This window comes from Bubalus kerabau, chromosome 2 (assembly GCF_029407905.1).
Source record: "Bubalus kerabau isolate K-KA32 ecotype Philippines breed swamp buffalo chromosome 2, PCC_UOA_SB_1v2, whole genome shotgun sequence".
In the NCBI taxonomy this organism is placed as follows: Eukaryota; Metazoa; Chordata; class Mammalia; order Artiodactyla; family Bovidae; genus Bubalus; species Bubalus kerabau.
This window is the reverse complement of record NC_073625.1, coordinates 88,844,523-88,988,701: the sequence shown is the minus strand read 5'-3', so window position 1 is coordinate 88,988,701 and position 144,179 is coordinate 88,844,523. Positions and strand designations below refer to the sequence as shown.

Below are 144,179 nucleotides of genomic sequence, written 5' to 3'. Positions count from 1 at the left end.
ATTGTATTAGTTTTGCCATACATCAACATGCCTCCAACCACGGGTGTACACGTGTTCCCAATCCTGAATCCCCCTCCCATCTCCCTCCCCATACCATCCCTCTGGGTCATCCCAGTGCACCAGCCCCAAGCTTCCTGTATCCTGCATCGAACCTGGACTGGTGATTAGTTTCTTATATGATATTATACATGTTTTAATGCCATTCTCCCAAATCATAACCCCCCACACACACAGAGTCCAAAAGACTGTTCTATACATGTGTCTCTTTTGCTGTCTCGCATATAGGGTTGTCGTTACCATCTTTCAAATTCCATATATATGCATTAGTATACTGTATTGGTGTTTTTATTTCTGGCTTACTTCACTCTGTATAATCTGCTTCAGTTTCATCCACCTCATTAGAACTGATTCAAATGTATTCTTTTTAATGGCTGAGTAATACTCCATTGTGTATATGTACCACAGCTTTCTTATCCATTCATCTGCTGATGGACATCTAGGTTGCTTCCATGTGCTGGCTATTATAAACAGTGCTGCGATGAACATTGGGGTACACGCATCTCTTTCAATTCTGGCTTCCTCGGTGTGTATGCCCGGCAGTGAGATTGCTGGGTCATATGGCAGTTCTCTTTCCAGTTTTTAAAGAAATCTCCACACTGTTCTCCATAGTGGCTGTACTAGTTTGCATTCCCACCAAGAGTGTAAGAGGGTTCCCTTTTATCCACAACCTCTCCAGCATTTATTGCTTGTAGACTTTTGGATCGCAGCCATTCTGACTGGCGTGAAATGGTACCTCATTGTGGTTTTGACTTGCATTTCTCTGATAATGAGTGATGTTGAGCATCTTCTCATGTGTTTGTTAGCCATATGTATGTCTTCTTTGGAGAAATATCTATTTAGTTCTTTGGCCCATTTTTTGATTGGGTCGTTTATTTTTCTGGAATTGAGCTACAGGAGTTGCTTGTGTATTTTTGAGATTAGTTGTTTGTCAGTTGCTTCATTTGCTATTGTTTTATCCCATTCTGAAGGCTGTCTTTTCACCTTGCTTATAGTTTTTTTTGTTGTGCAGAAGCTTTTAATTTTAATTAGATCCCATTTGTTTATTTTTGCTTTTATTTCCAATATTCTGGGAGGTGAGTCATAGAGGATCCTGCTGTGATGTATGTTGGAGAGTGTTTTGCCTATGTTCTCCTCTAGGAGTTTTATAGTTTCTGGTCTTATGTCTAGATCTTTAATCCATCTTGAGTTTATTTTTGTGTATGGTGTTAGAAACTGGTCTAGTTTCATTCTTTTACAAGTGGTTGACCAGTTTTCCCAGCACCATTTGTTAAAGAGATTGTCTTTTCTCCATTGTATATTCTTGCCTCCTTTGTCAAAGATAAGGTGTCCATAGGTGCGTGGGCTTATCTCTGGGCTTTCTATTTTGTTCCATTGATCTATATTTCTGTCTTTGTGCCAGTACCATACTGTCTTGATGACTGTGGCTTTTTAGTAGAGCTTGAAGTCAGGCAGGTTGATTCCTCTAGTTCCATTCTTCTTTCTCAATATTGCTTTGGCTATTCGAGGTTTTTTGTATTTCCATACAAATTGTGAAATTATTTGTTCTAGCTCTGTGAAAAATACCATTGGTAGCTTGATTGGATTGCATTGAATCTATAGATTGCTTTGGGTAGTATACTCATTTTCACTATATTGATTCTTCCAATCCATGAACATGGTATATTTCTTCATCTATTAGTGTCCTCTTTGATTTCTTTCACCAGTGTTTTATAGTTTTCTATATATAGGTCTTTAGTGTCTTTAGGTAGATATATTCCTAAGTATTTTATTCTTTTCGTTGCAATGGTGAATGGAATTGTTTCTTTAATTTCTCTTTATATTTTCTCATTATTAGTGTATAGGAATGCAAGGGATTTCTGTGTGTTGATTTTATATCATGCAACTTTACTGTATTCATTGATTAGCTCTAGTTATTTTCTGGTGGAGTCTTTAGGGTTTTCTATGTAGAGGATCATGTCATCTGCAAACAGTGAGAGCTTTACTTCTTCTTTTCCAATTTGGATTCCTTTTATTTCTTTTTCTGCCCTGATTTCTGTGGCCAAAACTTCCAAAACTATGTTGAATAGTAATGGTGAAAGTGGGCACCCTTGTCTTGTTCCTGACTTTAGGGGAAATTCTTTCAATTTTTCACCATTGAGGATAATGTTTGCGGTGGGTTTGTCATATATAGCTTTTATTATGTTGAGGTATGTTCCTTCTATTCCTGCTCTCTGGAGGGTTTTTATCATAAATGGATGTTGAATTTTGTCAAAGGCTTTCTCTGCATCTTTTGAGATAATCATATGGCTTTTATTTTTCAATTTGTTAATGTGGTGTATTACATCGATTGATTTGTGGATATTGAAGAACCCTTGCATCCCTGGGATAAAGCCCACTTGGTCATGGTGTAGGATCTTTTTAATGTGTTGTTGGATTCTGATTGCTAGAATTTTGTTAAGAATTTTTGCATCTATGTTCATCAGTGATATTGGCCTGTAGTTTTCTTTTTTTGTGGGATCTTTGTCAGGTTTTGGTATTAGGGTGATGGTGGCCTCATAGAATGAGTTTGGAAGTTTACCTTCCTCTGCAATGTTCTGGAAGAGTTTGAGTAGGATAGGTATCAGCTCTTCTCTAAATTTTTGGTAGAATTCAGCTGTGAAGTCGTCTGGACCTGGGTTTTTGTTTGCTGGAAGATTTCTGATTACAGTTTCAATTTCCGTGCTTGTGATGGGTCTGTTAAGATTTTCTATTTCTTCCTGGTTCAGTTTTGGAAAGTTGTACTTTTCTAAGAATTTATCCATTTCTTCCGCGTTGTCCATTTTATTGGCATATAATTGCTGATAGTAGTCTCTTATGATCCTCTGTATTTGTGTGTTGTCTGTTGTGATCTCTCCATTTTCATTTCTAATTTTATTGATTTGATTTTTCTCCCTTTGTTTCTTGATCAGTCTGGCTAATGGTTTGTCAATTTTATTTATCCTTTCAAAGAACCAGCTTTTGGCTTTGTTGATTTTTGCTATGGTCCCCTTTGTTTCTTTTGCATCTATTTCTGCCCTCATTTTTAAGATTTCTTTCCTTCTACTAACCCTGGGGTTCTTCATTTCTTCCTTTTCTAGTTGCTTTAGGTGTAGAGTTAGGTTATTTATTTGACTTTTTTCTTGTTTCTTGAGATATGCCTGTATTGCTATGAACTTTCCCCTTAGCACTGCTTCTACAGTGTCCCATAGGTTATGGGTTGTTGTGTTTTCATTTTCATTCGTTTCTATGCACATTTTGACTTCTTTTTTGATTTCTTCTGTGATTTGTTGGTTATTCAGCAGCGTGTTGTTCAGCGTCCATATGTTGCAATTTTTAATAGTTTTTCTCCTGTAATTGAGATCTAATCTTACTGCATTGTGGTCAGAAAAGATGCTTGGAATTATTTCAATTTTTTTGAATTTACCAAGGCTAGGTTTATGGCCCAGGATGTGACCTACCCTGGAGAAGGTTCCCTGTGCACTTGAGAAAAAGGTGAAATTCATTGTTTTGGGGTGAAATGTCTATAGATATCAGTTAGGTCTAACTGGTCTATTGTATCATTTGAAGTTTGTGTTTCTTTATCTATCCATAGGTGTGAGTGGGGTATTAAAGTCTCCCACTATGACTGTGTTATTGTTAATTTCCCCTTTCATACTTGTTAGCATTTGTCTTACATATTGTAGTGCTCCTATGTTGGGTGCATATGTATTTATAATTGTTATATCTTCTTCTTTGAATGATCTTTTGATCATTATGTAGTGTCCTTATTTGTCTCTTTTCACAGCCTTTGTTTTAAAGTGTATTTTGTATGATATGAGTATTGCTACTCCTGCTTTCTTTTGATCTCTATTTGCTTGGAATATCTTTTTCCAGCCTTTCACTTTCAGTCTGTATGTGTCCCCTGTTTTGAGGTGGGTCTCTTGTAGACAACATATATAGGGGTCTTGTTTTTGTATCCATTCAGGCAGTCTGTCTTTTGGTTGGGGCATTCAACCCATTAATGTTTAAGGTAATTATTTATAAGTATTATCCCATAGCCATTTACTTTATTGTTTTGGGTTCGAGTTTATACACTGTTTTTGTGTCTCCTGTCTAGAGACTATCCTTTAGCATTTGTTGGAGAGCTTTGGTGGTGCTGAATTCTCTCAGCTTTTGCTTGTCTGTAAAGCTTTTGATTTCTCCTTCATATTTGAATGAGATCCTTGCTGGGTACAGTAATGTGGGCTGTAGGTTATTTTCTTTCATCACTCTAAGTATGTCTTGCCATTCCCTCCTGGACTGAAGAGTTGCTATTGAAAGATCAGCTGTTATCCTTATGGGAATCCCCTTGTGGGTTATTTGTTGCTTTTCCCTTGCTGCTTTTAATATTTGTTCTTTGTGTTTGATCTTTGTTAATTTGATTAATATGTGTCTTGGGGTGTTTCGCCTTGGGTTTATCCTGTTTGTGACTCTCTGGGTTTCTTGGACTTGGGTGATTGTTTCCTTCCCCATTTTAGGAGTCTTCAACTATTATCTCCTCAAGTATTTTCTCAAGGTCTTTCCTTTTGTCTTCTTCTTCTGGGACTCCTATGATTCGAATGTTGTGGTGTTTAATATTTTCCTGGAGGTCTCTGAGATTGTCCTCATTTCTTTTAATTCCTTTTTCTTTTTTCTCTCTGATTCATTTATTTGTACCATTCTATCTTCTAGTTCACTAATCCTATCTTCTGCCTCTGTTATTCTACTATTTGTTGCCTCCAAAGTGTTTTTGATCTCATTTATTGCATTATTCATTATATACTGACTCTTTTTTATTTCTTCTAAGTCCTTGTTAAACCTTTCTTGCATTTTCTCTATCCTTGCCTCCAGGCTATTTATCTGTGATTCCATTTTTATTTCAAGATTTTGGATCATTTTCACTATCATTATTTGGAATTCTTAATCAGGTAGATTCCCTATCTCTTCCTCTTTTGTTTGGTTTGGTGGACATTTATACTGTTCCTTTACCTGCTGGGTATTTCTCTGTCTCTTCATCTTGTTTATATTGCTGAGTTTGGGTCGGCCTTTCTGTATTCTGGTAGTTTGTGGAGTTCTCTTTGTTATGGAGTTTCCTCGCTGTGGGTGGGGTTGTATCAGTGGCTTGTCAAGGTTTCTTGGTTAGGGAAGCTTCTGTCTGAGTTCTGGTGGGTGGAGCTGGATTTCTTCTCTCTGGAGTGCAATGAAGTGTCTACTAACGAGTTATGAGATGTCAATGGTTTTGGAGTAACTTTGGGCAGCCTGTATTTTGAAGCTCAGGGCTGTGTTCTTGTGTTGCTGGAGAATTTGCGTGGTATGTTTTGCTCTGGAACTTGTTGGCGCTTGGGTGGTGCTTGGTTTCAGTGTAGGTATGGAGGCGTTTGATGAGCTCCTATCACTTAATGTTCCCTGAACATAGTCAGGTGTTCTATGATGTTCTCAGGATTTGGACTTAAGCCTCCTGCTTCTGGTTTTCAGTCTTATTTTTACAGTAGTCTCAATACTTCTCCTTCTATACAGCACTGTTGATAAAACATCTAGGTTAAAGATGAAAAGTTTCTCCACAGTGAGGGACACAGAGAGGTTCACAGAGTTACATGGAGAAGAGAAGAGGGAGGAGGGAGTTAGAGGTGACCCGAATGAGATGAGGTGGAATCCAAAGAGGAGAGAGCAAGCTAGCCAATAATCACTTCCTCATGTGCGCTCCACAGTCTGGACCGCTCAGAGATGTTCATGGAGTTATACAGAGAAGAGAAGAGGGAGGAAGGAGACAGAGGTGCCAGGAGGATAAAAGAGGGGAATGAAAAGGAGAGAGACAGATCCAGCCAGTAATCAGTTCCCTAAGTGTGCTCCACCGTCTGGAATACACAGAGATTCAGAGATTTGGTTAGAGAAGAGAAGGGGGAGGGAGGAGACAGGCGACCTAGTGGAGAGAAAGGAGAGTCCAAAGAGGGAAAGAGCAGTCAAACCAGTAATCTTGCTCCCAAGTAAAAATGGGTAATGAAGATTGGGTTCTTAAAGGTACAAAATTGATAACAAATACCAAAAAGCAAAGATTAAAATTCTAGAGTAGAGGTTGGATTTTCAAAAATACAATATTAAAGGAAAGAAGAAGAAGAAGAAAAAAACAAAGTCACAAAAGTTATTAAAATATATATATATATACATGAAGTTTGCTTTAAAATTTTTTTTGAAAAGTAATAGTAGGTTATGAAAATGAAAATTAAAGAAGTAATAGAGGACTTAAATTTTTTTTAAAAAGTTAGAAAAAAGAAAAGAAAAAAAAGAAAAAAGAAAGAATGATCATAAAAATAGTAAAAATATATCTAGGACTTTCTCTGGTGTTGTTGTGGGCAGTGTTGTGGGGTCAGTTCATTTTTGGATAGTTCCTTGGTCCAGCTTATATTTCTCAAGATCTATAGGCCCCTTCCTATGTAGTCGGTACTACCTACAGGGTTTTAATCTATTGCACCTGTCACTTCCAAGGCGGTTCCCTCGGTTGTAGCTTCTGTTTGCTGGTCTCTTCAGTGTCTGATTTCCGCCCTGACACAAGGGGGCGGTGGTGGACACTTTTTTAGGCTCACTTGTTCAATCGTGCTGTGGGGAGGGAGGGACGCTGCAGACAAATAACACTGGCGTGTGCTTGTAGTGTCTCAGCTACACTGGGCCTGCCCCCGCTCACGGCACGTGCACCTTCCCTGCCCACACAGCTCAGGCTCTAGGTTGCTCCACAGGGAACCCTCCGAGGCTGGCCCTGGGCTGCATGCACCTCCCAGGTCTAAGACGCTCAGGTTCGGGCACTCGGGTTGTCCTCAGAGGTGCAGACTCCGTTGGGCCTGCATTTTGTGCCCTTCCCAGCTCCGAGCAGCTCGGGTGATGAGGTGTTTGGCGAGCACGGTCACTGCAACTTATCGCCTCTCCCATCCCTGCTGCTCGGTTTTCTGGGTGTACAACTGGCGCACCTTGTCAGGCAGATGACTGTCCAGAACCCCAAGAAGTCTTAGTTAGCAAAGAAGCCTGCTTGCAGTTTGGTAGATAATGTCTCTCTTGGGCTGCAATTGCCCCCTTCTGGCTCTGGCTGTCTGTCACCAGCAGGGGATTGTCTGCAGCGGGCTAGTTCTGTTCAGCCCTTTGTTCTGTGCGCGGGCCTGGCAGTGTCTTAGGGCTTTTCGCATGGTAGCTATCCCACAGTCTGGTTTGCTAGCCCAAAGTACTTCGCTCTGATTACCCTTGGGGGCATTAAGGCCCTATGCTTACTCTAAGCAATGCAGCCCGCGCCTCCCTGCCCAGAGCCCCACCCCCTGCCCCCCCCAACCCCCACCCGCTTGGTAGTGGCAGGCGCAGGTGTCTGCGCTGCTTGTCCACTGGGGGAGTTACCGTTGGGCTCCTAATCTGTGGGTTTTATTTACTTATTTTTCCTCCCTATTATGTTGCCCTCTGTGCTTCCACGGCTAGGCACAGACTCAGCAGTGAAAGTGTTTCCTGGTGTTTGGAAACTTCTCTCTTTTTAAGACTCCCTTCCCAGGACGGAGCTCTGTCCCTACCTCTTTTGTTTATTTTTTTTGTCCTTTATATTTTTCCTACCTCCTTTTGAAGACAATGGGCTGCTTTTCTGGGTGCCTGATGTCCTCTGCCGGCATTCAGAAGTTGTTTTGTGGATTTTACTCAGCGTTTAAATATTCTTTTGATGAATTTGTGGGGGAGAAAGTGGTCTCCCCATCCTATTCCTCCGCCATCTTAGGACCGCCTCCCCACTTCAGTTTTAAATGAAGATGAAACATTTGAGTGGGGAAGGCATTCTATGGAGAGACCTGTGTGAACAAAAGCATGAACCTGAGAGAGAGGTTTGTCCAGAAGGCTTTCAGAAACTCAGTTTGGATATAACATAGGAGAATCATGGAGGAAGAACCTTCCAATTTGAACTAAGTTAAACTAAGGTTTTATTTGAAAGGACCTCAGATAATGTCAGAGTGAACAAATGCTGGATAGAGAATAGAAAGATGGTTAGATAGTGTATTTATATATAATTAATCTGTATATATAGATACATTTCAATATATATAAGTATTTGTACTTTTATTTATATATCATATAATCTGCATACACATGAAAAAATAATTATAGTGCATCTGTATATCTACAGCTCTAGATACATTTATCATGTATGCTTACAATCTGATGGCAATGACAATCCTTTAAAAATTATTGAAGAATGATATGGTCTAATTACAGTCCTGTTTCTGAAGGTTAATCTGACAGTTGTGTTTGGAAAGGAAGGAAATATTAGCAACGTTGAGGAATCAACAACTAGAGTTTTACAGATCACAGATGCTGATAATTTTGAAGGTGTGGGCCTGAGTGGAATCAATAGGAGTGTGTGTGGAATTTCACTGTTGAGAAAAGGGTGGACATGGGTCTGGAAATGTATCACTTAGCATACTTAAATAATATGCAGTGTGAGAAAAGCCAACTTTCAAGGACTTTTAAGACAGAAAATATTCAGATTTTTGCTCATTTTCATGTCTGTTCCACCAACACATTGGGAACTATGATATCATGCTATTGACATTATTTGAACTTTGATAATATACATTTAAAACCGTTTCAGGTTAACAACACATTTAAGTAAATGTTATATACTACTGACTTCTTTACCTTACAAACTTCTTTTTTTTTTTTTTTTTTAATTTTAGGAAGATTGAGACCATTTCCTTCCTATTCTGCAACTTCTCTTCTTCCCATACCCATCCCAACTTAGTCATTCAGTCTGAACTCTTAGCTTCCTGAATTAGTGAAGCTTTTCAGTTACCCAGCAACAAACAGACACAGCTAAAAAGGGCCTTAGAAGGCATTATAGACAGTAGAAATAACTTACTTTTATCTCCTTATAGAAGCACACTGAGTTAAGAGCATCTCATATGGTTTGGCTGGCCCTTCAATGTTTTAACTCCCTTCACATGCTTCTTCATTTCTTTCCTCTTCAGTTTATTTCTCTGTGTCACATGAGAATTGAATCCATATGAAGCAGGATCACCAGGGACCAAATAAAGTAGAATAAAACCTTGAATGATGTCTGGCAATATTCCTGGGGTTTATTTCTTTTCACTCAAACATAAAAATGCCCACTATGTGAAGTTAAATGTGATATGAGTCTCCAGGCTATAAGAATGTATTACTATCAAAGACCCCATCTCAAGTGTTTTTCAGAGGTTCTGCACTATTTTAGTACTTGTGTGCTCTTTCGCTCAGTAATATCCAACTCTTTGTGACCCCATGGAGTCGCCTGACTCCTCTGTCCATGGAATTTTCCAGGCAAAAATACCGGAGCAGGTTGCCATTTCCTCCTCCAAGGGATCTTCCTGACCCAGAGATCCACACCACATCTGCTGTGTCTCCTGCATTGGCAGGCATATTCTTTTACCACTGTGTCGCCTGGGAAACCCATATTTTAGTGCTTAATACATGTTTAATAAATCTACTTTAAAAACCACAATGAGGAATATAGAAGCTTGTAAAGTTTTTTTTTCATTTTAATTTATTTGGCTGTGCCATGCAGCTTGTAGTATCTTAGTTTCCAGACCAGAGATCAAACCCAGGCCATCAGCAGTGATGGTGTGTAGTCCTAAGCACTGGATAGCCAGGGACTTTCCCATTTTAAATTCTTCTTTATTTATTTTAACATGATATGAACATTTGATTAAAATTCCCTGTCTCTTTTAATAGGATATATAAATATCTTAAAGAATTTATTGAGTACTGAAATCTTGTCATTAAAATAATAGGGTAGTTATGAATGCAAACAAAATTGAGCTCTAATCTACATAGTTTTGTGTTGTTTTCAAGTAAGAAAGCACATATTAGTATTAGATCTAAATATTTCTCTTTAACATTATTGTCAGTGAATTTATGACTTTCTTATTTCTCAGGCTGTAGATAATTGGATTTAAGAAAGGAATTATGACAGTGTAAAATACAGAGTCCATCATATCTTGATCATCTGCTTGTGTGGATCCAGGGCGCACATACATGAAAAGAAGAGTCCCATAGTATAAGGAGACAGATAGGAGGTGGGCACCACAGGTGGAGAATGCTTTCCTTATGCCTTGTGCAGACTTCTTCCTTAAAATTGTAAAGAGAACTAGTGTATAAGAGACCAGAATAATAAGGATGGTGAACACTTGAATTGAACCAGAGAAAATAAATATCACCAGAACATTAATAGAAGGATCAGTACAAGAAATTTTAAACAACGGCATGATGTCACAATAAAATTGATGTATTATGTTAGAATTACAAAAGGTTAATCTGAATAAAAAACAGGTGTGAAGTAAGGCGTGAAGAAGGCCACCTGTAAGTGATGAAATTAACATTCGCATGCATAGTCTGTTAGTCATAATCGCTGGATAAAGTAATGGATTGCATATGGCTACATAACGATCATATGACATTGTTGCCAGCAGAAAACATTCTGTGGTTGCACTGACTCCAAAGGAAAAGAATTGCACTATGCATTCAGAGAGAGATATCCTCTTATTCTTGGTAAAGATGTTGACCAGCATCTTGGGGACCACTGTGGAGGATAACCAAGTATCCACACAGGCTAAACTCCCAAGGAATAAGTACATGGGGGTGTGAAGGTGAGGGTCATTCCAGATGACAGCAATCAAACCCAGGTTCCCCATGATAGTGAAGATATATATAAACAAGAAGAGCACGAACAGAGGGATTTGCCATTCTGGTTGATATGTAAGTCCTGTGAGAACAAACTCTGTCAGCTCTGTTGCATTTTTTCTTTCCATATCCTTAATAGAAGGCCTCTGAAATCAAATATAGTGAATGTAAAAAGGACAGTCATCAATCATTTAAGAAAGAAAATTTGGTGAAAATAATTGAAATAAAACCATACACTAGCCTGAATGCCCTTTATTTTATTTACTCTTCTAAAATACATAAAAAGTATTTAGAAAATTATTAGATTAGAAAAATGCAACTATTTTATTTCAAAGTATGTACAATAATTAACAGGTATAGAAGAGAAGACATTAAGACATTATGCATCAAAAGTAAAGATGTGGGGCTTCCCTTGTGATCCAGGTGTTAAGAATGTGCCTTGCAATGCAGGGGACATGGGTTTGATCCTTGGTCCAGGAAGATCCCACATGCCATGGGGCAACTCAGCCCATTCGTCACAACTACTGAGCCCTTGTGCCACAGCTACTGAAGTCCATGGGCCCTAGAGCCTGTGCTCTGGAACAAGAAAAGCCAGCGCCATGAGAAGCCTGCTCACCACAGTGAAAAGTAGCCCCCGTTCACCACAACTAGATAAAACCTGCATATAGCAATGAAGACCCAGTGCAGCCAAAAAAAAAAAAAAAAGTAAAGATGTTAGAAGGCCCTGGATTATAAAATGAATTGAATGCCATGTGAAAGATCTTAAATTTTATTCTTCAAGGAATAGACAGACATTGAAAATTTTTGAGACATGGAGTGTCTTCACCGTTTTTTGTTTTTTTGTTTTTTTTTTTTTTTAATAAGTACTTGACTGCAGAAAATAGGCTGCAGGCTGAAGACCCTGGTGTCATAAATATTGATCAGTAAACTGGAACTTTTATGAAGGGATTTCCATACCATATTATGTAACAGAATTCTCTGGGGGAGTTTTGGTACAGAATACAGATTCTGAGGTATTACTGTAGAAATTGATTCAGTAGGTCATAGATTACGCCTAGTAATATGTATTTTATAAATGTTCCCCAAGTGATTAAAACGTTTGTGAAGTTTTTATTCCATGTGTGATATGACATTGAAAATTTTGAAGAAGGCAGACAAATCAAAATAAATCAGAAGGTAAAGTCACCATTAGATGTGAAGAGTTATAAATAAAGGTAAAACAGTCAGTTGGTGTCTGGTTAGATGATCATCAAAAATTAAGATTGAAAACTCAGATACAGTGGCCAATTTTTGCTAAGAACATCCTCTGAACATTGAAATGACATAAACCTAGCAGTATGATTCTCCAAGAGCTTAATAGAAATAATGACTTGGGAATCATTGAGGTGGCAGAAAACATACTTTGTATGACTTATCTAGTGGACAGCATTCATAAGGTAAAAATAATTAAATGTGAGGCAGTTAAATTAAAATGGATTTTGCTACGTCATCTGATCCTCTTTTCTGCCACATGATTCTTGATGGTAGACAAAAACTGTCATTCACTTTAGAAGCCAAAATTCTGAAAACTGACTTTCTCTGTGAATTTAGAGTGAGGGAACTAGATATAGGGTTAGCCGTTCAAACTTACCACACAACTGCACTCATTTCATATGCTAGCAAAGTAATGGTCAAAATTCTCCAAACTAGGCTTCAACAATACCTGAACCGAGAACTTCCAGATATTCAAGCTTGAAAAAGGCAGAGATCAAATTGCCAACATCCATTGGGTCATAAAAAGGAAGAGACTTCCAGAAAAACATCTACTTCTGCTTCATTGACTACACTAAAGCCTTTGACTGTGTAGATCACAATAAACTGTGGAATATTCAAAAAAGATGGAAATACCAGACCACCTTACCTGCCTCCTAGGAAACCTGTATGCAGGTCAAGAAGCAACAGTTAGAACCGGTCATGGAACAACAGACTGGTTCCAAATTGGGAAAGGAGTATGTCAAGGCTCTGTCAAGTATGTACTCTGTCAGGTATGTACTCTGTCAAGAGTATGTCAATTATGTCTCCCTATAATGTGAAATGCCGGGCTGGATGAAACACAAGCTGGAATTAAGATTGCTGGGAGAAATATCAGTAACCTCAGATAGCATCACCCTTATGGCAGAAAGTGAAGAGGAACTAAGGAGCCTCTTGATGAGGTTGAAAGAGGAGAAAGGAAAAAGCTGTTTTAAAACTTGATATTCAAAAAACGAAGATCATGGCATCTGGTCCATCACTTCATGGCAAATAGGAAAACAGTGGAAACAGTGGCTGACTTTATTTTCTTGGGCTCCAAAATCACTACAAATAGTGACTGCAGCCATGAAGTTGAAAGAAGCTTGCTCCTTGGAAGAAAAGCTAGGACAAACCTAGACAGCATATTAAAAAGCAGAGACATTACTTTGCCAACAAAGGTCGGTCTAGTCAAAGCTATGGTTTTTTTTTTTTTTTTTTTTTTTTTTTTTTTTTTTTATTTTTATTTTTTTTTTTTTTTTAATTTTATTTTATTTTTAAACTTTACATAACTGTATTAGATTTGCCAAATATCAAAATGAATCCGTTTTTCCTGTAGTCATGTATGGATGTGAGAGCTGGACTATAAAGAAAGCTGAGCGCTGAAGAATTGATGCTTTTGAACTGTGGTGTTGGGGAAGACTCTTGAGAGTCCCTTGGACTGCAAGGAGATCCAACCTGTCAATCCTAAAGGAAATCAGTTCTGACTATTCATTGGAAGAACTGATGCTGGAGCTGAAGCTCCAATATTTTGGCCACCTGATGTAAAGGGCTGACTCATTAGAAAAGACCCTGATGCTGGGAACTACTGAAGGAAGGAGGAGAAGGGGATGACAGAGGATGAAATGGTTGGATGGCATCACTGACACAATGTACATGTGTTTGAGCAAGCTCTGGGAGTTGGTGATGGACAGGGAAGCCTGGCGTGCTGCAATTCATGGGGTTGCAAAGAGTCAGTCGGACATGACTGAGTGAACTGAACTGACTGAACTCAAACCTACCTACACTAAATTTGTGATATGAAAAGGTGAGAAAGAGGTCAAATGCGAACAAGAGATTTTTGGTTGCAAATCAGCCAAGTACACAGTATCACAACAAAATTCATCCTGTTTCCACAACTGTGGCATTGTCACTGTGAGATATCTTGCAACCAGGAATACCGGCTCATACAAAAAGGAAAGACCAGAAAAGGCTACTGAGCAGAATGATCAGAGAAGCAGGAGAGAACGGAAAGCTAAGTGTTGGGAACTTGAAGAGAGGAAAATACTCAAGAAGAACAAAGAACAGTGCCTAAGTCAGATAAATTATCTGGCTGGATAAGGAGTGAACAGAGATCACTGAATGTCAGGATTAAGAGACTTTTGGTGGCTTTAGTAGTCCCCTGATGGCTCAGTGGCTTTAGTGAGAGCAGTTTCCATTTGTGAGAGAGTCGAGGCCAGAAATGGAAGGAAAGCAAGTGGCACAGTAGTGAGGAAAATGAAAGAGAGGATCTGAGATGTGGGCAACAGATGTGTATTTCTTGTCTCGTGGAACAACATCATGAAAGTTTTCAAAAGAGAGAGAGGAAGCAGTGAAAGGAGTAAGGATAAAGCAGTAGAATGGGAAATTTGGACGGGGAAGGGACAGTGGAAAGGAAACAGGAAGCAGAAAGAGAAGAAGGGAAGGAACATCAATGTTAAGTGTAGGAAAGACAAGGCAATGAAGAGGGAGAGAGGAAGTATCAGAGGAAGGCTCAGATGAAATAAAGGGAAAAGCTAGAAGTAGGACTTAAATATTGTCCTAAGTCTGATTTTTATTAGAAGTTGTCAGCACTGAGAATCTTTTCTTTTTCTTTTATTCAAAATTCCAAGTTTATTTTTCTATGGAATTTGTGTATGGAATAGGAAATTTCATTTTAATTTTACCTTATAAATTTGTATTGTTAGTAAATATACCATCACTGCCTAGTATCATTGCTATTACTGTGCTTAGAGCTGACTTTCCCTAGAATTTCTGATGGATTTACTTATCAGTTTTTGCTTTTCTACCAGTTTGATAGCAAAAATAGAGTCAAAGACTGGAATTTCATACAGGCAATATAAATAACCAGTCCCGATAATTGCAGTTATTAAATGTACTCTTATTTGGACTGGTCTTTCTTCTATGCAGGACTTCTCTGGTGGCTCAGACGGTAAAGTGTCTGCCTACAATGCGGGAGACCTGGGTTTGATTGCTGAGTCGGGAAGATCTCCTGTAGTAGGAAATGGCAACCCATGCCAGTATTCTTGCCTGGAGAATCCCATGGACAGAGGAACCTGGTAGGCTACATACAGTCCAAGGGGTCTCAAAGGGTCGGACACGACTGAACGACCTTGCTTCACTTTTCTTCTATGCAGTCCTAAAACTAAATAATCAAAATGTTCAGCTCAATGTGTAGGTAATTATTAAGTCATAAAGCTGAAAAGAGCACTAGAGGAACATTTTTTGCATTTTTCTATATACATGCTTTTTTCAGCAAAACTATTGTCAGAAGTAGGTTACAAAATAGAGGTTACTATTTAAGTGACTTAAATGCAGAGAGTCTGCTTAATTAAATGAAATAAGTGTTTTGAATACAATTATCAAAAAAGTTTCTTTTACAAGAAACATTCTGACTTAAATTCCTAAACTGCCTTTTATTGTTTAACAGTCTTGTAACCAAAACTTAAGCTATGGAATCATTCCAATTATTTTAACCAGATAATTTTATATTATTAAAGAATACAGTGTTGTCTTAGAGCTATTTTGCTTATCCAGATTTTACTCACAATAATAAAATATGCAGATTATTCACTGTTATCTATTTTCAACTGGATATTTTGATATCTTATAAACCAAATCAAAATTATTACAAATTTAATAATATTTCAACCTTCTATAAAAAATAATGAATATTATAGAAATCATTCTCTCTCACCAATATCTGTTAAGCAATTGTGGAAATCCCTTTAGCATTCAGCTTTCTGAAGTATTAATAGAAAATAGAACTCAGGCACTGCGATTGCAATAACACGGGCAGCATCATTTTGCACACTGATTCATTTTGAGAGCTTCATTTTCCAGGCCCAGGAAAATGTTGTTTATATGAACTTGTTTTGAACAGAATTGTCAACCATTGCGTAACTGTATGCTTTTGCCAAAAGAGGAAGGAATGATGAACTAAAATTCCCCTGATAGTGCCCAAGTATTCCCTTTAGGACAAACTTAAGCTTTTCCACTGGGCATTATGTACTTGGACATTTATGAGGAATCCAGGCTGTTCCACAGGGCATTGCAGTCTCTGAAATCATAAACATTAAGTTATGTTTACATAACACAGAACACATTTCTGACATGTTTATGCAAACTCCAGTTTATCTGTGAATTTTGATATTCTTTCAGTATGGTCTTAATTAACTACACATGATTTTAATGACGTCAAAGTTCTAGAATCTCTTCAGAAGCCAACTACAAGAAAATTCTCCTCATGGAAATTGTAACTCACATCCAGACCCACACCTAACCCCCCCCCCCACTTTACAGTGAAAACTGATGAGAAATCTTCCTAGGAAGAGCAAAGGAAAAGCAAAAGCAAAGACCACAGTGGTAGGTAGCCAAGATCAGTGCTCCTCAAACTTCAATTCCTATGAATCTCCTGGTGATCTTCTTAGAATGCAGATTCTGTTTTGGTAGGTCAGAGGTGGTTCCTGAGGGGCACCATTTCTCGCAGGGTGCTGTATCTGGATATTTGCGATCCTCAGAGACTTCCTTCATTTGCACGCCTAGCTTCTCAGAGAGTTGGATCATTACAGAAACAATACAGAAACAAAGAAAAATGGCAAATGGAGCGTGTGTGCAAAGAGAGAGGCAAAGTGGAGACAAAGTAGACAAAAGAGGCCAGTGTGAGTGATCACAGAGTATCTAGAGGCTGGTTGGGTAACTTTGTTCTTTACCCAACTTAAAGGATAACTACTAAGGGATTTTGACTATTACGGTCATATGTTCAGATTTGCCTTTAAATATTTACAGAGAAGTTGCCATTAAACATTTATTGAGAAAAATAATGACATTATTTATATCAAAATGGGAGAGAGAAAAAGCTGGCTTAAAACTCAACATTCATAAAACAAAGATCATGAAATCTGGTCCCATCTTTTCATGGCAAATAGAAGGGGGAAAAGTGGAAACAGTTGCAGATTTTATTTTCTTGGGCTCCAAAATCACTGTTGATGGTGACTGCAGCCATGAAATTAAAAGACATTTGCTCCTTGAAAGGAAAGCTATGACAGACCTGCTAAGTCACTTCAGTCATGTCCGACTCTGTGTGACCCCAAAGATGGCAGCCCACCAGGCTACGCTATCCCTGGGATTCTCCAGGCAAGAACACTGGAGTGGGTTGCCATTTCCTTCTCTAATGCGTGAAAGTGAAAAGTGAAAGTGAAGTCACTGAGTCGTGTCCAACTCTTAGCGACCCCATGGACTACAGCCTACTAGGCTCCTCCGTCCATGGGATTTTCCAGGCAAGAGTACTGGAGTGGGTTGCCATTGCCTTCTCCAATGACAAACCTAGACAGCGTATTAAAAAGCAGAGACATTGCTTTGCCGACAAAGGTCCATATAGTCAAGCTATGGTTTTTCCAGTAGTCATGTACAGATGTGAGAGCCAAGCCATAGAGAAGACTGAGTGCCCCAAAACTGATGCTTTTGAACTGTGGTGTTGGAGAAGACTCTTGAGAGTCCCTTGGGCAGCAAGTAGATCAAACCAGTCAATCCTAAAGGAAATCAACCCTGAATATTCATTGGAAGGACTGATGCTGAAGCTGAAGCTCCAATACTTTGGCTACCTGAAAAGCCTTGGATGTTGGAAAGACTGAAGACAAAAGGAGAAGAGAATTAGAGGATGAAATGGTTGGATGGCATCATCAACTTGATAGACATGAGTTTGAGCAAATTCTGGGAGATAGTGAAGGACAGGGAAACTTGATGTGCTACAGTCCATGGGATTGCAAATAGTTGGACACTACTAACCTACTGAACAACAACAAAGAAGTGTCTTGGCATTGGTGCATGATGAGTAAAAGATTTTAAGGGTCCAGACTCCTTGACGGGGGAATGTTACAGCATACAGGTAGCTAGGGAAGAGCAGCAAAATGGGGGCAGGAACCAGGAAATCACGCATCTTGTAAGCAGCAGGAGTCCATTGGCAAAGAAAAGCAGAAACCTCCAAACTGACAGAAAATTGGGTGATAAGGGTCTGAGTAGCAGATGAAGAAAGGTGAGGAAAGGTGAGAATCTCTTGTAACCAAATGTAACCTTTTGTTCACTGTGCTCTCATAAACACAAAAAGATTAGCCTTACAATAAGAAGCCTCTATGGATTTCTTGAGAGTCCCTTGGACTGCAAGGAGATCCAACCAGTCCATTCTAAAGGAGATCAGCCCTGGGTGTTCTTTGGAAGGAATGATGCTAAAGCTGAAACTCTAGTACTTTGGCCACCTCATATGAAGAGTTGACACACTGGAAAAGACTCTGATGATGGGAGGGATTGGGGGCAGGAGGAAAAGGGGACAACAGAGGATGAGATGGCTGGATGGCATCACCCACTTGATGGACGTGAGTTTGAGTGAACTCTGGGAGATGGTGATGGACAGGGAGGCCTGGCATGCTGCGATTCATGGGGTTGCAAAGAGTCGGACACGACTGAGCGACTAAACTGAACTGAACTGATGGATTTCAGAGGCAATATTATCCTTATCTGGGTGTATTCCTCCAGCCCATTTACCAAGTGACAGGAAGGGCTACTAGTTTTTAGTGAAGCCCAGGAGAGAAGGGACTTCCCTGGTGGCTCAGACAGTAAAGCATTCACTTACAGTGTGAAAGACCCGGGTCAGGAAGATCTCCTGGAGAAGGAAATGGTGACCCACTCCAGTATTCTTGCCTGGAAAATCCCATGGATGGAGGAGCCTGGTAGGCTAAAGTCCATGGGGTCACAGAGTCTGACATGACTGAACGACTTCACTTCTCTTCAGGAGAGGAGGCTTTCCAACATATCAAGGCTAACATAAAAGCTGCTGTGCTCATGGGCCATATCCAGCACAAGCACTGGTGTTGGAAGTGGCAGTGGAAGAGCTCAGCACCTTTAACAGACTTCTAGAAGTGGATCGTAGTGCATGCCCTTAGAATTCTGAGCAAAGCACTGCCATCCTCTACATAACTACTCTAATTTAGAGAAACAACCATTGGCCTGCTAGTGAGCCTTCGTAGAAAAAGAATGTTTAACCATGGCCACCAATTTTCCATGATACCAGAGCTGCCCTTGCTAAGCTGAATAGTATCCCTGTCACTCTCCATGCAGTTAGGTATGCACAGAAGCATTTCTTCATATAATGAAATTAGTGTATATAAACTTGATCAAGCAGAAACAAGCCCTAAGAGCACAAGTAAGTTACTAAAGCAGTGGTCCAAACTCTATTTGCCTTCACTCCTGCTGCAGTGGCTTCTGTCTCCCAGCCTGGGCCTGTGTCCTTATGATTAGCTGACTGAGAAGACTGAGGGCTGATTTACAGATGGTTCTGAATGGTATGCAGGCACAGTCATAAAGTGGACAGCTGCTGCACTACAGCTCCTCTCTGTGACATTACAGTGGACAGTGGTGAAGGAAGAACTACCAGTGAGCAGGTCTTTGACCATTGCACCTAATTGTACACTTTCTTTGGGAGGAGAAATGGACAGTTGTGTGATTATGTGTGATTCATTTATTGTGGCCAGTGATTTGGTGGAATATTCATAGACTTTGAAGGAATATGATGAAATCAATGACAAAGAGATCTGTAGAAGAGTTATGTTAATAGATCTCTCTGAATGGGCAAAAAACATGAAGGTATTTGTGTCCCATGCAAATGTTCACCAAGAAAAGTGATCTCAGCAGAATAGGATATTATCATTAAGGGATTAAGATGATGATGGTAAAGAATCCACCTGCAGTGCAGGAGACCCAGGTTCTGTCTCTGTGTCAGGAAGCTCCCATGGATAAGGCAACGGAGACCCACTCCAATTTTCTTGCCTGGAGAATCCCATGGAGAGAGGAACCTGGTGGGCTATAGTCCATGAGGTTGCAAAGAGTCGGACACGACTGAGCAATTAAACACACAATGTATAGACACTAGTCAGTCTTTCTCAAGCACCTCTGTCACCACTCAGTGGGCTCCCAAATTAAGTGGCCAAGGTGGTAGGGATAGAGGTTATTGATAGGCTCAACAACATTTACTTCCCCTTCCTAAGTCCGGCTTGATTTTACCACTGCTGGGTACCCAGTCAGTCAGCAGTCAAGCCCAACATTAAGCCCTTGATGTGGCACCACCATTTATTAGCATGATCAGCTGTGTATCTGGTGGCAGCCTGGTTACATCTGAAGTGGGAGTCCTTTGTTCTTATTGGAATATATACTTACTCTAGATATGTCTAGATTTATTGACTTCCCTGCAGTCAATGCTTCTGCCAATGTTATCATCCTTGGTCTTATAGAATTCCTTATCCTCTGTCGTTGTTGTTCAGTCACTCAATCATGTCCAACTCTTTGCAACCCCATGGAATGCAGCACGCCAGGCTCCCCTGTTTCTCACTGTCTCCCAGAGTTTTCTCAAACTCATGTCCATTGAGTCAGTGATGCTATCCAACCATCTCATGCTCTGTCACCCCTTCTTCTCCTGCCTTCATCTTTCCCAGCATCAGAGCCCAATGAGGGGGCTCTTCATATCAGGTGGCCAAAATATTGGAGCTTCAGCTTCAGCATCAGTTCCTCCAATGCATATTCAGGATTTATTTCCTTTAGAATTGACTGGTTTGATCTCCTTGCTGTCCAAGGGGCTCTCAAGAGTCTTTGCCAACACCACAGTTCAAAAGTAGCAATTCTTTGGCACTTAGCCTTCTTTATGGTCCAGATTTCTCATCCATATGTGACTGCTGGGAAAACCATACCTTTGACTATATGGACCTTTGTTGGCCAAGTGATATCTTTGCTTTTTAATATGCTATCTAGGTTTGTCATAGCTTTTCTTCCAAGGAGTAGTATCTTTTAAATTCATGGCTGTAGTGACCATCCTCAATGATTTTGGAGCCCAGGAAAATACAGTCTGTCACTGTTTCCACTTTTACCCCATCTATTTGCCTGAAGTGTTGAGCCTGAATGCCATGATCTTAGTTTCTTGAATGTTGAGTTTTAGGCCAGCTTTTACACAGTCCTCTTTCACCCTCATTATGAGGCTCTTTAGTTCCTTTCTGATTTCTGCCATTAGAGTGCCATTAGATATCTTCAGCATATCTGAAGTGGTTAATATTTCACCTGGCAGTCTTGATTCCAGCTTGTGAGTCATCCAGCTCATGAATAGTGTAATCATGATATACTGTGCATATAAGTTAAATAAGCAGGGTGACAATATACAGCTTTCATGTACTCCTTCCCCAATTTTGAACCTGTTTGTTGTTCCATGACTGGTTCTAACTGTTGCTTCTTGACATGCATACAGGTTTCTCAGAAGGAAGGTAAAGTAGTCAGGTATTCCCATCTCTTTAAGAAGTTTCCACAGTTTGTTGTGATCCACACAATCAAAGACTTTAGTGTAGTCAATGAAGCAGAAGTAGATATTTTTGGAATTCCCTTGCTTTTTCTATGATTCAGTGGATGTTGGCAATTTGAGCTCTGGTTCCTCTGCCTTTCCTAAATCCAGCTTGTACATAGGGAATTTCTTGGTTCACATACTGTTGAAGACTAGCTTGAAGGATTTTGAGCATTAGCTTGCTAGCATGTGAAACGAGGGCAGTTGTATGGTAGTTGAACATTCTTTGACATTGGCTTTCTTTGAAATTAGAATGAAAGCTGACCTTTTCCAATCCTGTGGCCACTGCTGAGTTTTCCAAATTTGCTGACATATTGAGTGCAACTCTTTAACAGCATCATCTTTTAGAATTTGAAATAGCTCAGCTAGAGTTCCATCACCTCCACTAGCTTTGTTCATAGTAATGCTTTCTAAGGCCCACCTGACTTCACGCTCCAGGATGTCTGGCTCTAGGTGAATAACCACATCATTGTGTTTATCAGGGCCATTGACACCTTTTTTGTATATTTCTTGTGTGTATTCTTGCTCAGACGGTGAAGAATCTGCCTGCAGTGTTGGAACATGTATTTGATCCCTGGGTCAGGAAGATCCCCTGGAGAAAGGAATAGGTACCTACTCCGGTATTCTTTCCTGGAGAATTCCATGGACAGAGGAACCTGCCATGCTACTGTCCATGGGGTTGCAAAGAATCAGACATGACTGGGAAACTAACAATTTCACTTATCCACTGTCATGGTAGTCTTTTCTTATAATTTTATTTATTTATTCATTTATTTTATTTTAGGCTGTACTGGGTCTTCGTTGCTGTGCAGGCTTTTCTCTAGTTGTGGACAGCAGGGTCTACTCTCGTGTTGTGGTGTGCGGACTTCTCATTGTGGTGGTTTCTCTTGTTCCAGAGCATGGGTTCTTGGGTGTGTAGGCTTCAGTTGTGGTACATGGGCTTAGTTGCTTCAAAGCACATGAGATCTTCCTAGACCAGGGATCAAACCCATGTCTCCTGCATTGGCAGATGGATTCTTCACCACTGAGCCACCAGGGAAGCTCTGTCACAGTATTCTTAACAGCACTGATTCTGGTCAAGGAATTCACTTCAGAGCAAAAATAAGTGTGGCAGTGTGCCCATGCTTGTGGAAATCACTGGTCTTACCCTACTCCCCATCATTCTGAAACATATAGTTTGATAGAATGGCGAATCTCTGAACCAACCACCAGTATATGATACTGTTTCACCCATAGCAGATTAATGGGTCTAGGAATCAAGGAGCCAAAATGGGAGTGGCACCAGTCACTATTAACTCTAAGAACCCCTACAGAATATTCATTTCTTGTTTCTGTGTTTTTCTGTCCTTCTGGCCTTAGACTCTGTCTTACACAGGGAGGAATGTTTCTACCGGGACACAAAACTGTGATTCCACTGAGCTGAAAGTAGATTGGCACTCAGTACCTTTGGGTCTGCATTCCTCTGAATCAGCAGACAAAAAAGAAATTCTGTGGTGGCCGAGGTGATTGGTGGCAACTACCAGGATGCAGTTAGATTATTCTACAAAGGGAGTAAGGAAGAGTGTCTGGAGTAGTGAAGATTCTCTAGTCTCTTAGTGTTTTCATTCCCATAATTAAGGTCATTGAAAAACTTCAACAAACAAGTCAGACAGTAGTTCTAATGGCTCAGACTCTTCAGGAATGAAAGCTTGGTTTACCTTACCAGGTGAAGAACAGTGTTCACCTGAGAGCCTTCCTGAAGCCAATAGGAATATAGAATATGTAGAGAAATAATTCAGTTAAAATATCAGCTACAAAATAAATATCAGTTACAATCATGTGAGCTGTTACAGATATGAGAACTGTAATTGCCAAGAGATTTCCTTCTTAGTGTGATGTGGATACATTTGTGTATGTGTAGAGCAAATGTCTTAGTTTTCTTTCCAGTCTTCTTTCCTTGGCATGTGCATAGGATATCCTGACTGTATAATATAGAGGTTGAGGGTTGTTCATTTGCCATTATAGTATTTAAGTTACCATATATCATGGAGAGAAATAAATCTCAAAGAATTTACCTACTTTTCTGGGGAATGAGATAGTACCTTTTCCATTATCCACAAACGGGTGTGTTCTGTTAGGTGTAATATAACTTTATTCTTTTTATATGTGGAGATAACATATGTCTTTAGGATATATGTATGGGTGCCATGGTGATTATGGATAGATTTTAAGGTTAGTTTTATCTGCCAACTTGGCTGGGATGTGGGCTGTCCATTTATCTGATTAAACATTATTTTGGAGTGAGTCTGTGAGACTGTTTCCAGAAGTGATTAGTATGGAAGTGGTAGCCTGAGTGAAGCACATGATCCTCCCAATGTACCTGGCATCATCCAGTCTGCTGGGGGTCTGAAGGTAACAGCAAGGCAGAGGAAGGTTGAATTCAGTTTCTACTTGCCTGGTTGAGGCTGATCTTTAGGTGCTCTAGGTGATCCTGATTCTCAAGACTTTGTACTCAGACAGGAATCTATAGCAGTGGCCCTCCTGTCTCAGGCCTTCTTTCGAATTACAACACTTGCTGTCCTCAGTCTCCAGCAGTGTTCCAGGCAACTTGCTGAATTTAGTAAAATGGTATCATGCTAAACACCTAAATAACTGTTAAACAATACAGATTGATTTTCAAAGCATCTTTTTAAAGGAATCATATTCTCTAAATATAGAATATATATTCTTTATATGTGAAATGTTTTCTGAAATCTGGATTTTTCAAAAGTGTATATTTTACCTCTTTCCTAATGTGTCACTCTGATGAAAAATAATGTACTAAATTAATAAATCTGTAACAGAAGGTGAGTGGAATCACATCATTTGACTAGATATTTTGATAATTTCTGGAAGGCATAAAGTAGTTTGAATTGTACTGAAGGTCAGAACAGAGCAGAGGAGTCTGTAGACCAAACATTTGTAGGAGAAGGCTACAAGGAGGTCTGAGTTTCTTGGAAGCCTGCAACTGTCTGTTCTGTACTCACCAAGCTAAATTAAGACTTGATAGGTTAAACAGCCCACTCATATACTGATAACTTGACATCAGACTTCTCATTCAAAGAAAAATCCATTAGGAAATGTCCTTAATGGCAGTAGAAGAAAATGCATACATGTAGCCTGCACTTTCAGTTAGTCTTTGGGTCACTGCAGTGTATGAAAAAGCAAAAATCCACATAATTGACGGGAAACCATCTGAACAATGGAAACATTGTATACCAATAATAATCAACAAACTACAGACATATACACTTAAAATGAATCTTTAGGGAGAAGATTAAAAGCAACTTGAAAGTGATCAATCCACTCCATTTTCCTAGAACAGAGAATGCTTCAGAGAAATTAAAATAAGACTAATGAACTGGTCTAATCTTGTGACCTGCACAAGACTCCAGGAATATAGAGTAATGTATTTTTAAAAAATACTTGTAGCTGGAAACCATTCTATGGTCACCAGTAAAACTCTTTCTCCAGCCACACTTGTCATCACCAGATAGGCTCATGAAAAAGGCAAAATGATGACAAGAACAAAGGTTACACGTGAGCCCTACATCATTAACTTCCACTTAACATGGACAGCTTGCCTAAGGTCATGTCAGAGTGCTCCATTTGCCAGTACAGAGTCCAGCATTGAGTCCCCAATATTTCACCATTAACGGGGATGGTTAGCCAGCTACATGGTGATAGGTTGATTACTTTGATGGTTTTCCATCAAGAAAGAAAGGGTTGATGTTTTGTTCTTACTAGAATAGATACTTACTCTAGATACAGATTTGCCTCCCCTACAGGCAGTGCTTCTGCTGAAACAACCATCTGTGGACTTACAGGATTCCTTATCCACTGTCATTGTACATTTCATTCCACAATGTCATTCCACATTTCATTGCCTCTGATCAAGGAATTTACCTCATAGCAAATGAAATGTCATAATGGCCCCATTATTATTAAATTCACTTGTCTTATCCTGTTCCCTAAAATTCTGAAGCAGCTAATTTGAGTGAAAGATACAATGGACTTTTAGAACTAAGTTACAAAATTTCCTGTATGATAATACCAGAAAGTTCAAAGCTCAGAAGGATGTATATTTTTTGAATCTACATCCAATACATAGTACTGTTTCTCAGATAGGATTTGCTCTGCTTCATGGATCACAGCCTTGCCGTGGCAAAGAGACTATGGAAACTCAATGAAGCTATGAGCCATGCCTTGCAGGGCTACCCAGGATGGACGGATTATAGCAGAGAGTTCTCACAAAACATTGTTCACTGGAGGAGAGACTGGCAAACCACTCCAGATTTCTTGCTACAAGAACCCCATGAACAGTATGAAAAGGAAAAATGATATGATATTTTTGGGGGTGACAAAGATGACACTCTCCCCAAGCTCAGAAGGTGTTCAATATGCTACTGGGGAAGAGTGGAGGGCAATTACCAATAGCTCCAGAAAGAATGAAGAGGCTGGATCAAAGCAGAAATGACACTCAGTTGTGTCCAGTGTCTGGTGGTGAAAGTAAAGTCCGATGCTATAAAGAACAGTATTGCATAGGAACCTGGAATATTAGGTCCATGAATCCAAGTAAATTGGATGTGGTCAAATAGGAGATGGCAAGAGTTAACATCAACATCTTAGGAATCAGTGAACTAAAATGGAAGAGACTGGGCAAATTTAATTAAGCTTATATCTACTACTGTGGGCAAAAAACCCTTAGAAGAAAGGGAGGAGCCCTCATAGTCAACAAAAGAGTCTAAAATGCAGTACTTGGCAATCAATCCCAAAGAAGGAATGTCAAAGAATGTTAAAATTATCATACAATTGCATTCATTTCACATGTTAGCAAGGTTATGCTCAATATCCTTCAAGCTATGTGTGAATCCATCAGCAGTATGTGAAGTGAGAACTTCCAGATATACTAGCTGGGTTTAGAAAAGCAGAGGAACCAGAGGTCAAATTGCCAACATTTGTTGGATCATAGAGAAAGCAAGGGAATTCCAGAAAAACTTCTGTTTCATTGAATAAAGCCTTTGACTGTGTGGGTCACAACAAACTGTGGAAAATTCTGAAAGAGATGGGAAACATCAGACCATCTTACATGTCTCCTGAGAAACCTGTATGCATATCAAGAAGTGGCAGTTAGGACTGGACATGAAACAATGGACTGGTTCCTAATGGAAAAGGAGTATGTCAAAGCTGTATACTGTCACCCTGCTTATTTAATTTATATGCGAAGTACATCATGCAACATGCTGGGCTGGATGACTCACAAGCTGGAATCAAGACTGCCAGGAGAAATATCAGCAACCTCAGATATGCAGATGATACCACTCTAATGGCAGAAAGAGCAAAGAGGAACTGAAGAGCCTCCTGATGAGGGTGAAAGAGGTGATAGAGGAGGCTTGAAACTCAAGATTAGTAAAACTGAGATCATGGCATCCCATCCCATCCTATCATGGACAATAGAAGGGAAAAAAGTGGAAGCAGTGACAAATTTTATTTTCTTGGGCTCCAGAATCACTGAGAATGTTTACTGCAGCCATGAAATTAAAAGATGCTTACTCTTTGGAAGAAAGCCATGACAAACCTAGGCAACTTATTAAAAAACAAAGATATCCGTTTGCCAACAAGAGTCCATATAGTCAAAACTATGGCTTTTCCAGTAGTTATGTACAGATGTGAGAGTTGACCATAAGGAAGGCTGAGTGCTGAAGAACTGATGCTTTCATATTGTGGTGCCGGAGAAGATTTGAGAGTCCCTGGTACAGCAAGGAAATCAAACCAGTTAATCCTAAAGAAGATCAATTCTGAATATTCATTGGAAGGACTGATGCTGAAACTGAAGCTCCAGTATTTTGTCCACCTGATACAAAGAGCTGACTCATTGAAATAAACCCTGATGGTGGGAAAAATTTCCTTTCCTGCTGGAGAAGGGGGTGGCAGAAGATGAGGTGGTTGGTTGGCATCACTGACTCAGCGGACATGAATTTGAGCAAACTCCAGGAAATAGAGGACAGAGCTGATGTGCTGAATTCCATGGAGTTGTAAAGAATTGAATATGATGTCACAATCGAACAACAACACAACAGCAGTTCACAACTCAGACTGAGAAATATGGTTCTAGATTTAGTAGAGTTTGTTTTTACTTGTGATTGTGTTGATTTTTTGACCACTGTAAAGGATAATGTTGTCAGCAACTTCTCAATATCACAAGGTGTTGTAAAATTAGGAGAAAAAAAAATGTATCCATGTACATAAGGGAGAGGAGCTGTAAATTCTCTTAAATCTCAAGATTAAATAATTGATATATCTTCATAATAAAGAGTATTTCTGTTGTATTATTAGTGTTTCCAAGTAGCATTTTCATCTGATATCATCAGTGTTTCAGATAACCAGATGAATGTAGCCTGACAGCTTTTACATCTCACTAACATTAAGTAAAACATATGTCATTTCATAGTTTCTTTTTTTAAAGATATCTGGACAATACTTCTAAAATGTAAGCTTTGTAAGGGTTTATATTTTACATCTTTTCCAACATTCCACTGCAATGATATGGAAATCATATGGAAATTTATGGAATCCATATTATATGGAAATAATACATATTATTGTGGATTATTATATAATCCATATTATATAAATGGTATAGATAAATCCATATCATATAAATCCATATAAATCCAATCATATGGAAATGATATGGAAATTTATATGATATACAAAATGGAAAAAAAAATACTTTAACAGAAATAAAAATAGGAACACATCAGTGAAGAGATTTTAATGAATTTTGGAAGGCATAAATTAGTATGGGTTTTTCTGAAACATACATCAGAGCACTAGAATCTATAGATTAGACATATTCAAGAGAAGGCTCCATAGGAAGTCTGACATCTTACAGGCCTCCAGTGCCTATTTCATACCTACTCAACCTAAAGAAGAACTTGGCAGGTGATACATTGTGCTCAACCTTTTCATTCAAACAAAAGGCCAGTTATAGAATCAAACTTTTGTGATCATCAAAGAAATATACACCAGTTGCCTATATTAGAAATATAGGCTTTGAGTCATAACAGTTTGTGAACAAACAGAAATTTAGATAACTTACAGAAAAAAAATAATCAGAGCAATGGGAATATTATACAGCAACAAAAAAAAACAATCCAGGGCAATATGCAATAACATGGATCCTATAGTGAAAAATAATAAAAGTATCTGGACTGTGATTTATTAACTCCATTTCTGAGGCTTGGGGATGTCCCTTAGGGAACAAAAACAAGATAAATGACTTGATCTAATCTTGTGACCTTCACTTTTAGATATATATAATAATGATATTTTTACTTATACTGTTTAATTGTTAATACAAACATCTACCTAAAGAGTTTCTCCTATATATAACAGGAGATAATCCTCCTGCTAAGTAGAGCAAGATTAATCACTTTAGGTATATGATACTTGCAGTTGCCATGAAAAAACCTAAGCCTGGTGTGCTGCAGTCCATGGGGTCACAAAGAGTTGGATATGGCTGATCGACTGAACAACAACAGGAAGGTGATCTGACATTCAGTAGCCATTGTAGGCCTAGTAATCTCCATGGGCTCAACACAAGATTGATAATAAGCTTTGCAATTTTACTTCATTTAAAGCATTCATTTCAATTCTCTCTCAATTATTTATAGACACAAATTCCTGCAATTGTCCTCCATTCACTCAAAACAATCCTAACTTTACTATAGAATTAAATGTAATGTAAGTCTCTAGACTACACAGAGTTTTTGCTATCAAAGACATTATATTCCGTTTTCTTCAGTGATTATGCTATTGTGTTGCTTAATGCATTTATGAAGCCTCACTGAGAATATATGTGTGAAATATGATAATTTCTCTCCTCTCTAATTATTGTAATATTACATGAACACTTGATTAAAATTTGTCTTTATTCTTGGTTTTGAGTTACATATCCACATATTTTAAGATGTTTACTAGAAATCCCACCTTGCTGCTGCTGCTGCTGCTAAGTTGCTTCAGTCGTGTCCAACTCTGTGCGACCCCATAGACGGCAGCCCACCAGGCTACGCTATCCCTGGGATTCTCCAGGCAAGAACACTGGAGTGGGTTGCCATTTCCTTATCCAATGCATGAAAGTGAAAGGTGAAAGTGAAGTCACTCAGTCATATCTGACTCTTTGCGACCCCATGGACTGCAGCCTACCAGGCTTCTCCGTCCATGGGATTTTCCAGGCAAGAGTACTGGAGTGGGGTGCCATTGCCTTCTCCAGAAATCCCACCTTAGTAAGTCATTAAAATTCTAGGATAGTTATAAGAGGAACAAACTTATACACAAAACTACAAATAGCAACATCAGATCTCCACAATTATATGACTATTTTAACAAGAGGACAGATATTAATATAAGTTTTAAGCATTTCTGTTCAACATTTTTGCCAGTGAACTTATGACTTTCTTATTTCTGAGGCTGTAGATAATTGGATTTAAGAAAGGAATGATGACAGTGTAAAATAGGCAGTCCATCATATTCTGATCATTTTCTTGTGCAGATCCAGGGAGCACATACATGAAGAGAAGAGGCCCATAGTATAAAGAGACAGATAGGAGGTGGCTCCACAGGTGGAGAAGGCCTTCCTTATGCCTTGTAAAGACTTCTTTTTCAAAACTGTACAGAGAACTAGAGCATAAGAGATAAGAACAATGGAAATGGTGAATGGCTATATTGACCCAGCAAAAATGAATAATATCAGAATGTTAATGGAAGGGTCAGTACAAGAAATCTTAAACAGTGGTATAATGTCACAGTAAAAGTGATGCACTGTGTTGGAATTGCAGAAGGTTAATCTGAGTAAAAAAACATTATGAAGTGTGGCATGAAGGAGGCCACCAAAATATGACAAAACTAACAGCCAAATATATAGTCTGTTGGTCATGATTATTGGATTAATTAGTGGTTTGCATATGACCACATAACGATCATGTGCCATAGTTGCCAACAGAAAACATTCCATAGTTACACAGATAACAAAGTAAAAAAACCGCATCTTACATTCAGAAAGAGAGATCATTTTGCTCATGGCAAAGAAGTTGAGCAGCATCTTGGGGGTCACTGTGGAGGATAACCAAGTATCCACAAATGCCAGGTTCCCTAGGAATAAGTCCATGGGGATGTGAAGTTTAGGGTCATTGCAGATGAGCGTGATTAGACCAAGGTTTCCCACAATGGTGAAGAGGTATATTATCAACAACAGAAACAAGGGCACTTGCCACTCTGGTTGATGTGTAAGTCCTGTGACAATGAACTCTGTCAGCTCTGTTGCATTTTTTGTTTCCATATCATTAATAGATTGCATCTGAAATACAATGCAGTAAATGGAGAAAACATTTCTCAAGAATTTTAAAAAGGAAATTTGGTTCAGTTCAGTTCAGTTCAGTCATTCAGTCGTCTCCGACTCTTTGTGACCCCATGAATTGCAGCACACCAGGCCTCCCTGTCCATCACCAACTCCCGGAATTCACTCAAACCCACGTCCATCGAGTCGGTGATGCCATCCAGCCATCTCATCCTCTGTTGTCCCCTCCTCCTCCTGCCCCTAATCCCTCCCAGCATCAGAGTCTTTTCCAATAAGTCAACTCTTCGCATGAAATGGCCAAAGTACTGGAGTTTCAGCTTCTGCATCCTTCCTTCCAAAGAACACCCAGGGCTGATCTCCTTTAGTATGGACTGTTTGGATCTCCTTGCAGTCCAAGGGACTCTCAAGAGTCTTCTCCAACACCACAGTTCAAAAGCATCAATTCTTCGGTGCTCAGCTTTGTTCACAGTCCAACTCTCACATCTATACATGACCACTGTAAAAATCATAGCCTTGACTAGATGGACCTTTGTTGGCCGAGTAATGTCTCTGCTTTTCAATATGCTATCTAGGTTGGTCATAACTTTTCTTCCTAGGAGTAAGCGTCTTTTAATTTCATGGCTGCAGTCACCATAGGCAGTGATTTTGGAGCCCAAAAAAATAAAGTCTGACACTGTTTCCACTGTTTCCCCATCTATTTCCCATGAAGTGATGGGACCAGATGCCATGATCTTCATTTTCTGAATGTTGAGCTTTGAATAGAGCCATATACCAAGCCTGAATGCCCTTTATTTTATTTATTCTTACCAAATACTTGAAAAGTATTTGCAGAAATCATTTTATTGGAATAATGTAATTATTTCAGTTCAAAATATGTACAGGTATGATTGGACATAGAAGAAGAGAAAGACATTCTGAACATGATAAAATTTATGGGGGGTTATTAAACGAGATGGAAGAAACGTGTTTAGGGCATGGATATAGTGTCAAAATTAAGATGTTAAAAGGGCCTGATTATAAAATAAATTGAGTACTAATGAAACTTTATTGAATTTTAATCTTTAAAGAATAGACAAACTGAAAATTTTTAAAACATGGAGAAGCATCCTCAGTTATTTTTAAAGTTAAATAACTGGTTGAATAAAGTAGACTTCAGGGGATGTAGCCTGGTGCCAGAAGTACTAATCTGGAAGCTATGAATACTGACCAGTGATTCTTACAATAGATTACACATTAGAAGTGTCTGGGAGAGGGAGTGGTACAAAATAGATTCTGAGGTATTATTATCAACATTGATTCTCTAGGTCATGAATGTTATCTAGTCATTTTATTGTTTCCTAGGTGATGAAAATATATGCGGAAATCTTATTCCATGTGTGCTTTGACATTGGGGTGATGAGGAATTCAAACAGATGGTTTAAAGTAAATCAGAATGTAGAACCACTAGCACTTGCAGACATATTAGATGTAAAGGGGTGGTTAATAAAAGAGAGAAAATCATAAGAGTCACTTGATTACCAGGTAGAAAGTCATCAAATATTGAGATTGAAAACTCAGATGTGGTGGCAAGTATTTGCAAGGAGCATCCTCTGACCATGCAGGTGATATATACTAAGCATTATGATTCCACAGGAGCATAATAGAAATAATGATTTGGGAATCATTAAGGTAGCTAATAATAGAATGGGAAAGACTAGAGATCTCTTCAAGAAAATTAGAGATACCAAGGGAACATTTCATGCAAAGATGGGCTCAATAAAGGACAGAAATGGTATGGACCTAACAGAAGCAGAAGATATTAAGAAGAGGTGGTAAGAATACACAGAAGAACTGTACAAAAAAGATCTTCATGACCCAGATAATCACGATGGTGTGATCACTCACCTAGAGCCAGACATCCTGGATGAGATGGTTGGATGGTGTCACCGACACAATGGACATGGGTTTGGGTGGACTCCAGGAGTTGGTGATGGACAGGGAGGCCTGGCGTGCTGCAGTTCATGGGGTTGCAAAGAGTCGGACACAACTAAGCAACTGAACTGAACTGAATAGTAATTATAAGTATTCATATATTTCACAATCATTTGAACCAGATTATGTAGGTAGTTATGAACATGTCAAACCAGAAATATATTAATTCACTTATTTGACAAGAAAATTTACTTTATAAATTTCTTTTGTTAATAAATATGCTAACTCTACTTAGAGTCTCTGTTGTCACAGAGTTCTGACATTCTCTAGAAATCCTGATGAATTTAATTGAGAGCGTTTATTCCCCTACCAGTTTTACAGAAAAAAAAATTAACCCCCAGCCTGGAATATTAATACAGGCAATGTAAATAAACAATGGTAACAGCTCCAGTTGCTAAATGTATATTTGTTTGAATGTGCTTCCTTCTATAAAATTTTAAACAATTCAACAAACAAAAATTTCAATTTAATGTGTGGGTACTTAAGTCATAAATTTGAAAGAGCACTTAGGAAACACTTTCTGCATACAGTTTTATATACATATATATACGTATACATGCACACCTATATATATATATATATATATATATATATACACATACACACACATACATACACACACATACCTACAACCTTTGTGTGTATATATATGTATACAATCAATTTCATATATATGTGTGAAATTATATTTCAATGAAATTATTTTAATTTCCAAAGAAATTGCTGTCAGAATTGGGTTAAAGGAGAGAGAGTTTACAATTTCAGTGATTTAACTTAAAAATCAATCAGAGAATGTAGTTAAGTTAATGGAATATATATTTTGAGTAAAATTATCAGAAGGATTTCTTACAGAGGAAGCATTATGATGTAACTCTGTAAACTCACATTTATTTGTTTAATGTTCTAGTTCACCAAAACATATCCTATGGAATCATTATAATTACTCTCATCATATAATTATGTATCATTAAAGAGTACAATATAGTCATAGATATATTTTGCTCATCTAGATTTTACTTATAATAATAAAATAGATTATTCAGTATTTGTTTTCCATTTTCAACTGTCTATGTTGGCATTTTGTAAACCAAATCAAATTAGTATAAAATTTAACAGTATTTTAACATTAGTTTTAAAAACAGATGTTATAGAAATCATTCTGTCTATTTAGTTCTTTGGCCCATTTTTTGATTGGATCGTTTATTTTTCTGGAATTGAGCTGTAGGAGTTGCTTGTATATTTTTGAGATTAGTTGTTTGTCAGTTGCTTCATTTGCTATTATTTTCTCCCATTCTGAAGGCTGTCTTTTCCCCTTGCTTATAGTTTTCCTTTGTTGTGCAGAAGCTTTTAAGTTTAATTAGGTCCCATTTGTTTAGTTTTGCTTTTATTTCCAATATTCTGGGAGGTGGGTCATAGAGGATCCTGCTGTGATGTATGTCAGAGAATGTTTTGCCTATGTTCTCCTCTAGGAGTTTTACAGTTTCTGGTCTTATGTTTAGATCTTTAATCCATTTTGAGTTTATTTTTGTGTATGGTGTTAGAAAGTGCTCTAGTTTCATTCTTTTACAAGTGGTTGCCCAGTTTTCCCAGCACCACTTGTTAAAGAGATTATCTTTAATCCATTGTGTATTCTTGCCTCCTTTGTCAAAGATAAGGTGTCCATAGGTGCGTGGATTTATCTCTGGGCTTTCTATTTTGTTCAGTTGATCTATATTTCTGTCTTTGTGCCAGTGGAAGCAACTTAGATGTCCATTAGCAGATGAATGGATAAGAAAGCTGTGGTACATATACACAATGGAGTATTACTAAGCCATTAAGAAGAATACATTTGAATCAGTTCTAATGAGGTGGATGAAACTGGAGTTGATTATACAGAGTGAAGTAAGCCAGAAAGAAAAACACCAATACAGTATACTAACGCATATATATGAAATTCAGAAAGATGGTAACAATAACCCTGTATACGAGACAGCAAAAGAGACACTGATGTATAGAACAGTCTTTTGGACTTTGAGGGAGAGGGAGAGGGTGGGATGATTTGGGAGAATGGCACTGAAACATGTATAATATCATATATGAAACGAGTCACCAGTCCAGGTTCGATGCACGATACTGGATGCTTGGGGCTGGTGCACTGGGATGACCCAGAGGGATGGTATGGGGAGGGAGGAGGGAGGAGGGTTCAGGATGGGGAACACGTGTATACCTGTTATGGATTCATGTTGATATGTGGCAAAACCAATACAATATTGTAAAGTTAAAAAATAAAATAAAATTAAAAAAAAAAGAAATCATTCTGTCTTACCTGTAGCTACCAAAGTTGAGATCCTTTTAGTGTTTGACTTTTCAAAGTAGAAAATAATGCAAAAGTACTGCATTGACAAGAACACCAGCAGTAATATTTTGCACATTGATTTATTTTGGAGGTTTCATTATCCAAGCTCAGGAAAAATGCTTTTTATTTGAATTTGTTTTGAACACAATACTCAAACAGTTTTATGTGTGTGCTTTTGCCAGAAAGGGTGTGATTTAAGAACTGTTAATAAAATTCCCCTGATAGAGCCCATGGACTCCCATTAGGACAAACCTAAGATGTTCTCCTGGGCATTGTGAGCTTTGACATTTATGAAAAATTCAGGTTGTTCCACAGGGCATTATAGACTCTGAAATCATAAGAAGCAGTCATTATAGAGAGTTCAGTTTTCTTTAATTAATTTTTATTGGAGTAGAGTTGCTTTAAAATGTTGTATTAGTTTCTACTGTATAGTAAAATGAATCATTCATACGTGTACATTTACCCCTCCCTTTTGGACTTCCTTCCTGTTCAGGTACCACAATGCATTGAAATTAGTACACTTCCTAACACCATACACACAAATGAACTCAAAATAGATTAACCTGAATGTCAGGTCAGGCACAATGGAACTCTTAGAGGAAACATAAGCAGAACTGTGACATAAATTGCAGCAAGATCTTTTCTAACTCACTTCTTAGAGTCATGAAAGTAAAAACAAAAATAAACAAATGGAGTCTAATGAAACTCAAAAGCTTTTTCACAGCAAAGTAAACTATAAACAAGTTGAAAAGATAACCCTCAGAATGGTAGAAAATATTTGCAAACAAAGCAATGGACAAAGGATTAATCTCCAAAATATACGAGCAGCTTATACAGCTCAATATCAAAAAGCAAACAAGCCAATCAAAAATGGGCAGAGACCTAATAGACATTTATGTCTAAATAGACATTTAGGTGAAGAAGACATACAGATGGCCAACAAACAAGTGACAAGATTCTCAACATCACTAATTATTAGAGAAATGCAAATCAAAAATATTAATACAATGAGGCATCTCTTCACACAGGTCAGAGTGGCCATCATCAAACAATCTACAAAGAATAAATGCTGGGGAGGATATGGAGAAAAGGGAACCCTCATGCCCTATTCTTGTGAGTGTAAAAGTAGATAACCACTCTGGAAAACAGTATGGAGGTTTCTTAAAAAACAAAATATTCAGTTACCATCTGACCCAGCAATCCCACTCCTGGGTGTAAACCCAAGAATATCACAATTCAAATAATACATGCAGCCCAGTGGTCATAGCTGCACTATTTACAAGAGCCAGGACATGGAAGCAACCTAAACCTGACAGCATCAGAAAGTGAATAGCGGTTGCACTAAAGGACACTGGTGATGGAAAAACATTCCAGTGAGCAGAACTTTGACCTTTGCACCTGGTTGTTCAATTTATTCTGGAGAAATGGACAGATGTGTGAATATATACCAGTTCATTGGCTTTGGCCAGTGGTTTGGTGGGATGTTCAAAGCTGTTGAAGGAAAATGACTGGAAATTGATGACAAGGAAATCTGTAAAAGAGTTATGTTAATAATTTCTCTGAATGGGCACAAAACATCAAGATATTTGTGTCCCATGTGAATGTTCACAAAGAAAAGTTATCTCAGCAGAATAGGATATTATCATTAAGTGATTAAGATGACCCAATGACTGGACACTAGTTACTCTTTCTCAAGTAAACTTGTCATCATTCATTTGTTGTTCAGTTGCTCAGTCATGTCCAACGCTTTGCAATCCCACGGACAGAAACACGCCAAACTTCCCTGTCCTTCACCATCTCCCAGAGCTTGCTTAAACTCATGTCCATTGAGTTGATGATGCTGCCCATCCATCTTGTCCTCTGATGTTCCCATCTCCTCTTGTCATCTGTCTTTCCCAGCATCAGGGTCTTTTCCAATCAGTCAGTTCTTCAAATCAGGTGGCCAAAATATTGGAGATTCCTTCTCAACATAAGTTCCTCCAAAAAATTTTCAGGATTGGTTTTCTTAAGAATTGAATAGTTTGATCTCCTCGCAGTCCAAGGAACTCTCAAGAGTCTTCTCCAACACCACAGTTCAAAACCATCAATTCTTTGGTGCTCAGCCTTATTTATGGTCCAACTCTCACATCCATACATTACTACTGGAAAATCATAGCTTTGACAACATGGACCTTTGTTGGCACAGTAATGTCTCTGCTTTTTAATATGCTGTTTAGGTTTATCATAGCTTTTCTTTTTTCTTTTTTTTTTTTTGACCTTTGTTGGCGAAGTAATGTCTCTGCTTTTTTTTTCTTTTTTTTTTTTTTAATTCCAAGGAGCAAGCGTCTTTTAATTTCATGGCTGCACTCACCATCTGCAGTGATTTTGGAGCCCAAGAAAATAAAGTCTTTCACTGTTTTCATTGTTTCCTCATTTATTTGCCATGAAGTGATGAGACTGGATGCCATGATCCTAGTTTTTTCAATGTTGAGTTTTAAGCCAGCTTTTTCACTCTCCTCTTTCACCTTCATCAAGGGGCTGTTTAGTTCCTCTTCCCTGTCTGCTATAAGGGTGGTGTCATCTGCATACCTGAGGTTATTGATATTTTTCCTGGCAATCTTGATTCCAACTTATGCTTCTTCCACCCTGGCATTTTCACATGATGTAATCTGTATATAAGTTAAATAAGTGGGGTGACAATATACAGTCTTGACATACTCCTTTCCCAATTTGGAACCAGTTCATTGTTCCATGTCCAGTTCTAACTGTTGCTTCTTGACCTGCATGTAGATTTCAGAGAAGGCAGGTAAGGTGGTCTAGTATTCCCATCTCTTTAAGAATTTTCTAGTTTGTTGTGATCCACACAGTCAAAGGCTTCAGCATAGTCAATGCAGCCGAAGTAGGTGTTTTTCTGGAATTCTCTTGCTTTTTCTATGATCCAACAGTTGTTAGCAATTTTATCCCTGGTGCCTCTGCTTTTTCCAAATCCAGCTTTAACATCTGGAAGTTCTCAGCTTGGAGAATTTTGAACATTACTTTGCTTGCATGTGAAATGAATACAGTTGTGTGGTAGTTTGAACATTCTTTGACATTGCCCTTCTTTGAGATTGGGATGAAAACTGACCTTTTCCAGTCCTGTGGCCACTGCAGTTTTCTAAATTTGCTGGCATATTGAGTGCAGCTCTTTAATAGCATCATCTATTAGGATTTGAAATAGCTCAACTGAAATTCCATCACCTCCACTAGCTTTGTTTTTAGTGATGCTTCCTAAGGCCCACTTGACTTCACACTCCAAGATGTCTGGCTCTAGATGAGTGATCACACCATCGTGGTTATCTGTGTCATGAAAATCTTTTTTGTATAGTTCTTCTGTGTATTCTTGCCACCTTTTCTTCTTCTTAATATTTTCTGCTTCTGTTAGGTCCATACATACTGGTTTTGTCCTTTATTATGCCCATATTTACATGAAATAGTCCCTCAGTATCTCTAATTTTCTTGACGAGATCTCTAGTCTTTCCCATTCTATTGTCTTCCTCTATTTCTTTGCATTGCTCACTTAGGAAGGCTTTCTTATCTCTCTTTGCTGTTCTTTGGAACTCTGCACTCAAACGGGTGTATCTTTCCTTTTCTCCTTTGCCTTTCACTTCTATTCTTTTCTCAGCTACTTGTAAGGCATCCTCAGACAACCATTTTGCCTTTTTGCATTTCTTTTTCTTGGGGATGGTCTTGATCACTGCCTCCTAAACAATGTCATAAACTTCTGTCCATAGTTCTTCAGGCACTCTGTCTGTTAGATCTATTCCCTTGAATCTATTTGTCACTTGGCTGCATAATCATAAGGGCTTTGATTTAGGTCATACCTGAATGGTCTAGTGGTTTTCCCCACTTTCTTTAATTTAAGTCTGAATTTTGCAATAAGGAGTTCATGTTCTGAGCCACAGTAACCTGCCAGTGTTGTTTTTGCTGACTGTATAGAGCTTCTCCATTTTCGGCTGCAAAGAATATAATCAATCTCACTTCAGTATTGAGCATCTGGTGATGTCCATGTGTAGAGTCGTCTTGTGTTGTTGGAAGATGATGTTTGCTATGACCAGCTCATTCTCTTGACAAAACTCTGTTAGCCTTTTCCCTGCTTCATTTTGTACTCCAAGGCCAAACTTGCCTGTTACTCCAGGATCTCTTGACTTCCTACTTTTACATTCCAGTCCCCCATGAAAAAAAGGACATTTTTTTTTTTTGGTGTTAGTTGTAGAAGGCCTTGTAGGGGAGTCTTAGAAGCTATCCTTGATTCTCCAGGCAAGAATTCTGGAGTGGATTGCCACACCCTCCTCTAGGGGATCTTCCTTATCCAGGGGTCAAACCCACATCTCCTGTGGCTCCTGACTTTCAGGCAGATTCTTTACTGCTGAGGTGCCAGGGAAGCCCCATCATTTAATAGGCTTCTAAACAAAGTGGCCATGGTGGCATGGATTGAGGTTATTGATTGGCTCAACAATATTGACTTTCCCTTCTTAAGTCCCTAAGCTTGACTCTATCCTCTGCTGGGTGCACAGCTGCAACTGAGACCAATATTACCTTAATGTGGCACCATCATTCATTATAGTGATCAGTTGTGTATTTGGTGGCAGCATGATTATATTGGAAGTGGAAGTGGAAATGGAAAAAGTGATCTGTTCTACTGGAATAGATACTTAACTCTAGATACAGATATGTCTAGATATGTGACTTTCCTGCAGTCAATGCTTCTGCCCAAATTATCAGCCTTATTCTAACAGAATTCCTATTCCAATGTCATAATGTTGTTAACAGTACTGATTATGGTCAAGGAACTCATTTCAGAGAAAATAAGTGTGGCAGTGTGCCCATGTGGAATTCAGTGGCCTTACCCTGTGCACCACTCTCTGAAGCATATAGTTTGATAGAATGATAAATGGCCATTGTAAAGCTTCAGTTATAGCAGAACTATATGGCAATATCTCACAAAGCTAGGATAAGTATCTCCAGAAAGCTGAAATTTCTGAACCAAACACCAGTGTATGTTACTGTTTCATGGGTCTAGGAATCAACGGGCAGAAATGGGAGTGGCAGCAGTGACTACTGTCCCTAGTGACCACTACAAAGTATTTATTTCTTGTTCCTGTGTTTTTCTGCCCTTCTGGTGTTGCACTCTCACTTCTTCCAAATGGAGGATTGTTTCTACCCAGACACAAACTATGATTTCATTGACCTGAAAGTAAACTACCACTCACTATTTTTGAGTCTGCATTCCTCTGTGTTATCATACAAACAAAGGAGTTACTGTGCTGATTGAGGTGATAGACGGTAACTACCAAAAGGAAACAGGACTGCTCCACAAAAAGTAAGGAAGAGGAGGTCTGGAATACAAATGATACACTAGGGTGAAGCTTCCAGACTACTTTTATAGTGCTATTTAAGTAGGAACTAGTGGATGTGTAGAAACTCCAATCTTTTTGTTCTCTAAATATCTAAATATTGTAATTTTTTCACTGATTGTTTCTTTTTTTTCTTTCTTTCTTTCTTTTTTAACTTTACAATATTGTATTGGTTTTGCCACATATCAACATGAATCTGTAACAGGTATACACATGTTCCCACCTGAACCCTCCTCCCTCCTCCCTTCCTGTACCATCCCTCTGGGTCATCCCAGTGCACCAAACCCAAGCATCCAGTATCATGCATCGAACCTGGACTGGTGATTCGTTTCTTATATGATATTATACATGTTTAAATGCCATTCTCTCGAATCATCCCACCCTCGCCCTCTCCCACAGAGTCCAAAAGACTGTTCTATACATCAGATGAGAACAGATCAGTCGCTCAGTCGTGTCCAACTCTTTCCCACCCCATGAATAGCAGCACACCAAACCTCTCTGTCCATCACCAACTCACGGAGTTCACCCAGACTCACGTCCATTGAGTCAGTGATGCCATCCAGCCATCTCATCCTCTGTCATCCCCTTCTCCTCTTGCCCCTGATCCCTCCCAGCATCAGAGTCTTTTCCAATGAGTCAACTCTTCCAATGAGGTGCCCAAAGTACTGGAGTTTCAGCTTTAGCATCATTCCTTCCAAAGAAATCCCAAGGCTGATCTCCTTCAGAATGGACTGGTAGGATCTCCTTGCAGTCCAAGTGACTCTCAAGAGTCTTCTCCAACACCACAGTTCAAAAGCATCAATTCTTCGGCACTCAGCCTTCTTCACAGTCCAACTCTCACATCCATACATGACCACTGGAAAAACCATAGCCTTGACTAGACGGACCTTTGGCAAAGTAATGTCTCTGCTTTTGTATATGCTCTCTAGGTTGGTCATAAATTTCCTCCCAAGGAGTAAGAGTTTTTTAATTTCATGGCTGCAGTCACCATCTGCAGTGATTTTGGAGCCCAGAAAAATAAAGTCTGACACTGTTTCCACTGTTTCCCCATCTATTTCCCATGAAGTGATGGGACTGGATGCCATGATTTTCGTTTTCTGAATGTTGAGCTTTAAGCCAACTTTTTCACTCTCCTCTTTCACTTTCATCAAGAGGCTTTTGAGTTCCTCTTCACTTTCTGCCATAAGGGTGGTGTCATCTGCATATCTGAGGTTATTGATATTTCTCCCGGCAATCTTGATTCCAGCTTGTGCTTCTTCCAGTCCAGTGTTTCTCATGATGTACTCTGCATAGAAGTTAAATAAGCAGGGTGACAATATACAGCCTTGACATACTCCTTTTCGTATTTGGAACCAGTCTGTTGTTCCATGTCCAGTTCAACTGTTGCTTCCTGACCTGCATACAAATTTCTCAAGAGGCAGATCAGGTGGTCTGGTATTCCCATCTCTTTCAGAATTTTCCAGTTTATTGTGATCCACACAGTCAAAGGCTTTGGCATAGTCAATCAAGCATAAATAGATGTTTTTCTGGAACTCTCTTGCTTTTTCAATGATCCAGCGGATGTTGGCAATTTGATCTCTAGTTTCTCTGCCTTTTCTAAAACCAGCTTGAACATCAGGAAGTTCATGGTTCACATATTGCTGAAGCCTAGCTTGGAGAATTTTGAGCATTACTTTACTAGCGTGTGAGATGAGTGCAATTGTGCGGTAGTTGGAGCATTCTTTGGCATTGCCTTTCTTTGGGATTGGAATGAAAACTGACCTTTTCCAATCCTGTGGCCACTGCTGAATTTTCCAAATTAGCTGGCATATTGAGTGCAACACTTTCACAGCATCATCTTTCAGGATTTGGAATAGCTTAACTGGAATTCTATCACCTCCACTAGCTTTGTTGGTAGTGATGCTTTCTAAGGCTGACTTGACTTCACATTCCAGGATGTCTGGCTCTAGGTGAGTAATCACAACATCGTGATTATCTGGGTTGTGAAGATCTTTTTTGTACAGTTCTTCTGTGTATTCTTGCCATCTCTTCTTAATATCTTCTTCTTCTTTTAGGTCCATACCATTTCTGTCCTTTATCGAGCCCGTCTTTGCATGAAATGTTCCTTTGGTGTCTCTGATTTTCTTGAAGAGATATCTAGTCTTTCCCATTCTGTTGTTTTCCTCTATTTCTTTGCATTGATCGCTGAGGAAGGTTTTCTTATCTCTTCTTGCTATTCTTTGGAACTCTGCATTCAGATGTTTATATCTATCCTTTTCTCCTTTGCCTTTCACTTCTCTTCTTTTCACAGCTATTTGTAAGGCCTCCCCAGACAGCCATTTTGCTTTTTTGCATTTCTTTTCCATGGGGATGGTCTTGATCCCTGTCTCCTGTACAATGTCACGAACCTCATTCCATAGCTCATCAGGCACTCTATCTATCAGATCTAGGCCCTTAAATCTATTTCTCACTTCTACTGTATAATCATAAGGGATTTGATTTAGTCATACCTGAATGGTCTAGTGGTTTTCCCTACTTTCTTCAATTTCAGTCTGAATTTGGCAATAAGGTGTTCATGGTCTGAGCCACAGTCAGCTCCTGGTCTTGTTTTTGCTGATTGTATAGAGCTTCTCCATCTTTGGCTGCAAAGAATATAATCAATATGATTTCGGTGTTGACCATCTGGTGATGTCCATGTGTAGAGTCTTCTCTTGTGTTGTTGGAAGTGGGTGTTTGTAATGACCAGTGCATTTTCTTGGCAAAACTCTATTAGCCTTTGCCCTGCTTCATTCTGTACTCCAAGGCCAAATTTGCCTGTTACTCCAGGTGTTTCTTGACTTCCTACTTTTGCATTCCAGTCCCCTATAATGAAAAGGACATCTTTTTTGGGTGTTAGTTCTAAAAGGTCTTGTAGGTCTTCATAGAACCGTTCAACTTCAGCTTCTTCAGCATTACTGGTTGGGGCATAGACTTGGATTACTGTGATATTGAATGGTTTGCCTTGGAAACGAACAGAGATCATTCTGTCGTTTTTGAGATTGCATCCAAGTACTGCATTTCGGACTCTTTTGTTGACCATGATGGCTACTCCATTTCTTCTGAGGGATTCCTGCCCACAGTAGTAGATATAATGGTCATCTGAGTTAAATTTACTCATTCCAGTCCATTTCAGTTCACTGATTCCTAGAATGTTGACATTCACTCTTGCCATCTCTTGTTTGACCAATTCCAATTTGCCTTGATTCATGGACCTGACATTCCAGGTTCCTTTGCAATATTTCTCTTTATAGCATCGGACTTTGCTTCTATCACCAGTCACATCCACAGCTGGGTATTGTTTTTGCTTTGGCTCCATCCCTTCATTCTTTCTGGAGTTATTTCTCCACTGATCTCCAGTAGCATATTGGGCGCCTACTGACCTGGGGAGTTCCTCTTTCAGTATCCTATCATTTTGCCTTTTCATACTGTTCATGGGGTTCTCAAGGCAAGAATACTGAAGTGATTTGCCTGTCTCTTTTGCTGTCTCGTACACAGGGTTATTGTTACCATCTTTCTAAATTCCATATATATGCGTTAGTATACTGTATTGGTGTTTTTCTTTCTGGCTTACTTCACTCTGTATAATAGGCTCCAGTTTCATCCACCTCATTAGAACTGATTCAAATGTATTCTTTTTAATGGCTGAGTAATCCTCCATTGTGTATATGTACCACAGCTTTTTTATCCATTCATCTGCTGATGGACCTCTAGGTTGCTTCCATGTCCTGGCTATTATAAACAGTGCTGCAATGAATTGGGGTACACCTGTCTCTTTCCCTTCCGGTTTCCTCAGTGTGTATGCCCAGCAGTGGGATTGCTGGATCATAAGGCAGTTCTATTTCCAGTGTTTTTAAGGAATCTCCACACTGTTCTCCATAGTGGCTGTACTAGTTTGCATTCCCACCAACAGTGGAAGAGGGTTCCCTTTTCTCCACACCCTCTCCAGCATTTATTGCTTGTAGACTTTTGGATCGCAGCCATTCTGACTGGTGTGAAATGGTACCTCATAGTGGTTTTGATTTGCATTTCTCTGATAATGAGTGATGTTGAGCATCTTTTCATATGTTTGTTAGCCATCTGTATGTCTTCTTTGGAGAAATGTCCATTTAGTTCTTTGGCCCATTTTTTGATTGGGTCATTTATTTTTCTGTAATTGAGCTGCAGGGATTTGTTGTATATTTTTGAGATTAGTTGTTTGTCAGTTGCTTCATTTGCTATTATTTTCTCCCATTATGAAGGCTGTCTTTTCCCCTTGCTTATAGTTTCCTTTGTGTGCAGAAGCTTTTAATTTTAATTAGGTCCCATTTGTTTATTTTTGCTTTTATTTCCAATATTTTGGGAGGTGAGTCATAGAGGATTCTGCTGTGATGTTGTTGGAGAGTGTTTTGCCTATGTTCCCCTATAGGAGTTTTATAGTTTCTCGTCTTACATTTAGATCTGTAATCCATTTTGAGTTTATTTTTGTGTATGGTGTTAGAAAGTGTTCTAGTTTCATTCTTTTACAAGTGGTTGACCATTTTCCCAGGACCACTTGTTAAAGAGATTGTCTTTAATCCATTGTATATTCTTGCCTCCTTTGTCAAAGATAAGGTGTCCATATGTGTGTGGATTTATCTCTGGGCTTTCTATTTTGTTCCATTGATCTATATTTCTGTCTTTCTGCCAGTACCATTGGAGAAGGCAATGGCACCCCACTCCAGTACTCTTGCCTGGAAAATCCCATGGACAGAGGAGTCTGGTAGGCTGCAGTCCATGGGGTCACTGGGAGTCGGACACGACTGAGCAACTTCACTTTCAATTTTCACTTTCATGCATTGGAGAAGGAAATGGCAACCCACTCCAGTGTTCTTGCCTGGAGAATCCCAGGGATGGGGGAGTCTGGTGGGCTGCAGTCTATGGGGTCGCACAAAGTTGGACATGACTGAAGCGACTTAGCAGCAGCAGCAGCAGCACCCAGTACCATACTGTCTTGATGACTGTGGCTTTGTAGTATAGCCTGAAGTCAGGCAGGTTGATTCCTTCAATTCCATTCTTCTTTTCAAGATTGCTTTGACTATTTGAGGTTTTTTGTATTTCCATACAAATTGTGAAATTATTTGTTCTAGCTCTGAAAAATACGGTTGGTAGCTTGATAGGGATTGCATTGAATCTATAAATTGCTTTGGGTAGTATACTCATTTTCACTATATTGATTCTTCCAATCCATGAACATGGTATATTTCTCCATCTATTAGTGTCCTCTTTGATTTCTTTCATCAGTGTTTTATAGTTTTCTATATATAGGTCTTTAGTTTCTTTAGGTAGATATATTCCTAAGTATTTTATTCTTTTCTTTGCAATGGTAAATGGAATTGTTTCCTTAATTTCTCTTTGTATTTTCTCATTATTAGTGTATAGGAATGCAAGGGATTTCTGTGTGTTGATTTTATATCCTGCAACTTTACTATATTCATTGATTAGTTCCAGTAATTTTCTGGTGGAGTCTTTAGGGTTTTCTATGTAGAGGATCATGTCATCTGCAAACAGTGAGATTTTTACTTCTTCTTTTTCAATTTGGATTCCTTTTATTTCTTTTTCTGCTCTGATTGCTGTGGGCAAGTAGTGTTTTTTTTTTGTTGTTGTTTTGTTTTGTTTTTTAACTCACACTGCTATAATCAAATATCATAGATTTTTGGCCTTATAACACAGACATTTACTTTTTACATTCTAAGGTTCGGAAGTCTGAGTCCAAGGGTCCAACAAACACTGTACTGGTGAGAACTTGCTTTCTGGCTGGCAAACACCTGCCTTCTCATTTGGCCTTTCCTAGCTGAGTACACCTGTAGAGAAAGCTAGCTCTCTTGTCTCTCTCTCTTCGTGTAAGGGGACTAATCCCATCATGAAAAGCCTTACCTTTATGACCTCAGTTAGTCAGTTCAGTAACTCAGTCATGTCCGACTCTTTACAACCCCATGAATTGCAGCACACCAGGCTTCCCTGTCCAGCACCAAATCCAAGAGCTTGCTCAAACTCATGTCCATCAAGTCGGTGATGCCATCAAACCATGTCATCCTGTCATCCCCTTCTCCTCCTGCCTTCAATCTTTCCCAGCATCAGGGTCTTTTCCAAGAAGTCAGTTCTTCGCATCAGGTGGCCAAAGTATTGGAGTTTCAGCTTCAGCATCAGTCCTACCAAAGAATATTCAAGACTAATCTCCTTTAGGATTGACTGGTTGGATCTCTTTGCAGTCCAAGGGACTCTCAAGAGTCTTCTTCAACACCACAGTTCAAAAGCATCAGTTCTTCGGCGCTCAGCCTTCTTCACAGTCCAACTCTCACATCCATACATGACTATTAGAAAAACCATAGCCTTGACTAGACGGACCTTTGTTGGCAAAGTAATGTCTCTGCTTTTTAATATGCTGTCTAGGTTGGTCATAGCTTTTCTTCCAGGGAGCAAGAATCTTTTAATTTCATGGCTGCAGTCACCATCTGCAGTGATTTTGGAGCCCCCCAAAATAAAGTCTCTCACTGTTTCTGCTATTTCCCCATCTATTTGCCATGAATTTATGGGACCAGATGCCATGATCCTAGTTTCCTGAATGTTGAATTTTAATCCAATTTTTTCACTCTCCTCTTTCACTTTCATCAAGAGGCTTTTTAGTTCCTCTTCACTTTCTGCCGTAAGGGTGGTGTCATCTGCATATCTGAGGATATTGGCATTTCTTCCGACAATCTTGATTCCAGTATGTGCTTCATCCAGTCTGGCATTCTGCATGATGTACTCTACATATAAGTTAAATAAGCAGGGTGACAATAAACAGCCTTGACATACTCCTTTCCCAATTTGGAACCAGTCTGTTGTTCCATGTCCAGTTCTAACTGTTGCTTCTTGACCTGCATGCAGCTTTCTCAGGAGACAGGTAAGGTGGTCTGGTATTCCCATCTCTTTCCGAATTTTCCACAGTTTGTTGTGATCCATATACAGTCAAAGGCTTCAGCATAGTCAGTGAAGCAGAAGTAGATGTTTTTTTTTCTGGAATTCTCTTGCTTTTCCTATGATCCAACAGATGTTGGTAATTTGATCTCTTATTCTTCTGCTTTTTCTAAATCCGCTTGAACATCTGGAAGTTCATGGTTCATGTACTATTCAAGCCCAGCTTGGAGAATTTTGAGCATTACTTTCCTAGCATGTGAGATGAGTGTAGTTGTATGATAGTTTGAACATTGTTTGGCATTGCCCCTCTTTGGGATTGGAATGAAATGTGACATTTTCCAGTCCTGTGGCCAATGCTGAGTTTTCCAAATTTGCAGACACATTGAGTGCAGCACTTTCACAGCATCATCATTTGGGATTTGAAGTAGCTTAACTGGAATTCCATCGCCTCCACTAGCTTTATTCATAGTGATGTGTCCTAAAGCCCACTTGATTTCACATTCCAGGATGTCTGCTCTAGATGACTTATCAGACCATTGTGGTTATCTGGGTCATGAAGATTTTTTTGTATAGTTCTTCTGTGTATTCTTGCCACCTCTTCTTAATATATTTTGCTTCTGTTAGGTCCATACCATTTCTGTCATTTATTGAGCCCATCTTGGCATAAAATGTTCCCTCGGTATCTCTAATTTTCTTGAAGAAATCTCTGGTCTTTCCCGTTCTGTTGTTTTCCTCTATTTCTTTGCATTGATCACTGAGGAGGCTTTCTTATCTCTCCTTGCTATTCTTTGGAACTCTACAATAAAATGGGTATATCTTTCCTTTTCTCCTTTGCCTTTAACTTCTCTTCTTTTCTCAGCTATTTGTAAGGCCTCTTCAGACAACCATTTTGCCTTTTTGCGTTTCATTTTCCTTGGGAATGATCTTGATCACTGCTTCCTGTTCAATGTCATGAACCTTTGTCCATATTTTTTCAGGCACTCTGTCTATCAAATCTAATCCCTGAAATCTGTTTCTCATTCTACTGAATAATCATAAGGGATTTGATTTAGGTCATAACTGATTGGTTTAGTGATTTTCCCTATTTTCTTCAATTTAAGTCTGAATTTTGAAACAAGGAGTTCATGATCTTATGATCTCATCTAAGACTAATTACCTGCCAAAGAGTCTACTCTAATACCACCATATTAAGGGGTTGGTGCTTCAACATATGAATTTGGGGGAAAACTGACATTCAGTCCCTACAGTAGTTTGCACTTGTGTGCTCGTGTGCTCATTTTGTCTGACTCTTTGTGATCCTGTGGACTGTTTCACCTGGCTCCTCTGTTCATGGAATTTTCCAGGTAGGAGTACTGGAGGGGGTTGCCATTTCCTCCTCTATGGGATCTCCCTGGCCCAGGGATTGAACCCGCATGTCTTGTGCCTCCTGAATTGGCAGGCAGATTCCTTACCACTGTGCCATTTGGCAGATTTCCAAGATTGAGACCATTTACTTCCTATTCTGCCAGTTATTTATTCCCTATGCCCATTTCAAATTAGGTCCTCAATGTAAACTATTAGCTTTCTGACACAGTGAAGTTTTTCAGACTACACAATAACAAGTATAGCTAGAAGGGGCCTTAGAAAGTATTATGGGCAGTGAGAGGCAACACTCCTTTTTGGTCCTCATAGAAGCAGGCTGAGTTAAGAGAATCCTTCAGTGGTGAAGGTCAGGTCAAAATCCTTGAATCCTTTCTCATGTTTTCTTCATTGCTTTCTCATTGTGTTTATTCTTCTGTGTCCAATGAGAGTTGAATACACAATAAGTGAGCTCACCATGTCCTAAATAAAGTAGAATAGAAGACCTTTTGATGGTCAGCAGCGTTCCTGGGATCTACCTCTGTTCACTCAAACACAACATGCTTACTATGTGGAGTTACACATAATATGAGTCTCCAGACTATATGGTTGATTACGATCAAAGGCCTCATATTTGAGTTCTTTTCAGAGGCACAGCACAATTTTAGTGCTTAATATATGTTTAGTAAATACAGTTATAAAACCATAATGAAGAATATGCAAGCATGTAAAATATTTTCATTTCTGCTTATTTTAGTATGATATGAATACTTGATTAAAATTTCCTGTGTGTTTGAATAATATATACAAATATTTAAAATCACTGATTAGGCACTAAAATCTTAAGTCATTAAAATAATAGAACAGTTATGAATGCAAAAAACTTTGAACATTAAACACAATTAAACATTTAATCTACATAATTTTATATTGTTTTTATATAAGAGAACACATATTAGTATTAAATCTAAATGTTTCTTTTTAATATTTTTAGCAGTGAATATATGACTTTTTTATTTCTCAGGCTGTAGATAATGGGATTTAGGAAAGGAATTATGACAGTGTAAAACAGAGAGTCCATCATATCCTGGTCATCTGCTTGTGTGGATCCAGGGCGCACATACATAAAAAGAAGAGGGCCATAGTATAAAGAGACAGATAGAAGGTGGGCCCCACAGGTGGAGAAGGCCTTCCTTATGCCTTGTGCAGACTTATTTTTTAAAATTGTGAAGAGAACTAGTGTATAAGAGATAAGAACAATAAGAATGGTGAACACCTGTATTGAACCAGAGAAAATAAATATCATCAGAACATTAATAGAAGGATCAGTACAAGAAATTTTAAACAAGGGCATGATGTCACAATAAAAGTGATGTATTATGTTGACATTACAAAAGGATAGTCTGAATAAAAAGCCTGTATGAATTAAGGCATGAAAAAGGCCACCAACAAATGATGAAACTAACATTCCCATGCATTGTTTATGAGTCATAATGGCTGGATAAAGTAGTGGGTTGCATATGGCTAGATAACGATCATACGACATCATCGCCAGCAGAAAACATTCCATAGTCGCACTGACTACAAACGAAAAAAATTGCACCATACATTCAGAGAGAGATATCCTCTTATTCTGGTTGATAATGTTGACCAACATCTTGGGAGTCACTGTGGAGGATAACCAAATATCCACTAAGGCCAAATTCCCCAGGAATAAGTACATGGGAATTTGAAGATGAGGGTCATTCCAGATGAGAGCAATCAGACCAAGGTTTCCCATGATAGTGATGAGGTATATCATCAAGAAGAGCAGGAACAGGGGTACTTGCCATACTGGTTCATATGTAAGTCCTGTGAGAACAAACTCTGTCAGCTCTGTTACATTTTTTGTTTCCATATCCTTAATAGATGGCCTCTGAAATACAGTGCAGTAGATGGGAAAAGGACAGTCACCAGTCATTTAAAAAGAAAATTTCAGAAAGATAATATAAATAAAAACATACACTTTATTTTATTTACTCTTACTGAAATACGTGAAAAGTATTTGGGGGAAATTATTGTGCTGTAAAAAACCAACTATTACGTTGGCCAAAAATTTTGTTCAATTTTTCTGTATGGTCTTATGGAAAAACCCAAACAAACTTTTTGACCAACCACCTATTGTATCTCAAAATGTATATGGGAGTGAACAGATGTAAAATAGAGGAAAGACATTCTGAACATGAGCAAATTTATGGGAAAACTGCTAAGGTAGAGAAATGCCATGTTTTAGTCATGGATGCGGCATCAGAAGTAAAAATGTTACAAGGGCCTGCTTTAACAACTGAATTCAATGCCATGCATGTCATAAATGGCATCTAATAATATGCATTTTATAAATGCTCCCCAAGTGATTTAAATGTATCTGAAGTTTTTAGTTCATATGTGATATGCCATGGGAGTTTTGAGAAGGCAAAGAAACAGATCAAAATAAATCACAATGTCGAGTTACTGGGACTTGGTGACACATGAGATATGAAGAGTGGGCTAGTGAAAGTTGCTCAGTCATGTCTGACTCTTTGCCACCCTAGGGACTATACAGTCCATGGAATTCTCCAGGCCAGAATACTGGAGTGGGTAGCCTTTCCCTTCTCCAGGGGGATCTTCCTGATCCAGGAAACTTCCCGATCTTCCAGGATCCAGGAATTCCCGATCCAGGAATCTCCTGCATTGCAGCGGTTTCTTTACAAGCTGAACCACAAGGGAAGCCCAAGAATATTGGAGTGGGTAGCCTATCCCTTCTCCAGCGGATATTCCTGACCCAGGAATCAAACCAGGGTCTCCTGCATTGCAGGCAGATTCTTTACCAACTGAGCTATCAGGGAAGCTGGAAGAGTGGGTTAGGAAAGATGAAAGTCAGTTGGTATCTTACTAGGTGATCATGGAAAATTAAGGAAACTTCAGATGCAGAGGCCAGTTTTTTCAAGAAACTTCTGAATATCAAAGTGACATAAATTTAGCAATAATAATCTATAAGAGCATAAAGAAATAATGACTTACAAGACATTGAGGTGGTTGAAAGCAAAGTATGTATGGCCTATCCAGAAGACAGTGGACAGTGTGGATAAGGTAAAAGAAAATACATGTGGAGGTGTTATATTAAATTAAAATAGATACCCATCATGTATTAGTTAATAATATTTGATTCTCTTTTCTGCCATATGACTCTTGGTGTTAGACAAAAATAAGCATTCACTCTAGAAGTAAAAATTCTAAAAACTGACCTTATCTTCCCCCTGAACCTAGAGTGAGGGGATCAGATCTAACATTAGCCACTCAAACTCATGTACACTGAATTTGGATATGAAGAGAGGAAAAAGAGGTCAAACGTTGAGAAAAGAGATTTTCCAAGTCAATGAAGTTGCAATATCATGACGCCAAAATGCATCCTGCACCCACAACAATGGCATTTTCATTGTGAGCTTCAAATTCAGCAGCAATGGCAACAGGTCTCACTGAGCTAGAGCTGCAATATGATTTTGGCGGTTAACTGTTCAACTTCTTTTTTTATGTGTTCCTGCCCATTTGTCCAGTGGATTTATGTAACTTCCCTAGCACTTACTTGTTAGAGCCAATTTCCATTGAATTAACTCATTTCATTTTGCAACCAGGAACATTGGCTCACACAAGGAGGGAAAAGAAAAGACCAGTAAAGGCTACTGAACAGTGACTAGAGAAGCAGGAGGGAAATAGAAAGGTAGTTTTATGAACCTAAAGAGTGGAAAGCACAAAAAAAGACAAAGGAAAGTACAATTTATTTGGTAAGAAAAAGAGTGAACTGAAATCACTGAGTAGGATTTAAGAGATTTGTAATGGCTTTAGTGAGATGAGTTTTTATTTGTGACAAAACAAATGTCAGATAATAATAAGTAATGAATGCGAAGCAAGTGGCACAGCAGTGAGGAGAATGAAGGAGAGTATCTGAGATGTGGAGACAGATGCAAATTATTTTTTGTCTTGAGAAACAATGTCATTAAATTTTCAAAAGAAAGAGAGGCAAGCATTGAGAAGAAAGAGGATAAACGATAGAATGAGAAATTTGGTGGGGGAGGTGAAAAGGAAACAAGAAGCAAAAGAGGAGAAGGAATATAGATAGATAAGTGTAGGACAGACAAAGCATTGAAGAGGGAATGAGGAAGTATCAGAGAAAAGCTTAGATGAAATAAGGAAAGGCTAGAGGTATGGCTTAAATATTTGTCTTAAATTTGACTTTTGTTAAAAGCTATCAGTACTATAAATCCTTTTTCTTTTATTCAAAACTCTGTTTATTTACTATGGAATTTGTATATGGAACAGAGACTTTCATTTTAATTTTACTTTACAAATTTGTATTGCTGTTAAATATTCTACCACTGCACATTATCGTTGTTATTATTATGACTACAGCTGACTTTCCCTAGAAATCCTGCTGGGTTTACCTGACAGATTCTGTTTTTCTACCAGCTTGATAGCAGAAAAAATTGAGCCAAGTACTGAAACTTAATACAGGCAACATAAATAACCAATCCAAAAATTTGAATTTGTTCAATGTATATTGGGAATGGGTTTTGTTCCATGCAGTCCCCAATAACTAATGAAAATCAAATTTTCAATTCAATGTGTGGGTGATTATTAAGTCATAAGACAGAAAAGAGCACTGGGAAATATTTTCTGAATTTTTCCAGAAATTTTTGTTTTCAATGAAATTATTGTCAGAAGTTGGTAAAACGATAGAGCGGTTATGGTTTAAGCAAATTAACTTAAAATTTAATTTGTTAATGTGGTTAATTAAATGAATATTCATTGGAAGGACTGATGCCGAAGCTGAAACTCCAATACTTTGGCCACCTGACGCGAAGAGCCAACTCATTGGAAAAGACCATGATGCTGGGAAAGATTGAAGGCAAAAAGACAAAGGGGTGGCAAAAGATGAGATGGTTAGATAGCATCACCGACTTAATGGACTTGAATTTGGGCAAACTCCAGGAGATAGTGGAAGACAGGGGAACCTGGAGTGCTGCAGTCCATGGCATCGCAAAGAGTTGGATACAACTTAGTGACTGAACAACAGCAACAAAATGAAATGAGTGTTTTGAATACAATTATCAGAAAGATTTCTTATACAGGAAACATTATGACTTAAATCCCCAAACTCACTTTTAATTTTTTTGATGTTCTACTTCACCAAAACTTATCCTACAGAGTCATTGTAATTATTCTAACTAAATAATTATATATCATTAAGGAATACAGACAGAGAAGGCAATGGCACCCCACTCCAGTACTTTTGCCTAGAAAATCCCATGGACGGAGGAGCCTGGTAGGCTGCAGTTCATGGGGTTGCTAGAGTCCGACATGACTGAGCGACTTCACTTTCACTTTTCACTTTCATGCATTGGAGAAGGAAATGGCAACCCACTCCACTTTTCTTGCCTGGAGAATCCCAGGGAGGGGAAGCCTGATGGCTGCCGTCTATGGGGTCGCACAGAGTCGGACACGATTGAAGCGACGCAGCAGCAGCAAGGAATACAGTGTAGTCTTAGAGCTATTTTGCTTATCCAGATTTTACTCATAATAATAAAAGTTGTAGATTATTCACTGTTCATTTTTCATTTTCAGTTGGCTATACATTGGCTTGAATTGGCTTATAAATGAAATCAAAATTGTTATAAATTTAATAGTTTTAACTTTTTTAAGAAAATAATGAGTATTATAGAAATCATTCACTCTTACCATTATCTCTCAAGAAACTGTGGAGATCCTTTCAGTTTTTTGCTTTCTGAAGTAGAAAATAGGACAAGAACACTGCAGTGACTCTACATAGGCAGCATCATTTTGCACACTGATTCATTCTGGAATCTTCATTTTCCAAGCTCAGGAAAATGTTGTTTATATGAGTTTGTTTTGAACCACATCAACCAATTACATAACTGTGCACTTTTGCCAGAGGAGGAGGTGAAAAACCCCAATTCCCCTGATAACACCGAAGGATTGATTCTCTTTACAACAGTCCTAAGCTTTTCCACTGGGTGTTATGGACATGGACATATATGAGGAATCCAGGCAATACCTCAGGGCATTACAGACTCTGAAATAAAAATCAAATCAGTGTTGACAGTTCTAGATTTTTTTTTTAACTGGAATTGCACTACTTACATCACAGATGACATTTCTAACATGTTTATACAAACTCCAGTTTATCTATGAATTTTGATACTCTGTGTGCTTTGGTTAGTATGGTCTGATTTAACTAATCACATTTGGTTTTCAGAAGCCAAAGTTTGAAATCCCCTTTATGAGCCAACCCCAAGTAAGTTGTCCTCCTCATGAAGACTGTATAGCTCATATTCCATGCCAGTTTCTAACTTTCCACTTTACAATGAAATTTGATGAGAAATCTTCCTAGGCATAGGTCAGGGAGAGGCGCAAAAGAAAAATAAAAGGAAAGAATGTATGGGAAGTAGCCTAGATCAGTGCTCCTCAGATTTCAGGTCCTGTGAATCTCCTGGTGAGTTTCTTAAAATGCACATTCTGTTTCAGAAGGTTAGAACTGGGTCCTGAGTGTCTTCATTTCTAACACGGTTATACCTGTGAACATTTTCACTCCTCAAGGTCTTCCTTCATTTGCAGGTCTAGCTTTTCAGGGAGCTAGACCATTATAGAAAGAAAAAAAATTGCAAATGGAGTTGGCATGCATAGAGAGCAAAGAGGAGCTTTTTTGGGAGGCCAGCACAGGTAGGATCACAGAAGATCTGGAGTCTGGGTTGGGGACTTTGTTCTTTATCTCAATTGAAAGAGAAACTATTGAGGGATTTTGAACATGAGGGTTACATGTTCAGATTTGCCTTTAATTATTAACAGAGAAGTTGCCATTGAACATTTATTTATAAATATAATGACATTATTTATGTCAAAGTAGTGTAATATGAAAAGGATAATATTTAGTTTTGATATCTGAAAAATAGAAAAATGCTTAACTTCCACTAGGGACCAACTTAGTAGCCAGGAAAAAAAAAAAAAAACAAAGGGCATAAACTTTGGTAGACTCATTAATCAGTTATCTTGTGTTCTTAGAAGTATGCTAGTGAAAGCAGAAAAAGGCATGAAAAAAAACACCATAGACCAGATAGAAGTCAGTATGAAAACTCAGCAAAGGATGGAGTAAGCAGTATAATGTGCATTAGTAGCTTCAGCATAACTCAAACGCAACAATTTACTGCCCACTTCAGTTGTGTATGTGTTCAGTCACACAGTCATATCTGACTCTTTGCGACCCCATGAACTGCAGTCCACCAGGCTCCTCAGCCCATGGGATTTTCCAGGCAAGAATACTGGAGTGGGTTCCCATTTATTTCTCCATAAGTTTTATATAATTACCTTTTAACTCATTTAGTTGCCTATGAATGAGTACAAAGGTCTGCATTGCTGCTCTTAGTATGAATAGTCTTTTCAATTTTAGTCATGTGAAGGATAAGTTGTATCTGGCACCTCCTACCAAAGAAAAAAAAAAAAAGGCACAACACCTAGTGGGACCCTGTGGATTTTAGAAACAACACCATCATCATTTGGGTGTGTTATTCCAGCCCATTCCAGCCAAAGCTGCTAGCTTTGAGTGTGGCTCAGAACAGGAGAAAGTTTACAAAAGGTCCAGGCTGCTGTGCAAAATGCTCAGCCAACTGAACCACATAATTTCACAGAAACTATGGTGCTTGGAGTGGCAGTGGCAGACAAGGATGCAGTTGGGAGTCTTTGGCAGGCCTCTTGGGCATCCCTGGTAGCTCAGATGGTAAAGAATCTGCCTGCAGTGCGGGAGAACCAGGTTCGATCCCTGGGTCAGGAAGATCCCCTGGAGAAGGGAATGGCTCCCCACTCCAGTATTCTTGCCTGGAGAATTCCACAGACAGAGGAACCTGGCAGTCTACAGTTCATGGGATTGCAAAAAATTGGACATGACTGAGTGACTAGCACATCAGATCAGATCAGTCACTCAGTCGTGTCCGACTCTTTGCGACCCCATGAATAGCAGCATGCCAGGCCTCCCTGTCCATCACCAACTCCTGGAGTTCACTCAGACTCACGTCCATTGAGTCAGTGATGCCATCCAGCCATCTCATTCTCTGTCGTTCCCTTCTCCTCTTGCCCCCAATCCCTCCCAGCATCAGAGTCTTTTCCAATGAGTCAACTCTTCGCATGAGGTGGCCAAAGTACTGGAGTTTCAGCTTTAGCATCATTCCTTCCAAAGAAATCCCAGGGCTGATCTCCTTCAGAATGGACTGGTTGGATCTCCTTGCAGTTCAAGGGACTCTCAAGAGTCTTCTCCAACACCACAGTTCAAAAACATCAATTCTTCGGTGCTCAGCCTTCTTCACAGTCCAACTCTCACATCCATACATAGGTAAAAAGTAGAGCAGACCCTTGGTTCTGGAGCAAAGTCTAGCATCCACTGCAAATAACTACTCTCCTTGTGACATATAACTGTTGGCCTGTGTCTAAGCATTTTTAGAGGCTGAATGCTTAAACATTTAAAATGCTGTTTCATTGCAGCACTGTTTATAATAGCCAGAACATGGAAGCAACCTAGAGGTCCATCAGCAGATGGATGGATAAGAAAGCTGTAGTACATATACACAATGGAGTATTATGCAGTATTAAAAAGAATACATTTGAATCAGTTCTAATGAGGTGGATGAAACTGGAGCAGATTATACAGAGTGAAGTAAGCCGGAAAGAAAAACACCAGTACAGTATACTAATGCATATATATGGAATTTAGAAAGATGGTAACAATAACCCTGTGTATGAGACAGCAAAAGAGACACTGATGTATACAACAGTCTTTTGGACTCTGTGGGAGAGGGCGAGGGTGGGATGATTTGGGAGAATGGCATTGAAACATGTATAATATCATATATGAAACGAATTGCCAGTCCAGGTTCAATGCATGATACTGGATGCTTGGGGCTGGTGCACTGGGACGACCTAGAGGGATGGTACGGGGAGGGAGGAGAGAGGGGGGTTCGGGATGGGGAACATGTGTACACCCGTGGTGGATTCATGTTGATGTATGGCAAAACCAATACAATATTGTAAAGTAATTGACCTCCAGTTAAAATAAATAAATTCATATTTAAAAAAATTTTTTAAATAAAATGCTGTTTAAAATGCCAATTTTCCATGAGACCAGAGCAGTTTTTCATAAACTTGGTGTTATATGACCCACCAAGCCATAAAGTTGGCAGTACACTGCCATAGCTTTGTCAAATGGAAGAGAAATGTACCCACTCTGGCCTGAGCAAGCCCTGAGGCCACCAGTATGTTTCTTGAAGAAACATGATCCCCATACCAGCTTCAGTACTTCTCTAGCCCAGCCTGCACTATGGCTTTGTGGGTTGGTCTCTATAATCCATGGAAAGAGGAAGAGATTACCTGGAGCTGATTTAACAATGATTCTGTACCGCCTGAAGACACCATCTGAGGGTGGACAACTACCGTGCTACTGACAATCTCCGTGACATCCCTATAGGATAGTAGTGATGGAATATCCTTCCAGTGGGCAAAACTTTGAGCAGTCTACCATCTTGGTTTCCTGGAAGGAGAAATTGCCAGATTTATCATGATATGGGCTTCCCAGGTGGTGCTAGTGGTAAAGAACCCACCTGCCAATGCAGGAGACATAAGAGACACAGGTTCAATTCCTGGTTCAGGAAGATTCCCCAGGAGAGGAAATGGCAACCGATTTCAGTATTCTTGCCTAGACAATCCCATGGACAGAGGAGCCTATAGGGCTACAGTTCCTAGGGTCTCACAGAGTGAGACATGACTGAAGCAACCTAGCATGCACACACACGATGATATATATTAGTTTCAACCCCTCAGTTGGGACAATCCCTTGGAGAAAGGAACGGCTACCCACTCCAGTATTCTGGCCTGGAGAATTCCGTGGATTATATAGTCCATGGGGTTGCAAAGAGTTGGACACGACTGAGCGGCTTTCACTTTCACATATCAGTTTCAGGTATACAACATAGTGACTCAAAATTCTTATATATTATGCTCCATTTAAACTGATTATAAAACGTTGGTTATATTGCCTGTACTATACAATAGATCATTATAGTGTACTTATTTTATGCATTTTAGTTTGTAACTCTTAAGTTCCCAACCCTGTCTTTCCCTTCCTTTTTTCCCTATCCCCACTAGTAAACACTAATTTGTTCTCTATATCTGTAAGTCTGTTTATGTTTTGTTATATTTATTCATTTGTTTTATTTTTAGATTCCACATACATATGATAACATATGGTATTTGTCTTTCTCTAGCTGATTTATTTCACTGTCATTGCAAATTTAAAAAATTAATTATTTTTTTTGGCTAAGTAGTATTCCATTGTATGTATGTACATTTATTTATGTACCTGTGTTAGTTTCTCAGTTGTGTCCACCTCTTTGCGACCCTGTAGACTGTGGCCTACCAGGCTTCTCTGTCCATGGGATTCTCCAGTCAAGAGTATTGGAGTGGGCTGCCGTTTCCTTCTCCAGGGAATCTTCCCAACCCAGGGATTGAACCTAGGTCTCCTGCATTGCAGGCAGTATATATATATGTGTGTGTGTGTGTGTACACACACACATACTTTATCTTCTTTATCTATTCTATCTGTTGATGGACTCAGACTGCTTTTGTATCTTTGTTATTGTAAATAATGCTGCTGTGATTATATTGGGGTGCATGTTTCTTTTCAAATTAGTGTTTTCATTTTCCTCAGATATGTACCTGGAAGTGGATTTGCTGATTCATATAGTAGTCTACTTTTAGTTTTTTGGGGAACCTGTATACTGTTTTCCACAGTCACTTCACCAAATTACACTCCCATCAGCAGTGTAAAAGGGTTCCCTTTTCTTCACATTCTCACCAACATTTGGTTTTTGCTGTCTCATTGATGACAGTCAGTCTAAGAGGTATGGGGTGATATTTCATTATGCTTTTGATTTGCATTTCTCTAATGATTAGCGATGTTGAGCATCTTTTCATTTGCCTGTTGGCCATTTGTATGCCTTCTTTGGAAAAATGTCTATTCGTGTCCTCTGTATATTTTTTTAATCATGCTATTTGATTGTTACGTGTTGAGTTTATGATCTGTTTGTATATTTCATATATTAACCATTTATTTGTCATATTGTTTGCAAATATTTTCTACTATTCGTTTGTCTTTTTATTTTGTTAATGTTTTCATTTGTTTTTTAAAGGCATTTAAGTTTAATTAGACTCCATTTGTTTATTTTTGCTTTTGTTTCCTTTGCCTTTGGAGACAAAAAATATTACTATGATTTAGAACCAAGTGTTCTGCCTATATTTTCTTCTAAAAATTTTATTCTTTCTTTCTTTCTTTATTTTTATTTGTACAAATGGCATTTGTTTCCTCATTATAACCAGGACAACTTTCTTTGTGAGTTGATGGATGTGTTTTATTTATTTATTTTTCTGGTCTTTTAATGCTTTAACTTTTATTCATTTATATATATATATATATTTATTTTATTTTATTTTTAAACTTTACAATATTGTATTGGTTTTGCCATATATCAACATGAATCCACCACAGGTATACACGTGTTCCCCATCCTGAACCCTCCTCCTTCCTCCCTCCCCGTACCATCCCTCTGGGTCGTCCCAGTGCACCAGCCCCAAGCATCCAGTATCCTGCATCGAACCTGGACTGGCGACTCATTTCATATATGATATTATACATGTTTCAATGCCATTCTCCCAAATCATCCCACCCTCTCCCTCTCCCAGAGTCCAAAAGACTGTTCTATACATCAATGTCTCTTTCTAATTTTCCACTTAGATGTTTATTTTCCATTTTGAGTTTATTTTTGTATATGATGTGCAGAAATATTCTTTTTTGTTTTGTTTTGTTTTGTTTTTTGGGGGGGGGGGTTTCTAATTTCACTCTTTTGTATGTAGCTATCAGTTTTGTGAGCAAAACTTATTGAAAAGACTGTCTTTTCCTCATTTTATGTTCTTGCCTGCTTTGTGGTAGATTACTTGACCATAACTACATGGCTTATTGTTGGGCTTTCTATTCTGTTCAGTTGCTTTACGTGTCTGTTTTGTGCCAGTACCATACTGTTTTGATTACTATAGCTTTGTAATATAGAATGAAGTCAGGGAGTTTGATACCTCCAGGTTGTTCCTCTTTCTTAAGATTGTTTTGGTTAGTAAAGGTCTTTTGTTTTTCCATACAAATTTTTACACTACTTGTTCCAGTTCTATGAAAAATGTCAGCATTTTGATCAAGAGTGCTTTGAATATATAGATTGACTTGGATAGTATGGTCAGTTTACCAATATTAATTCTTAGTCTGCTGGTTGGCAGGACCTGGGCCTGGGCCTGGGCCAGGGTGTCCTAGGGCTGATGTCTGCTCACTGATGAGTAGAGCTAGGGCCTCGGGTCTCTGGCTGCAGGAGCCTGGGGTTCTGAGGTTCAGTGTCTACATGCTGATATGGGGCCGTGTCCTAAGCCCTCTGGTGAACAGGCCTCTATGACATTTTTTTGTGGGGGGAGCTGTATTTAGGAATAGAGTCTCTATATCCCACAGTCCTCTGGATCATCCAGAAGTCAGCCCCAGTGGCCTTCAAAGACGAATGTTCTGGGAGCTCATCTTTCTGGTGCAGGACCCCCAAAGAGAGGAGCCTGATGTGGAGCTTGCCCCTCACTCCTTTCAGAGAACCTTTGCAATTGTAATTATTCTCCCAGTAGTGGATCACTCACCATGGGTGTATGTCTTAACTATACAGCAACTTGACTTACTTCCTACCTATCTCATTATGGTTCCTTCTTTATATCTTCAGTTTTGGAAGATCTATTCTGATTGATTCTGGTCTTTCTCATCAATAGTTGTTCTGTAAATAATTGTAATGTTGGTGTGCCTTTGAGAGGAGGTTTGCTCATAGTCTTCCTACTCTGCCAACTTGGCCCAGGGGTGCTATTGTATTCATTTAAAGTTTAAGTACAGTTTAAGGAATTGTGTATGGACACCAAGTTGACAATGAGTAGGCTTGTAATGATTCATTTTATGAATTAAGCTGACCTGATCTAAGGAAGCCCAAATATTTGGTTAAACATTATTTTTGTTTGTGTCTTTTGACAGTTGGTGTTTTGGAAAAGTGTTAAATTAGTGAGCTGAATAAAGTTGATGGCCAACCATTTGTGAGTTGGAATCTATACCTTCAACACTTGTATTCTTAAGCCTTGAAACTACCATCAGCATTTCTGGGTCTCTACTTTGCAGAAAGCAGATGATGAAACTTCTTAGAATCAATAAACATGTGAGCCAATATCTTACAACAAATGTCTTTAGTTACAGATATTGATATATGTTTAGATGTAGATATAGATAGATTTAGATCTACATTGATCTAGATTGATCTATCTATATAGTGTATATATATATATTATGTATAGTGTGTGTGTGTATATATATATATATAATACTCATTGTACATTGTAATATTAAAAAATAAAGGGAAATATCATCTTGCAATTGTTAACTGTTACCCTCAAATAAGACTGACTTAGAAGATACCATCTCAAATAAGATGAAGCCTTAAAAGTTGATCCATCCTGACAACTCATTTTTCTAATTAACAAATGTATCTCCCATTAACCTCACTGACATGATGCAATGGGATTTTGATTGGATAGCAACACCGTCAGTTATGTTTTCCAAGAAAAGTTTATAAAAACGTCCACAGTATTTCATCCTTTGGAAAAGATGCCCCATTAAAATCTGGATCCAGCTGCCCAACAAGGGAAGGAAAGTATAAAACCTAGAGTGGAAATCTTCAGAATATTTACATCATGCTCTTTAAGTAGAGAAGAGAAGTACAGAAATTCCATTTTGATTTGCCTCTAATATCTTGATTTTAAAATGTTTACTTCACTGATTATTTAAAAGAGTGGTCATCTCATAGGATCCCAAACCAAAAGCAATAGCATTTGAAACAGAAATTCTCCTGACAAAGCCCGTCAATCTGTGTTTCCACAAGCCCTCCAGGTGATTCTGAGGCCACTATAGCTTGAGAGCTGCTATATTAAAGAGAAACAACAACGAAAAAAGTCTGGTGTTCATACTTACCTAATGTATACTAATAAAATTCTGTCATAAGTAGTTCACAACTCAGAATGAAAAATACTCTTCTAGATTTGATGGTGTTTGTTTTTACCTAATGTTTGTGTTGATTCTTTGAACATGGTTGTAGGATAATGTTGTCAGCAACTTGTCAGCAGCACAAGGTATTATAAAATGATGAGAAAAACATTTTTATCCTTGTGTATAAAGAAAGAGGAACTATAAATTCTTTTAAATCTCCAGGTTTAGAAAATATGTATACCTTGATAATAAATAGTATTTCTATTATGTTATCAGTGTTTATTAAGGTGGTTTCATCCAATATCAGAAGTGTTCCAGAGAGTGAATGAACTGAGCAAAATTGTGATACTATATTTTTGTATAAAGACCATTAAGTAATGCACATACATCATAGTTTCTTTTTAAAGAAATCTGCAAAATGTCTTCTAAAATGTGGGCTTTGTAGTGTTTTTGTTTTTTTTTTTTACATCTTTCCCAAATGCAGCTGAAATGGCATATATAATATTCAAAAATGAAAAAAAAAATATCTGTAACCAAAGTGCAAGTAGGAGAACATCAATGAAGAGGGGATTTGGGTGAATTTCTGAAAAGCATTAAGTTGGATTTTCTGAAGACATATCAAAGCAACAGAATCTCTAGTTTAGACATGTTTGAGAGAAGGTTAGACAGGAAGCCTGAGTTTCTGACAGACCCTCCCATTGCCTACTTCATACCCACCAAGCTTAAGGAAGACAACACAGATAATACACATGCTGGTAGACTCATAGTTTGATGTCAACCTTTTCATTCAAACAAAAGGCCGACTAGGAAAACAAGCCTTTATCATTTCAAAGAAATACACATCAGTTGCTTGTATTGCCAACATAGCCTTTTAGTCATAACAGCGTAGGAACAAACAAATATTTAGACAACTCACAGGAAAAATCAAAACAATGGGAATGTTATGAAGCAACAAAAATTGGCCAAAGACGAACATATGCAATAGCATAGATTGTCTAAGGAGAAACGGTAAAAGTTCCTGGACTGTGAATCATTTACTTTCTCTCTGGGGCTTGGGAATATCTTTCAGGATACAAAAGAGAGCAGAAGATTTGTTCTCATCTTGTGGCCTGCATTCCATAAATATGTAATAGTGATATATTCTATAAATATTTATAGTTTGTATCTTTAATCCAAATATCTAATTAACATTCTTCTCCTGATATATCCCATGAGCTAATCTTTATCATAAAAAGAACATGATTAATTCACTTTAGGTGCATGATCCTTGAGATTGTCTTGAAAAAACCTAGGAAGGTGATCTGGCACTTAGTAGCCATCCCAAGCCCAGTAATCTCCCTGGACTCATCACTTGAAAACAAGATTATTTCAAATGACAGACAGATGTGAGTAGTTCTAGGGTAAGGAACTCACTCTAAATATATGTAGAACAATGGGGAGATTGGAAGGTCAGGAATGAACCTGAACATGAATCACTTCTTCTTCATAGTCTAGAAAACAACAAAAGCTACCATAACATTTAAAAAGTGTGGGGGCACAAAACGTTCAAACTCTTCCTCATTTTCATGCCTTTTCCCAGCTAGTCACTGAACACTCTGATATCCTATCATCTTAATGTTATTTGAACTTTGGCAATATGCAATTGAAGACTCTTGATTCATCAACACAATCCTGTAAACTTAACATATTATTTCTTTTTTTCCTATCAGTTTCATTATTTTTAAAGTGCTGGATGGTCCAAACCATTACCTTCCTATTCCGCTGGTTCTCTTTTCCTTCCTATTCCCATCTCAGTTAAATCTGCATCTCATCTCTTAGCTTTCTGAATTAGTGACATGGCAACATGGCAACTAAGTACCCTCTTACTCTCTCAGGATTGGCCTCTGTTCACTCAAACACAATCCTGTCTCCATTGTAGAGTTAAGTATACTATGAGTCTCCAGATTGCACAGCTCTACTACTAGCAAATGCATCATATTCATATTTTTTTCAGAGTGATTACAGTATTGTAGTGCTTAATGCATTTATGAAGCCATATTGAGAACATATGTATAAAATATTTTAATGTTTTCTTTAATTATTCTAATATGACATGAATACTTGATTAAATACTATTCTGTGTTTTCTAAAATTTTAATTGCATATGCACATATTTACTAGCACTCCTACCTTAAGTCATTAAAACTCTAGGGTGATTATAAGTGCAAAGAACTTTGAACATTAACTGTCATATAGCACCATCTAACCTGTATTATTATATGACTTGTATTAGTAAAGGAGGACTGATACTAGTATGAATTCTAAGCATTTCTCTGTACTATTTTTGCCAGTGAGTCTACAACTCTCTTATTTCTTAGGCTGTATATAACTTGATTTAACAAAGGGATTATGCCAATGTAAAACAGAGTCCATCATATCCTCATCATCTGCTTGTGCAGAGCCAGGGCGCATATACATGAAGAGAAGAGCCCCATAGTATAAACAGACAGATATCAGATGGGCTGCCAAATGGAGAAGGCCCTCCTTATGCATTGTAGAGACTTCTTTTTCAAAACTGTAAAGAGAACAGGTGTAAAAGATGCAAGAACAATGAGAATAGTGAATACCTGTATAAACCCAGAGAAAATAAATATCAACAGATATTTAATGGAAGGACCAGTGCAGGAAATCTTAAACAATAGTATAATATCACAGTAAAATTGATGTACTATTATGGAATTGCAGAAAGTTTGTTAGGAGGGGCAGCCGTGAGGAGATACCCCTCATCCAAGGTAAGGAGCAGCAGCTGCGCTTTGTTGGAGCAGCCGTGAAGAGATACCCCACATCCAAGGTAAGAGAAACCCAAGTAAGACGGTAGGTGTTGCAAGAGGGCATCAGAGGGCAGACACACTGAAACCATAATCACAAAAAACTAGTCAATCTGATCACACGGACAGCAGCCTTGTCTAACTCAATGAAACTAAGCCATGCCGTGTGGGGCCACCCAAGATGGGTGGGTCATGGTGGAGAAGTCTGACAGAATGTGGTCCACTGGAGAAGGGAATAGCAAACCACTTCAGTATTCTTGCCTTGAGAACCCCATGAACAGTATGAAAAGGCAAATGATAGCATACTGAAAGAGGAACTTCCCAGGTCAGTAGGTGCCCAATATTCTACTGGAGATCAGTGGAGAAATAACTTCAGAAAGAATGAACAGATGGAGCCAAAGCAAAAACAACACCCTGTTGGGGATGGGACTGGTGATAGAAGCAAGGTCCGATGCTGTAAAGAACAATATTGCATAGAAACTTGGAATGTTATGTCCATGAATCAAGGCAAACTGGAAGTGCTCAAACAGGAGATGGCAAGAGTGAACATAGACATTCTAGGAATCAGCGAACTAAAATGGACTGGAATGGATGAATTTAACTCAGATGGCCATTATATCCACTACTGTGGGCAGGAATCCCTTAGAAGAAATGAAGTAGCCATCATGGTCAACAAAAGAGTCCGAAATGCAGTACTTGGATGCAATCTCAAAAACGACAGAATGATCTCTGTTCGTTTCCAAGGCAAACCATTCAATATCACAGTAATCCAAGTCTATGCCCCAACCAGTAACGCTGAAGAAGCTGAAGTTGAACGGTTCTATGAAGACCTACAAGACCTTTTAGAACTAACACCCAAAAAAGATGTTCTTTTCATTATAGGAGACTGGAATGCAAAACTAGGAAGTCAAGAAACTTCCTACTGTTTCTGGGGTAACAGTCAAATTTGGCCTTGGAATACCAAATGAAGCAGAGCAAAGGCTAATAGAGTTTTGCCAAGAGAACGCACTGGTCATAGCAAACACCCTCTTCCAACAACACAAGGGAAGACTCTACAGATGGACATCACTAGATGGTCAACACCGAAATCAGACTGATTTTATTCTTTGCAGCCAAAGATGGAGAAGCTCTATACAGTCAGCAAAAACAAGACCAGGAGCTGACTGTGGCTCAGATCATGAACTCCTTATTGCCAAATTCAGACTTAAATTGAAGAAAGTGGGGAAAACCACTAGACCATTCAGGTATGACCTAAATCAAATCCCTTATGACTATACAGTGGAAGTGAGCAATAAATTTAAGGGACTAGATCTGATAGACAGAGTGCCTGATTATGGACAGAGGTTCATGACATTGTACAGGAGACAGGGATCAAGACCATCCCATGGGAAATAAATGCAAAACAGCAAAATGGCTGTCTGGGGAGGCCTTACAAATAGCTGTGAAAAGAAGAGAAGTGAAAAGCAAAGGAGAAAAGGAAAGATATAAGCATCTTAATGCAGAGTTACAAAGAATAGCAAGGAGAGATAAGAGAGCCTTCCTCAGCAATCAATGCAAAGAAATAGAGGAAAACAATAGAATGGGAAAGACTAGAGATCTCTTTAAGAAAATTAGAGATACCAAGGGAGCATTTCATGCAAAGATGGGCTCGATAAAGGACAGAAATGGTATGGACTTAACAGAAGCAGAAGATAATAAGAAGAGGTGGCAAGAATACACAGAAGAACTGTACAAAAAAGACTTTCACGACCAAGTTAATCACGATGGTGTGATCACTCACCTAGAGCCAGACATCCTGGAATGTGAAGTCAAGTGGGACTTAGAAACCATCACTACGAACAAAGTCAGTGGAGGTGACGGAATTCCAGTTGAGCTATTTCAAATACTGAGAGATGATGCTATGAAAGTGCTGCACTTAATATGCCAGCAAATTAGGAAAACTCAGCAGTGGCCACAGGACTGGAAAAGGTCAGTTTTCATGCCAATCCCAAAGTAAGGCAATGCCAAAGAATGCTCAAACTACCGCACAAGTGCACTCATCTCACACGCTAGTAAAGTAATGCTCAAAATTCTCCAAGCCAGGCTTCAGCAATATGTGAACTATGAACTTTCATATGTTCAAGCTGGTTTTAAAAAAGGCAGAGGAACCAGAGATCAAATTGCCAACATCCGCTGGATCATTAAAAAAACAAGAGAGTTCCAGAAAAAAACATCTATTTCTGCTTTATTGACTATGCCAAAGCCTTTGACTGTGTGGATCACAATAAACTGTAGAAAATTCTGAAAGAGATGGGAATACCAGACCACCTGACCTGCCTCTTGAGAAACCTATATGCAGATCAGGAAGCAACAGTTAGAACTGGACATGGAACAACAGACTAGGAAAAGGAGTACGTCGAGGCTGTCTACTGTCACCCCGCTTATTTAAATTCTATGCAGAGTACATCATGAGAAACGCTGGACTGGAAGAAGCACAAGCTGGAATCAAGATTTGCTGGGAGAAATATCAATAACCTCAGATATGCAGATGACACCACCCTTAGGGCAGAAAGGAACTAAAAAGCCTCTTGATGAGAGTGAAAGAGGAGAGTGAAAAAGTTGGCTTAAAAGCTCAACATTCAAAAAACTAAGATCATGGCATCTAGTCCCATCACTTCATGGGGAATAGCTGGGGAAACAGTGGAAACAGTGTCAGACTTTATTTTTTTGGGCTCTAAAAATCACTGAAGATGGTGACTGCTGCCATGAAATTAAAAGATGCTTACTCCTTGGAAGGAAAGTTATGACCAACCTGATAGCATGTTGAAAAGCAGAGACATTACTTTGCCAACAAAGGTCTGTCTAATCAAGGCTATGGTTTTTCCAGTGGTCATATATGGATGTGAGAGTTGGACTGTGAAGAAAGCTGAGTGCCAAAGAATTGATGCTTTTGAACTGTGGTGTTGGAGAAGACTCTTGAGAGTCCCTTGGACTGCAAGGAGATCCAACCAGTCCATCTAAAGGAGAGCAGTCCTGGGTGTTCATTGGAAGGACTGATGCTAAAGTGAAACTTCAATACTCTGGCCACCTCATGCTAAGTGTTGACTCATTGGAAAAGACCCTGATGCTTGGCGGGATTGGGGGCAGGAGGAGAAGGGGACGACAGAGGATGAGATGGCTGGATGGCATCACTGACTCGATGGACATGAGTTTTAGTAAACTCTGGGAGTTGGTAATGGACAGGGAAGCCTGGCATGCTCCAGTTCATGGGATTGCAAAGAGTTGGACATGACTGAGCCACTGAACTGAACTGAACTGAATTTGAATTTAAAAAGCATTATGAATTACACCATGGAAAAGGCCACCTAAAAATGCCAAAACAAACAGCCAGATGCATAACCTACTGGTCATGATCATTGGATAAATTAATGGTTTGCAAATAGCCATATAGTGATCATATGCCATTGTTGCCAGCAGAAAATGTTCTGTGGTTACACTGATTACAAAGGAAAAATAATCTATCTTGCTTTCAGTGAGAGAGATCATTTTGTTCTTGGCACAGAAGTTGACCAGCATCTTGGGAGTCACTGGGGAGGATATCCAGGCATCCACAAAGGCCAGTTTTCCAAGCAATAAGTATGTGGGAATGTAAAGTTGAGGGTCATTGCAGATGAGAGCAATCAGTCCAAGGTTTCCCACAATGGTGATGAGGTATATCACCAAGAACAAGGGGATTGCCACTGTGGTTGATACTGAAGTCCTGTGAGAACAAGCTCTGTCAGCAATGCTGCTGCTTTTCCATGTCCTCACTGTATATTTTCTGAAATCAATGGGATAAATATTTATTACCATTTAATATGGATCTTTTGTGGGGGGAATGGAAATAAATTCTTATTTAAATTCAAAAAATGTGAAGCAATGAACAGATCTAGAAAAATGAAAGATATTCTAAACATGTGTGAAATTTGGGGAAGCAGAGTGGAGTATGATAGGGAATTGTATATAGGACATGGATATAGGGTCTAGGGAAAAGAAGTTTGAAAGACTTAGATAATGAAATAAATTGAATGGCTTGCAAAGTATCTTGAACATTACTTATCAGCTAGTAAGTATACACTGAAAATAAGAGATACAAGTGGCACTGTAAGATATTTTTAAAAATGTGTATGAGGTAGTATAGAAAATAATCTACAGGGAGTGGAAATTACAGTTAGGAATACTAGTCAGGAAGCTGTTACATTGTCCAGTGGTTTCCAAACCAGATTACACATTAGAATTGGCTAAGGAACATTTTGTGTAAAGTATAGCTTATGAGGTTTAATGTACATATTGATTTAGTGGATTAATAATAAAGTCTAATAATTTGTATTTTTAAATTGTCCCTCAAGTAATTAAAGCAACTCAAGTTATTAAAACTCTTGGCTTAAAACTCAGCATTCAAAAAACTCAGATCATGGTCCCATCACTTCATGGCAAATAGATGGGGGAAAAATGGAAACAGGGGCAGATTTTCTTTTCTAGGGCTCCAAAATCACTGTGAACCATGACTACAGCCATGAAATTTAAAGGCACTTGCTCCTTGGAAGAAAAGTTAGGACAAACCTGGACAACATATTAAAAAAGCAGTCATCACTTTGCTGACAAAGGTCCGTATAGTCAAAGCTATGTTTTTCCAGTAGTCATGTACAAATGTGAGAGTTGGACCACAAAGAAAACTGAGCACTGAAGAATTGATACTCTAGAGTTGTGGTGCTGGAGAAGACTTTTCAGAGTCCCTTGGACTGCAAGGAGATCAAGTCAGTCAATCCTAAAGGAAATCAAGTCTGAATATTCATTGGAAGGACTGATGCTAAAGCTGAAGCTCCAATACTTTGGCCACCTGATGCGAAGAGCTGACTCATTGGAAAAGACCCTGATGCTGGGAATGATTGAGGACCTGAGGAGAAGGGGACAACAGAGGATGAGATGGTTGGATGGCATCATCAGCTCAATGGACATGAGTTTGAGCAAATGGCAGGAGATAGTAAAGGACAGGGAAACCTGGTGTGCTGCAGTCCATGGAGTTGCAGAGTCAGACACGACTGAGCGACTGAACAACAACAATTTTGCACTCCAAGGCCAAACTTGCCTGCTATTCTGGGTATCTCTTGACTTTCTACTTTTGCCTTTCAATCCCTTATGCTGAAAAGGACATCTTTTGTTGCTGTTAGTTCTAGAAGATCTTGTAGGTATTCAAAGAACCATTTGACTTCAGCTTCTTCAGCACTAGTTGCTGGGACATAGACTTGGATGACTGTGATGTTGAATGCTTTGCCTTGGCAATGAACTGAGATCATCCTGCCATTTTTGAGATTTCACCCAAGTTCTGCATTTCAAACTCTTTTGTTGACCATGAAAGCTACTCCATTTCTTCTAAGGGATTCTTGCCCACAGTACTAGATATAATGGTCAACTAAATATATATTTTTGGTTCTGTTATTCTGGAAAACCCTATACTAATATAAAAATGCACTGTTCCTTTAATGAGTTTTTGCTTTATTTTGAAAACTAAAAGGAAATATTATAACAGAAGCCAAGCTGCATGCAATAACCATCTCAAACCAAGGAATCTTCTTGTGCTTTGTTACAAGATTCAAAAAGAGTGATGCACTCTTGCTGCATTCTGTACATTTGAACTGTGATTTTTTTTTAGTTTCATAAATATTTCACAAATACTTGTTTAGAAATTCATATGTGCAAGCTATTCTGCCATTCACTGCAGAAAATACAAAGAGTGTTAAGATTTCTAAGTTGCTATCTAAAAGAGTTTTTAGGCCCAAAATAAGTAATACCCAAGCCCAAGGGTGGTCTAAGAAGAGTAAATAAACTAACAGCGTTTCAAATGTGTGGGCATTGCCATCCTCTTTAGGGCAATCTGAAAGTGAATCTTCTACACTCTAAGGTACAAGATAGACCTTGAAGAAAGACACCATGGAAATTATGGGGCTTCCCTGGTGGCTCAGACCGTAAAAACATCTGTCTGCAATGCAGGAGACCTGGGTTCAATCCCTGGGTTGGGAAGATCCCCTGGAGAAGGAAATGGCAGCCCACTCCAGTATTCTTGCCTGGAAAATCCCATGGATGGCGGAGCCTGGTGGGCTACTGTCCATGGGGTCGCAAAGAGTCAGACACAACTGAGCGACTAAATAAACTAACAGTGTTTCAAATGAGTGGGCACTGCCATCCTCTTTAGGGCAATCTGAAAGTGAATCTTCTACACTCTAAGGTACAAGATAGACCTTGAAGAAAGACACCATGGAAATTATGAAGGAGCAGTTGGGGGCTGGGGAGGTGGATTCTCTGTGGGGAGACCAGTAAGAGCAAAAGGGCATAACTGAGGAGGGAAGTGTATCCAGAGTCTTTCAGTAACTTATTGTTGATATAAAAGAGTCCACAGGAGAATTGTGAAGGAAAGGACTTGGAGTTCAACCATAGTATAATTGAAAGGACCTCAACTTATACCACAGTGAACAAATGCAGGGTAAGGAAGACAGAGATAGAAAGATATATATAGATATATAGATATAGATAGATATATAGATATATGCATATATAGACATCATATAGTCTGAACATGCACATGTATAAATAAATATATGCTAAAGTATTTATGTTGTGTGTATACATACACACACACCACAAAAAAAAAAACTGGTAATGGCAATCCATTATAGATCTTTGAAGAGTAATATGATTTAATCTGACTTCTTTTTACAAAGAAATATCTGGCAGATAGGCAGATATGTTTGGAAAATAAGAGAGAATGAGCAGAATCAAGTGGATATGTAACTGGAATTTTGTAAATCACAGAGGTAGGTGGTTATGAAAGTGAGGGTCACAGTGGTGTCAGTAAGAATGTACCTAGGATGAGTGATGAGAGGCAGAGAAGGGGTGGACCTGAAGGTCCACTCATTATTCTTGGAGTATGGAGTGTGATGAAAATGAACATTAAAGGACTTTGGGGCAAAAACATGCAAACTCTTGTTCATTTTCATTTCTTTCCCAGCCACCCCACAGGCATCATGATATCATATCTTAACATTATTTGAACTTTGATGAAATGCATTTAGATCTCATTGTCCACCACACATCCTAATAATCTGATAACCTTCACATGTTTCTAGTTTCTTACTAGGTTTACTTTTTAAAAATTCAAAGAATATTGGTCCATTTTTTTCTATCCTACCCCTTCATTATTCTTCTTTTAGGCAATACAGCATAAATCTTCAATCTAATCTCCTAGCTTTCTTAGTTAATGAAGCTTTTCAAATTGATCAATAGAATACAGACACGAAAAGGACTGTAAAAGTCATAGACAATGAAAGGAAACATGCCTCTTTGCCTTTTCCTAAGCATCATTCTAAGCTAAGAGCATCTCTTGCAGTGTAGCTCTGTTTTCACTGTCTTACTCCATGCCATTTTTTTCCTCCTTGCTTTTCCTTTTCTTTGTGTGATATGACAAGTGATTACAAGAAATGAAAGTTCAGTTCAGTTCAGTTCATTCACTCAGTCATGTCCGACTCCTTGTGACCCCATGAACCGCAGCACTCCAGGCCTCCATGTCCATCACCAACTCCCGGGGTCCACCCTAACCCATGTCCAGTGAGTCAGTGATGCCATCCAACCATCTCGTCCTCTGTCATCCCCTTCTAGTCCTGCCCTCAATCTTTACCAGCATCAAGGTCTTTTCCAATAAGTCAGCTCTTCGCATGAGGTGGCCAAAGTACTGGAGTTTCAGCTTCAGCATCAGTCCTTCCAATGAACATCCAGGACTGATCTCCTTTAGGATGCACTGGTTGGATCTCCTTGCAGTCCAAGGGACTCTCAAGAGTCTTCTCCAACACCACAGTTCAAAAGCATCGATTCTTCGGCGCTCAGCCTTCTTCACAGTCCAAATCTCACCTCCATACATGACCACTGGAAAAACCATAGCCTTGATTAAACGTACCTTTGTTGGCAAAGTAATGTCTCTGCTTTTGAATATGCTATCTAGGTTGGACATAACTTCCTTCCAAGGAGTAAGCATCTTTTCATTTCTTGGCTACAATCACCATCTGCAGTGATTTTGGAGCCCAGAAAAACAAAGTCAGCGACTGTTTCCACTGTTTCCTCATCTATTTGCCATGAAGTGATGGGACCAGATGCCATGATCTTAGTTTTCTGAATGTTAAGCTTTAAGCCAACTTTTTCACTCTCCTCTTTCAGTTTCATTAAGAGACTAGTTAGTTCTTCTTCACTTTCTGCCATAAGCGTGGTGTCATCTGCATATCTGAGGTTATTAATATTTCTCCTGACAATCTTGATTCCAGCTTGTGTTTCCTCCAGCCCAGCGTTTCTCATGATGAAAGTTACCATATGCTAAATAAAGTGGAATATGGGGCCTTTGATTGCAGATGAAATTCCTGGGATTTGCTTCTATTCAATCAAATACCAACCTGCCTCCACTGTGGAGTTAAAAGTAATAAGAGTCTCTGTCTCTAGGTCTATGGTTTATAAGTATCAAAGATACCCTAAATAATTCCCCCTTAGAGGAACTTCACTATTTTAATACTTTATGCATTTTTAGTCATGTTCTAGAACATAAAAGCATATAAAATGATTGTTTGCCTTTGTTTTTTGCTTTATTTGGGAATTCTATAAACAATTAATTAAAAATTTTGTAATAAGAAGTAAGAAATATTTAGGGAATTTATTAGGTACTAACATAAGTCCTAAAATTATAGGACATTATAAGTACAAAAAATTTTGAATACTAATCATTACATAGCAAGATCAAAACTATACAATTTAGTTAATGCTTTAATAAAAACAGATATTACTATGAGATCTAAGAATGTCTCTTTAACACTTTTGTCAGTGAATCTATGACTTTCTTATTTCTCAGGCTGTAGATAATTGGATTTAAGAAAGGAATTATGACAGTGTAAAATAGAGAGTCTATCATATCTTGATCATCTGCTTGTTCAGATCCAGGGTGCACATACATGAAGAGAAGAGGCCCATAGTATAAAGAAACAGACAGAAGGTGGGCTCCACAAGTGGAGAAGGCCTTCCTTATTCCTTTTATAGACTTCTTTTTTAATATTGTAAAGAGAATAAGTGTATAAGAGATAAGAACAATGAGAATGGTAAACACCTGAATTGAACCAGAGAAAATAAATACCATCAGAACATTAATAGAGGGATCAGTACAAGAAATTTTAATCAGTGGCATAATGTCACAATAAAAGTGATGTACTATATTAGAGTTACAAAACGTTACTCTGAATAACAAACCTGTGTGAATTGTGGAATGTATAAGGCCACCTAAAAATGATAAGGCTAATAGTTTTATGCATAGTCTATTGGTCATAATCACTGAATAAAGTAATGGTTTGCGAATAGCTATGTAGCGATCATATGCCATTGTTGACAGCAGAAAACATTCCGTGGTTACACTGATGACAAAGGAAAAGAATTGTGCCATGCATTCAGAGAGAGAGATCGGCTTACTCTTGCCCAGGAAGTTGACCAACATTTTGGGGGTCACTGTAGATGATACCCAGGCATCCACAAATGCTAAACTCCCAAGGAATAAGTACATGGGGATGTGAAGGTGAGGGTCATTGTAGATGAGAGCAACAAGTCCAAGGTTCCCCATGATGGTGATGAGATATATCATCAAGAACAGAAGGAACAGGGGGATTTGCCACTCTGGTTGATGTGTGAGACCTGTGAGAATGAACTCTGTCAGCTCTGTTGCATTTTTTGTTTCCATATCCTTGATAGATAGCCTCTGAAACAAGTGCAGTAAATGGAAAAAAAGTTATCAAGAATTTTAAAACTAATATTTGTTGAAGGTAATTGAAATAAAACCATATACTATCTAAATGCTTTTCATTAATCTTACTACATAGTAGACAAAAATCACTGTATAAATTATGTTAAAACAGTGCAATTACAACATTTAAACATTTGTACATAAATGAGCAGATTTAGAAGAGAATAAAGACTTTCTGGAGATGAGAAATATTAGGAGATGCTATAGAATGAGGTCAAGAAATTCTATGTGTAGGACATGGATGCAGCATCTAAGTACAGATGTTAGAAGGACCCAGTTTATAAAATGAATTGAATACCATATGAATGATCTTGAGCTACATTCTTCAAGAAATAAGCAAGAAATGAAAACATATAAATCAGGAAGTGGAAACATCTGTTATTTTTGAAATTAAATATTTGACTGCAGAAAATAGACTGCAGGGAGAGAAACTTATGTCATAAATACTAATCAGGAAGTTGTGGCTATTGTCCAGTGACTCCCAAACTAGATTACACATCAGAATTGTCTGAGAAAATTTTGTTCAAATTATAGATTCTGAAGTTTTACTGTAGACATTGGATCAGTAGATCTTGAATGATATGTATTGTATAAATATTCCCCAGGTGATTTAAATGTATGGGAAGTTCTTAGTTCATGTGTGATATGACATTAGGAATGACAAAGACAACAAAGTGAGAGATCAAAATAAATCAGAATGAAGACTCCTTTGTGTTGCTGAATGCGGGTTTGTGTCCCCGATGTACTGTGAGGTCAAACAAACCAAAATGTCTGAGTTTGGAGTAGAGAAAGGTATAATGCAGGGGACTAACAAGGAGAACGGGTGGCTTCAGCTCAAAAAATCCTGACTCACCAATGGTTTTCAAAAATTGATGTTGAAAGCTCAGATGAAACGGCCAGTTTTTGCAATGAGCATCCTCTGAACACCCAGGTATATAATTCTACAAATATAATTCTACAAAACCTTAATAAAAATAAAAAACAATGACTTGGGAGTCATAGAAGTGGCTAAAATATATTATGATCTATCCATTGGAAAATGTGTATAAGGTAAAGGGAAATAAAGCATGAAAATAAATTTGAGGAAATTTAAAGAGATTTAAAAGTGGATATGTGTGTGTGTATGTGTGTGTATATATATATATATATATATATATATATATGTATATACATAATTTAAGATACATAACACCTGATCCTATTTTCTAATAAGTCTAGAAACCAAACTTCTAGAAACTGACTTTTCCTTGAACCTAATGTAAGGGGGCTTGATCTACTGCTAGTAATGCTACTGCACATACACTGAATTTGGAATATATAGAGAGAATGACAAAGACTTGATGTATGCAGAAGAGAATTTTGGTTGCCAATTCAACCAAGGAAACAGTATCATGTCCTCAGAAAATGAATCCTGTGCCCATCACAATGGCATTTTCAGTGTGATTTGTGGTATTTAAGTTCAGCAACAATGACATCAGGGCTATTCAGCTAGAGCTAGAACATGATTTGGAGTGTTGACTACCCATTTCTCCAGTGGGTTTCTCTAACTTTCCTGGCATTTCTTTGTTGGATTCAGTTTTCATTCAATTAACTGTTTTCCTCTTGGAACCAAGAGTACTAGCTCACCCAAAAAAAGAGAAAAGGAAAGACCAGAAAAGGCTACTGAGCAGAGTGATCAGAGAAGAGGGAAGGAGTTGGAAAGCTGAATTGTAGGGAACTTAAAGAGAGGAAAATACTTTAAAAGCACAAAGGAAAGTAGAGTGCCAAAAGTGAAGTAACTGCTCTTGTAAGATAAGGAGTGAACAGAGATAACTGAGTGTGGGAATTAAGAGATTTTTAGTGGCTTTAGTGAGAGCAGTTTCCATTTTGTTATAGAACTGAATCAAAGAACACTGGAAAGTGAATGGAAGCGAATGGCACAGCAGTGAGGAGAATGAAATAGAGTATCTGAAATGTGAAGAACAGATGAGATTTTTTTTTTTCTTGTAGAAAAACGTCATGAAGATTTTCGAAAGAGATAGAGCATGTCTATCTGTGGTGGATTCATTTTGATATTTGGCAAAACTAATAGAATTATGTAAAGTTTAAAAATAAAATAAAATTAAAAAAAAAGAGATAGAGGAGGGCATTGAGATGAGAGTGGGTAGAGAAGTAGAATGAGAAGTGTAGGTGGGTGGAAAGAAAACATGAAACAACAAAAAGCAGGAAGAGAGGAAGGAACATAGATGGATAAGTATAGAAAAGAGAAGGAAATGAAGAGGGAGAGGAAGTATCAGGGAAAGGCTGAAGATGAAATAAGAGGAAAGTCTCAATGGTTTGGGGGTTTATGTTTATATTAACCCTAGTTTTCCTTGAAATTTTTCAACTCTGGGAAACTTTCCTTTTTTTTTTTCTTCAAATATCCAAGTTTTTATTCCTATGGAATTTGTGTATGACAGTGTTTAATTGAAATAAATTGACTTCAGAAATTTATATTGCCTATAAATATACTAACACTGCATCAAACTTCTTTTCATGTTTGAAAGATACTTTACCTTTGCTATTAGGAGATTAGAGCTGACTTTCTCTAGAAATCCTTCTGGTTTTCCGTCACAGCATTTGCTTATCCACAGGTTTTATTAGCAGAATAAAATTGAGCCAAAGACTGGAACTGAATAAAGATCATATAAATAACCAATGCCGATAACTTCAGCTGTTAACTGTGTATTTATTTGAAATACTCTTTCCTTCCAATCGGTCCCAAATCAGTAAACAATGAAAAATTCTCAATTCAGTGTATGGGTACTTATGAAGTAATAAAGGTCAAAATGATTGAGGGCCATTTCCAGCACTTTTGCATATATATGTACACAGATATACTCATTGAAATAATTAAGGAGTGGATGAAAGGATAGAGGGGTTAATATTTAGGTGATATAACTTAAAATTTAATCCACCAGTGTAATTAATTAAATGGAATAAATATTTTGAACACAATTATCAGAAAGATTACTTACACAGGAAACATTGTGACCTAAATATTTAAATCAACTTTTAATTTAACGTTCTAGTTTACCAACTCTTATCCTGTGGAGTCTTGTGATTAGGCTAAGCACATAATTAAGTATGATTAAATGGTAAAATGTAGCCTTAGAGCTATTCTGCTTATTCATATTTACTCACAGTAATAAACAGATAATTCACTATTTACCTTCAATTTTCAACTGACTGTTCAGGTATCTTGTAAACCAAATCAAAATTATTATAAATTTAAAAGTATTTTAAATTTCTATTAAAAATGAATATTACAAGAATCATCCTCTCTTACCTATATCTGTTAAGAAATTGTTGAGATTTTTTGAGATTTTGGCTTTCAGAAGCAAAAAATAATACAAGAGCACCAGAATGACAGTAACATGACAATTCTTTCCACAGATTCACTTTGGAGGCTTAATTTTCCAGGCTCAGGAAAATGCTGCTTATATACATTTTAACTACGTGCACTTGCCAGGAGAGGAAGGAATAATAAAATAAAATTCCCCTGATAGCACCATTGATTCCCTTAAGGACAACCTAATATGATGTTAAAGTGTTGCACTCAGTATGTCAGCAAATTTGGAAAACTCAGTAATAATGAGAGTCCATTAAAAATCCTTGAAGAGTTGTATGATTTAATCTCAGTTCTTTTTACAAAGAAAAATCTGGCAGATATGTTTGGGACATAAGAGAGAATCAGCAGAATGGAGGCAACAAGAAATTAGAGTTTTTGAGGTAGGTGGTTATGAAGGTGAGGGTCACAGTGGTATCAGCAAGAATATACCTAGAATCAATAGTGAGAGGAAGACAAGGGATGGACCTGATGGTGAATCACTCATTAGTCTTAGAGTATGGAATGAAAATGAACATCTGGAGCACATACATCCAAACTCTTGTTCATGTCTTTCCTAGCCACTCATTGGGCAGTATGGTATCATATCTTAACATTATTTGAACTTTGTTAGTATGCATGTTAGTATGCAAAACTTCTCATTGTCATCTACACATTCCAATAACCTTTACATGTGACTATTTCTTTTTCTAATTAATTTCACTTAAAAAAATTCTAGGAATATTGACCATTATTTTCCTATTCTACCTCTTCATTCTTGTCCATCCTAAACCTTCAGCTTATCTATTAACTTTCTTAGAAAAGTTTTCCAGATTGACCTACAAATACGTACACAGCTAGAAAGGACTTTAGAAATCATCATAGATAGTGAGAGATAACTTGCCTTTTGTTTCTCTCTTGGAGCACACTAAGGTAAAAGCATCTCTCATAGTCCAACTCTTTGTCTTCATTATCTTAGATCCCCTGTCACTTTTTTTTCCTCATTGATGTCCCATTTCTTTCTGTGATATGAGAGTTGATTCCCATGAGAAGTGAAATTTACCATGCACCAAATAAAGTGGAATGTAAGACCTTTTGATAGCCAGCAGAATTTCTAGGGTTTGCCTCTCTTCATTCAAATACCAATCTGCCTCCACTTTGGAGTTAAATGTGATTGACTTATAAGTGTCAAAGACATCATAAACAAGTCTCCTTCAGAAGAACTGCTCTGTTTTAATATTTAATGCATTTTAAAACCACATTGAAGAACATACAGGCTTAGAAAATATTTGGGGTTTTTTGTTTTATTTTAGTATTATATAAAGAGGATTAAATTTTTATGTGTTTTGAATAAGAATATAAATCTATTTTATGAGATTTATTAGTTACTAATGTCTTAAGTCACTAAAATAATAGAACAATTATACATCCAAAAAAAAAACTGAAAACTATCACATAGCAACACCTAAACCATATAATTTTGTTAATATTTAAATGAAAAGAGTACCGATAATACTATGAGATACAACCATCTCTCTTTAACATTTTTGTCAGGGAATCTATAACTTTCTTATTTCTCAGGCTGTAAATAATTGGATTTAAGAAAGGAATTATGACAGTGTAAAATAAAGAGTCCATCATATCTTGGTCATCTGCTTGTGTGGATCCAGGTCGCACATACATGAAAAGAAGAGGCCCATAGTATAAAGAGACAGACAGGAGGTGGGCCCCACAGGTGGAGAAGGCCTTCCTTAAGCCTTGCAAAGATTTCTTTTTTAATATTGTAAAGAGAACAAGTGTATATGAGACAAGAACTATCAGAATGGTGAACACCTGTATTGAGCCAGAGAAAATATATATCATCAGAACATTAATAGAAGGATCAGTACAAGAAATTTTAATCAGTGGCATGACATCACAGTAAAAATGAAGTATTATGTTAGAGTTACAAAAGGTTAATCTGAATAAAAAACCTGTATGAATTAAGGCATGAATAAGGCCACCTACAAATGATAAGACTAACAGCTGCATGCATAGTCTATTGGTCATAATCACTGGATAAAGTAACGGTTTGCAAATGGCTACATAGCGATCATATGCCATTGTGGCCAGCAAAAAACATTCTGTGGTTACACTGATTGCAAAGGAAAAGAATTGTACCTTGCATTCAGAGAGAGAGATTATCTTACTCTTACCCAGGAAGTTGACTAGCATCTTGGGGGTCACTGTGGATGATAACCAAGTATCCACAAAGGCCAAATTCCCAAGAAAAGAGTACATTGGGATATGAAGTTGAGGGTCATTGTAGATGAGTGCAATCAAACCAGTGTTTCCCATGATGGTGATGAGATATATCATAAAGAACAGCAGAAACAGGGGAATTTGCCACTCTGGTTGATGTGTAAGTCCTGTGAGAATGAACTCTCTCAGCTCCGTTGCATTTTTTGTTTCCATATCCTTAATAGATGACCTCTGAAACTCAATGTAGTAAATGGAAAAAGGACATCATTTATTTTTAAAACTGAATCTGCTGAGGGTAACTGAAATAAAAGCATATACTAACCTGAATATTTTCTATTTTATTTACTCTTACTATGATACATGAAAATTAATAGTGGAAAAGTTATATTAGAATAATGCAATTGCATCATTTAAAATTTTTTTCAGAAGTCAGCAGATTTAGAACACAGAAAAGCATTATGTCATTTAAAACTTTGCACAGAAACGAGAAGATTTAGAAGAGAAGAAAGACATTCCGAAGATGAGCAAACTTAGGGGATACTAAATAACCTCAATGGCACGCCACTCCAGTACTCTTGCCTGGAAAATCCTATGGACAGAGGAGCCTGGTAGGCTGCAGTCCATGGGGTTGCTAAGGGTCGGACACGACTGAGCGACTTCACTTTCACTTTTCACTTTCATGCATTGGAGAAGGAAATGGCAACCCACTCCAGTGTTCTTGCCTGGAGAATCCCAGGGACGGGGGAGCCTGGTGGGCTGCCGTCTACGGGGTAGCACAGAGTTGGACACGACTGAAGTGACTTAGCAGCAGCCGCAGTGGCTTTAGTGAGAGCAGTTTTCATATTGTAACAGAGTTGAGTTACAGAACAATGAGAAGTGGCACAGCAGTGAGGAGAATGAAAGTATCTAATATGTTGAGAACAGTTTACATTTCTTGACCAACCTAGATAGCATATTAAAAAGCAGAGACATTCCTTTGCCAACAAAGGTCTGTCTAGTCAAGGCTATGGTTTTTCCAGTGGTCATGTAAGGATGTGAGAGTTGGACTGTGAAGAAAGCTGAGCACCGAAGAATTGATGCTTTTGAACTGTGGTGTTGGAGAAGACCCTTGAGAGTCCCTTGGACTGCAAGGAGATCCAACTAGTCCATCCTAAAGGAGATCAGTCCTGGATATTCATTGGAAGGACTGATGCTGAAACTCCAATACTTTGGCCACCTCATGCAAAGAGTTGACTCATTGGAAAAGACTCTGATGCTGGGAGGGATTGGGGGCAGGAGGAGAAGGGGACGACAGAGGATCAGATGGTTGGATGGCATCACCGACTCAATGGACATGAGTTTGGGTAAACTCCAGGAGTTGGTGATGGACAGGGAGGCCTGGCGTGCTGCAATTCATGGGGTCACAAAGAGTCAGAGATGACTGAGCAACTGACTGAACTGAACTGAACCACTGGAAGACAGATGTGAATTTTTTTTTCCTGTAGAACAATATCATGTAGTTTTTCAAGGATATTGAGATAAGAATGGGTAGAGAAGTGAAGTGGGAAATTTGATTGAGTGAAAAGAAAACAAAAAGGAACAAAAAGCAGAAAGAGACTAAGGACCATGGATAAGCATAGGAAAGATCAGGAAATGGAGAGAGAGAGAGAAGTATTAGAAAGGCTGAAGATAAAATAAAAGTCTCAGAGTTTGGGGGCTTAGTGGTGGCAAATATTTGTCTTAACTCTGGTTTCATCAAAAGTTGGCAGCACTGGGAAACCTTTCTTTTACTTTAATTCAAAATTCCAAGTTTATTTTCATATGGAATTTATATATGAAATAGTATTGCATTTTCAATTTATTTTAAAATTGTTCATAAATATACTAGCATTGCCTCAAAGTTCTTTTCATATTTAAAAGATGCTTTATCATTGTTATTACTGTAGTCAAAGCTGAATTTATCTAGAAATTCAGCTTTTCTTTATAGCATTTGCTTCTCCACAACTTTTAGTAGCAGAATCAAATTGAGCTAAAAACTAAAACTGAATAAAGGCAATGTACCTGTAATTGCAGTTCTTCCATGCAATCCCAAATTAATAAATAATCAGAAATTCTTAATTCAGTGTGTGGGTACTTAAGGCCTGCTGCTGCTGCTGCTGCTGCTAAGTCACTTCAGTCGTGTCCGACTCTGTGCGACCCCGTAGACGGCAGCCCACCAGGCTCCCCCGTCCCTGGGATTCTCCAGGCAAGAACACTGGAGTGGGTTGCCATTTCCTTCTCCAATGCGTTAAAGTGAAAAGTGAAAGTGAAGTCGCTCAGTCGTGTCCGACTCTTAGCGACCCCATGGACTGCAGCCTACCAGGCTCCTCCATCCATGGGATTTTCCAGGCAAGAGTACTGGAGTGGGGTGCCGTTGCCTTCTCCAACTTAAGGCCTACCTTTTACTAAAGGTCAAAAGAGACTAGAGGGGTATTTTTACCATTTCAGAAGATACATAAATAGATAGATAGATGATATATTTACATATTCCGTGAAATAACCTAAGAAATACATGGAAAAGTAGTGAATGTAGGTTAACTAAATATTTTGAATACAATTGTCAGGAAGATCTTGCATGGGAAACATTGTGGCCTAAATATTTCAACCCACTATTAATTTATTTAATGTTCCAGTTTACCAAGGCTTATCTTATGGAATAATTATATAATAATTATAGTAACCAAATAATTAAATATCATTAAGGATTACAATGTGGCCTTAGAGCTATCTTGCTTAACCATATTTACTCACAATAATAAAATATACAGATTATTCACTATTTGTTTTTCATTTTCACCTGGCTATTTTGATATCTTGTAAACCAAATCAAAATTATTATAAATTTTATAGTATTTTTAACTTGCAGTTCAATTCAGTTGCTCAGTCGTGTCCGACTCTTTGTTTTCAGTAAAAACATAATGATATTATAGAAATCATTCTCTCTTACCAGTATCTACTAAGAGGTTTTCAAGATCCTTTTAGAGTTCAGCTTTCTGAAGTATAAAATAATACAAGAGCACTGCAATGACAATAACACAGGCAACAGTTCTTTGTACACTGTTTGATTTTGAAGGCTTCGTTTTCCAAGTTCAGGAAACTGTTGTTTATATGAATTTGTCTTTAACACGGAGTCAATAAGTTGTACAGTTGTGTGCTTTTGTCAGAAGAGGAAAGAGCTTAGAACTCAAATTCCCCTGATAATGCCCAAAGATTCCCTTTAGGACAAAGCTAAGCTGGTCTACTGGGCATTTTGGACTTGGACATATATGAGAAATCCAGGTTGTCTCATTGGGCATTACAGAATGTTTATGAACATTACAGATGTTTATGAAATCATAAACATCAAGTCATTGTAGACAGTTCCCAGGTTTATCAATTGAAATTACACTTCATACCACTTCTTTCCACCACAGGCACTTCTGAAATGTTTATGCAGACTCCAGTTTATCTATAAATTTGATAGTCTAAGTTCTTTGCTGAGTACAGTATTGTCTGAGCTCATCACACATGATTTCAGGGAGGCCAAAATTACAGATTCTCTTTAGCAGTCAACTCCTAAATTTTCCTTCTTGTGCAGACCATGGCTCACATTCCACAACTACACCTGACTTCCTACTTTAAGCTGAAAACTAGTGAGAAATCTTACTAGGCAAAATGCGTGGGAGGAGAAAACGAAAAAGAAAACCGAGGACCACTATGGGAAGTGGCCTAGTTTAGTGCTTCTCAAACATTAATCCCTATGAATATTCCAGAGGTTTTTTTTTTTAATGCAAATTCTGTTTAAGTAGTGATGCCTGTGTGTCTACATTTCTAATATGGTGTTGTCTCCAGACATTTGCCTTCTTCAGTTTCATCATCTGCAGGCCTACCTTATCAAAAAAACAGATAATTAGAGAAATAAACCAAAAAATTTTGCAGATGTAGCAGAAATATAAAAAGAAAAGCAAAGAGGAGTCAGAGTGGTTAAGGGAAGCCAGCATTGGTGGGGTCACATCAGATGTCATGGTAGGTGAGATTTTGTTCTATACCCCAACTTAAATGAAAACTGTTGAGGGATTTTGAACATGGTGGTCACATGTTCAGATTTGCCTTTAAGTATAAACAAAGTTGCCATTGAGCATCATTGAAGAAAATAATGGCATTATTTACATCAAAATATTATAATATGACAATTGTGATGTTGTGTTTTTATATCTGAAGTGTACAATAAATGTTTAAACCTCTACTTTGGGATTTGATTGGAAGTTAGAGGGAAAGTGAAGGACATTTTTTGGGTCATTTTTCAATTCTTCTATGAATTAGAATTCTGCTAGTGAAAGCTAAAAAGGAGGTGAAAAAGAAAATATAGATAAAGAGAAGTCACTGTGGAAACTCAGCAGACAGATGAAGTAAGCAGTATAATGTGCATCAACACATATAATATGTAGCTTCAAGATAACCTACCCTTGCCTTAAACATACTGCCCACTTCAATATTGTGTAACTATCTTTTCACTCTTTTTTTTTTAATCTATCAGGTTTTTTTTTTTTTTTAATTTAACAGGTGTCTGCTTTGTTGCTTCCAGTCTTTCCAATTTTATCATTTCAGTAGATGGGTCATGATATCTCACTATGGTCTTAATTTGCATTTCCCCCAATGACAAATTATATTGAGAATGTTTATTCTGTCTTACAAAACAAATCCAAAAATATATTACTATGATTTATGTCAAATAATGTTCTAATATGTTTTCTTATAAGGATTTGTGCATGCTAAGTCACTTCAGTCATGTCTGACTCTGCAACCCTATAGACCAGGGCCCACCAGGCTCTTCTGTCCATGGGATTCTCCAGGCAAGAATTTTGGAGTGGGTTCCCATTTCCTACTCCAGGGGATCTTCTCAACCCAGGGATCAAACCTACATCTCTTATGTCTGCTGCATTAGCAGGTGAATTCTTTACCACTAGTACTACCTGGGGAAGCCACTTCAAGGATTTATGGTCTTACATTTTGGTCTTTAAGCCATTTTGAGTTTATTTTTGTATATGGTGTGAGAAAGTGTTCTAACCTCATTCTTTTATATGTAGCATCCAGTTTTCTAAGCAGCACTTATTTTTTTTAATTTATTTTGAATTGCTGGATAATTGCAATGTTGTATTGGTTTCTGCCATACAATAACATGAATCAGTCATAGGTACACACTTGTCTCCTCCCTCTTGGACCTCCCACCTCTCTAGGTCATCACAGAGCACCCTGTGCACAGCACAGATTGAGCTCCCTGTGTTATACAGCAGCTTCACACTAGCTGTCTATCTTACGCATGATAATGTGTTTGTTTCAATGCTGTTCTCTCAATTTGTCCCACCCTCTCTTTTCCCTGCTGTGCCCACAAGTCCACTCTCTATGTCTACATCTCTATTCTTGCCGTACAAATAAGTTCATCAGTACCGTTTTTCTAGATTCCATAAATATGTGTTAATACATGATATTTGTTTTTCTCTTTTTAATTTACTTCACCCTGTATAAAAGGCTCTAGGTTCATCCACCTCAGTTCAGCTAACTCAAATTCATTCTTGTTTATGGCCAGCAGTACTTACTGAAGAGACTGAATTTTCTCATTATATGTCATTCCTCTTTTATTGTAGATTAGTTAATGATAAATTTATGGGTTTATGTCCGGGCTCTCCTTTGAGTTCCATTAATCTATACATCTGTTTTTGTCCCAGTGCCATATTGTCTTGATGACTTTAATTTGTAGTATATTCTCAAATCAGGGAGTATATATACCTCCAGCTCTGTGATTTCTTCTCAGGATTGCTTTGGCTATTTGAATTATTTTGTTTTTCAATACAAATTTTAGTACTATTTGTTCTATCATGAAAAATGTCATGATACTTTGATAGGATTGAACTGAATCTGTAGATTACCTTGGGTAGTATGTCATTATAACAAGGTTGATTCTTCCAATCAGAGAACACAGTGTATCTTTTCATCTATTTGTGTATGCTTTCATGTCTTTATCAGTGTCTTATACTTTTCTTAGTTATTCTATGTCCTTAGGTAGGTTTATTGCTAGGTATTTTATTTTTTAATCTAATTATAAATAAGATGTCTCCTTAATATCTGTTTCTGATAGTTCATAGTTAATTCATAGAAATGCATCAGATTTCTGCATATTAATTTTGTATCTTGCAACTTTATTGTTGAATTTTTTCGTAAGGTTTTTTCTGCATGTATTGAAATGATCATATGATTTTTATTCTTCAATTTTTTGCTGTGGTGTATCACATTGATTGACTTGTAGAACCATCTTTGCATACTTGGTGTAAAACCCACTTAATCATGTGCGATCTTTTAAATATATTCTTGAAATTGGTTTGCTAATATTCATTAGAAGATTTTTGCCTTGGTGTTCATCATAGGTATTGGCCTATAATTTTTTGTGATATATGTATTTCTAGCTTTTATATCAGGGTAATCCTGGCAATGTAAAATGAGTTTGGAAGCTTTCCTTCCTCTGTAATTTTTAGAATACTTTGAGAAGGATGAGTGTTAACTTTTCTCTAAATGTTAGATAGAATTCACCTGTGATGCTATCTTGTATTGGACTTCCGTTTGTTGGGAGTTTTGGTTGTGTTTGTTGTTGTAGTTACTTTACTGATTCAATTTCTCTGCTGGTAATTGGTCTGTTCATATTTTGTATTTCTTTCTGGTTCTGTCTTGAGAGACTGTACATATTTTGGTATTTATACTTTTCTTCTAGGTTGTCCATTTTATTGACATATAGTTTGTTCATAGTAATCTCTTATGATCCTTTGTAATTCTATACTTCTGGTTGTCATTTATTCTTTTCCATTTCTTATTTTTTGATTCGGATCCTCTTTTGATGAGTCTGGCTAAAGGTTTAACAGTTTTGTTTATCTTTCAAAGAACCAGTTCTTAGTTTCATTAATCTTTTATATTTTTTTCTTTGAATCTCTTTCATTTATTTCTGCTTTGACCTGTATGTTTTATTTCCTTTTACTTAGGAATGAGATTTTTCTTATTTCTGAGGTAGACTTGTTTAGCTGTAAACTTTCATCTAATAACTGCCTTTGCAGGATCATTGTGTTTTCATTTTTTCCCCCTTTTTAAAAAAATTTCTTCTTTTGATTTCTTCATTGATCCATTGAATTTTTAGTAGTGTGTTATTTAGCTTCCACATGTTTGTGTTTTCTTCAGGGATTTGTTTTTCTCATTATTGATTTCTAGTCTCAAAACATTGTGGTCAGAATGCTTGATCTGATTTTAATTTTCTTATTTCCTAAGGCTTGTTTTTGGGTGCTGCCATTCGTGATGTATCCTGGAGAGTGTTCCATGTGCATTTGAAACAATGTGCTCTTGCTGTTGTGGGGTGGAATGTCCTGTATACATATCTGTTAAGCCCATTTGATTTAAAGAATCCTTGAAGATCAGTTTCCTTACTGATTTTCTGTGTGGATGATCCATCCACTGATGTAAGAGAAGTGTTAATGTCCACTACTATGATTGCATTATTGTCAACATCTTCCTTTATGTTCATCAATATTTGCTTTCTGTATTGTGCTTCTATGTGGAGTATATAAATATTTACAACGGTTATATCTTCTTGGATGATCCCTTGATCATTATGTAGTATGTTTCTATGTCTCCTGTTCCTGTCTTTGTTCTAAAGTCTATTTCATTTGATATAAGAATTGCTACCTTGTGGTTCAGCTGGCAAAGAATCTGCCTGTAGTGTTAGAGACAATGGTTTGATCCCTGGGTTGGGAAGATCCCCTGGAGAAGGGAAAGGCTACCCACTCCAGTAATCTGGCCTAGAGAATTCCATGGACTGTATAGTCCAGGTCGCAAAGAGGCAGACACAATTGAGCAACTTTCACTTTCACTTCACCCTAGCTTTATTTTGATTTCCATTTGTATGGAATAACTTTCATCCCTCCATTTTCAGTCTCTGTGGGTCTTTAGATCTGAAGTGAGTATCTGTGGGATAAATATGGGTATTGTTTTTGTATCCCTTCAGCCTTTCTGTATGTTTTGGTTGAAGCATTTAGTCTTTTTACATGTAAAATAATTATTGATAGTATGTACTTAATGCCATTTTATTAGTTGTTTTGTACTTCTTTTTTTATGTTTTCTTCTTCTTTGATTTCTTCCCTTCTGACTTGATAACCTTATGGCTTGTATTTCTTTCTACTTTTTATGTGTTGTATCTATTATGATTTTTGGTTTGTGGTTGCCATTAGGTTTATACATAGCAGTCTATATTGGAATATTAGTTCAGATGCTCAGTTGTATCCGAGTCTGTGACCCCATGGACTGCAGCACGCTGGGCTTCCCCATCCATCACCTACTCCCAGATTGCTCAAACTCATGTCCATCGAGTGGGTGATGCCATCCAACCATCTCATCCTCTGTCATCACATTCTCCTCCTGCCTTCAGTCTTTCCCAGAATCAGGGTCTTTTCTAATGAGTCAGTTCTTTGCATCAGGTGACCAAAGTATCAGAGCTTCCAATGAATATTCAGGATTGATTTTCTTTAGGATAATTGGTTTGATCTCCTTGCAGCCAAGGAGCTCTCAAGAGTGTTCTCCAACACCACAGTTCAGAAGCATCAATTTTTTGGTGCTCAGCTTTCTTTATGGTCCAGCTCTTACAAATCTATATGACTCCTGGGAAAACCATAGCTTTGACTATACAGACCTTTGTTGGCAGAGTAACATCTCCTCTTTTTAATATGCTGTCTAGTTTTGTCATAGCTTTTCTTCCAAGGAGCAAATGTCTTTTAATTTCATGGCTGCCATCACCTTCTGCAGTGATTTGTGAGCCCAAAAAATAAAGTCTGTCACTATTTCCATTGTTTCCCCAACTCTCTGCCATGAAGTGATGGGACCAATGCCATGATCTTTTTTTTTTTTTTTTTTAATGTTGAGTTTTAATCCAGCTTTTTCACTCTTCTCTTTCACTTTCATCAAGAGGCTCCTTAGTTCCTCTTTGCTTTCTGTCATAGGGTGGTGTCATCTGCATATCTGAGATTATTGGTATTTCTCCCTGTAATCTTAATTCCAGCTTGTGCTTCATTCAGCCTGGCATTTCACATGATGTATTCTGCATATAAATTAAATGAGCAGGGTGGCAATATACAGCCTTGATGTATTCCTTTCCCAATTTGAAACCAGTCTGTTGTTCCATGTCCAGTTCTAACTGTTGCTTCTTAACCTGCATACAGATTTCTCAGGAGGCAGGTCAGGTGGTCTGGTATTCCCATCTCTTTCAGAATTTTCCACAGTCTGTTGTGGGTTGCCATTTTTTCTCCAAAGAATCTTCTCAACCTGTAGATCATACCTGTTTCTCCTGCATCTCCTGCATTGGCAGTCGGATTCTTTACCACCAGCTATGTGTGGTAACTAAGCTGACAACAGGTGAACTTGTGGTGGTCCATATTTTGTGTCACGTTGACTTGGTCTAGATTGCCCAGATATCCAGTTATCATTATTTTTGTGTGTGTCTGTGTGTTTCTAGAAGAGATTAGTATCGACTTAGTAGACTTAGTAAAGTGGATTACAGCACCCTTTGTATGTGAGTGAAATCTCATCCATTCTGGGCCTGTATGGAACAGAAAGGCAGAGGAAGGCTGACTGAATCTGATTCATGACAGAACATGAATCTTATTTTGCCCTCCATGCTATTGGTTCTCAGCTTTTCATACGTGGGCTAGAATGTATACCATCAGTTCTTTGATTTCAAACCTGATAACTGCCTCAGCTTTCCTGGATTTCTACCATGCAGATAACAGATCACAGGTATTCTCAGCCTCCATAATAAGGTGACCAAAATCTAATAATATATATATTTAGATATAGGTGTATGTGTAGATATAGGTTTATGAAGAGAGTGATATAGGGTCATTTGTATATTTGTCTTCATATATTTGTACCTACCTTTGGTACTACCCTGGATAATTCTGATTGATATAAAGACTGTATATTTAGTGAACCTCTTCCTTTATACTGAAAAATAAATGGAAATATCATGATACAGTTGTTAACTGTAACCCTCAAATGAGGCTGACTTACATCCCTTCTCATCATATTATTACAGCATAAGGAATAGCTTGCATATGAAATTTCTTTGAGAATTATGGTCCAAAAATCATATAATCCTGACAACTAATTTTTTTCCAGGGATAACCAATGTATCTCTCTTGGAAGTTGACCTGGTTTGACTTTGTGAGTACCTCCAGAAATATGTAACAATAATATTATTGTAAATATTTTGATGCAAACATCTAACTTAAGAGCTTCTCCTGATATATCCCAGGAAATAATCCTCATGATAAAAAGAAAAATATTTAATTCACTTTAGGTGTATGATACTTGTGACTGTCTTGAAAGAAACTTAGAGTGGTAAACTGACATGCAGTAGTCATCCCAGGGCAAGTGATCCCCCTGAACTCATTACAAAACTGATATCAAGTAAGAGACTCTAACTTCATTTGAAGTATTTTAAAGATGATGCTGTGAAAGTGCTGCACTCAATATGTCAACAAATTTGGAAAACTCAGCAGTGGACACAGGACTGGAAAAGGACAGTTTTCATGCCAATCCCAAAGAAAGGCAATGCTGAAGACTGCTCAAACTACCGCACAATTGCACTCATCTCACATGCTAGTAAAGTAATGTTCAAAATTCTCCAAGCCAGGCTTCAGCAATACGCGAACTGTGAGCTTCCAGATGTTCAAGCTGGTTTTAGAAAAGGCAGAGGAACCAGAGATCAAATTGCCAACATCTGCTGGACCATGGAAAAAGCAAGAGAGTTCCAGAAAAACATCTATTTCTCCTTTATTGACTATGCCAAAGCCTTTGACTGTGTGGATCACAATAAACTGTGGAAAATTCTGAAAGAGATGGGAATACCAGCCCACCTGACCTGCCTCTTGAGAAACCTGTATGCAGGTCAGGAAGCAACTGTTAAGACTGGACATGGAACAACAGACTGGTTCCAAATAGGAAAAGGAGTACGTCAAGCCTGTCTATTGTCACCCTGATTATTTAACTTATATGCAGAGTACATCATGAGAAACGCTGGGCTGGAAGAAGCACAAGCTGGAATCAAGATTGCCGGGAGAAATATCAATCACCTCAGATATGCAGATGACACCACCCTTACGGCAGAAAGTGAAGAAGAACTAAAGAGCCTCTTGATGAGAGTGAAAGAGGAGAGTGAAAAAGTTTGCTTAAAGCTCAACATTCAGAAAACAAAGATCATGGCATCCGGGCCCATCACTTCATGGCAAATAGATGAGGAAACAGTGGAAACAGTGGCTGACTTTATTTTTCTGGGCTCCAAAATCACTGCAGATGGTGATTGCCTCCATGAAATTAAAAGATGCTTACTCCTTGGAAGGAAAGTTATGACCAACCTAGACAGCATATTGAAAAGCAGAGACTTTACTTTGCCAACAAAGATCCGTCTAGTCAAGGCTATGGTTTTTCCTGCAGTCATGTATCGATGTGAGAGTTGGACTATAAAGAAAGCTGAGCACCAAAGAATTGATGCTTTTGAACTGTGGTATTGGAGAAGACTCTTGAGAGTCCCTTGGACTGCAAGGAGATCCAACCAGTCCATCCTAAAGGAGATCAGTCCTGGGTGTTCACTGGAAGGACTGATGTTGAAGCTGAAACTCCAACACTTTGGTCACCTGATGCAAAGAGCTGACTCATTTGAAAAGACCCTGATGCTGGGAGGGATTGAGAGCAGGAGGAGAAGGGGACGGCAGAGGATGAGATGGTTGGATGGCATCACTGACTCACTGGACATGGGTTTGGGTGGACTCTGGGAGTTGGTGATGGACAGGGAGGCCTGGCGTGCTGTGGTTCATGGGTTCGCAAAGAGTCGGACATGACTGAGCAACTGAACTGAACTGAAAGTAATATTTATTTCAATTTTACATATATTTCTTAAATGCTTATTTAGGACTTCATGTATGTAAACAGTTGTGCTAATAAGCACCACAAAAGATTAAAGAATAGCGAGACTTGTAAACTGTAATATAAAAAAAAATAAGCTAAAAATAAGTATTACACTATTACACAAGATCATTTGTGGAAACAAAACTGTAACATTTAAACTTTGAAGGAAGGACCATTTCAATTGGAGATGAAGATAGATACCTAGAGGGAGCATTCTCAATGGAGAGACCTGTATGAAAATAAAACATTTACCAGAAAGAAAGTTTTGTCCTGAGGCTTTCAATAATTAATTTTGGTATAATATATGGTCCATTAGGAAAATTGTGGAAGCAGAAATTTCAAAGTTATATTTGGAAGAAAAGTGCTCAAATAATATCAGCAAATTCAGAGTAGTATGTGTGTGCGTGTGTGTGTTTATCATGTTATCTATACATTCAGTTCAGTTCAGTTAGGTCACTCAGTCATGTCCGACTCTTTGCATAGATCTTAACAAATTGAACATACATATATTCATATATGAAGTTCTGCATATGTATACCACATATACATGCATAGTCTGGTGGTAATGGCAATCCATCAAAAGTTATTGAAGAGGAATATTATTTAATCAGAATTCTGTTTATAAAGAATAATCTAACAGTAATGTTTAGGAAGTAAGAGAATATCAACATGACATAAAAGAAGTAACAAAACTATTACAAATGACAAATGTGAGTAATTTTAGGTCCTCAGTGGTGTCAATAGGAATGTGTATGGATTCAGTGGTGAGATTGGAAGGGAAGAAATGGACCTGAAGATAAATCACATATTATCAGAGTATAAAGTGGGACAAAAGATGACATTTAAGCACTTCAGGGGCACAAATCATGCAAGCTCCTGGTTCATTTTATCTTTCCCAGCTACTCACTAAACTCTTTGATATCATATCATCTTACAATTATTTGAACTTTGGTAATATGCATTTGAAGCCTCTGTTACTCAACAATATATTCCAATAACTTTTGCATATTACTTTTTTTTTCTTATCAGTTTCATCGTTTCTAAATTGTAGGAAGGTTGAGCACATTTCCTTCCTATTCTGTCACTTCACTTTTCTTCTCTATGCCCATCCCAATTAAATCTGAAACCTCATCTCTTAGCTTTCTGAATTAGTGAAGCTTTTCGGATTACTGTATAACACACAAGAAAACTAGACAGTGTCTTTCAAGGTATCATGGACAATGAGAGGCAGCTCCCCTCTTCTCATTATTTATGGACACCCACTGGGCTAAAAACATCCTCTTATAATTTGTTCTGACTTTCATTTATTTAACTCCTTTCTCATTTTTTCTTTTTATCTTCTCATTTCTGCTGATTTCTCTGTGTAATATGAGAATTGAGTCTAGAGCAATTGCACTATTATAGTGCATAACGCATTTATGAAGCCACATTGAGAACATCTGTGTAAAATATGTTGTTTTCCTCTTTAATTACTTTAATTTAACCCGAACACTCAATTAAGTTTTTCTATGGCTTTGATATTTTGGGATAATTTGGTCTTTCCAGGTGGCACTAGTGGTAAAGAACCTGCCGACCAATGCAGGTTAGATGTAAGAGACTCAGGTTCGATTCCTGGGTCGGGAAGATCCCCTGGAGAAGGGCATGGCAACTCACTCCAGTATTCTCACCTGGAGAATTCCATAAACAGAGGAGCCTGGGGGGCTATGGTCCCTAGGGTCGCAAACAGTCAGACACAACTGAAGCAACTTAGCATGCACGCATGCACACATTCATATATTTTAATATATTTATCAATACTCTGTCTTTCAGTCATTAAAATTCTAGGGCAATTATAAATGAAAAACTTTGAACACTAATCAATACATATCTGATCTTCACACTTATGTGACTTCTAATGAATGAAGAACACATTAGTATGAGATCTAAACATTTTTCTTCAACATTTTGCCAGAGAATCTATGATTTTCTTATTGCTCAGACTAGATGACTGTATTTAACAAAGGAATTATGACAGTTCACAAATAGAGTGTCCATTGTATCTTGAACATCTGCTTCTGCAGATCCAGGGAGCACACACATGGAGAATAGAGGGTCAGAGTATAAAGAGATAGTTAAGAGATGTGTAAAAGGCTTTCCTTATGCTTTGTACAGGCTTCCCTGGTGGCTCAGCTGGTAAAGAACCTGCCTGCCAATGCAGGAGATGCAAGAGATGCTCATTGGATTTCTGGTTCAGAAAGATTCCCTGGAGAAGGAAACAGCAAAAATTCCATGGACAGAAGAGCCTGGAAGGCTACTGTCCATGGGGTCGCAGAGTCAAACACAATTGAGTGTGCACTCACACAGACTCACACATGCATTGTACAGAATTCTTCTTTAATATCGTAAACAGAACAACTTTATAAGGGAAAAGAACAGTCAGAATGATGCACACCTGTATTGATCCAGAGAAAATAAATACAATCAGAAAATTAATGCAGAGGTCAGTACATGAAAGCTTAAACAATGTCACAGTATATGTACTACATAATAGAATTACAGAAGGTTAATCTGACTTTAGTGCTAATGGTAAAAATCTGCCTGTCAATGCAGGAGACATTGATCCCTGGGTCAGAAGATTCCCTGGTGGAGGAAATGGCAACCCACTCCAGTCTTCTTGCCTGGAGAGTCCCATGAACGGAAGAGCCTGGTGGGCTACAGTCCACTGAGCAACTAACACACACAATCTGAATTTAAAAACATGATGAAGTATGGCATGAACAAGGCTACCTAAAAGTGACAAAAGTAGCAGCCGGTTGCATAGTCTATTGATCTTATTTACTGAATAAAGTAATGGTTTGCATATGGCCACGTATACGTCATAGTTGCTTGCAAAAACCATTCTGTGGTTGCTCTGATTGCAAAGGAAAAAACTGTATCTTGCATTAAGTGAGAGAGATCATTTTGCTCTTGGCAAAGAGATTCTCTAGCAACTGGCTGGGGGCAGGATGGTCACTGTGGATGATATCTAGAAATCTGCAAAGGCCAGATTCTCAAGGAATAAGTACATAGGCATGTGAAGGTGGGGGTCATTCCATAACAGAGCAGTCAGATCAAAGGTCCTCGCAATACTGGCGAGATATATCACAAAGAACACCAATGACAAGAGGATCTGCCATTTGGTTGGTATGTAAGTCCTGTGAAAATAAAAATAAACTGTCAGTAATATTGCATTTTCTTTTTCCATATCCTCACTGGGTGGTGTCTGATCCATGGAGTAAATGAAAAGAACGCTGCTACTACTGCTAAGTCACATCAGTTGTGTCCGACTCTGTGCGACCCCATAGACAGCAGCCCACCAGGCTCCGCCATCCCTGGGATTCTCCAGGCAAGAACATTGGAGTGGGTTGCCATTTCCTTCTCCAATGCATGAAAGTGAAAAGTGAAAGTGAAGTCGCTCAGTCATGTCCGACTCAGCGACCCCATGGACTGAAGCCTACCAGGCTCCTCCATCCATGGGCTTTTCCAGGCAAGAGTACTGGAGTGGGGTGCCATTGCCTTCTAGCAGTCAGAAATTATAAAGTGATATTATGGGGGAAGAGAGTTGAAATGAAACCTTGTACTTCAGAGTTCTCTTAATTTTATTTCCTCCTTAATATAATAAAAGGGGTCTGTTTTGGAGGGTGGAAATAAATTTTGCTATTGGTGTTCAGTCACTAAGTCCTGTCTAACCCTTTGAGACTCCAGGGACTGTAGCATGCCAGGTTGTTCCTCTGTCCTCCAACTATCTTCTGGCGTTTGCTCAAATTCATGTCCATTGAATTGGTGATGCTATCCAGCCATCTCATCCTCTGTTGTCCCCTTCCCCACCTCTCCTCAGTCTTTCCCAACATCAGGGTCTTTTCTAATGAGTCGACTTTTCACATCAGCTAGCCATAGTATTGGAGCTTCAGCTTCAGCTTCAGCGACAATCCTTCCAGTGAATAATCAGGATCGATTTCCTTTAGGATTGACCGGTTTGACCTTCTTGCAGTCCTAGGGACTTTCAAGAGACTTCTTCAGGACCACAATTTGAAAGCATCAGTTCTTAAGCACTCAGTCTTCTTTATGGTCTTACTGTCACATCCATACGTGACTATTGGAAAAAACGTAGCTTTGACTATATATATGCACCTTTGTCAGCAAAGTGATGTTTCTGGTTTTTCATATACTGTCTAGGTTTATCATAGCTTTCCTTCCAAGGAGCAAGCATCTTTTCATTTCATGGCTGCAATCACAGTCTTCAGTTTTTTGGAGTCCAAGAAAATAAAATCTGTTACTGTTTCCACTTTTTTGCTATTTACCATGAAGTGATGGGATCACATGCCATGATCTTTGTTTTTTGAATGTTGAGTTTTAAGCCAGCTTTTTCACTCTCCTCTCTGAGTCTCATCAGGAGGCTTTTTAGTTCCTCTTCACTTTCTGCCATTAGAATGATATTATCTACATATCTGAGGCTGTTGATATTTCTCCTAGCCATCTTGATTCCAGCTTGTGATTCATCCAGCCCAGCGTTTCACATGATGAACTCTGCATATAATTAAATAAGCAGAGTAGTAATTTTGTACAAGGTGGGGCTAAAGATGTAGTTTCTAGAGCCTACACTGGTTGTGAGATTGAACTTGCTCTTTGCCCAATTTCTGGGGGTAGGGAGGGGTATATAATCCCAAGTTGCTGAATCAGAACCAGGAGGACTGGGCTTTGAGCTGAGTCTGTCCCTCTTTTTTCCATTTATTTTTTAATTGAATAATAATTGCTTTACAGAATTTTGTTGGTAATCAACTATAGATACACTTATGTTCCCTCCCTGTTGAACCTCCCTCCCATCTCCCTCCCATCCCATCCCCTATAGGCTTTTATAGAGCCCCTGTTTGAGTTTCCTGAGTCATACAGCAAATTCCTGTTTACTATATGTCTATCTATTTTACATATGATAATGAAGGTTTCCATGTTACTGTCTCCATACATCTCACCCTCTCCTTTCTCCACCACCTCCATGCCCATAAGTCTGTTCCTTATGTCTGTGTATCAACTGCTGCCCTGCAAATAATTTCATTAGTACCATCTTCTAGATTCCATATATATGTGTTCAGTTCAATTCAGTTCAGTCGCTCAGTTGTGTCTGACTCTTTGCGACCCCATGAATTGCATGCTTTATGTGAATTCATATTCAAATATAATAGCTTAAACTCAAAATTTATATTCAAATGGAAATATATAGCTTACTTCTGTCACACAGTATTGCCTAATAAGGAATTAATTTTTAAGAACTTGAGGTATGAGGAGTTTGTTAGATTATGGCTTCCAATTGCAGAAATTTGCCAGAAATATTGTAACTATTATACTCTGAAACTAATCGTAACTGTTGGAACTAATCATAGTGGAACACAGTTTTGTGTTACTCAAGAGTAATTATTTAGTTTATCCCTGATGAAAACTAGTAGCTTATATTTTGGAGTGCATTTTAGCAGAAAGTCTCTTTTCTGAACTTGTTTATTCAGCTCAGAAACTAATCATGTTTTAATAATTTAATATTTTATATTGAAAGTTGTCATTTCCCATTTTCTCAATATTCTTTGATTTTGAAAAAAGTTTTCTCAAATTGCAATCAGCTGTCCACATGGCATGGTAATTGTTTCAGAATGTTATGATATGTTCATAATTTTTTTCATAATATTTATTACTTCCTTATTTCTTAAACTATAAATAAAAGGGTTTAATAAAGGAATCACTAGAGTATAAAAAATAGCAACAGGTAAATCTTTGTCTTCTTCATTAACTGAATTCGGTCTAATGTACATGAAGAGAAGAGAACCATAGAATATTGAGACAGAGAGAAAGTGGGATGCACAAGTAGATAAAGCTTTCTTTCTTCCTTCTTTAGATTTCATCTTGAAAATTGTGAAAATGATATAAAGGTAAGAAATTATTACTATGGTAATAGTGAATATTTGAACTGATCCTCCAAAGATAAATATCATTAATTCATTGATATAAGGGTCCACACAGGAGAGTCTGTATAATGGAAGAACATCACAAAAAAAGTGATTGATTTGATGAGACCCATGGAAAGTTAATCTAAACAGAAACCCTACGTGAATCATGGAATGCAAGTTTCCAGCTACGTATGCCCCTGTGGTAATCTGAATGCAGAGTTTCTGTGACATCATGATGTGGTACTGCAGTGGTTTGCAGATGGCCACAAAGCGATCACAAGCCATTGCTGCCAGGAGAAAGGAGTCTGCACTTTCAGCAAGACAGAGAAAATAAAATTGTACCATGCATTCATAGAGAGAAATCATCTTGTCCTTAGAAAAGAAGTTCTCCAACATTTTGGGGGTAATGGCACAGGAACAACAGGAATCCATCAGAGCGAGATTACCCAAGAAGATGTACATTGGTGTGTGAAGACGTTGCTCTGTTACTATCAGTGCCACGAGACCAAGATTCCCCACCATGGTGATCAGAAAGATGATAAAGAACACCAGAAACAGAAGAATCCTCAGATCTGGGTGTTCTGTAAATCCTATGAGGATAAATTCAGTTGCCAAGGAGCAGTTATTCTCAGCCATCTCTACCTTATTTGTTGAGATAGGAATTATGGAAATAAAAGATTCTAATTTAAAGCATGTATTATTTTATCATCAAAATTTTTATTTTTACAACAAAGAGAAGAGCTTATTCTTCAGATTCTCCTACTGTCTCTGTGATACAGGCACACAGACATGTCAGCCTCTATGACCTCAAATCTAAACCTCAGGTTCATGAGAATGTTTTGATAATTCCAGGGAGGATGCTTACAGTGGGAAAAGTTTGTCTTTATGAAATTGTACAAGTACAGTGTGCAAATTTAAAAGTATCCATATTTGGTTCAGTGTCCTCAAATAAGTTCAATGTCAGTATTTAAAATTTTTTAGAATAAATTTTAAATCAATTTTTCTTTATATATATATTTTTCATTGAGCAAAAGTTTTCATATAATCTCCCCATGGAGTGCCTGTTTGAAAAAAAAATACAATAGGTTAAAGTTTTGCCTTAGGAGTTGCATGAAGATTACTAAGATTAAGGGGAGGACTATTCCCTATTCAGTTTTAAAAACAGTATTCTTAAAAAAAAAAAAAACAGTATTCTTTGGTAGCTAAGGAATTATATATCCATTGATTAACATATCTTTTATTCCTTTTCCCAGTGTCATACCTATTTCCATAAATACTGACTCTGTCCATGATTATTTCTGGTGCTTTTACCCATGTATCTGAATCATCTACTCTTTTTATATAAAGCATAATTTACATGTAAGGCTATTTAAGAAAGTTTTAACTAAATGCCCCAGATCACACTGATCTCCATTTTGTCTGCTCTCAAGCATGTCTTATATATGCAACACAATCTAGAATGCCTTATGTATAATCTACCTTTTTATATTTGAAGGCACAATTTGCTTATTAAATTATAGACATTTTGAAGTTAACTGTGACTTGTACTTCTTATGAGAGCTGTACTGTGCTACAAGGAGAAAACAGTATTGATTTCAGCCCTACCTCCTTCCCAGTGACCTAGAAGGGGTGAAGTTGTTTTCAGAATCCTATCAGTGATCTTTAGTGACCTCTCCTGCAAGTTGAGTCTATTGATTTTGAAGAAGAGTCTACAAAGAAAAAATTTTAAACCTCATCATTCAAAAATTGGGGAATAATATCCAAAATATATAAGGAACTCATACAACTCAATGGTAAAAGTAAATCTGATTTAAAAGTGGGCAGAGGAACTAAAAGGGTATTCTTCCAGAAGACATTCAAGTAATCAACAGCACATGAAAGGGTATTTAGTATCACTAATCCTTAGGAAAATGCAAGTCAAAAACACAAGAAATTACCCTATACCTCTCAGAATGCCTGTCATCAAGAAGGCAAGAAATAAGAAGTATTGGCAAAGATGTGAAGAAAAGAGAACCATTATGCACTATTGGTGGGAATGTAAATTGGTTCAACCATTACAAATAAGATTGATTTTCCTCAAAAAATTAAAAATAAAACTGTCATATGATCCCTAAGTTCCACATCCAGGTGTATAATCAAAAGGAAATGAAAACAAGTTATAAAAGGGATATCTGCACTGTAATCGGAGAAGGCAATGGCACCCCACTCCAGTACTCTTGCCTGGAAAATCCCATGGATGGAGGAGCCTGGAAGGCTGAAGTCCATGGGGTCGCTAAGGGTCAGACACAACTGAGCAACTTCACTTTCACTTTTCACTTTGATGCATTGGAGAAGGAAATGGCAACCCACTCCAGTGTTCTTGCTTGGAGAACCCCAGGGACGGGGAAGCCTGGTGGGCTGCCGTCTATGGGGTAGCACAGAGTCGGACACGACTGAAGTGACTTAGCAGCAGCAGCACTGTAATATTTATTGCAACATTATCCACAATAGACAAGACACCTAGTGTCCATTATAGGATGGATGGATAAAGAAGACAAGGTGGATAGTGTGGTGTGTATGTATGTATATATAGATACATATACACACACACACACATGCAGACACAATTGAATATTATTCAGCCATGAGGAAGAATGATACTCTGCCATTTGTGAAAACATGAACGGACCTGGAGGACGTTATGCTAAGTGATTAGAAAGACAAATACTGCATGGTATAATTCACATGTGGATCTAAAAAAGCAAAACTTATAAAAACAGAGTAAAATGGTATTACTAAGGGATAAGGAGTAAGAGAATAGGAGTAATGTTTAAGGGTACAAATTTGCAACTAATAGATAAATAAGTCCTGGAATCTAATGCACAGTATAGTGAATGTAGACAAAAATATTTACCATAATCATCAAAAGTACTGAGACTAGATCTTAATTATTCCCACCACAGAAATGACAACTATGTGACATGACAGAGTCCTAAATGTTACAGTGACAATCATATTACCATATACAAACATATCAGATCAGCATGTTATATATGTTAAATAATGTTTTTATGATAAATACCATATACATATTTAATTTAAGAGAAGGTATCCTTTCATTTGAATCTACTCATCAGCTATTTTTCGGACTCTAAAAAAATTGTGTAAGATTTTCCGAAGTATATCACAGTGGAATAAAAGCTAATAAAGAATAGTAAGCTTGCTTTTATACTTTAGTTTTTCATAAACTTAGAAGAGAAAACCCTTTAAATCTTAATGTAATTTTTGAGGACAAATTTTGTTTTCTTCTTAAAAAGCTATCATTTAGTGATCCACTAACACTGTTAACTGTTATGGTTTACTAATATAAATTCTTTGGTCAAAATAGTTTTATTTTTCCATAATCAAAACATCAAAGTAAAAACACCAACTGAAAATTTTGGTTATTTGTTTTAAAGTACTAAAAATAATCCACTTAATTATTCAGCTAACTTAGAAATGTTCAATGTGAGTGCCTGAATTATTTAATAGAATTCTTGTCTTTACCTGTATATTTTGAAGTTCTACCTTAGTCTGAAAAAGTCATTGTGAATAACAGTTTGAATCTCATCCTGAATTTTCCACAATTCAGTTTTGAAAAGAGCTAGAAAGATAATGGCATAGTTGAAACCTAATAACAACCAAAAATGCTTAATAATTGCAGATAAATATATAAACGGATGTTAATACTAAAAGTAAAAATAAATTAGAATATCCCCCTTACCTAAATTTCACTAAGAATGTTTTGTAGCACCTCACGTTTCCTTCTTGGCTTAGGTCTTACAGAATTTCAGATTATAAACTTTCGTCTCTAAAACATTTGGGATTAAAAGAATGAAAATCGGGAGACTGCAAAGAGGTCAGAGTCAATAATTATGTTCCTTACAATGCAAAGTTAAAATTTTCCATCAAATCCTAAGGGATTTCCTTGCACAGACCTGAGAGTATTTCTGTGGGGAGATTCAATCCCCTACACATAAAAAGATGCCTTATAAGACTAAAGTTGTTTGATGATCACCTTGATAATTATTATATATATTCTTATTAAATGCTGTTTATTATCTGCATAAATTTTAAATGAGCTGAAAACAGTCTAATATTAATTTTACCTTTTACTGAAACAATTAATATGCCTTATGAAAGATTATTAGAATTTTGAAAGGAGACTAAAAGATGTGATAGGTTCAGCCAGGGTCATTAACTTTACTCTGTTATTTACATTTGTCCCAATATCTTTTAAAAACCTCTTTGAAAACTGTAATATCATTATTTATTCCTACATATGAATTACTGAGATGTTTCTCTGACCTTTTCAGTTTCCCTCAGCTGCTATTATCTTTTTTACCTTATTTTTTCCCCTTCCTTCCACTTTGTTGTTGTTCAGTCACTAAATTGTGTCCGACTCTTTGCAAGCCCCATGGACTGCAGCATACCAGTCTTCACTGTCCTTAACTATTTCCCAGAGTTTGCTCAAACTCATGTCCATTGAGTCTGTGATGCCATCCAGCCATCTCATCCTCTCATCCCCTTCTCCTGCCTTCATTTTTTCCCAACATCAAGGTCTTTTCCAATGAGTCGGTTCTTCACATCACGTGGCCAAAGTATTGGAGCTTCAGCTTCAGCATCAGTCCTACCAGTGAGTATTCAGGATTGATTTCCTTTAGGATTGACTCGTTTGATCTCCTTGCAGTCCAAGGGACTCTCAAGAACCTTCATTCCATTAATCACCTTCGATATGCTATGTATTTATTTGTTATTGTATCACAAGGAGTCAGTCGGTCACTCCTTCCACCCAATCACCATTAGCATATAGACTTAAGAGGAAAGGGATTTCTCTGTTATGTTCACCCCTGTATATTTCTAATATCTTAAACAATATGTGACATTTTGTGGTGCTCAACAAATATTTGTCCAATGAATTAAAAAAATATACTCTTCTACTCAAGAATTTGCAAGGTCTTTCATTGGTTTTTCACACAAGTCCATTTTTTTTTATTTTTGTCTTTTCAGATGCTACACAGTCTGTCTGTATTTTGCCTGTCACCTTTCTTTATTCCTCTCACCTCAGGGCACTCGGCCATGTGCCTCCCTTCACTGTTCTGTGCACCTGTATAATTAATTTGCTTATGCTTCCCTCATCTAAAACACTGTCTTCCTTTCTACTCCAAGAACTACACCATCCTCACCTCAAATCAAATCTCCTCCTTAAAGACTTTCCTATGTCCTTACATTTATTTTTTCATTTCCTAATATACAAGAATGTTGCTGTTCAGTCTCTCAGTCTTTTCCACTCTTTGCAACCCCATGGACTGCAGCACTCCAGGCTTCCTTGTCCTTTACCATCTCCCAGAGCTTGCTCAAACTCATGTCCATTGAGTTGGTGATGCCAGCCTACCATCTCGTCCTCTGTCATTTGCTTCTCTTCCTGCCTTCAATCTTTCCCAGCATCAGAGTCTTTTCTAATGAGTTGGCTCTTCACATCAGGTGACCAAAGTATACATGATACTTGTTTTTATGTTGCATTTGCTACTTGATCAAGTATGACTTGTATGTGTCTTGATTTTAAGTCTTGACTATATATGCTTAAGTCAGCAAGTCACTGACTGTGCCATATGTAATTGGAACCTACGTTCACAAACTGAGCTAGATCCTCAGTATGTGCTTTTTTATTTTTAAAATTTCAGTTCAGTTTAACCTTAATCAAGTGCTTGCAATAGACATGGTGTTGGAAAAGATGGTGGGTAAAGTGAGCACAGAATGTGAGCATGGGGGATAAGACTTTCTCAAGTTTTACAAATGCTTCTGATAAGAATCTCCTAGTGATGACAGAGACACTTACATTGCTAACTACCAAGCAATTTAGGCTGTGATATAAAAAAGTATAAATAAGCTGTATTAAAATATAGTGAACAAAGTTAATTGTGACCTGGACAAATTAAAAAAAAAAAAAGATTTCTAAGTGGAATTGTCATTCCTGATGAACCTTGAAGATAAATTAGGATTTTATAAGCAAAGCACATGAGGAAAGAATTAGCATGAGGGAATCAAATGATAAAAGCCTAGAAACTTGAAAGAGCAAGACCTAATTAAAAGATTAATAGCAAACTAGAGTGGTAGAAGTTTACTTATACATAATATAAAGAGAACAGGTAATATAAAGGGAATGGAGAATTAGATTGGAAGTTTTGGTTCCTTTCCATTGATTTTTTCTGTCCTTTCCAATTTACCAAACCCTGTTTCTCAGTAAAGTCACAACTAACTCTAAATGCCTGCCTCCAAAGAACATCTAATTACCTTTCTAACCAAACTGTAGGCTTTGACTCTATTGAAAATTTTTACTTTTGGCTTCTGTGATAACACTCACTGCTTCAATCTTCCTGATTGTTCCATCTGCTGGAACAGATTATATGCTGAGTTGTGTTTCTTTCTTTTTCCTTAATTATACTAATGTTCCCCTGAGTTCTATACTTGATCTCATTCTTCTTTCATTCTAGAATTTCCCCCAGATTGTCTCATCTCCTTATGTATTTCACCTATCTTCCAACTGCTGGTTGCTTCACAATATGAGAGATTCCAAACCATTTTTGGTGTACATTCATGTCAGTAAAGTCATTTGGTATATTTCTAAATATAAACATTTTATTTATAAATTAGATAGATGTATCACACTGCTAAAATATTATGCATATTATAAAACATAAAAACGGAAATTAAAACAATAAGACTAAATGATAGAAATGATACTAGCTTTTAATTTAAGATTTTAGATCATATTAGATATTGAAATTTCTTTTAAAATTATTATTGCTCTTATAAAAAATTTTATAGCACCTCTCTTAGAGGTTCTTCCCTATGATTAAGCTCAGTGGCAAACTTTAACAAACCAGTTGGGCAGGAGTTCTAATGCCTCAGGCTACTTTGGGTCATTAGATTTGTGTCACCCCACCAGGTAAATAGCAATAATTAGCTTCAGTACTTCCTGAAGTCAAAGGGAATATGACTGGTAGTGGAAGAATGTATAAATGTATAAAGTTTTAAATGCCATGTCATCAGTTACAGATATGAAGACAGTAATGCTGCTGTATGTGTCGGGAGCTGCGTTAGGCATTACTGACAAAACGGAGGCACGGTCCCAGCCTCCTCTCCTCATTCCGCAGGCACAGACTGGGATGAAGGAGTTAGCTCTTGTGATTCTGACTTGTTTCTTCCTTTCTTCAGTTGAGTTGGCTGGAAAGAATGTTAAGGTGCTTATTGTTCTTGAGAGAAGCCTGAGAAAGCACAAAGCCTTCTGCAGTTGTGCCCAGAAAATAATCTATAAAGTAACCATTGACATTTGTTTAAGAATTTTTACAAAGAATGTCCCAGGATGAGCACATAGGCCACAGCTTGAGGCCATGGGAAGGATTGTTATCTAAGACCTGTTTGTGAGGGATATGTTTATGGCAAAGGAAGTTTGCTGAGCTTGGTTTAGGAATAATTAAGAATAGCTAGAAGCCTTTTTAGGAGATAGTGAGCTTAAGATACTAGGGGCAAGCAGGATTTAGAAAGATAAGAAATAAACTGAGAAATGCGGCATGCAGCCCAGACATAAGCATGAGTTACAATGTAATCACAAGTAAACATGATTCTGAGAGAATTGCTGAAGCAGGAACTCTGTTTTAAGGGCAACAATGAAACAATAATCTGGGTGAGGGGGAACTGAAAATGTCAAACCTCTGAGCTAACGCTTTTGGAAAAGTATAAAAGAGAACCTGATGCCTGAAATAAACATGTAGTCCCGTACCTGTACCTGAGTCAGAGGCTACATCAGTTCCCGCCAACACCGCTCATCCCTTCAGGCTGATCCCCTGGCTGCTGGAGCTGGACTCTGGCATGTATGTATTTTTTTCCTGTTTTGGTAAGAATACGTGTGTGTGTGTGTGTGTGTGTGTGTGTTTATACATATACAGATAATATATTTGTTTTCTTTCCACTATTATTCCCTATCCCTTGTCACATAACATAAGATGTATTAACTACATATCATTGTAATTAAGCATTGTTAATTAGACATAGTATTAAGTCCCCAGATATTGAGAAGAGTAAACATCACTTAAGAATTTTACCTTCTTATCTGGGGAAAGGCTTAGTGCATTTTCAGTTGTACACAGCATAGTTGTATCATGTTAGGCAGAATTATGACCTTGTTGTCTTTATTTGAAGATTAAATATGGTAAGGAATTATGTATAGGTGCCAAACTGATAACAGGTAAACTTGTGATGCCTCACTTTATGTATCAGCTTCTCTGGGCCATGGGATATCCAGATATCTTGAAAAATATTACCTATGGATGTGTGTCTGTGAGAATGGTTCCAGACCTGATTAGTTTGGAGTTAGTAGACTGTGTAGAGAAGGCAGTGGCACCCCACTCCAGTACTCTTGCCTGGAAAATCCCATGGATGGAGGAGCCTGGTGTCTGCCGTCTATGGGGTCTCACAGTCAGACACGACTGAAGCAACTTAGCAGTAGCAGCAATACACTGAATAAAGCAGATGCCTCTCCCTAATTTAACAACAACAACACAAAGCAGTGGATCACTGAATTTTCTATTTGTCTCAGACATTGCTCTTCTCATGTCTTTGATGGTTTTGGTTCTTAAGATTTCAGACTCAGACAGAAATCTATACCATTGATTCTACTGTCTCGGGCCTTTGAACTATGAACATCTATTACCTTGGGTCTCCTGCTTGCAGAGGGCAGATTCTCTGTCTCTATAATTATATGTGCCAATATCTTATAATAAAACTCTTTATATGATATACATTTAGATAGATAGATATCTATATGTATATATAGATTATATATTTATATCATATTTGTTCTGTTAACTGGAAAACCCTGTTAACACAAATACTCATAGTACATTTAGCAAGTTTCTTGCTTTATATCGAAAAGCAGAAGGAAATATCATGACAATCTGTTAATCATCTCATTCAAATAAGTGTCATTTAAATGGTATTAATATCTTCTCAGAAGTTAAAAAAAAATCATATTCTGACAGCATTTGTAATGTCTAATATATGATTTGCTCCGAATTCTGCATACAAAGAATAATTTGGCAGCTGTGTTTGGGAAGTAAGACAGGATCCCCAGAATGGGAGGAAGGGTAACTTGAGTTTTGTAAATCAAAAAGATATGTAGTTAAGAAGGTGAAGGTCTCAGTGGTATCAGAAAGAATATACATAGAATCAGTGGTGAGATGAAGAGAAAGGTGGAGCTGAAGATGAATAACTTATTATTCTTAGAGTATGTAGTGTGATAAAATGGACATTTAAGGACTTGAAGGCACAAACATCCAAATTCTTGTTTATTTCCATGTTCTTCCCATCCACCCACTGAGCTACATAACCTTGTATCATCTCAAAGTTATTTGATCTTTGACATTCATTGGATCATAGAGAAAGCAAGGAATTCCAGAGAAAAACATCTACTTCTGCTTCATTGACTACATGAAAGGCTTTGACTGTGTGGATCACAACAAACTGTGGAAAATTCTTAAAGACATGGGAATACCAGACCACCTTACCTTCTTCTGAGAAACCTGTATGCATGTCAAAAAGCAATGGTTAGAACCTTACATGGAACAACTGACTGGTTCACAATTGGGAAAGGAGTGCAACAAGACCATATATTGACACACTGTTTATTTAACCTATACACAGACTGTGTGTTAATTGCTCAGACATGTCTAGCTCTTTGTGACCCTGCAGACTGTAGCCCACAAGGCCCCTCTGTCCATGGAATTCTCCAGACAAGAATACTGGAGCCAGTAGCCATCCCCTTCTCCAGGAAATCTTCCCAACCCAGGGATAGAACTTGGGTCTCCTGCATTGCAGGAAGTTTCTTTACCATCTGAGCCATCAGAGAATCCAGAGTACTTCATGTGAAATACCAGGCTGGATTAATCACAAGCTGGGATCAAGATTGCTTGGAGAAATATCAACAACCTCAGATATGTAGATGATACCATTCTAATGGCAGAAACTAAAAAGGGACTAAAGAGCCTCTTGATGAGGCTAAAAGAGAAGAGTGAAAAGCTGGCTTAAAACTCAAAATTCTGAAAACTAAGATAATTGCATCTGATACAATCACTTTATGGCAAATAGAAGGGAAGAAGTAAAAGCAGTGACAGATTTTATTTTCTTGGGCTCCAAAATCATTGCACATGATTACTGAAGCCATGAAATTAAAAGATGCTTGCTCCTTGTCATAGCTTGGAAAGCTATGACAAACCTAGACAGCATATTTAAAAGCAGAGTCATCATTTTGCCGATGGAGGTCCATATAACCAAAGCTATGGTTTTTCCAGTAGTCATGTCTGGATGTCAGAGTTGGGCCATAAATAAGCTGAGCACCAAAGAATTGATCCTTTTGAATTGTGGTGCTGGAAAAGACTCTTGAGAGTCCCTTGGACTGCATGGAGATCAAACCAGTCAATCCTAAAGGAAATCAATCCTGAATATTCATTGGAAGGACTAATGCTGAAGCTGAAGTTCCAGTATTTTGGCCACTTGATGTGAGGACCCGACTCATTGGAAAAGACCCTGATGCTGGGAAAGATTGAAGGCAAAACGAGAAGAGGGCAGCAGAGGATGAGATGATTAGATAGCATCACCAACTCAGTGAACATGCCTAGGAGATAGTGAAGGACAGGGAAGCCTGGCATGCTTCAGTCCATGGGGTCACGAAGATTCAGACACGACATAGCACCTGAACAATGACAACAACAAATATACATTGAAAGCCCTTCATTGTCAACAACACACTCCAATAACAATTACTGTTATTGTTAACTGTTAAAAATAGATTTAAGGACCTAGATCTGATAGATAGAGTGCCTGATGAACTATGGAATGAGGTTCATGACATTGTACAGGAGACAGGGATCAAGACCATGCCCATGGAAAAGAAATGCAAAAAAGCAAAATGGCTGTCTGGGGAGGCCTTACAAATAGCTGTGAAAAGAAGAGAAGTGAAAAGCAAAGGAGAAAAGGAAAGATATAAGCATCTGAATGCAGACTTCCAAAGAATAGCAAGAAGAGATAAGAAAGCCTTCTTTAGCGATCAATGCAAAGAAATAGAGGAAAACAACAGAAAGGGGAAGACTAGAGATCTCTTCAAGAAAATCAGAGATACCAAAGGAACATTTCATGCAAAGATGGGCTCGATAAAAGACAGAAATGGTATGGACCTAACAGAAGCAGAAGATATTAAGAAGAGGTGGAAAGAATACACAGAAGAACTATACGAAAAAGATCTTCATGACCCAGATAATCACGATGGTGTGATCACTGACCTAGAGCCAGTCATCCTGGATGTGAAGTCAAGTGGGCCTTAGAAAGCATCACTACGAACAAAGCTAGTGGAGGTGATGGAATTCCAGTTGAGCTATTTCAAATCCTGAAAGATGATGCTGTGAAAGTGCTGCAGTCAATATGCCAGCAAATTTAGAAAACTCAGCAGTGGCCACAGGACTGGAAAAGGTCAGTTTTCATGCCAATCCCAAAGTAAGGCAATGCCAAAGAATGCTCAAACTACTGCACAATTGCACTCATCTCACACGCTAGTAAAGTAATGCTCAAAATTCTCCAAACCAGGCTTCAACAATATGTGAACCGTGAACTTCCAGATGTTCAAGCTGGTTTTAGAAAAGGCAGAGGAACCAGAGACCAAATTGCCAACATCCTCTGGATCATAGAAAAAGCAAGAGAGTTCCAGAAAAACATCTATTTCTGCTTTATTGACTATGCCAAAGCCTTTGACTGTGTGGATCACAATAAACTGTGGAAAATTCTGAAAGAGATGGGAATACCAGACCACCTGATCTGCCTCTTGAGAAACCTGTATGCAGGTCAGGAAGCAATAGTTAGAACTGGACATGGAACAACAGACTGGTTCCAAATAGGAAAAGGAGTACATCAAGGCTGTCTATTGTCACCCTGATTATTTAACATATATGCAGAGTACATCATGAGAAACGCTGGACTGGAAGAAGCACAAGCTGGAATCAAGATTGCCGGGAGAAATATCAATCACTTCAGATATGCAGATGACACCACCCTTATGGCAGAAAATGAAGAGGAACTAAAAAGCCTCTTGATGAAAGTGAGAGTGGAGAGTGAAAAAATTGGCTTAAAGCTCAACATTCAGAAAATGAAGATCATGGCATCCGGTCCCATTACTTCATGGGAAATAGATGGGGAAACAGTGGAAACAGTGTCAGACTTTATTTTTGGGGGCTCCAAAATCACTGCAGATGGTGACTGCAGCCATGAAATTAAAAGACGCTTACTCCTTGGAAAGAAAGTTATGACCAACCTAGATAGCATATTCAAAAGCAGAGACATTACTTTGCCAACAAAGGTCCATCTAGTCAAGGCTATGGTTTCTCCAGTGGTCATGTATGGATGTGAGAGTTGGACTATGAAGAAGGCTGAATGCCTAAGAATTGATGCTTTTGAACTGTGGTGTTGGAGAAGACTCTTGAGAGTCCCTTGGACTGCAAGGAGATCCAACCAGTCCATTCTGAAAGAGATCATCCCTTGGGATTTCTTTGGAAGGAATGATGCTAAAGCTGAAACTCCAGTACTTTGGCCACCTCATGTGAAGAGTTGACTCATTGGAAAAGACTTTGATGCTGGGAGGGATTGGGGGCAGGAGGAGAAGGGGACGACAGAGGATGAGATGGCTGGATGGCATCACTGACTCGATGGACGTGAGTCTGGGTGAACTCCGGGGGTTGGTGATGGACAGGGAGGCCTGGCGTGCTGCGATTCATGGGGTCGCAAAGAGTCGGACATGACTGAGCGACTGAACTGAACTGAACTGAACTGAACAGTATATTACTGTTCTTAAAATCTTAATCTTTTGCCTATTTTTAATTCTAGAAAAATTGACCATTTTCTTTCTATTCTTCAATTTTTTTCTTCTTTTCTATGCCTAGCCAACATAAATCATCATTGTAATCTGTTAATTTTCTAAATTAGTGAAGTTTTTCAGATTGACCTTCAAATACTAACAAAGCTAGAAAGTCCTTAGAAAGCATCATAGACAGTGAGAGACAACTGGCCTCTTTGCCTTTCTCTAAAAAGCACACTAGCTAAGGGCATCTTTTACACTGTAGCTCTGACTTAATATCGTACTTCTAATGCCATTTTTCCTCATTATTTTCTAATTTATGTTTATTTCTCTATGTGATATGAGAGTTCATCCCTACTAAAGATTTATGATGAGTCAGATAAAGTAGAAAGTAATACCTTTTGATGGCAGGCAGAATTCTGGGAATGCTTCTGTTCATTCAAACACAAACGTGCCTACTTGTGGAGTTACATGTGATATGAGGCTCTACAGTTGTGTGAGTATCAAATACATGATAAACTATTCAGAGGAACTCCACTAGCTTAGTACTTAATGCATTTATAAAGTCACAGATTGAAGAACATGCAAACATATTAAATATTTCCATTTGTTTTCTACTTTAATTACTTTTCTATGACTTAAACAATTGATTAAATACCTTATATATTTTAGAATAAGATGAATAAATGCTTCAAAGAATTTGTTAGGCACTAACATCTTAAGTTGGAGAAGTCAATGGCACCCCACTCCAATACTTTTGCCTAGAAAATCCCATGGACAGAGGAGCCTGGTAGGCTGCAGTCCATGGGGTCACTAGAGTCGGACACGACTGAGTGACTTCACTTTCACTTTTCACTTTCAGGCATTGGAGAAGGAAATGGCAACCCACTCCAGTGTTCTTGCCTGGAGAATCCCAGGGACGGGGAAGCCTGGTGGGCTACCGTCTATGGGGTCGCACAGAGTCGGACATGACTGAAGCGACTTAGCAGCTGTAGCAGCAGCAACATCTTAAGTCATTAAAATAATAGGACAATTATAAATGTAAAAACTTTGAACACTAATCAGCATGTCACAACATCTAACCTGTAACATTTTGTGTTGTTTTAATGAAAAAAGAACGTTTATTAGCATGATATCTACTATTTCTTTTTAACATTTTTGTCAGTGAATCTATGACTTTCTTATTTCTCAAGCTGTAGATAATTGGATTAACAAAGGAATTATGACAGTGTAAAATAGAGTCCATCATATCCTGATCATCTGCTTGTGCAGCTCCACGGCACACATACATGAAAAGAGGCACATGATATAAAGAGACAGATAGCAGGTGGGTGCCACAGGTGGAGAAGGTCTTCCTCACGCCTTCAACAGACTTCTTTTTTAAAACTGTAAAGAGAACAAGTGAATAAGACACAAGAACATGAAAAAGGTGAACACCTGTATTGATCCAGAGAAAAGAAATACTGTCAGAAAATTAATGGAAGGGTCAGTACAGGACATCTTAAACAATGGTATAATATCACAGCAAAAGTGTTATACTATGATGGAATCACAAAAGGTTACTTTGAATAAAAAAGTGTTATGAAGTGCAGCATGGGAAAGGCCACCTAAAAATGACAAAGCTAGTAGCCAGGTGCACAGTCTATCTGTCATAATCACTGGATAATATAATAGTTTACCTATGGCCACATAGCAATCATATGCCATTGTTGCCAGCAAAAAGCATTCTGTGGTTACACGGATAGCAAGGGGAAAAAATGTATAACTTGCATTCAGTGAGAGAGATAATTTTGCTCTTGGCACAGAAGTTGACCAGCATCTTTGGAGTCACCATGGAGGGTATCCAGGCATCAACAAAGGCTAATTTTCCAAGGATTAAGATGGGAATGTGAAGGTGAGGGTCAATGCAGAAGAGAACAATCAGACCAAGGTTTCCCACAATGGTGATGAGGTATGTCACCAAGAACAACAAGAACAAGGGGATTTGCCACCATGGTTGATACTTAAGTCCTGTGAGAAAAAACTCCGTCAGCAATGTTGCTTTTTTCATTTCCGTATCCTTAATAGATGGCCTGGAAAAACAATGCAATAAATGTGAAAAGAACATATATCAGAAGATTAAAAAAAATTTAGTTAGGCTAATATAAATAAAACCACAAACTAGCCTGAATATGATTTTATTTACTCTTACTTTAATATGAGAAAAGTATTGGAGAAAATTGTTATATTTGGAAAATGTGATTATTTCAGTTCAAAATATGTACAGGAATAAACCTATTTAGAAAAAGGAAATTCTGAACATGAACAAATTTATGGGGAAACTATTGAATGAGATATGGAAATTCTGTGTGTTTGAGATGAATGCAGGTTTTTAAAATGTTAGAAAGGCCTAGGTTATCAAGTGAATTGAATATCATATGAATAATCTTCAATTTTATTCATCAAGCATTAGGCAAGCACTGAAAACTTTTAAGATGTGGCATGTCATCAATGGTTATTTTTGAAATTAAATATTTGGTTGTAGAAAACAGAATGTAGGAAGAAGAATCTTGTGTCATAAATTCTCTTTAGTAAGCTATGACTCTTGTCCAGTTATTCCCAAACTAGATTACATGTCCAAATTGTTTGGGGTAGTTTTCCATGCAGAATATTGTCTGAGATACTATTTTAGAAATTGATCCAAAAGATCATGAATGTGGTCAAATAACATGCATTTTTCAATGCTCCCTAGGTGATTAAAAGCATGTGAAGTTCTTGTTCATGTGTGATGTGACTGGGGAGATGAGGGAGAAGACAGAGATGTCAGTTCAGTTCAGTTCAGTAGCCCAGTTGTGTCCGACTCTTTCCAACCCAATGGACTGCAGCACGCCAGGCTTCCCTGTCCATCACCAACTCCCAGAGCTTACTCAAACTCATCTCCATTGAGTTAGTAAGGCCATCCAACCATCTCATCCTCTGTCGTCCCCTTCTCCTCCCACCCTCAATCTTTCCCAGCATCAGGGTCTTTGCAAATGAGTCAATTTTTTACATCATGTGGCCAAAGTATTAGAGTTTCAGTTTCAGCATCAGTCCTTCCAATGAATATTCAGGACTGATTTCCCTTAGGATGAACTGGTTGGATCTCCTTGTTGTCCATGTGACTCTCAAGAGTCTTGTCCAACACCACAGTTCAAAAGCACCAATTCTTTGGCACTCAGCCTTCTTTACAGTCCAACTCTCATATCCATACATGACTACAGAAAAACCATAGCTTTGACTAGACAGACCTTTTTGTTGGCAAAATAATGTCTCTGCTTTTTAATATGCTGTCTAGATTGGTCATAACTTTTCTTACAAGAAGGAAGCATCTTTTTATTTCATGGCTGCAATCACCATCTGCAGTGATTTTGGAGCCCCCCAAAATAAAGTCTGATACTGTTTCCACTGTTTCCCCATCTGTTTGCCAAGAGTGATGGGACCAGATGCCATGATCTTAGTTTTCAGAATATTGAGTTTTAAGCCACCTTTTTCACTCTCCTCTTTCACTTTCATCAAGAGGCTCTTTAGTTCTTCCTCGCTTTCTTCCATAAGCATGATGTTATCTGCATATCTGAGGTTATTGATATTTCTCCCAGTAATCTTGAACAAGCACTCCAGCTTGTGCTTCATCCAGTTCAGCATTTCTCATGATGTGCTCTGCATATAAGTTAAACAAGCAGAGTGACGATATACAGCCTCGACATACTCCTTTCCTGATTTGGAACCAGTCTGTTGTTTAATGTCCAGTTCTAACTGTTGCTTCTTAACCTGCATACAGATTTCTCAGGAGGCAGGGAATGTGGTCTGGTATTCCCATGTCTTTAAGAATTTTCCACAGTTTGTTGTGACCCACACAATCAAAGGCTTTGGCATAGTCAATAAAGCAGAAGTAGATTTTTTTCTGGAACTCTCTTGCTTTTTCAATGATCCAACAGATGTTGGCAGTTTGATCTCTGGTTCCTCTGCCTTTTCTAAATCCAGCTTGAACATCTGACAAAGACATAGATCAAAATAAGCCAGGGCTTCCCTTGTGGCTCAGTGGTAAAGAATCCACCTGCCAATGCAGAAGACCTTGGTTCAATCTCTGGGCCAGGAAGATACCACGTGCCACCAAGTAACTAAGCCCATGATCCACCACTGTTGGGCCTGTGTTCTAGAGCTTGGGAACCACAGCTACTGAGGCCAGGCGCCACAGCTACTGAAGCCCCCTCAGTGAGAACCCCACACCCTGCAACTACAGAGGAGCCTCTGCTCTGTGCAACTAGAGAAAAGCCCACACATCAACAAAGAGCCAGGACAGCCAAAAATAAATAAATAAAAGTATTAAAAATAAATCAGAATATAGAATCAATGAGACTTGGTTACAGATTAAATGTGAAGGAATGGTTAGTAAGAGAGTCACTTGGTGACTGATCAGGTGTTTATTAAAAACTGAGACTGAAGACTCAGATGCAGTAGCTAGTTTTTGCAAGGGGCATCTTTTGAAGATCTGAGTGAGATAAATGTAGCAGTGTGATTCTACAAGTGTTTAATAGAAATAATGACATGGGTGTCATTGAGGTGAATGAAAGCAGTTACTATGGCTGATACGTTGAACAGTGTGCATAAAGTAAAAAATGGAAGGAATGAAAATAAACTTGAAGAAGTTATATAAAGAGATTAAAGATGACTATACATCATTTATTGGATGGATGACATCTGATTCTCTTTTCTACCAAATGAGTCTTGGTGGCAGACTAAAGCTCTCATGATTTCTAGAAGCCAAAGTTTCTAGAAACTAACTTTCCCATTCATGGCACTTCGAGGGAGGGGACTTGGTATAGCTGGAGGAGGGGGGGGCAAAAAACAAACCTCATTTACCCTGGATTTTGGATTTGGAGAGGGGAGACAGAGGTCAAACATGGGACAAAGAGAATTTTGGTTGCTTTGATTGCAAAATCAACTGAGGAACCAGAACATGAATCCTGTACACATAGCAGTGGCATCGATAGTGAGTCGTGGAATTCAAGTTCAGCGGCAATGACAAGTGATCTTATTGAGCTAGAGCTGGGACGTTTTTGGCTGTTGACCATCTGACTTCTTTCTTTGTATCTTGCCAATTTCTCCAGTGGATTTCTCCAATTTCCCTAACATTTCTGTGTTTAAGCCAGTTTTCATTCAGTTAACTCATTTCATCTTGGAACTAAGAGCTCTGGCTCACAAAGGAGGAGAAAAGGAAAGACAAGAAAAGGATGCTGAGCAGAGTGAACAGAGAAGGTGGGAATTGGAAAGCTGAGTGTTGGGAACTTAAAGAGAGGAAAATACTCAAGAAGGATGAGGAAAGTAGGGTGTCTAAAGCAAGACAACTGGTCTGGGAGGATAAGGAGTGAACAGAAGTCACTGAGTGTGAGAATTAAGAGATTTTTAGTGAGAGCAGTCTCTATTTGGGGATAGAGCTGAGATCAGAGAATAATAAGAAGGGAATGGGAAGCAAGTGACACAGCAGCGAGGAGAATGAAATAAAGTATTTAAGATGTAGACAACAGTTGACATTTGTTTACCACCCACAGGCAAATGCATTTTTTCCTTATAGAGCAATATTATGAAAGTTTTGAAAAGAGAGAGAGAGGAGGGAATTGAGAAGAGAGTGGGTAGAGAAGTGGAATGGGGAATTTGAGTGGATGAAAACAAGGAACAACAAAAAACAGGAAGAGACTAAGGAGCATAGACAGTAAGTGTAGGAAAGACAAGCAATGAAGAAAGGAAGTATCACAGAAGACCTGAAGATGAGAGGAAAGTCTCAGTGGTTTGAGGGGTAAATATCTATCAACTCTGGTTTCAACAAAGATTGTCAGCACAGGGAAACATTTCTTTTTTCTTTTACTCAAAATTCTGAGTTTATTTTCCTATGGAATTTGTGTATAAATTAGAGACTTTCATTGTAATTTTACTTTTAGTTTATAAATATACTAGCATTGCCTCAAAGTTATTTTCATTTTTAGAAGATGCTTTTACTTTGTTATTATTGTGATTAGAGCTGACTTTCTCTAGAAATCCTTCTGGTTTACATGCACAGCATCTTCATCTCCACAGGTTTTATTAGCGAAATAAAATTGAGCAAAGACTGGAACTGAATAAAGGCAATATAAATATCCTGTGCTAACAATTGAAGTTGTTAAATGTACATTTATTATGAGTAAACATCCTTCCACTCAATCCCAAATCACTACACATTAAAAAATTCTCAATTTGATATGTGGGTACTTATTAAGTCATAAATCTGAGAAAAGCACTGGAGAAACATTTTCTGCATTTTTCTATCTGTGTGTGTATAGGTATATATTATGAAATTATTGTCAGAAGCGGGTGAAAGAATAGAGATTACTATTTAAGTGATTTAGAGAATGCGGGTAATTAAATCAAATAAACATTTTGAACACAATTATCAGAAAGATTTCTTATCCAGAAAACATTATGACCTAAATCCTTAAACTATTGTTCATTTGTTTGTAGTTCTAGTTCACCAAAATATGTTAACCAGATAATTAAATAAAGAGTATATTATATTCTTAGAGCTATTTTGCTCATCCAGATTTTACCCTCAAAAATAAAATATGCAGATTATTCACTTTTTTTTTCCTTTTTTCAACTGACAATTTGACATTTTTGTAAATCAAGTCAAAATTATTATAGCTGAAAAGAGGGATACAAGGAGAAGCCATATAGGGTCAGGGCGGCCAGCTTTTGTGGGTAACACAAGACCTTGAAGACCAGGTCAGAGACTTTGTTCTATATCCCAATTTAAAGGAAAACTATTATGGGATTTTGAAATGGTGGTACAATGATCAGATTTTCCTTTTTTGCATTAACAGAGAAAGTTGTCAGTGTAATTCATTCGGATAAACAAATGTTAACTTACTTATTTTTGATAATTTGATGTGACATCTGAGTAACAAAAGAAAATGCTTAATCTCCACTTGAGAACTTGGATGGCTAGATGAGGGGAAGCAAACAGCATCATAGACTTATTGATCTGCTTCCTTAGAATTTTGCTGATGAAAGCCAAAATAGAGGAGAAAAATATCATAGAAGAGAGGAGTCATGTGAAAAATGCATACAGGAATAGGGTGGGGTATGTGATGTGTAGTGGTAGCTTCAACATAACCAACACTTGCCTTCAGTATGCTGTCTTCTTTATTTTGGGGTAATTACTTCCTAACTTATTTGATTGTCTATCCTTGAGCACAAATACCTGTATTACTGCTTCCAGTATGGACGGTCTTTTCAATTTTAGTCATTTTGATAATAGCTTGTTTTACTTTTATTTGCATTTCCCTAGTAACTAATTTTTATAGTGTCTTTTTGCATCTTTCTTTGACATCTCTATATCTTTTTTTGATGGAGTGTTTGTTAAATATCTTACCCATTTTAGGTTGATTTTATTTGTCTTTATTATGAGTATTGGGACTGTTTCATCTATTCTGGATACAAGTCTTTTATAAAATGTATGATTTGTAAATATTATATCATTTTAGTCTGTTACCTGGATAACATTGTGCTTATCAGTCTTAATAAGAAGTAGTATTTATTAGGAAGCCACTTGCAGGACAGGGTAGAAAATAAATATAACAACAGTTCACGGGTCTTCTATTTCAGTGAAATTTGTAGGTGTCCAGTGATATAGACACCTGGTGGCTTCCCTGGTGGCTCAGAGGTTAAAGCATCTGCCTGCAATGCGGGAGACCTGGGTTTGATCCCTGGGTCGGGAAGATCCCCTGGAGAAGGAAATGGCAACCCACTCCAGTATTCTTGCCTGGAGAATCCCATGGACAGAGGAGCATGGTGGGCTACAGTCCACAGGGTCGCAAAGAGTCGGACACGACTGAGCGACTTCACTTTTAGTGATATAGAGCTTGTCAAAAAAAACAAAAACAAAAAAAAAAAACCTTCTAAGGTTAAGGGTAAGTTGTTACATCTGGCCCTTGCTGAAACCAAAAGAGAAGCACAACACATAATGTGCCTCTGTGAACTGTGGAGGCAGTGTTATCCTTATTAAGGTGTGTTATTCCAGCCCATTACCAACTGCTAGTTTTGAGTGGAGCTCAGAGCAAAAGAAGGCTTTGTACCATGTGTAGGCTGTTGTGCATGCTATTCTGCCTCTCGGGCCATATCCAGCAGATCCAGTGGAGCCTGAATCAGCAGTGACAGCTCCTTGGAGCCTTTAATCAGCCTCTGGAAGGAGATCGAAATGCAAGCCCTTAGAATTTTGAGCAAAGAACAGCCATCCTCTGTGGATAACTACTCTACTGTAGAGAAACAGCTGTAGGCCTGATAGTTAACCTTGGTAAAAAAATGAATGTTTAACCATGGATCACTAATTTGCTATGATACTGGAGCTTCCCTTGACAAATTGGATGTTATCTGACCCACTAACCATAAATTTCAGTGTGCACAGAAGCATTCCTTCATCAAATAGAAACAGCATATACTTGGTCAAGCAGGAAAGGCCCTGAAGGCACAAATAAGTTACTTGAAGAAGTGGTTCCAATGCTATTGGCCTCCAATCCTGCCACAAAGGCTTCTGTGTCCCAGCTGGGGCCTGTGTCCTTATAATTAGTTGGCCAAGAAGTCTGGGGCCTGACTTACAGATGGTTCTGCATGGTATGCGGGCACCATCAGAAAGCGGAGAACTGCTGCATGCAGCTCCTCTCTGTGACTTCAGGAAGGACAATGGTGAAGGGAAAAACTTCTAGCGGGACAGCCTGGTTCCACCAAGACAGACAACAATGCTTCCATTGGTCTGAAAGTAGACTACCACTCAGGCCCCTTGACTTTCCATTTCTTTGAATCATGAGACAAAGAAGTGAGTTGCTATGTTGGGTGAGGTGATTGATAGCAAGTAACAAGAGGAAACTGGACTCCTCCACAAAAAGGTAATAAAAAGTATGTCTGGAATACACAACACCCTCTAGGGTATCTCTTAGCATTGTTATTCTCATGATTATGGTCAATGAAAAACTTTGAGGCCAAACCACACAATAGTTCTAATGGCCCAGACTCTTTAGAAATTTGGGTCATTCTACCAAGTAAAGAATGTTGGTACTGATGACATTAATGTTGGTATTGATGAATGTTGACATTCATGTGGTGAATGTCATTCACCATTTGGAAAACTCAGCAGTGGCCACAGGACTGGAAAAGGTCAGTTTTCATGCCAATCCCAAAGAAAGGCAATGCCAAAGAATGCTCAAACTACCACACAATTGCACTCATCTTACACGTTAGTAAAGTAATGTTCAAAATTCTCCAGCCAGGCTTCAGCAATACATGAACCATGAACTTCCAGATGTTCCAGCTGGTTTTAGAAAAGGCAGAGGAACCAGAGATCAAATTGCCAACATCTGCTGGATCATCAAAAAAGCAAGAGAGTTTCAGAAAAACATCTATTTCTGCTTTATTGACTATGCCAAAGCATTTGACTGTGTGTTCTGAAAGAGATGGGAATACCAGACCATCTGACCTGCCTCTTGAGAAACCTGTATGCAGGTCAGGAAGCAACAGTTAGAACTGGACATGGACCAACAGACTGGTTCCAAGTAGGAAAAGGAGGATGTTAAGGCTGTATATTGTCATCCTGCTTATTTAACTTATATGCAGAGTACATCATGAGAAACGCTGGGCTGGAAGAAGCACAAGCTGGAATCAAGATTGCCAGGAGAAATATCAATAACCTCAGATATGCAGATGACACCACCCTTATGGCAGAAAGTGAAGAGGAACTGAAGAGCCTCTTGATGAAAGTGAAGGAGGAGAGTGAAAAAGTTGGCTTAAAGCTCAACATTCAGAAAACTAAGATCATGGCATCCAGGCCCATCACTTCATGGGAAATAGATGGGGAAACAGTGGAAATAGTGTCAAACTTTATTTTGGGGGACTCCAAAATCACTGCAGATGGTGATTACAGCCATGAAATTAAAAGACACTTACTCCTTGAAAGGAAAGTTATGACCGGCCTAGATAACATATTCAAAAGCAGAGACATTACTTTGCCAACAAAGGTCTGTCTAGTCAAGATTATGGTTTTTCCAGGGTCATGTATGGATGTGAGAGTTGGACTGTGAAGAGAGCTGAGTGCTGAAGAATTGATGCTTTTGAACTGTGGTGCTGGAGAAGATTCTTGAGAGTCCCTGGACTGCAAGGAGATCCAACCAGTCTATCCTAAAGGAGATCAGTCCTGGGTGTTCTTTGGAAGGACTGATGCTAAAGCTGAAACTCCAGTACTTTGGCCACTTCATGTGAAGAGTTGACTCTTTGGAAAAGACTCTGTTGCTGGGAGAGACTGGGGGCAGGAGGAGAAGGGGACAACAAAGGATGAGATGGCTGGATGGCATCACCGACTCAATGGACGTGAGTTTGAGTGAACTCCGGGAGTTGGTAATCGATGGGAGGCCTGGCGTGCTGCAATTCATGAGGTCGCAAAGAGTCGGACCCGACTGAGGGACTGAACTGAACTGAACTAAACCAAGTGAAGAACAATGACCACCTTAGTCAGGTGCTTGCTGAAGGCAAAGAGAACACAGAATGGGTAGTAAAAGAAGTTAGTTAAAATACCACCAACAATGACACGTCCAGTTATAGATGGGAGGATTGTAATTGCCAAGAGATTTCCTTCTTAGTTTATATGAATACATTTGTGTCTGTATAGCACTTGTGTTTGTTTTCTTTCCATTCTTATTCCCTTATCATGAGACATAAGATGTACTGACTTTATATTATCATAATTAAGTGTTGTTAATTTGACATTGTATTACCTGATATCAAAGAAAATGAATAGTAAACTTCACTCAAAGATTTTACCTCCACTCTTGGGAAGAGGTAATACATTTTGGTTGTACACAGCAGAGTTGTATTATGTTAGGTGGAATTATTCCTTGTTATTATCATTATTTAGAAATAGATTATAATTTTAAGATATGTGTATGGCCACTAAGCTGACAGCAAGTGAACTTGTAGTTGTTAATTTTATGTGTCAACTAATCCATGGGCTGTCCAGATATCTACTTAAACATTATTTGGGGGTGTTTCTGTAAGGGTGTTCCTGATTAGGTTGGAATTGATGAAATTGGTGAATTGGTCCCCACAAGAAGTGAGATTCAACGTATTTCAAATAAAGTGGAGTAAAAGACTTTTTGATGGCTAGCAGAACTCCTGGGATTTACCTCTGTTCACTCAAACACAAGCCCACCTCTGCTGTGGAGTTAAATGTGATATGTGTCTCCAGGCTATACAACTATATTGTATATATTGGGCTTCCCTGCTGGCTCAGATGGTAAAGAATCCACCTGCAATGTGGGAAACTGGGTTCGATCTCTGAGTTGGGAAGATCCCCTTGAGAAGGCAAGAAGGGAATGGCTACCCACTCCAGTGTTCTTGCCTGGAGAATTCCATGGACAGGGGAGGCTGACAGGCTGCATTCCTTGGGGTTGCAAAGAGTCGGACACAACTGAACAACTGACTTTCACTGTCACTTTCATACAGCTATATTGTATCAAAGACATCATGCTCAAGTAATTTTCAGTGGTACAGCACTAGTTTAGTGCTTAAACTATACTTAATAAATTCACCTATAAAACCATACTGAAGAATATACAAGCATGTAAAATGTTTTCATGTGTTTTCTGCTTTAGTTATTTTAGTATTGTATGAAAACCTAATTAAAATTCCTTTGTGTTTTTGAAAAAAGTATAGACATTTCAAGGAATTTATTAGAAACTAACATTTTAGGTCATTAAAATAATGACAGTTATAACTACAAAATTTGGACACTAGTCGACACATAACAAAATCTGATCTGCAATTTTATGACTGTTTTAATGGAAAGAGAACAGATATTATGAGACCTAAATATTCCTCTTTAAAATTTTCATCAGCGAGTCTATGACTTTCTTATTTCTCAGGCTATAGATAATTGGATTTAACAAAGGGATTATGACAGTGTAAAAGAGAGAGTCCATCATATCGTGATCATCTGATTGTGTGGATCCAGGGCGAATATACATGAAGAGAAGAGGCCCATAGTATAAAGAGACAGAGAGGAGGTGGGCTCCACAGGTGGAGAAGGCCTTCCTTATAACTTGAACAGACTTCTTTTTTAAAATTGTAAAGAGAACTAGTGTATAAGAAATAAGCACAGTCAGAATGGTGAACACCTGTATTGAACCAGAGAAAATAAAAACCATAAGAATATTAATAAAAGGGTCAGTACAAGAAATTTTGAACAGTGGCATAATATCACAGTAAAAGTTATGTATTGTGTTGTAACTGCAGAAGGTTAATCTGAATAAAAAACCTATATGAATAAAGGCATGAAGAACACCACCTACAAATGATGAGACCAACAGTCGCATGCATAGTCTATTTGTCGTAATCACTGGATAAAGTAAAGGGTTGCATATGGCCACATAGCGATCATATGCCATACTTGCCAAGAGAAAGCATTCTGTGGTTGCATTGACTGTAAAGGAAAAAAATTGTACCATGCATTCAGAGAGAGATATTGTCTTGCTTTTGATGAAGAAGTTGACCAGCATCTTGGGAGTCACTGTGGATGATATGGAAGTATCCACAAGTGCCAAACTCCCAAGGAATAAGTACATGGGAATGTGAAGCTGAGAGTCATTCCAGATGAAAGCAATAAGTCCAAGGTTCCCCACAATGGTGATGAGGTATATCACCAAGAATACCAGGAACAAGGGGATTTGCCACTGTGGTTGATACTTAAGTCCTGTGAGAACAAACTCTGTCAGCAATGTTATATTTTCTTTTTCCATATCTTCACTGGAAGTCTCCTGAAATAAAATGCAAAAAATGTAGAAAGAACATTCACTATGGTTTCATGAAATGAAAGCTTGGAAAGTGGAGTCAAAATAAATCATACTTCTACCAGAATGTCCTTTTACTTTCCTAAAATATTACTATAATAAACTTAATGTGCTGAAATTAATACATTTACATGAAAGAGACATTCTAACTATTTGCTAAATTTGTGGGGACTTGATAGACTGTGGTAGGGAAATTCTGAGTCTGGGATATGGATTATCAGTCAAGGGAACAGATGTTTAAAAGAAGCAGGATTATAAAATAAATTGAATACCATGTGAAGGATCTTGAACTCTTTGCCTCAGGTAATATGTATGTAGTGAAAGTTTTCAAGACAGGGAAAGACACTGGAGAGTATTTTAATTTAGTTTTTCATTAGTGCAGAAAATAGATGTCATGGAGGAGAAGCTGGGGTCAGGGATACTCTTCAGGAAAAAGTTGCTATTGTCCAGGGGATTTCTAACCAGATTATCCACCAGAATTGTTTGTGGAGCTTTTTATGCAGGATATATATTGTGAGATATTACTGTAGAAATTAATTCAGTGGATCAAGATGGAGTTCTAACAATCTGTACTTTTAAAAATGCTCCACAAGTGATTCAAATGCATGTATAGTGCCTAGTCCATTGGCAATATAACTTTGGTAGTTATGGGAGAGACAAAGAGATAGATGCAAAAGAATTCAAAGTGCAGTCACTACATCCTGATGACTAGATAATCATCAAAAATTGAAATCAAGATCTCAGCTGCAGAGGCCAGTTTGTGGAGCGAGCATCCTCTGAACATTAAGAGGAGATGAACTTAGTAATATGAGCCTCAGTTCAGTTCAGTTCAGTCGTTCAATCATGTCCAACTCTTTGTGACCCCATGAATTGCAGCACGCCAGGCCTCCCTGTCCATCACCAACTCCCGGAGTTCACTCAGACCCACGTCCATCGAGTCAGTGATGCCATCCAGCCATCTCATCCTCTGTCGTCCCCTTCTACTCCTGCCCCCAACCCCTCCCAGCATCAGAGTCTTTTCCAATGAGTCAACTCTTCGAATGAGGTGGCCAAAGTATTGGAGTTTCAGCTTTAGCATCAGTCCTTCCAAAGAACACCCAGGGCTGATCTCCTTTAGAATGGACTGGTTGGATCTCCTTGCAGTCCAAGGGACTCTCATGAGTCTTCTCCAGCACCACAGTTCAAAAGCATCAATTCTTCGGTGCTCAGCTTTCTTCACGGTCCAACTCTCACATCCATACATGACAACTGGAAAAACCATAGCCTTGACTAGATGGACCTTTGTTGGCAAAGTAATGTCTCTGCTTTTTAATATGCTATCTAGATTGGTCATAACTTTCCTACTATACCTTAATATAAGTAATGTCTTAGGAGTTTGGGGAGTAGCTGAAAGTACATTTATTAATAACCTATCAATTGAAGAGTGTGCATAAAGAAGGACATGGAAAGAAACTTGAGCAAGTTATATTAAAGAGGTTGCACAGTGGATACACAGCATATATTTGATATCCAACATCTGATCGGTTTTTCTGCCACATAGTCTTGGTGGCTGGTAGAGGTATCACCCATTCAAGAAGCCAAAAGATGATGGCCATAATGACCTATATGGGAAAAGAATTTAAAAAGACTAGGTATATGCCTATGTATATGTATAACTGATTCACTTTGCTGTACAGCAGAAATTAACACAACACTGTAAACCAACTATATACCAATAAAACTTAATTTTAAAAAAGAAGCCAACAGAGCTAGAATTTGACTTTTCCATTCCTGTTGCACACAGAGTGAGGGAACTTGATCTAGATTTGGCAAACCAAATCCACAAAACCTCCATTTAGAATATGGAAATAAAGAGAAAAGGTACAGGAACAAAAGAGAATATTGGTTGCAAAGAGCAATATCAAGACTCCAGCAAATGCATCCTGCATCCATGGCCGTGGCACTGTGTCAGCTGGCATTACAAATTCAACAGTCGTGACAGCAGGTCTCATTGAGCTGGTGTTGGGACATGATTTTGGCTGTCGATTGGCTCCTTTGCTTCCTTCCTTCTGTTCCAGATTGTTTTTTCACCCAATTTCTCCATTCTCTCTTGCATTGCTATGCTGGAGCCGTTTCCATTCAATTAACTCATTTCCTGTGGTAACCAAGAGTCCTAGTTCACAACAGAGAAAGACTAGGGAGAGACCAGAAAAGAGTTCTAAGCCAAAAAGCAGGAAGGAAACTGGAAAGCTGAGTGTTGTGAACTTAAAGAGAGAAAAGATACTCAAAAAGAACTACAAGAAGGACAGACTGCTACTGCTAAGTCGCTTCAGTCGTGTCTGACTCTGTGCGACCCCATAGACGGCAGCCCACCAGGCTCCACCGTCCCTGGGATTCTCCAGGCAAGAACACTGGAGTGGGTTGCCATTTCCTTCTCCAATGCATGAAGGTGAAAAGTGAAAGTGAAGTCGCTCAGTTGTGTCCGACTCTTCATGACCCCGTGGACTGCAGCCTACCAGGCTCCTCCATGCATAGGATTTTCCAGGCAAGAGTACTGGAGTGGGGTGCCATTGCCTTCTCTGGGAAGGGTACGGAGTACCCCAAGAAAGGTAGAGAACCATTGGCTTTTCTGTACTTCTAGACACTTACAGGGTTTTCTTTTTTCTCTAGAACATTTTAATGAAAGTTTTCAAAAAATGGGAAAGGAAGGAGTTGAGAGGAGAAAGGAAACAGGAAAAGTGGGAAGGCAGTATATATTGATGAAAGGAAAACAGCAGAGAGGTGGTAATAGATGGAAAATATCAGAGACATAGATGGATAAGTATAGGAAAGACAACCCGAAGAAGAGCTGACAAGGAAGTATCTGAGAGAGGCAGTATCCAAGAAAGACCAAAGAGGAAATACAAGTATGCCTCTCTATTCAAAAGTTTGCTTTACTGCCACTTCTCTTGTGTGAAAGAACCATATTAATAACTGAGTGAGATCTGAAGAGGAATTTTGCTATTACCAATAAAAAGGCAAAAGCAGTGCTCAGCATTTCTTTTGCAGCAAGCAATTACAGAGACAACACATACCCCCAGCAGCCAGAGTGACACCACCAAGCTCCTTCCTCAGGGAACTATATTGATCTTTTCAACATCAAGTCATCATAGCTCTGAATTGTTTGTGAACATCTGTACTTTATGTTGATTTATTTTGTCCATCTGTTAGGAAGATGGGTCTTAAGGTAATAGCTTCTTCTGTTTATGCCATTTCAGCTTTTAAAAGGTTTCATAGGAATGTTCAACTTTTGGATAGCGAGGGGAAGTTGTAAAGAGAAAGGTTCAGAGACTCAGGAGTGAGCGTTTTAACTGGTGTGCCCTGAGGCTGCTGCTGCTGCTGCTGCTAAGTCACCTCAGTCGTGTCGGACTCTGTGTGACCCCATAGACGGAAGCCCACCAGGCTCCCCCATCCCTGGGATTCTCCAGGCAAGAACACTGGAGTGGGTTGCCATTTCCTTCTCCAGTGCATGAAAGTGAAAAGTGAAATGAAGTCGCTCAGTCGTGTCTGACTCTTAGCGACCCCATGGACTGCAGCCCACTAGGCTCCTCCATCCATGGGACTTTCCAGGCAAGAGTACTGGAGTGGGGTGCCATTGCCTTTTCCGGCCCTGAGGCTATCTGTCCTGAAAACCTATTTTTATTCAAAGTTTATTTTCCTATAAACTTTATGTATGAAAAAGAGACTTCAATTTTAAATTTTATTTTACAAATTTTGTATTGATCATAAATATACTGGTACTATCAGAAAATTCCATATTGAAAATTGCTTTCTCTTTGTTATTAGGGTGATTAGAACTGACCTTATCTAGAAATCCTGTTCATTTAACTTGAGAGCACTTTACTCTCTATCAATTGTGGGATATTTAGTTTTGAGAGGGAATCAAAAACAGCCAAAAAACTGAATCCTGAATACAGGCAATATAAATAATGATCATCAATAATTTCAGTTAAGTAGATTTTTATACAAAATTTCCTTCCTCGTTCAATCCTAATCAATAAGTAATTGAGAATTATCAAATTTAATATGTGTGTGGGTACTTTGCATGCTTGCTCAGCCTCACAGTCATGTCCAACTCTGCAACCCCATGGACTGCAGCCCGCCAGGCTCCTCTGTCCATGGAATTCTCCATGCTAGAATACTGGAGCGGGTTGCCATTTTCTACTCCAGGGGATCTTCGCAACCCAGGGATTGAACCCGTGTCTCCTGCATTGCAGGCAGATTTTTTACCATTGAATCATCCCACAAGTACTTATTAATTCATAAATACTAGAAAACACAATGGAGAAACTTTGTCTATATATTTTATAACATACATATATATATGATTTACTTATATTTTTCATATGAAGACATGTTTTACATATGTTTTCATATGTAAAAACATTTTACATATATTTATGTATATTTTATAGCATACATATATGATATATATTTTTCATTTGTATTTGAATACATATATATTTCTATACTATATATATTAAGATTATTCTCATAAGTAGGTGAAGGAATAGAGGAATTAATGTTTAAGTGATTTACCTTAAAAGTTTTAATCAGCATTTAATTAATCAGAGTTATTCTTTTTGTCGGAACCATTAAAATGATTTCTTATATAAGAAACATATGACCTGAAACATTAAACCTAATTTTAAATTATTTAACTTTCTGGCTCACCAAAATTTACCTTATAAAATCTTTATAGTTAAAAAATAATAAAACATTTAATTTAAAGGGAACAATTCTTAGAGCTATTTTACGTATCTAACTTTTAGTCACAAAAATACACAATTAATTCACTAATTTTTTTCTTCTCTACCTGGCTATTTGGACATCTTTTGAACCCAGTCTGAAATTATTATAAATTAAACAGTATTTTTATACAAAGAATAGCTATTATTATACAAATCATTGCTCTCTTACCCATAAATTACGAGAAATTGTGGATATCCTTTCAATACTTTGGCTTTCTAGAGTAGAAAAATCTACAACAGCACAGAAAGGACAATAACACAGACGGCAATTCTTTGCACACTGATTCATTTTGAATACTTCACTTCCCAAGCTCAAGAAATTATAGTTTATATTAATTTCTCTGATCAGAACAGTCAACCAATTACACAGGTGTATGTTTTTGCCAGAAGAAGGAGGAATGAAGGACTAAAATTCCCCTGATATCACCCAAGGATTTCCTTTAGGACAAAGTGTTTACTGTATATGGTGGACATGGACATGTATGAGAAATACACTTGTCCCATGGAGCATTGTAGGCCTTACAGTTATAAACGTCAATCATTGTAGATAGCTCCAGTTTTAACAATAAAAATCATACTTTATGCCATTACCTTCCACCACAGGTGACACTTCTGATACGTTTATGAAAATTTCCATTTACCTATAAATTTTGATGCTCTGCTTAGTATCCTGTTGTCTGAGCTAATCAGATATGATTTTAATGATTCTGAAGTTCTCGATTCCACTAAGGGGCAAACCCCAAGTTGTCCTCCTCGTGTTAACTGTAGCTCACATTCCAGAATCACACCTAACCTCTAGCTTTAAGCTGGAATTTGATGAGAAATCTTACAAAGCAATGTTCAGAGGAGAAGCAAAAGGAAAACAAAAGACCACAGTGGGAGGAGACCTAGACAGTACTTTTCAAACTTTATTGCCTGTGAATCTCCTGGAAATCTGGTTAAAATGCAGATTTTGTTTCAGTAGGTTAGTGTGGGGCCTAGGGATATTCATCTGCAGCAAGGTGACTATTGCTTGTAGAGAGGTGCCGTCCACAGTGCCTTCATCATTGGAGGGACTGTCAGGTTATCAAAGAGCCTAGATAATTGGACAATCACAACATGGCAACATGGTTTACAAAAAGAGAAGCGAGGAGGAGCCACGTGGGGTCAGAGAGGCCGGTACATGTAGGTAACATGTGGCCTTGGAGGGCAGGTGAGGGACTTTGTTCTTTACCCCCAACTTAAAGAGTGACTATTGAAGGAGTTTGAACAAGGTGGTAACAAGTTCAGATTTTCTTTTTGTGCATTAACAGAGAGAATTATCCATGAACATTTATATATTATATAATAAACCTTAATTTACTTACTTGTGACATCTTGGTTTTATATCTAAAAGGTTAAAAAAACTCAAATGTGGCTGGCAACATAGGAGGGGAAAAGGCATACTGTTTGATAGACTTGCTAATCCATATTCTGCTTTCTTAGAATTTTGCTAGTGAAAGGCAAAGAAGTAAAGAAAAATCATCTGTTTAAAATATATTTATTTCTTCTTCTCCAATCTGGATGCTATGAAGAAAAAATAATTTAGTGATATTTGCTGAAGCTGATAAGGAAGACCTTATTCAAGGGGAGAATATTTTAGTAGATATGTGGGTGGCTGGGTGGCTCAGCAGTAAAGAATCCGCCTGCCAATGCAGGAGACATCGATTCAATCCTTGGGTTGGGAAGATGCACTAGAGAAGGAAATGGCAACCCACTCCAGTATTCTTGCCTGGGGAATCCCATGGACAGAGGGGCCTGGCAGGCTACAGTCCATAGGGTTGCAAAGAGTTGCACATGACTTAGCGTCTAAGCAATAGCACATTTTAATAGATATAGGGACCACTTCAATGGGATCATGCAATGGGGGAGAGATGTTGAGCTCATCTCTGAATATAGCATAAGCAAGTGAGTACTTACAGCCAAGGAGTGGGGAGGGAGGCAGTGGGTGAAAAATTACCAAGAGGAAACATCAGGAATAAGGGGAATTTTGGCTGAAGCTATTTCACAGTATTGCTGAAGGCAGGTTAGAGTGATCAGACTTCACCTGGGGGATGGTGGAGGATAAGGAACCTAACTATGTATCAAGGATGATCAGATATCAAGGGTAGGGGCGGTACTGGTCAAACTGACTTAGCAGGATTCTTGCTAAAACTGGACAATTCAGGGATGAACATGAAAGTTCAAAAATCAAGCCTGGTTGAAAAAGAATTCAAAGTAAACTGAATAGAGTTTGGTCAATGACAGACTCGTTATCAGTATCTTTCATTCACTCACTCTGAAATTATTTTATTTCATGAATACAGCTGTCCATGGCAGAAATATTTGAAAATATTGATAAACATAGGAAAATAAAATATTTTATAATCATCTATAAATATATACTGGCTTCCCTGATGGCTCAGACAGTAAAGAATCTGCCTGCAATGCGGGAGACCTGGGCTCCATTCCTGGGTTGGGAAAATCCCCTGGAGGAGGGCAGAGCAACCCACTACAGTGTTCTTGCCTGGAGAATCCCTATGGACAGAGGAGCCTGGTGGGCTACAGGCCATGGGGTCACAAAGAGTCAGACACGACCTGAGCAACTAAGCACACTACAGCACAAAAATATATACTACTAATCAGTTTAGTTCAGTCACTCAGTCGTGTCCGACTCTTTTCGACGCCATGAATTGCAGCATGCCAGGCCTCCCTGTCCATCACCAACTCCTGGAGTTCACTCAGACTCACGTCCATTGAGGCAGTGATGCCATACAGCCATCTCATCCTCTGTTGTCCCCTTCTCCTCCTGCCCCCAACCCCTCCCAGCATCAGAGTCTTTTCCAATGAGTCAACTCTTTGCATAAGGTGGCCAAAGTACTGGAGTTTCAGCTTCAGCATCATTCCCTCCAAAGAAATCCCAGGGCTGATCTCCTTCAGAATGGACTGATTGGATCTCCTTACAGTCCAAGGGACTCTCAAGAGTCTTCTCCAACACCACAGTTCAAAAGCATCAATTCTTCGGTGCTCAGCCTTCTTTACAGTCCAACTCTCACATCCATACATGACCACAGGAAAAACCATAGCCTTGACTAGATGGACCTTTGTTGGCAAAGTAATGTCTCTGCTTTTCAATATGCTATCTAGGTTGGACATAACTTTCCTTCCAAGGAGTAAACGTCTTTTAATTTCATGGCTGCAGTCACCATCTGCAGTGATTTTGGAGCCCCCAAAAATAAAGTCTGACACTATTTCCACTGTTTCCCCGTCTATTTCCCATGAAGTGATGGGACTGGATGCCATGATCTTCGTTTTCTGAATGTTGAGCTTTAAGCCAACTTTTTCACTCTCTTCTTTCACTTTCATCAAGAGGCTTCTTAGTTCCTCTTCACTTTCTGCCATAAGGGTGGTGTCATCTTCATATCTGAGGTTGTTGATATTTCTCCCGGCAGTCTTGATTCCAGCTTGTGCTTCTTCCAGCCCAGTGTTTCTCATGATGTACTCTGCATAGAAGTTAAATAAGCAGGGTGACAATATACAGCCTTGACGTACTCCTTTTCCTATTTGGAACCAGTCTGTTGTTCCATGTCCAGTTCTAACTGTTACTTCCTGACCTGCATATAGATTTCTTAATATTTTAGTATAAATCTAAAATTTTTGTATCATGTATTATACAAATACACATACATCTGCATGTGTGCAGATAAGAAAATTATGCAGTTTTGCAACCTGCTGTTCCTGTTTAATATGTTTGGAGTAGTAACTCTAGAGAAAGGAGTTTAAATTCCTACTCTGATTCCCTTTTCATTTACCTTTGTCCTTCTCCCAAAGTAAGGAGATGTTAATGTGATGTATGAAATGACAAGATTCTGATCGGACCACAAAGATGGGCTTAAGGGGTATCTAAACTTCAGACTGTGGACTTTGATTATCACAGTCTGATTTGTCTCTCTCTTTTTTTAATAGCAATGCTAAGTAGTTCTTGGGCACGCTCCCTTTAAAAAAGTCTAGTCATCTTTTCTTCCTGACCAGAGAAATAAGCTCACCCTGGATTTTCTTTCCAAACATGGCCAACTCCACTTCACTCTCATTTCCAAATTGGCCACCAGGCTTTGGTCTGGCCAATGCAGGCCAGCTTTGTGCACCAAGGGTTAACTTTTGCACACCTTTGACTCCATCTCTTCCAGTACTGGAAATCAGTATTCATATCGAGCTTAACAGAGAAAAATTCCTGGGACCTCTAGTGTAAGCCACAACATTGTCTTATTTTGACCAAAGCTCACATAGCTATATATTTTACTTTGCTGTCTTTTCCCTGCACTTATATCTTTCCCTAGAATATCTAAAAGAATATTTGTATACTTCTGTCAAAAAATTCCTAGAAGATGATTTAGCTATTTCTGCTTATCTGTTTTATATAAAATATATGTACTTGGATTTTTTCTGAAAACTTTTAACTAAAAATTCAAAAATTTTTAAAGTGTACAAATATTCAGGCTATCTAGTTATTCTCAAGAGGCTTCCCGGGTGGCTCAGTGGTAAAGAATCCACCTGCCACCGTGAGAGCTGCAGGAGATTCAGGTCAATCCTTCTATTCTCTGTTCTATTCTATCTTCTATTCTTCTGTTCTTTCCTTGCCTGCTTTTGGAGTATAGAAACTATTACTCCATTTTATATCTTTATTTGGATTATTTATACATTGTCTATTTTTGTGATTCTCTTAGGATATACAATATATTACTTTAATCACATCTACCTTCAAATATTATTATACCACAAAATTTGTAGGGTAATAATCTAACAAGAATATACTTGCAAATTCTCCCTTCAATCTTTTTGCTATATTGTCATATATTTTATCTGTAAAAGTATGATACATTGCTACTCTTTTTTGGCAATCAGTTACATCTTAGATTAATCCAAAATAAGAAATATCCTTTTATATGAACGTTTTAACCATTTTCAGTAATATTTGTTTGTGTACCACCAAGATTCTCTTTGGTATCATACTCCTTCTACCTAAAGAACTTCCTTTACAGTTTTATTTTCCTCTAGGACTTCAAATAATGATTTTTTTTTTCAGTTTTTGTCACAAAAGTTTTTATTTTATATTCTATTTTTTTATTGTGTCCCAGGTTTCTTTGTTTAAGAACAAAGCAATGATTGGCATGGGGTTTTAAATCAAGAGTGTTAATGAATTTTACCCTCCTTCCAGCCATTTTCCTCAAAACTCTCTGCCCCCATTCTTCCTGTCCCCAATTTACTGTTTCCTATGTATTGAATGTGGAGAAGGCAATGGCACCCCATTCTAGTACTCTTGCCTGGAAAATCCCATGGATGGAGGAGTCTGGTTGTCTGTAGTCCATGGGGTCACAAAGAGTCAGACATGACTGGGTGACTTCACTTTCACTTTTCATTTTCATGCATTGGAGAAGGAAATGGTAACCCACTCCAGTGTTCTTGCCTGGAGAATCCCAGGGACGGCAGAGCCTGGTGAGCTGCTGTCTATAGGGTCACACAGAGTCAGACACAACTGAAGGGACTTACCAGCAGCAGCATTTATTAAATGAAAAACCTAACTCCAAAAGCCCCAGCACAAATCCCAGGGTCTTGTTCCCTCAGTTTCCCTGCCTTTCCTCTTTCCCCACCTCAGTTTGAAAGCATGGGAAAGCCCAAAGTGATGACCTGGACAAAGGGGACCACTTCACACTCAAAGGTCAAAGTGACCAAGGAGTACGGAGTAGTGAAGTGAGAGCCCCTAATCTAAGCTACTGCAATGGGCTCTGGTGCACAGGGAAGCATACTGGTGCCCCAGTAAAAGGGGACTCAGCAGCATCTCACTGGACATATCTCCTGCTTGATTGACTTTCCTTCCAGCAGCAGGTACACAGCCACACTCAGACCACGTGCTCGTCAATGCCAAGCCGCTTAGTTCTCAGTGCTCATCTGCTCTCCCTGTCGAGCCTGCTACAGGAAGGACTCCTCTTTGCCTCCCCCTGAAGATCCTCCTTGTTGTCAGCTTCCCCCACCTACTTCTGCAGCAGGGGACACAGCTACACACATACTGACACTGAGCTGCAAAGTCTCAAGACAGTAGATTCTAAAACACCTTCCCAGAGAGTGATCCTCTTCTGCTTCGGAGCTTCTAGAAATTCTGATGTCCAGGAACCCCTCTGGGTTTTGCCTCAGCTTCACCTTGTCTTGTTTGCTGCGCCAAGAAGATGGCCTAAGGCTTGGGGGTGGCCCCTTCAGAGTCACTCTCACCCTGGCCCCAGACTAGCCCTCAGGCTGAGAAGTCCAGCTGCCTTGAGGTTCCAACTTCATTGCACCCTAAAGGGTCCACCATGCCATTCCTCTGCAGAACTCACATAGCACTTAGTACCCAGGAACCCAGAAACGTCAGCCACTGTCCTCCCCTGCCCCATTCCTGGTTTGTATTGAAGGAGACACAGAAGAGGGGTGTTGGAGGCCCAGCCAGGTAAGAGGGTCAACCCACCCAGCTCCAAGCTTCCTGGCCCATCATCTAAACCTATCCCTATATCTGTGGGAGTAAAGAGGCAGATCTCAAAAGCAGGTGCATGTCCCTCAGCGGGGAGGAATTTCCCCCAAACTGGGGACTGGGACCACATTCATTTTTGGAAGTTATTTTTTATTAGGTAAAATTCTGAGTTGGCAGGCCTTTTCCCCCCACAATTTGAAATATGTCACTCAATACTCAGTTATTTTCTGACTGTATACTTTTTCTTCCCCTCTAGCTACCTTCAAACTTTTCTTTTTATCTCTAGTTTTTAGCTGCTTTAATATAATTGTTGTTTTGCATTTTTATTTTGCTGTGATTTGGTTTCTGTTTGTTTTGGTTATTCTGTCTCAGGTTCTGTGTGCTTCTTGAATCTTTGGTTTGGTGACTTTCACTATCTTTGGAAAATTCTTGACAATTATGTTTTCAAATATTTCTTAGCTCCACTCTTATTCTTTTCTTCTCAGTTTCCAGTTACACACATATTAGATAACTTGATGGTCTTTCATAGTATGCAAATGTCCTGGGTTGTTTTTTTTTTTTTTTACTCTTTTCTCATTTATATTTAATTTTGATAATATTCATTGATGTATATTCAAGTTCATAGATTTGTCCATGTCTTATTTACTGATGAGCTCACCAAAAATATCCTTACCTTTGTTCTCATGTTTTAAAAAATATGTATTTCCAGCACTTTCACTTGACTTTTAAAAAATGCTTTCTCTCTCTCTCTCTCTCTCTCTCTCTCTCTAAATTCTCTCTAAAATCTCTTAATGCATAGAAACTTTGACATAGTAATCATGGCCATTTTAAATTTCCTGATTGATAATCCCAACTTCTGAGTCATATCTGACACTAGTTCTTTTTAGTGTTTTCTATTTTGATATTGGGTTGTTTCTTTCTTGGTTTGTTGTTGTTTGCTTATTGTCTCACAAGTTTTAACTGAAATCTGGTATTCATATGTAGGACAGTAAAAATGGAAATGTTGTTGTTTAGTCGCTCAGTCATGTCTGGCTTTTTGCGACCTTATGGACTGCAGCACACCCCTGTCCCTCACCATCTCCCAGAGTTTGCCCAAGTTCATGTTTGTTGCATCGATGATGCTGTCCAGCCATCTCATCCTCTGATGCCCTCGTCTCCTTCTTCCCTCTATCTTTCCCAGCATCAATGACTTTTCCAGTGAGTTGTCTGTTTACATCAGATGGCCAAAATACTAGAGCTTCAGCTTCAGAATCAGTCCTTCCAGTGAATATTCAGGGTTGATCTCCCTTAAGATTGACTGGTTTGATCTTCTTGCTGCCCAAGGGACTTTCAGGAGTCTTCTCCAGCACCACAGTTTGAAAGCATCAATTCTTCAGCATTCTGCCTTTACAGTCCAACTTGCACAACTGTACATGACCACTGGGAAGACTATAGTCTTGAATACACAGACCTTTGTTGGCAGGATAATGTCTCTGTTTTTTCAACACACTGTCTAGGTTTGTCATGGGTTTCCTGCCAAGAAGCAGGTTTTGCATTCATTATGTCAGGAAATCTGGAAGACCACGCAGTGGACACAGGACTGGAAAAGGTCAATCCTCACCCCAGTTCCTAAGAACGGTAGTACTAAAGAATATGCTAACCATCAGTACTGATTTGATTTGTAGAACTTTCTAATTCTTTTGCCTTCGGTGTGTTCATTCTTCTTGTCACTGCCTGTTTGGATGGCTGACTTACATTCACATAATCATTTTAAGCTCACTTATTCTCGGTGCCCTGTGAAAGACTGAAGATAGTCTAAGACAGAGCAGAGGAGCTGCATTGCTGGCTTCAGTTCTCAGCCTTGCATCATCCTACCCTGCATACCTGTTGTATCCACATATCAGATTTTCTGTCTACATATTTCTTCCTCTTAATTCTTCCTTATTGATCAGCAATACCAGGTCATCACCTGAGGATTTTGCAACAGCAGTGGTTAGCTAGCAATATTATTATAAGTGAAAACAAATTTTACATTTACTACTTTAGAATTCCTTTAAATTTAGAATATGGCCAATAGAGAAAGTCACTACACATTCCATACAGAGTGATCAATAAAAGAACAATAAATATTATACTACAGGTTTTTACAATCATTTTGGAAATGAGACTCATTCCAGCGTGGCACTTACACAAGAAATGTTGCATTGTGTAATTGCATCATATATTTTCACTTAAATAGTAAACATACAAGAGTATAAGAAGTATGAAAATTATATGAATTTATGTTTATACTTTATTAAACATGTAAAGATTAATACAGTAGACTACTAATATCTGAGGAAATATATTCTGAAATCTTTTAATATCTGCAAATTCTTGAATATCACTATTGCCTATAATTTCCCAGTAAAATGCACTATGTATCTGCATATATTTGCACCAAATACAATAGTCCATTTTTAATTTTATCCTGACTTCCATTATTCTCCAGTAAAATGCACCAATCTCTTGTATTCTGTGATTTTTAAAACTTTTTTCATTCAAAGAAATTTTCCTCTTCAGGGACAATCTCCTACAAGAAGTCATTTCATCTGAATCTCTGAACAGTTGAGAAACAGCCAGAATTTTGATATTCAAGCTTAGAGAATTAGCTTCATTCACTCACTCCAGTCTCAAATAAAGAAACATGCAAATGTCTGCCACAGTAAAATGGCAAACTACTGTATCTAATTTAGATGGAATTTACAGAGTGAAACACTGCAAACCCTAAATCCTTAGTTTTATTTTTTAATATAAATTTATTTATTTTAATTGGAGGCCAATTACTTTACAGTATTGTAGTGGTTTTGCCATGCATTGACATGAATCTACCACAGGTGTACATGTTTCCCCATCCTGAACCCCCCTCCCACTTCTCTTCCCATCCCATCCCTCTGGGTCATCCCAGTGTACCAGCCCCGAGCACACTGTCTCATGCTTCGAACCTGGACTGGCAATTCATTTCACAAATGATAATATACATGTTTCAATGTCATTCTCCCAAATCATCCCACCCTCACCCTCTCCCACAGAGTCCAAAAGACTGTTCTATACATCTGTGTCTCTTTTGCTGTCTCTCATATAGGGTTACCGTTACCATCTTTCTAAATTCCATATATATGCATTAGTATACTGTATTGGTGTTTTTCTTTCTGGCTTACTTCACTCTGTATAATAGGCTCCAGTTTCATCCACCTCATTAGAACTGACTCAAATGTAAAGGATTTAATTTTTCATTAAAAATTCAGTTTTCTGTGATATGAACACCTCTTGCCATTGAAGCTGACTTTGATCATACAGTACTTAGACACAGCCCTAGGCATTACCCTCTGTTTAAATGATAAAGCCAAGGTCAATTTGCTTAACTGCAGACCCCTTGATTTTGCAAAGTTTGAAAAGAACAGTTCGAATTTTGCCTTAAAATCTGTTTATTTATTTATTATTCTCTTCAAGGCACCTATAACCTCTTTGTTCCTCAGACTGTAAATAAAAGGATTTAGCAGAGGAATTATGATTGTATAGAATAAAGAATATAGTTTATCTTGATTTTCAGCTGATCGAGACCCAGGACGCACATACATGAAGAAGAGAGTGCCATAGAACAAGGAAACAGACAGCAAGTGGGCACTGCAGGTGGAGAAGGCTTTGTTCCTGCCCTTTTCAGACTTCTTCTTCAGGATGGCAAAGAGAACATGGGTGTAAGAGATAATGATACTCATAAAAGTGAAAGACTGTATAAAGACTGAAGATACAAAGATCAGGAGCATATTAATTCTAGGGTCAGTACAAGACATCTTAAATAGTTGTAAAATTTCACAGTAGAAATAATGTATTACTTTGGATTTGCAGAAAGTTAATCTGAATAACAAACCCACATGCATCATGGGATGAAGAAACCCAATAATATAAGAAACACCTATTAATTGGGTGCAGAAGATATTATACATCACCATTGGGTAAAGCAAGGGATTGCATATGGCTACATAGCGGTCATAGGCCATCACCACCAAGAGGAAACATTCTGTGTTTGCACTGGAAGCAAAAATATAAAATTGGGAGATGCACTCAACCAGGGATATCGTGTGATTCACAGATAAGAAATTAATTAGCATCTTGGGAGTCACAGAAGAGGAAGAACAAGCATCTGCAAAGGCTAAACTGCCCAGGAATGAGTACATGGGGGTATGAAGATGGGGGTCCTTCCAGATGAGAAAAATCAGTCCAAGGTTGCCTGCCATGGTGGTGAGATAGATGACCAGGAACACCAGGAACAGGGGGACCTGCAGCCCTGGGAGATCTGTGAGTCCTGTGAGAACAAACTCCGTCACCAGAGTCTTGTTTGCCTCCATCATCTCCACTCAGGCTGACCACTGCAGTGAAAAGAGTAGGTGAAGAACATAGTCATAAAAGACCATGAAAATAGTCCTATTTTATTTTTTTAAAAATGCATCTTCCTTGTTTATGTATCCCCTTTAATCAGGACATTTGTAAAAATATATCTTCAGTTCAGTAATTGTTTTGGATTATGTAGATACACTTTTCAATATTTTCAATGATATTTGACTTCAACCATTGAGAGTGATTTCTCTCTCTCTCTTTTGTAATACTCAAAAAATATTTTCTAAATGAATAAAGTTAGGTATAAAGTACAGTATGTTTCTTGTTTGTTTTTATAACTAAGTACTTTTTTTTGGATATATTGATAAGTGTTTTATTTTTTGTCAATAATGCAAATGAAATATTTGACATGATCTTTAAATAACTATACTTTCTTCTGTGACATATAAATTTTGCCTAAAAATAAATCCAAAAGAAGAGATACTAAGATATTTGGAAGTGAACATAGAGATTCTTAGATTACCTAGAAGGGGAAAATCCACCTATAATTTAGTGTGAAAATTCAGCTGTTTATCAAAATAAATAACACAATTTATACACATATTTTTGTTGATTAAGATATATACAAAAATGTACCTATTTACCAAAATTGTATTAGTTTAATCTTAAGATAGATCTTAGGTATTTTCCATCTTCACTTACATGAACAAAAATTAGTTTTAAGAATATATATTTTAAAGTATATACCTGCAAAGAGACAAGGAAACACAATACAAATAGCAAGAAGATTGAATGATATATCTCCACTGAAAACTGGCCATATTTGGACAATGAGTACAGATTCATATTGTTTCATTTCCAAAGTGGACATTTTGTTCTGACTAACCCTGTCTATCTTTCTTGTCAAATCTCAATCTATAATTGATATTACAAATTTCATAATTAGGTCAAAAGTTATTAAGAATTTTGGATCTTTCACCTTAAGATATAGACGATAGATAGATGAATAGATAGATAGATAGATAATCCTCATACATTTGGAATTAAAGAGCCTAATAAACATACAATTGGTGATTTTATCTCATCTTATCATGACTCCATGAATAACTTTTAACAGGTTTGAACAGCATAATTTAGTTGTCCACACTCTGACTAGAAAATTTTCTGTAGATTATGAAATAATATCTGAAACTTTGATATAATATCTGAAACATTATAATTGTTTCCCCATTTGTTTTATTCTTCTTTTTCTTCAAATTTACTGTTAAAATTAATCTTATTAAGCTTATTTTCTCAACAGTGGAACATCTAGTATTTATTACAGGGATATGGAATTATTTGTCCTGAAGAGAAATAGAAAATCTCATAGGATTGCCAGGATTTTGGTCTCTTACCTGGATGTTTATTTATCCGATAGACAAATTGAAAATTACAAATAATTAAAATTAGGCAGATCCTAGTGTCATCATTCAGTTTCTGTAAGCCTTGGGGAGAATAAGAAAATGATGGTTTTCTTGAAGAAAAAATGGTGATTTTTCAAATAAAATTAAAAAATGTATATTTCCCTCTACCATACTTTATGTTAGGGCCAGAGTCATCTTTATGAACACCAAATTAATTAGGCCACCACTGTTCTCATATGTGGGCTTCCCAGGTGTCGCATTGGTAAAGAATCTGTCTGCCAATGCAGGAGACACAGGAGATATGGGTTCGATCCCTGGAGAAGGAAATGACTACCCATTTCAGTATTCTTGCCTGGAGAATCCCATGGACAGAAAAGCCTGGTAGGCTACAGTCCATAGGCTTGCAAAAAGTAGGACATGACTAAAGCGACTTAGCATGGAAAAATATATTTCAGACACCAAGTTAAAATTTCTTGGACAGAGAAGTCTGGTGAGCTACAGTCCGTGGGCTCACAAAGAGTTGGATGCGACTGAGCACACGTTCTCACATGTATGGCTTCATCTCTTCTTAAGGAAGGAAAGTAGAAGGTATAGAATGAAACAGTGTTCACTTGTGCAAAGATTTTCCTTGGAAGCCTTACTTGCAGAACATATTTATTTGTACTCTTTCAAATCTATTCCTGACAAAGCAAAAAGAATCTTGGAATTCCCTCAGTGAAAGTTACCAATGGATTCCCTGTAGGATGAAGGCAAAGTCATTCTGCTGGGCATTAGAGCTAATCCATGAGCAAATCACCCCAGACATACCCAAGTGTAACAATTAGAACCACACTTTGTGTCATTAGAGTTTACTGTGTAGGCAGCTAATTGCATCTGAGTCATTTTTCAGTTCAGTTCAGTCTCTCAGTCGTGTCTGACTCTTTGAGACCCCATGAATTGCAGCACACCAGGCCTCCCTGCCCATTACCAACTCCTGGAGTTCGCTCAAACTCATGTCCATCAGGTCGGTGGTGCCATCCAGCCAGCTCATCCTTTGTCGTCCCCTTCTCCTCCTGCCCCCAATTCCTTCCAGCATCGGCGTCTTTTCCAATAAGTCAACTCTTTGCATGAAATGGCCAAAGTATTGGAGTTTCAGCTTCAGCATCAGTCCCTCCAATGAACACCCAGGACTGATCTCCTTTAGACTGGACTGGTTGGATCTCCTTGCAGTCCAAGGGACTCTCAAGAGTCTTCTCCAATACCACAGTTCAAAATCATCAATTCTTTGGCACTCAGCTTTCTTCACAGTCCAGCTTTCATATCCATATATGACCACTGGAAAAACCATAGCCTTGACTACATGGACCTTTGTTGGCAAAGTAATGTCTCTGCTTTTGAATATGCTATCTAGGTTGGTCATAACTTTCCTTCCAAGGAGTAAGCGTCTTTTAATTTCATGGCTGCAATTACCATCTGCAGTGATTTTGGAGCCCCCCCAAAAATAAAGTCTGTCACTGTTTCCACTGTTTCCCCATCTATTTCCGATGAAGTGATGGGACCGGATGCCATGATCTTCGTTTTCTGACATACTAATTACTATTGGTGTTGCCACATTCCAGTAACCTGATAATTTCATCAAATATCTCAAAGACCCAACAAACTCAACATGTCCAAATCCAAGTTTAGTATCCTATCACTAAACATGGACCTCATCCAGCCTTCTCATTCTCAACTAATGGCGTTACCACCTGCCCCACTGGTAAAGAAACAAACCTCAGCGTTGTCTTCAAAGCCAAGTCAATGCCATCATCAAACCCACAGCTTGTATCTCTTCAATGTCTGTTGAAACCATCCACTTCTCTCCAAATTCAAGAAAACTCCATCTCATACCTGAAATACTGACATAATCTTTAATGCTCTATGTGTATTTTTTTAAACCATTGTATTTTATACTATTCCCCATATTGGGGCCAACATCATCTTTACAAAGAGCCAAACTACTGAGATCAGCCAAACTACTGTTCTCACACCCTTAGCTCAGCTCCACTTTAACCCTTAAATATCTTCCTATGACTCTTAGAAGAAAAATCAAAATCCAAAAGCCCATATATCCCTTTCCTCATCCTAAAACATTTCCAATACTCCTCTATACAAAGTTTTTGTTCAGTGTAGGTCATAAATTTTTCACATGAGTGATTCTGACATTTCTTTGATAGTAAAATGAATCCAGGAGTTGAAGTTAAAAATCAGAATTTCATTTGTGACTTCTATATGCAGCACTTCTGAGAAACAAAATTACTTTATTTTTCTAATTTTAGAAGAATGAAAAGAGCTCTG

At 38.1% G+C, this 144,179-nt stretch overlaps 7 protein-coding genes and 4 pseudogenes across 7 annotated transcripts; all 11 read right to left on the bottom strand.

Moving 5' to 3' along the window:
* Positions 1 to 9,920: 9,920 nt before the first annotated feature.
* On the bottom strand, positions 9,921 to 10,886 carry LOC129644796 (olfactory receptor 5H2-like). The gene has a single exon (XM_055570249.1). The coding sequence runs from the start codon at positions 10,848 to 10,850 to the stop codon at positions 9,921 to 9,923; it is 930 nt and encodes a 309-aa protein (XP_055426224.1). The 5' UTR covers positions 10,851 to 10,886.
* Positions 10,887 to 29,811: 18,925 nt separating this feature from the next.
* Positions 29,812 to 30,737, bottom strand: LOC129644795 (olfactory receptor 187-like; annotated as a pseudogene).
* An 18,934-nt stretch (positions 30,738 to 49,671) lies between these two features.
* LOC129644794 (olfactory receptor 5H2-like) lies at positions 49,672 to 50,622 on the bottom strand. Its single transcript, XM_055570248.1, has one exon. It carries the CDS (start codon positions 50,599 to 50,601, stop codon positions 49,672 to 49,674), a length of 930 nt encoding a protein of 309 aa, XP_055426223.1. The 5' UTR covers positions 50,602 to 50,622.
* A 14,552-nt stretch (positions 50,623 to 65,174) lies between these two features.
* LOC129644793 (olfactory receptor 5H2-like) lies at positions 65,175 to 71,321 on the bottom strand (annotated as a pseudogene).
* A 3,205-nt stretch (positions 71,322 to 74,526) lies between these two features.
* LOC129644792 (olfactory receptor 5H8-like) lies at positions 74,527 to 75,498 on the bottom strand. The gene has a single exon (XM_055570247.1). It carries the CDS (start codon positions 75,454 to 75,456, stop codon positions 74,527 to 74,529), a length of 930 nt encoding a protein of 309 aa, XP_055426222.1. The 5' UTR covers positions 75,457 to 75,498.
* Positions 75,499 to 80,380: 4,882 nt separating this feature from the next.
* LOC129644791 (olfactory receptor 5H8-like) lies at positions 80,381 to 81,337 on the bottom strand. Its single transcript, XM_055570246.1, has one exon. It carries the CDS (start codon positions 81,317 to 81,319, stop codon positions 80,381 to 80,383), a length of 939 nt encoding a protein of 312 aa, XP_055426221.1. The 5' UTR covers positions 81,320 to 81,337.
* An 11,786-nt stretch (positions 81,338 to 93,123) lies between these two features.
* LOC129644444 (olfactory receptor 5H1-like) lies at positions 93,124 to 98,107 on the bottom strand (annotated as a pseudogene).
* A 647-nt stretch (positions 98,108 to 98,754) lies between these two features.
* Positions 98,755 to 99,681, bottom strand: LOC129644789 (olfactory receptor 5K1-like). Its single transcript, XM_055570245.1, has one exon. The coding sequence runs from the start codon at positions 99,679 to 99,681 to the stop codon at positions 98,755 to 98,757; it is 927 nt and encodes a 308-aa protein (XP_055426220.1).
* Positions 99,682 to 113,039: 13,358 nt separating this feature from the next.
* Positions 113,040 to 114,011, bottom strand: LOC129644443 (olfactory receptor 5H8-like; annotated as a pseudogene).
* Positions 114,012 to 123,858: 9,847 nt separating this feature from the next.
* Positions 123,859 to 125,746, bottom strand: LOC129644788 (olfactory receptor 5H2-like). Its single transcript, XM_055570244.1, has one exon. It carries the CDS (start codon positions 124,786 to 124,788, stop codon positions 123,859 to 123,861), a length of 930 nt encoding a protein of 309 aa, XP_055426219.1. The 5' UTR covers positions 124,789 to 125,746.
* A 13,804-nt stretch (positions 125,747 to 139,550) lies between these two features.
* On the bottom strand, positions 139,551 to 140,474 carry LOC129644787 (olfactory receptor 5AC1-like). Its single transcript, XM_055570243.1, has one exon. The coding sequence runs from the start codon at positions 140,472 to 140,474 to the stop codon at positions 139,551 to 139,553; it is 924 nt and encodes a 307-aa protein (XP_055426218.1).
* Between the last annotated feature and the right edge of the window lie 3,705 nt (positions 140,475 to 144,179).

Coding starts and splice junctions, on each gene's coding strand:
- LOC129644787 (XM_055570243.1), bottom strand. CDS start 140,474: ATGATGGAGGCAAACAAGACTCTGGTGACGGAGTTTGTTCTCACAGGA.
- LOC129644794 (XM_055570248.1), bottom strand. CDS start 50,601: ATGGAAACAAAAAATGTAACAGAGCTGACAGAGTTTGTTCTCACAGGA.
- LOC129644792 (XM_055570247.1), bottom strand. CDS start 75,456: ATGGAAACAAAAAATGCAACAGAGCTGACAGAGTTCATTCTCACAGGT.
- LOC129644788 (XM_055570244.1), bottom strand. CDS start 124,788: ATGGAAAAAGAAAATATAACATTGCTGACAGAGTTTGTTCTCACAGGA.
- LOC129644791 (XM_055570246.1), bottom strand. CDS start 81,319: ATGGAAACAAAAAATGCAACGGAGCTGAGAGAGTTCATTCTCACAGGA.
- LOC129644796 (XM_055570249.1), bottom strand. CDS start 10,850: ATGGAAAGAAAAAATGCAACAGAGCTGACAGAGTTTGTTCTCACAGGA.
- LOC129644789 (XM_055570245.1), bottom strand. CDS start 99,681: ATGGCTGAGAATAACTGCTCCTTGGCAACTGAATTTATCCTCATAGGA.